This window comes from Eriocheir sinensis, chromosome 44 (genome assembly GCF_024679095.1).
Source record: "Eriocheir sinensis breed Jianghai 21 chromosome 44, ASM2467909v1, whole genome shotgun sequence".
Taxonomy (NCBI): domain Eukaryota; kingdom Metazoa; phylum Arthropoda; class Malacostraca; order Decapoda; family Varunidae; genus Eriocheir; species Eriocheir sinensis.
The window spans coordinates 14,269,598-14,394,517 of record NC_066552.1 but is presented as its reverse complement, the minus strand read 5'-3'; the positions used below and the strand labels follow the sequence as shown (position 1 = coordinate 14,394,517).

General features: G+C 42.9%; 3 protein-coding genes across 5 annotated transcripts; 2 read left to right on the top strand and 1 right to left on the bottom strand.

Annotated features, from left to right (window-relative positions):
* Positions 1–14,046: 14,046 nt before the first annotated feature.
* On the top strand, positions 14,047–75,300 carry LOC126980640 (uncharacterized). The gene is made up of 5 exons (XM_050830742.1): positions 14,047–14,134; positions 59,953–60,116; positions 74,451–74,609; positions 74,749–74,836; positions 74,971–75,300. Exons 2-5 carry the CDS (start codon positions 59,956–59,958, stop codon positions 75,298–75,300), a joined length of 738 nt encoding a protein of 245 aa, XP_050686699.1. The 5' UTR covers positions 14,047–14,134; positions 59,953–59,955.
* Positions 21,472–26,814, top strand: LOC126980610 (uncharacterized). Of its 3 annotated transcripts, XM_050830714.1 has the most exons (4): positions 21,472–21,710; positions 21,843–21,963; positions 22,111–22,214; positions 22,312–26,814. In XM_050830714.1, exons 1-4 carry the CDS (start codon positions 21,569–21,571, stop codon positions 23,307–23,309), a joined length of 1,365 nt encoding a protein of 454 aa, XP_050686671.1. In that variant the 5' UTR covers positions 21,472–21,568; the 3' UTR covers positions 23,310–26,814. The 3 variants fall into 3 exon arrangements, with proteins under 3 accessions (XP_050686671.1, XP_050686670.1, XP_050686669.1); XM_050830713.1 differs by having other exon boundaries at positions 22,111–26,814; XM_050830712.1 differs by lacking the exon at positions 21,472–21,710 and having other exon boundaries at positions 21,731–21,963.
* Positions 26,905–37,975, bottom strand: LOC126980611 (uncharacterized). The gene is made up of 2 exons (XM_050830715.1): positions 37,709–37,975; positions 26,905–29,708 (listed from the first exon to the last, which is right to left on the bottom strand). The coding sequence occupies exon 2, from the start codon at positions 28,335–28,337 to the stop codon at positions 27,162–27,164; it is 1,176 nt and encodes a 391-aa protein (XP_050686672.1). The 5' UTR covers positions 28,338–29,708; positions 37,709–37,975; the 3' UTR covers positions 26,905–27,161.
* Positions 75,301–124,920: the final 49,620 nt, after the last annotated feature.

Sequence of the window (124,920 nt, the reverse complement as noted above, 5' to 3'; positions counted from 1 at the left end):
GACAATGGTGTGAAAAAAAAAAAACATAAAAATTATAAAAAAAAAAAAAAATACACTCATCACATTTTTTTCTACCCAAATGTTCGATCCCACCCACACTATGAAAGGCGAAAAAAAAAAAAAAAAGGTATTCCTCGTAAAGGAAGAAATACAATCACAAAGGAGTAAGTCAAGCTGTCAATAACACCAACAAAAACGACAAAAAAAAAATAGATATACTTTCCCCTGAAATAAAATGATCTTATCGAGCAAATATATTATAATATTTTACCTAATTCATTAAGGACAAGGTCAACAATACCAAAGGATTATAGTGGGTCCTATTACAGTAGTGTGGAATGGAACCAAACCACAGTAAACCACAGGATTAGGTCAACAATATAAGTGTATCTCCAAGATCCTATTAGAAAGTAGTATGTAATGGAACCCAAACACCAGGAAACCATGGAGTTAATGTGATCAACGCATGATACTCAGATATGGAGGAAAATTAGAGAACCATATTTTTTTTATCAATTAATGTGACCAGTAATGTTAATTTTTATAACCAGAGACCAATGAGGACTAAAATATTTATGTATTTCTGTATTGCCAGAACACTTTAAACCTAGAGAAAGGACGCGGGATAACCATGTGCCTGAACCGGGCCTTCAGAGAAAACTTATCAAAACGTACTGGAGGAAACCAATTAGTTAATGTATGGAAGGGTATTAGTGACATGTCATCATGTATAACTAAGGTGGGCAGAACTCACTCTCTTATGTGCTTAGCGTATTATTAATCTTTTCACCTGTTGATGATCATTACCAAAAGGGAATACACACTAAATAAATAGAAGATAAGTGAATGTAAAACAAGTACCAAATTAAGCATGTTAGGAACCAGACAGGCTCTACAGTATTCCGGACAATCAATGATCTAGCATTGTTGAAACCGACAGCTTAATAGGGAATATATTACTGGATTACCTTATCCTAATCTTAGCGTATCCTATGCATCATCAAATATTGTATGCAGAGAAAATAAAGGAGTTACCAAATGACTAGCAAATTAAACTGAAAATAAAAGAGTACGACAAGTACATATCAATTTTGGTTACACATAGTATCAAAAGAAAAAAAAAGTTCATTGATTAGGATCAGGTATGTAAAAGGGAATTGCGGGTCAAAAACTAAATACATGGAATTCACAGTATATACAGTAAACTGAGTAAAATTACAGAAAAAAAAATTAATAAACCAATAAACATTACGTTTCAATGAATATTGTTCATATAAATTCTTCCTGGAAGACTTTGATTATTGAAAAATAAATCCTCCCACTTGTGAACACTATGATCAGTAGTTCTTCATACCAGTATTTCATGATCTTTAATTCAATTAGGGTGAATATTTCCTCTATTACCACTTTTCCTTTTGGAATTTTATTCTTCCACTTGATAGTTTTAAACACTTTTGAGTGTTTTGATGTCTCATTTTTTGTAAAAAATGAATAATAACCATAATATGACAATTGGGGAGATTGTATTACTCACGCGCCGACATCTCGTTTTCTACTCAGCCAACTGCTCTTTTGTTGCTATACGTTACATGTTACGTTACGTTACGTCACGTTACATAATGCGTTATATATTTTCTACTACCCTTTAAACCTTCCGTAAAAAAGAACATTGGGAGTGTATAGATGAAAACAACGGTAAATCTTTCCTCTATTCCCGGGTTCTTTTTTTTTTTTTCTTTCTATTTTTTCCATTGACAGAATTTAACCTCTTTAGTGTTTTGAAGCACCATTTGTTGTGGAAATGAATACTAGCCGTTATATGACCACGTCAACGGAGTTAAGATTGGTGATACCTCAATATACTCAAAAAGGCTTAACAATTATCAAATGGAAGAAAAATACAAAAAAAAACAGGAAATAATAATAAAGGAAAGAATTACCAAAGTGTGAAAATAGACATGAAATGTTGAAATGGGCGTGACCATGATGTCTCAATAGGACTTAAAGCGTACCTAGCTTAGCCTATCCATCTATCTGACATGGTTATATTATAGTTAATATTCATTTGCACAACAAATGACACCTCAAAACACTCAAAAGGGTTTAAAACTATCGAATGGAAGAAAAAAAGGTGCATTACCAATAGAAGCGCTGAAGTCATCCTCAAGCTTTACTTAGCACTAGTTAGAGTTCATCTCGGTTATGTGGTTCAGTTTTGGTCAGTCCATTAAGAATGGGTATCAAGATGTTAGAATCTGTACAGAGTAAGATGAAAAAAAGTGACTCAAAGGAAGGAAAACTTTCCATATGAGGATAGACTTTAGCATTTAAATCTGCATTCTCTAGAGAAGCGAAGGTTACGAGAAGACGTGACTGACATTTATAAAGGGATGAAGGGCTTTAATAGGGTTTTTTGTTGTTAAATAGTCGGGTAATGCATGTAGCAGTGGGTTTAAGATAGATAAATTCAGATTCAACAAAGACATAGACAAGCATTGGTTTACCAAAAGAGGTGTGGATGAGTGGAATAGGCTTGGCAGTCTTGCTGTGCGTGACAGTATCATAAATACATTCAAGAAGAACTTGAATAAATTCATGGCTAGTGAGGTAAGTTGGAGTTAGGCACACAGGAGATGCCTTGTCGGTCGGTCTCATGCAATTTTTTTTTCTTTTTCTGCGTTCTTATATCCTTCTGTTCTTCAAAAAATTCCGAGAACTGAAACGGTAACGAAAGAAAGAAATACCATAATAACCGTGAAAATAGTCATGAAATAGGTGTGTTAACCCACGTGGCCACATTCGACATAAACCCGTGTTGCACAATCATAGTCTACTTGGCTGTCAGTAACAACAAAGGCAGAGTAAGAAGCGTAACGTACATACTTAGCGTAAAATATTAAAGGTAACTAACCAGACCAAACGTAACCATGTCTATCCTAGAACAGTTTGCGCACAGCATGGTATAGTCGATTGGCGGGGGTCAAGTTTGTTAGGTTGTTAATCAACATAAATAAGTCAAAAAATATAAAAAAGGCTACTCTTTTAGGATCACTACCCTCGGCTGAGACATATTGCTTCATCACATGACGCAATGAGGTTTCAGTACATGTGATGACAAGTTTCATATCTCAGAAAAAAGAAAAAAAATTGCATGAGACCGACCGACAAGGCATCTCCTGTGTGCCTAGCTCCAACTCACCTCACTAACCATGAATTTATTCAAGTTCTTCTTGAATGTATTTATGATACCCAGTACCCTATTAGCTCGATTTCTAGCTTGAATGCATTGTGCCCTTGGACGGAGATCAGAGCTCACTAAGACCCCTAAATCCCTCTCGCACCCAGACCTACTTATGAGAGTGTCATTTAAGCAATAGTTATGTGAGGGGTTGTTCCTACCTACACTCAGAATACTGCACTTCCCTACATTGAACTCCATCTGCCATTTATCCGCCCAGTCATATAATCTGTTGAGTTCACCTTGGAGAATACTAGCGTCCTGATCCGACTCAATTACTCTACCGATCTTGGTATCATCTGCAAATTTACTAACATCACTACTAATTCCTGTGTCTAAGTCATTGATATAAATAATAAACAAAAGTGGACCTAATACCGAACCTTGTGGGACCCCACTCGTAACACATCCCCAGTCAGATCTTTTACCATTGATTTGCACTCTTTGCTTCCTATTGCTAAGCCACGCCTTGATCCAGTTCAATACTTTACCCTCTACTCCGTGAGCCTGTAATTTAAGCAACAGTCGTTGGTGAGGAACTTTGTCAAACGCTTTACTAAAATCAAGATAGATTACATCATAATTTTCATCTCTGTCAACCGCCTCAAATACTTTATTGTAGAAGGACAAGAGATTGGTGAGGCATGACCTACCTTTTGTGAACCCATGCTGCGAGTCGTGAATTAAGCTATGTTTCTCTAAATGCTCCCGAATGTTCCTGGCTATTATGGACCATAAGTCTACCATAAGCCAACTCCCCGTCATTCATATAATTTATCTTTCTTCCTTTCTCTTTGTCCTTTTTCATCTTCGTCTTTTCTCTCTCTCTCTCTCTCTCTCTCTCTCTCTCTCTCTCTCTCTCTCTCTCTCTCTCTCTCTCTCTCTCTCTCTCTCTCTCTCTCTCTCTCTCTCTCTCTCTCTCTCTCTTTCTCTCTCTCTCTCTCTCTCTCTCTCTCTCTCTCTCTCTCTCTCTCTCTCTCTCTCTCTCTCTCTCTCTCTCTCTCTCTCTCTCTCTCTCTCTCTCTCTCCTCTTCTCTCCTCTTCTCTTCTCTTCTCTTCTCTCTTCTCTTCTCTCCTCTCCTCTCTCTTCTCTTTCTCTCTCTCCTTTCACTCTTTCTCCTCTCTCTCTTTCTCCTTTTCTCCTCTTTTTCTCTCTCTCCTTTTCTTAACATAACTTTGTGTTTTTTGTGTACTTAACGTATATGCTTGACCTTAAACTCTATGTTTAACATGTGTGCGGTTACTTATACATCATCTTCCCCAAAATAAAAAGATACAGTTACTATACTTTCTTTCTCAAAGACAGAGTTTTAATGTACACAACACAACTTTGTGTACTTGATTAATCTCAAACTCTTATTTACCATGTGCGTGTGTGTGTGTGTGTGTGTGTGTGTGTGTGTGTGTGTGTGTGTGTGTGTATGCAAAGCTAACAGGTAACAAAGGCGTAACTGTTAAGTATAGCATCTCAGCATGGCGACACTACTTCACCCTACACGCTCCCTCTAAGACAGAACGAGGCATGGCGCAGCCCATGTCTCGACGCTCCCGGACTCGTCACCTCCCACCAACCGCACCATAGCACATCCCTCGCTCCCTCCCCATAGCCTGTCACTGCCGATCCCTCTCTGTCCCGCCCCACGCTCCCTCACCCCGCCAAAACAATCCGCTATGGCAGGGGCCACTACCGATTTCTTTCCGCCCCCGCCCCGCGCTCCCTTGCCCCGCCAAATCAAGCCGCTATGGCATAGGATACTACGGATGTCTTTCCGCCCCCCGCTCCCTTGCCCCGCCAAATCAAGCCGCTATGGCATAGGATACTACGGATGTCTTTCCGCCCCCGCCCCGCGCTCCCTTGCCCCGCCAAATCAAGCCGCTATGGCATAGGATACTACGGATGTCTTTCCGTCCCCGCCCCACGCTCCTGTGCCCCGCCAAATCAAGCCGCTATGGCATAGGATACTACGGATGTCTTTCCGCCCCGCTCACGCTCCCTTGCCCCGCCAAATCAAGCCGCTATGGCGCAGGATACTACGGATGTCTTTCCGCCTCCGCCCCACGCTCCCTTGCCCCGCCAAATCAAGCCGCTATGGCATAGGATACTACGGATGTCTTTCCGCCCCCGCCCCACGCTCCCTTGCCCCGCCAAATCAAGCCGCTATGGCATAGGATACTACGGATGTCTTTCCGCCCCCGCCCCGCGCTCCCTTGCCCCGCCAAATCAAGCCGCTATGCCATAGGATACTACGGATGTCTTTCCGCTCCCGCCCCACGCTCCCTTGCCCCGCCAAATCAAGCCGCTATGGCATAGGATACTACGGATGTCTTTCCGTCCCCGCCCCACGCTCCTGTGCCCCGCCAAATCAAGCCGCTATGGCATAGGATACTACGGATGTCTTTCCGCCCCCGCCTCACGCTCCCTTGCCCCGCCAAATCAAGCCGCTATGGCGCAGGATACTACGGATGTCTTTCCGCCTCCGCCCCACGCTCCCTTGCCCCGCCAAATCAAGCCGCTATGGCGCAGGATACTACGGACGTCTTTCCGCCCCCGCCCCACGCTCCCTTGCCCCGCCAAATCAAGCCGCTATGGCATAGGATACTACGGATGTCTTTCCGTCCCCGCCCCACGCTCCCGTGCCCCGCCAAATCAAGCCGCTATGGCATAGGATACTACGGATGTCTTTCCGCCCCCGCCCCACGCTCCCTTGCCCCGCCAAATCAAGCCGCTATGGCGCAGGATACTACGGATGTCTTTCCGCCTCCGCCCCATGCTCCCTTGCCCCGCCAAATCAAGCCGCTATGGCGCACAATACTACGGATGTCTTTCCGCCCACGCCCCACGCTCTCGTGCCCCGCCAAATCAAGCCGCTATGGCATAGGATACTACGAATGTCTTTCCGCCCCCGCCCCACGCTCCCTTGCCCCGCCAAATCAAGCCGCTATGGCATAGGATACTACGGATGTCTTTCCGCCCCCGCCCCACGCTCCCTTGCCCCGCCAAATCGAGCCGCTATGGCAATATTATATCTACTGTTAAAGTCTCCTAATATCAGTGAGTCGTTGTTATTAAGTGACTGCCTTAAGACGCTGTACATTTCAAGGTCGTCATCGAGTGACTGCCCGGGAGGTCTGTAGGTGACAGATATATTTAAATTGACTTTTGCAATGTTTATTCGCACGCACAAATGTTCAACGCTACTGTTTCCCGGTGTTTTGTCAGTGGGTTGCAAATAGCTTTTGACATAAAGGGCGATGCCACCGTCTCTACGGTTTACACGATCTTTGTTGAAGAGTCTGTAGCCATCTATGTTATATTCGGAACTTAAATCAATATTTGTGGTGTCGATAAATGTTTCGGTTATAGCAATAATTGCTATAACCAAATTTGATGAACTGAGATGTCTTGGTCTAACACAAAATTTTGACATAATTATTATGTCAAAATTTTATGTTAGAGCAAGACATCTCAATTCATCAAATTTGTTTCATAGGCTACGCGCATTGAAACTAAGGATTTTTAAGTTATCTAGAGGCTTGGTAATAGAGGTGGTGGTACTTGCGGGATCCCGGTTACGGGTTTGTTGCGATGCACGGCGTGTATTTACACGGGCGGGGTGGAGGGACGTGGCTGTGACTCGTTTTTTGCTCGGATGACATGTACTGCGTCGTTGAGGAGCCTTCCGAATCTGGCTGCCCCGATGGGAGACAGGTGCAATCCGTCCCTGTGGAAGAGCTCACTTTGTCCATAGAAATTGTCCCATGCGTTGAAGAACTCCACGTCAAGCTCCTTACAGAGTCTGTAAGCGGTTGTTTAGGCTGAAGGCCTTACTGAAAAAGTTGCTCTCCGGCCAAGTCCGTGGTAATAATAATGAGAGAGAATGAGAATGAGAACGCGAGAGAATGAGAATGAGTGAGATAACGAGACTGAGGGAGAAAGAGATGAGAAATAATGATAATGAGAGAGAGAGAGAGAGAGAGAGAGAGAGAGAGAGAGAGAGAGAGAGAGAGAGAGAGAGAGAGAGAGAGAGAGAGAGAGAGAGAGAGAGAGAGAGACAGAATGAGAATAAGACGGAGAGAATGAGAATGAAAAAATGAGAATCAGAATGTGAGAGAAAGATTGTAAGAAAGAATGATAATGTTATAGAAAGGAAGAATGATTTACATAGATTTACACAAATCAGTCCACCACACAGACCCCTTAGTCCAGACTAGGTGGTCATTATTTAAACAAGTGATTCTACATTAATCATGGGCTCCAAAACTTTGCATTTGAACTCTTAAATATTAAATTGAAGGAAGTGTCGGTCGAGCTTGTTCTTAAAGGAGTCAATCATGTTACACTGGACCACTGAAGGCGGGAGCCTATTCCATTCTTGCATTACAAAGTTGGTGAAGAAAAATTTGAGCAGTCTGAATTTACTTGCCTACATTTAAGTTTTGTGCCATTATTCCTCGTACGCAAAATGTCATCGATCATAAATAATTTTGATTTGTCCACGTTCGTAAATTCATTAAAGTATATTTAAACATTCGATCAGTTTTCATCGGAGGCAACGTTTCTCAAGAGAAAACTTGTTAAGGGTGGACAGCCTCTCATCGTAGGGTTTGTTGCGCATGGAAGGGTTAATTTGTTTTGTACGACGTTGAACACCTTATTTAGCAATGTTCTTTGCATGGTGGGGAGACCAAAATGTACCGCATGTTCCAAGTGGTGTCTGACTAAACTCTTGTAGGACGAAAGTATTACATTTTTACTTTTGTATAAAAAGTTTCTCGTTATGAAATCCAACATTTTGTTCGCTTTATATTTTGCGTCGATGCATTGCTGTGAAAATTTGAGTTTTGACGCGATTTTGACACTCAGGTCCTTAACGTATTAAACGCCTTTGAGTTTGACGCCACGGATTTCGTAATCTAACTTATTATTTCTTGTTCAAGTTTGAAGGACCTGGAACTTGTCTACATTAAAGGGCATTCATTTTTTCCCATATATCACACCAAGCTGAAATTTTATGCAATCCTCTTGGAGGGTTTGTCTATCTTCGTCAGTAAGAATCGCCAACCTCGCTTCAAGACCCGTCTCCTCGACATTGTGACCCCTTCGACGGTGCGACAGGGTTGTTATCGTCCTCCCTCTCTGATACGACTTTTTAAAACCACAGTCAACACTCATGACTAGATAAAAATAACACGCACAAACAGACACTGATAATGTATGAAGTATGTTGGAAATACTCAAGGACGAGGGGATGCACTGAACGAGAGAAAGGAAAAGAGGCAGAGAGTGAGAAAAGGAAAGGGAGAAAAATGGGAAGATAAAAGGAAAGAGGAAAGGAGAGACATGAAAAGGGAAAAAAAAGGAAAAATAAAGAGGAAGAGAGAAGGGGAAAAAGGAATAGGAAGAGAAAGAGAAAGGGAAAGAGAGACAAAGAGAGAAAAGGGAAGAAAAAAAGGAAAAAAAGGTCAAGAGAGGTGAAGAGAAAAGGAAAGAGAAAAGGGGACAGAAAGAGAAGGAGACATGGGAAGAGAAAGAGTGGGAAAACAATAAGGAGGGATAGAGAAAAGGAGAAGATAAGAAAAGGGAGAGGGAAGGAGAAAGTGAAAGTGAAACGGAGAAAGAGGGGGAAGAGAGAAAGGGAAAAAAAACAGAAAGAAGGAGAAAGGGAAAGAGGACAAGGAAGAGAGAAAGGGAAAAAGGGAAAGAAAAAGGAAGAGACTATGAAAGAGAAAGGAGAAAAGATAGGTAAGAGAAAGTAGGTGAGAGAAAGTAGAAGAGAAAAGGGGACAGAAATGGGAAGAGACATGGAGTGAGAAAGAAAGGGAAAGTGAATAGGAAAAGAAAGAAAAGTAGAGAAAGGGGAAGAAAAGTGAAAGAAAAGGTGATAGAAAAGGGGAGAGAGAAAGGGAAGGAGATGCAAGGAAAGGGGAAGAAAGGGAAAAATAGAGGAGAGCGTGGGAAAAATGAAGAGGAAGAGAGAAAGGGACAGAGGAAGAGGAAGATAAATAAAAATATAAGGGAAAGTGAAAGGAAAGGAAAGAAAAAAGAGAAAGGGAGAGAGAAAGAGAGAGAAAATGAAAAAAGGGAAAAGAGAAAAGGGACAGAGGGAAATACAAGGAGAGAGATGGAAATGGAAAGCTATAGAAAGTGAAAGAGGAGGAGAGAAAGGAAAGAAGAAAAAGTGAACGTGAAAGGGAAAGAGAGAAAGGGAAAGGTATAGGGAGATAACGGAACAAAGAATTGGAAGGAGAAAAGGGGAAGAAAGAAAAAGGAAAGAAAGGGGATAAGAAAAAGGAAAAGTGAGGGAGATATAAAGAAAAGCAAAGACAAAGTGAAACAAAAAAAAGGGAGAGGAAAGGAAAACAAAGGGAAGGACAAATTGAGAAGAGAAAGAGAAAGGGAAAGAAATGGAAGGAGAGAAAGGCAAAGAAAGGTGAAGGAAAGAGTATGGGAACGTGAGAAAGGGAGAGAAAGGGGAAGAGTGAAAGTTAGAAAAGAGAAAATGAGAGAGAGAGAGAGAGAGAGAGAGAGAGAGAGAGAGAGAGAGAGAGAGAGAGAGAGAGAGAGAGAGAGAGAGAGAGAGAGAGAGAGAGAGAGAGAGAGAGAGAGAGAGAGAGAATGAAAAGAAGAGATAATGTGGAAAGAGAGGAAATGATATACAAAATGAGAGAGAGGGAATAAAAATAATAATGATAACAATAATGAGAGAGAATGAGAATGGGATAATAAGAATGAGAGAGAATGAGAATGGGATAATAAGAATGAGAGAGAATGATAATGGGATAATAAGAATGAGAGAATGAGAATGGCATAATAATAATGAGAGATAATGAGAATGGGATAATAATAATGAGAGAGAATGAGAATGGGATAATAATAATGAGAGAGAATGAGAATGGGATAATAATAATGAGAGAGAATGAGAATGGGATAATAAGAATGAGAGAGAATGAGAATGGGATAATAAGAATGAGAGAGAATGAGAATGGGATAATAAGAATGAGAGAGAATGAGAATGAGAGAGAATGAGAATGGCATAATAATAATGAGAGAGAATGACAATGGGATGATAAGAATGAGAGAGAATGAGAATGAGAATGAGAGAGAATGAGAATGGCATAATAATAATGAGAGAGAATGAGAATGGCATAATAATAATGAGAGAGAATGAGAATGGGATAATAAGAATGAGAGAGAGAGTGAGAAAGAGAATGAGAGAGAATAAGAAAGACAAAATAATAATGAGAGAGAATGAGAATGAGAACGCGAGAGAATGAGAATGAGTGAGATAACGAGACTGAGGGAGAAAGAGATGAGAAATAATGATAATGATAATGAGAATGCGTGAATGAGAAAGAGAATGAGAGCTATTGAGAATGAGAATGAGAGAGAGAGAGAGAGAATGAGACAGAATGAAAATAAGACAGAGAGAATGAGAATGAAAAAATGAGAAACAGAATGTGAGAGAAAGATTGTAAGAAAGAATGATAATGTTATAGAAAGGAAGAATGATTTATATAGATTTACATATCAAATCAGTCCACACAGACCCCATAGTCCAGACTAGGTGGTCTGTACTTAAACTTAAGTGATTCTACATTAATCACATGGCTCCAAAACTTTGCATTTGAACTCTTAAATATTAAATTGAAGGAAGTGTCGGTCGAGCTTGTTCTTAAAGGAGTCAATCATGTTGCACTGGACCACTGAAGGCGGGAGCCTATTCCATTCTTGCATTACAACGTTGGTGAAGAAAGATTTGTGCAGTCTGAATTTACTTGCCTACACTTAAGTTTTGTGCCATTATTCCTCGTACGCAAAATGTCATCGATCATAAACAATTTTGATTGGTCCACATTCGTAAATTCATTAAAGTATATTTAAACAATCGTTCAGTTTTCATCGGAGGCAACGTTTCTCAAGAGAAAACTTGTTAAGGGTGGACAGCCTCTCATCGTAGGGTTTGTTGCGCATGGAAGGGTTAATTTGTTTTGTACGACGTTGAACACCTTATTTAGCAATGTTCTTTGCATGATGCGGAGACCAAAACTGTACCGCATGTTCCAAGTGGTGTGTGAATAAACTCTCGTAGAACGAAAGTATTATATCTTTTCTTTTGTATAAAAAGTTTCTCCTAATGAAATCCAACATTTTGTTCGATTTATATTTTGCGTCGATGCATTGCTGTGAAAATTTGAGTTTTGACGCGATTTTGACACTCAGGTCCTTAACGTATTGAACACCTTTGACTTTGACGCCACGGATTTCCTAATCTAACTTATTATTTCTTGTTCAAGTTTGAAGGACCTGGAACTTGTCTACATTAAAGGGCATTCATTTTTTCTTATATGTCACACCAAGCTGAAATTTCATGCAAATCCTCTTGGGGGTTTGTCTGTCTTCGTCAGTAAGAATCGCCGACCTCGCTTCAAGTCCCGTCTCCTCGACATTGTGACCCCTTCGACGGTACGACAGATTTGTGTTCGTCCTCCCTCTCTGATACGACTTTTTAAAACCACAGTCAACACTCATGACTAGATAAAAATAACACACGCACAAAAAGACACTGATAATGTATGAAGTATGTTGGAAATACTCAAGGACGAGGGGGTGCACTGAACGAGAGAAAGGAAAAGAGGCAGAGAGTGAGAAAAGGAAAGGGAGAAAAATGGGAAGATAAAAGGAAAGAGGGGGGGGGGATGGGAGAAAGAGGAAAGGAGAGACATGAAAAGGGAAAAAAAAGGAAAAATAAAGAGGAAGAGAGAAGGGGAAAAAGGAATAGGAAGAGAAAGAGAAAGGGAAAGAGAGACAAAGAGAGAAAAGGGAAGGAACAAAGGAAAAAAGGCGATTTTGAAACTCAGGTCCTTAACGTATTGAACGCCTTTAAGTTTGACGCCACGGATTTCGTAATCTAACTTATTATTTCTTGTTCAAATTTGAATGACCTGGAACTTGTCTACATTAAAGGGCATTCAGTTTTTTTTATATATCACACCAAGCTGAAATTTTATGCAAATCCTCTTGGAGGGTTTGTCTGTCTTTGTCAGTAAGAATCGTCGACCTCGCTTCAAGTCCCGTCTCCTCGACATTGTGACCCCATCGACGGTGCGATAGGGTTGTTTTCGTCTTCCCTCTCTGATACAACTTTTTAAAACCACAGTCAACACTGTGAAGAGTGAAAGTTAGAAAAGAGAAAATGAGAAGGAATGAGAGAGAGAGAGAGAGAGAGAGAGAGAGAGAGAGAGAGAGAGAGAGAGAGAGAGAGAGAGAGAGAGAGAGAGAGAGAGAGAGAGAGAGAGAGAGAGATAACTAGTGTGTGCATGTGTGTGTTAAGCCTCATCACCAGCAACTCAATGGGCCAGTTCCGCGTCATCCCACGGGCCCCATCACACACACACACCCCGGTGACTGGGGAGAGCTCTCTCTGTGTTTTCCCAGCGCATCACAGAGGTGATTGTCTCGGGAATGGAGGCACACATTCTACGTACTTTCTCTACTCCTCATGCTAAAAAGCTTTGGTTTAATCACGCTTATTTCCATGGTATCAAAGATAGAGAGGCAGCTCACAAAAGGTACCAAAGCCTTCTTACTTCTGCTAACCATGATCATCATCTTTCCACCCGAAATCGTGCCAAATCTTACTTTCTTATCATTCTTACCAAAAGCTCTTTCATTAATAAGAAATGTCAAAACCATGCTTTTTCTAATTATTCCAGAGACTTCTGGCACCTAGCTCAAAACATCTCCAACTTCACTTCCTCATCTCTCCCTCCTCTTCTTAACCCAGACAACAGCACCGATGTCTGTTTTAATTCTAATAATTATAAGGCTGAACTCTTCTCGCAAACTTTCTGTAACAGCTCAACTTTTTGGGCGTATTCCTCCTACTCATCCCCCCCTCTGACTCCTTAATGCCTGTTATTAAGATTCTTAGGAGTGATGTTTTCTATGCTCTCTTTAGCCACAACTCTCAAAAGCCTTATGGACCTGATGATCAGAGTATGGTTTCCGAAAGGGGCGTTCTATTGGAGATCATCTTGCTCTCCTAGCTGACTCTTGGTCATCCTCTTTTAGCCATTTCGATGGAACTTTCGCAGTTGCACTGGCCATATTGAAAGTTTTCGATAGAGTCTGGCACAAGTCTTTGCTTTCTAAACTACCCTTTTACGGTTTCTATACTTCTCTCTCATCCCTAATATCCAGTTTCCTTTCCGACCGTTCTATCTCTGCTGTGGTAGACGGTCACTGTTCTTCCCCTAAACCTATCAACAGTTGTCGTCCACAGGGCTCTGTCCTATCACTCATTCTCTTCCTATTATTCATCAGTTATATGTCCATAACAAACTGCCATATCCACTCATATGCTGGCCACTCTACTCTGCATTATTCAATTTCTTTCAACAGAAGACTCTTTCAACAGGAAATACAAGATTCCAGACTGGAGGCTGCAGAACCCTAAAACTCAGACCTTGCTATCGTTATTGACTGGGGTAAAAGGAATCTAGGGAAACCTACTTCTCCTTAGATCGTTCGGGTGGTGGCAGCTACCCCCAAGGTACCCCCCAAAAAAAGAGCACCTCGGGTCCTCAACCCCCACTTGCTTACCCCACTCCCCTTTTCTCTTATATCACTGGGTTATCTTATCGCACCACATTATCGCATGCAGCGACAGGACACTACAGTCCCCAGGCCCCAAGTCTGCCATCCCAATCTGAATGCTGATATCTTCGGCCAGGTTGGTCTGTAAAAATTGCCTATCAATGGTTGCCCTTGCCATCGTGGAATACCACCGTGCCAACTGCTTCATTTGTCGTCTTGCCTCCAGCAGTGCAGGCAGACAAGGCTGTCTTCAGCTGCATCACGTAAGGGTTGAATCAATTCTAGCTTGAAAAGTCACGGTAAGCTCACTCTTTTTTTGTGTGCGTACGGATAAGGCAACAAAAAAAATAATAAAAAAGCCCGTTAAGCGCTGCTTTCTCAAAAGATAAGGGAATGAGTGGCCAGAAGAGAGGTAAGCGTATTAGAGTACTGTTGTCGACATGTAGTAGTGTAAAGGAGACGAGGAGGCGCTGGAGATCATTGCTCTCCAGGATTCCAGAAACGTCTGGACTGTATAGTGTTGGGAAGCGTTGGCTGAGGCAAAATACCACAAACAATGAGCTGAAGATTTAGTGATACTTCGAGTTCAAATTAGAATATAATTCATAACCGGTAACAAGGAACTCGGGACACTGCAGCGCGGCTCACGTCACTGGTCTTCATGTAGACTCCTGTGACACAAAATGGGACGCAGCGTTTGCAGCAGTGTGAAGGAACGAGACTGCAGGGGCCCAAGGCTGTTCCGGGCTAACAGTTTTCCTCCTTAGCCATGTGTTTTGCACCCCACTTACACAGTGTAGTCAGGAGAAGCGATACACAAGATGTAAACTCCGCCTTTAATATGCACTTCAGCTCGCACAGCCCACGGGAGACAGGTAGGACGACCGGCGTGGTAAGGCCGCTCACACAGCCCACGGGAGACAGGTAGGCCGGCCGGCGTGGTAAGGCCGGCAAGGGGCGGCCCGGATATACGGTCTCGATGCCAACAGCGTCTTCCCCGGGTAGACCACAGCGGTGCTACGACCGAGTGATGGATGGCAGTACCGGACTGGGCGTAACGCGACAGCAGCCTCGTCAGTTGGAGGACTCTTTAGGTGGTGAAGAGGAGCCAGTGCCTAGCGAGCTGGCTCGACCGAGTCCTGGAGTCGTTTCCTGTCCTCAGCGCACCAACGTCCGAGGTTGCTTCGGCTTCTGACGTCAGGGCCCCCACTCGCGCCGGGTGGAGCTTGGGCAGGGCGTTCGAGGCGTTCCGCTGCGGGAATTGTGAAGCCTCGCTCGGGACGAGTGTAGGTCGAGCGGGGTGTTCCGGAGCTATAACAGAGTCGACGGGTTTATAGTTGTCTTCCCTTTACAAGCAGCTACTCGAAGGCTGTAACGATGGTACGTTGCCACGATCCTGGAATGACCAGCCAGCCTGAACAAACGACTCGGAGCGAGTAGACACGGAAATGCTCTGCAGGGAGACGCTAAGAAGGCGACTCGTAATACCAGTTGAGGTTTAAAAGCGTGAAAGGGCGAGGTCCCAAGTATCTAAGACAGGCCTTAATAAGGTGAAAAGACGCAAAATAGGCGTCGATCCCCTCATCCACAATGCCATATTTGTAAAGGGAACAAGGGGAGGAGTGGTGTGGAATCTTACAAGTATCTTATGGATCTGTTATCAGAATCAAGGGATGCTTGCGGCGAAGTCGAACTTTAAAAAAAAACGCTTGATTCAGCGCATAGCGAGGTACTCTGGGAGCTCCTGCAACTCTGTGTTTAATGACTTGTATGTATTCTTGAACTGGAAGTGCTGTGATTGTGTGTGTGGGATGTCCAACAGCTTTCCAGTGAGCACGCGAGTAAGGCCCCATCATTTTTCAACACTTGCACGGAGTGGGTATTAGGCAGTAAAGAGTGGGTATTGGGAACTATGTATCAAAGTCACCGTGCATAATCTGTTGGCCACACCAAGGTCATTGACCTGTTTTTTGGCGATGATCCAGTAATCCTTACGGAGTCACTGTAGGTTCTTTCAATGGCTATCGATTAACTGGACGAGGAGGTACAGATACTATCGACTCCAATGGCCTGGAGGACACCCAAACTCGAACTGTCATTGACGGAGACAAGACACGGCACCGTCGCTCTTCCTCCCCAGGTGTGTGTGTGTGTGTGTGTGTGTGTGTGTGTGTAAGAGAGAGAGAGAGAGAGAGAGAGAGAGAGAGAGAGAGAGAGAGAGAGAGAGAGAGAGAGAGAGAGAGAGAGAGAGAGAGAGAGAGAGAGAGAGAGAGAGAGAGGTGGAACGAGGGGAGGAAGGAGTGCGTGCGTGCATGTGTGTGTGTGTGTGTGTGTGTGTGTGTGTGTGTGTGTGTGTGTGTGTGTGTGTGTGTGTCATCCACCTCTTTCTCCTTCTTATTATTTATTATTTATTTATTTTTTATTCATTACTATATTGGCGAAATCATCAATACAGCTGAATATTGTTATTATCTTACCATTATTATTATTATTTTTATTATTATTATTATTATTATTATTATTATTATTATTATTATTATTATTATTATTATTATTATTATTATTATTATTATTATTATTATTATTATTATTATTATTATTATTATTATTATTATTATTAATATTATTATCATTATTATTATCATTGTTATCATTAAAGTTAAAGTAGCAGTAGTAGTAATAGTAATAGTAGCAGTAGTAGTAGGAGCAGCAGTAGTAGTAGTAGTAGTAGTAGTACGAGTAGGTAGGAAGACACCTACCGAACGGGCGTGAGCTATTCCCGGTGAGGATATATGGGAAGCGAGGAGGGTGCTGAAGCCCTTCAAAGACCCTTCCCATGTCCTCACTAACCGTTTCCCTTTTGTCTCATCAACACCAGAGAGCAGTTCAGCATGCTCTCTAAAGACAGTTCCTCTCTCTTTTTACACCACACTACATTCACACAACACACACACACCTTTTCCCAAAATTCAAAATTCAAATTGGCGAAAAATTACAGAGCCTCGGAGTCCCCGCCTGGGAGGGGGACCATAAATTCCCCCAGGGAGGACTCCCCTTCTGGCTGCCGACTTGAAAGTTGTCCTGATGACTCCTCAAACCTCCTCCTTATCAATTTCTGCAACATTCGCGGTCTTCGTTCTAATTTTCATTCTCTGGACCACCATCTCTCCTCTAAACCTCACCTTCTATTCCTCACCGAAACACAGGTTTCTGAGGCTACTGACAGCAACCTCTACTCTGTTCCCTCCTACTATCTCTAAATTTCAATCCAAAGCTGGATGTTGTGCTTACGTGCGCAACGACATCACTTGCTCACGTGCCCACGACCTTGACTCTTCAGTATTGTCTACCATCTGGCTAAGACTTTATTGTCATTCTATTAATAAATACATATGTGCTGTTAATCTCTCACCTAATTCTACTAACTATGTAAAATTCTTTGACTATTTGAACCCTAAAGTGGAGTACATCTTGACTCACTCTCCCTTCGCTGAAATCTCCATCTTAGGAGATTTCAAGATTCACCACAAGCTTTGGCTTTCATCCTCTTTCACTGACTAGCCTGATGAACAGGCCTACAGCTTTGCTCTCCTCAACGACCTAGAGCAGTTGGTTCAGCACCCTACTCGTATTCCCGACCGCCTTGGACACAGGCCCAACATTCTAGACCTCTTCCTTACCTCTAATCCTTCTGCTTACTCTGTCAAACTGATCTCTCCGTTGGGCTCCTCCAATCATAACCTTATTTCTGTATCCTGTCCTATCGCTCCTGTACATCCTCTGGACCCACCGAAGAGGCGATGCTTCTGGCATTTTTCTTCAGCTCGGTGGGACGAACTGAGGATGTACTTTTCCGATTTCCCGTGGAATGATTACTGCTTCCAGGAGAGAGACCCCTCTGTGTGTGCCCAGCGCAGCACAGAGGTGATTGTCTCTGGAATGGAGGCATACATTCCACGTTCTTTCTCTACTCCTCATGCTAAAAAGCCTTGGTTTAATCATGCTTGTTCTCGTGCTATTAAAGATAGACAGGCAGCTCACAAAAGGTTCCAGAGCCTTCGAACACCCGCTAACTTTGACCTTTACATTTCAGCCCGGAATCGTGCCAAATCTATTCTCCGACTTGCCAAAACTTCTTTTATCAATATAAAATGTCATCACCTTGCTTCTTTTAATTCTTCCCGTGACTTCTGGCATCTAGCCAAAAATATATCCTCTAATTTCACTTCTTCCTCTTTCCCTCCTCTCCTTAACCCTGACGGCAGCTCTGCCGTCTCATCTGTCTCTAAGGGTGAACTCTTCGCTCAAACATTCTGTAAGAACTCCACCCTAGACGATTCTGGGCATATTCCTCCTACTCATCCCCCCTCTGACTCCATTATGCCTGTTATTATAATTCTTCCAAATGATGTTTTCTATGCCCTCTCTGGCCTCAACTCTCAGAAGGCTTATGGACCTGATGGAGTGCCTCCTATTGTCCTTAAAAACTGCTTCCGTGCTGACACCGTGCCTGGTCAAACTCTTTCGCCTCTGCCTGTCAACATCTACCTTTCCTTCCTGCTGGTATGACTTTGTACAGCCTGTGCCTAAAAAGGGTGACCGTTCCAATCCCTCGAACTATAGCCCTATAGCTTTACTTTCTTGTCTATCTAAAGCTTTTGAATCAATCCTTAACCGGAAGACTCAAAAGCACCTTTCCACTTCTGACCTTCTATCTGATCGCCTGTATGGGTTCCGCAAGGGACGTTCTACTGGTGATCTCCTTGCCTTCCTAACTGACTCTTGGTCATCCTCTCTTAGCCGTTTCGGTGAAACCTTTGCTATTGTGTTGGACATATCAAAAGCTTTTGAAAGGGTCTGGCTCAAATCTTTGCTTTCCAAAGTACCCTCCTACGTTTTATATCCTTCTCTCTGTACCTTTATCTCCAGAGTCCTTTCTGACCGTTCTATTTCTGCTGTGGTGGACGGTCACTGTTCTTCCCCTAAACCTATTAACAGTGGTGTCCCACAGGGTTCTGTCCTATCTCCTACTCTCTTTCTGTTGTTCATTGATGATCTTTCCAAAACGAACTGTCCTATCCATTCTTACACCGATGACTCCACTCTGCATTACTCAACTTCTTTTAATAGAAGACCCACTCCACAGGAACTTAATGATTCAAGGCTGGAGGCAACAGAACGCTTAGCCCCAGACCTTACTATTATTTCCGATTGGGGCAAGAGGAGCCTGGTGTCCTTCAACGTCTCAAAAACACAGTTTCTCCACCTATCCACTCGACACAATCTTCCAAACAACTATCCCCTATTCTTCGACAACACTCAGCTATCACCTTCTTCAGCACTAAACATTCTCGGTCTATCGTTAACTCAAAATCTCAACTGGCAACCTCATATCTCATCTCTTACTAAATCAGCTTCCTCTAGGCTGGGCGTTCTGTACCGTCTCCGCCAGTTATTCTTCCCCGCATAGTTGCTATCCATTTACAGGAGCCTTGTCCGCTCTCGTATGGAATATGCATCTCATGTCTGGGGGGGGGCCCACTCACACAGCTCTCCTTGACAGAGTGGAGTCAAAGGCTCTTCGTCTCATCAACTCTCCTCCTCATACTGATAGTCTTCTACCTCTCAAATTCCGTCGCCATGTTGCCTCTTTCTATCTTCTATCGATATTTTCATGCTGACTGCAAGAGTCAATCAGCATCTTCACTCTTTTATCCCTCACGCTGGTAAACTCTGGAACAATCTTCCTTCATCTGTATTTCCTCCTGTCTACGACTTGAACTCTTTCAAAAGGAGGGTATCAGGACATATCTCCTCCCGAAATTGACCTCTCTTTTTGGACACTCCTTTGCTCTCTACTCAGGAGCAGTGAGTAGCGGGTCTTTTTATATATTTTTCTTTACGCCCTTGAACTGTCTCCTTAGCTGTAAAAAAAAAAAAAAGTAGTAGTGATAGTAGTAGTAGTAGGAGGAGGAGCAGGAGGAGTTGTCTTAGTAATCGCATTATTATTATTATTATTATTATTATTATTATTATTATTATACTATTATTATTATTATTATTATTATTATTATTATTATTATTATTATTATTATTACTATTATTATTACTATTAATAGTAGTAGTAGTAGTAGTAGTATCAGTAGTAGTAATAGTATTAGTATTAGTATTAGTAGTAGTGGAAGTAGTAGTACTAATAGGAGGAGGAGCAGGTGGAGGATTAGTAGTAACAAATGTACGGAAGTGGGGGTTGCCCCCGCGGGGGGGACTGGAAGTGGGGGTTGGGGGGGTCAGCGGGGGGGTTACGGAAGAGGGGGCATCTAGACCCCCACCCCCCACATCTATTTTACCTTTTCACCAAACCCCCCCTACCCCCAACCCCGACCCCCCCAAAAAAAAAATCTTTCGCTTTTTCACATGCCTCTCCTCCTCCCCCTTTCCCTCCACCCCCTCTCGGGCTAGCGTACGGAAGCGGGGGGGACTGGAAGTAGGGGTTGGGAGGTCAGCGGAGGGTACTTGAAGAATTTAAGATAAGATCGTGAGCTCGAGTGACCACAAGATGGTAATCACAGAAAAAGGTTAAAGACATTAGGTTAATGACCAGGCTGGAATATGTCCCGCGCATCTGTTCCCGGTGTCTTATCTTTCTTCCCATAGGCGCATACACACACACACACACACACACACACACACACACACACACACACACACACACACACACACACACACACACACACACACACACACACACACACACACACACACACACACACACACACACACACACACACTCACACAAGTTAAGATCGAGATCTCGAATGACCCCAAGATTACAATCACGGAAAAAGGTTAAAGACATTAGGTTAATGACCAGGCTGGAATATGTCCCGCGCACCTGTTCCCGGCGTCTTATCATTCCCTCCTTCTTCCCACTGACGCGCATACACACACACACGCACACACACGCACACACACACACACACACACACACACACACACACACACACACACACACACACACACACACACACACACACACACACACACATCTGGTCTTACGAGATAAAATCGCGGAAAAAATGGATCGATGACATCTCCATGTATCTGAGGCCACGCCTATTGAAGTCTTAATGATTCAAGTCATTACAATAAACCTCAGGTTATTAAGGACTGACCCGAGGAACACACATGCTTGCGCGCACACGCACATGCATACACATACACACACACACACACACACACACACACACGCACGCGCACACACACACACACATGCACACACACACACACACACACACACACACACACACACACACGCACACGCACACGCACACTCTCACACACACACACACACACACACACACACACACACACACACACACATGTTCATGCGATATAAAAATCACGGAAAAAAATGTTTCGATGACATCTCCATGTATCTGAGGCCACGCCTTCTGGTCTTTGGAAGCCTTAATGATTCAAGTCATTACAATACACCTCGGGTCATTAAGGACTGACCTGAGGAACACGCCCACACACACACACACACACACACACACACACACACACACACACACACACACACACACACGCATACACACACACACACACACACATGTACAAACGAACACACAATGCCGAAGGGTATTTATGGGCGTCAAGCCAGCGAGCACTTCACAGGCTCTCAAGGCGGTCTCGGGTCAAGAGGTCTCCTGTTCTTGATTCCCGTAAACATGAGGACCCCTTTACACACCTGTATCATATGTTCATGGTGTAATAAATACTTCCCGTTGTCCGCACTCGCAGCTCATAGGGCGGCCTGCCTTCCAGAGGGCCTTGGGACTGGATCGAAAGATATATCTACTAGAAACAATGGTAAGTACTTAAATGTTTGCGTTACTTTATATGATTGTCATAAAAAACAGTAGCAGATGTGGATGACGGGAGGGGGGTAGAGAGCTGGGCAGCATGGTCAATATCGACTTTAGTCTTTCTATCTTTTTTCAGAAGAGACGTCGTCGACTAGCTCTGATCGATCAGATGTCGGTTTCTCTCAACCAGACCCCAGCGATATTGGAAGTTGTTCTCCACGGGCGGGTCTCAGCGACGAAGCCAGTCAAAATCAAAAGTAGGTCAAAACCTAATATCTTCTGAAATGCAATATTGTTAAAATGTGTTTTACAAGAGACACATTTTCCATATTGTATTTTAAGTGTCACAGTAAATATGTGCGGGTAGAGGTTCAAAAATTCATTTGTGTTTCGTATTCTTTAAGGGCTATCTCCGAAGAAGGCGGGTCTGGTAGGCTCAGCCATTGGCCCTCCTCTTCAGCGATCGGTAGTGGACGAAAACGAAAACAAGCGAATACAGGAACAAACGGTAAGTTTCTACGTTTTTTATTGCGCACACGTCTGTTCTAAGGAAAATAAATTGTAATTTCACTATTTCTCTCTAATATTATTTTACCTTTCTTCAGACACCTGCAGGAAAAAGCAAGCCCGTCGTGAGGGATTCTCCCATCCAAACAGTTCTCCACAGCCAGGGCCCAGCGGTTATAACCCGGGACGGCCGGCAACAACACCCTCACCAACACCCGGTGAAATAAGCCAACATTTCAACGGGGCCTTAACAACGATCGACGTGCCCGTCCCACCAGCAGACAACGGCGACATTGCATCATATTTCAACAACAACACTGGCCGTCTTCGCGAGGCAGTAGAGTCTGTATTCCAAGGCTGCCAGCAGGTTAGACTTTCTTCTTTTAAAGTGTACGTTGACATGCATCTGCGTTTAGTCAGAGAAGACCCCGACGATGGAGTTCAATATAGAGATATGTATATGAGAAGTCATATGCAGGTAATTAGCTTTGACGATATAGATTCATATGTACGTGAACTATCCGAATATTTTGTTAATCGGTTTGAACATGACAAATCAGACGAAGAGGGCAGTGGATTTACGTTAGATGAAATAGTTAGCGTAAAATTTTCCTTCTCTCTTATAATGCTGCACAATAGTATTGGAGAGTATGTGCCCTATCCTAAGGGTGTTCCAGGGAAAACACAAGTTCTCAACCCTTCGGGGCCCACGGACTGTGTTTTCCAAGTTCTAACAGCTTATCGCTATCTAAAGTCAAGAAATGTAGTTCCATCGGGCAGGCAATGGGAGAATGCTTGCTTGGCCTCTATTAATACGGGTAACATTCCAATCCCGGTATCCTGGGAAGACCTCGGTCGGCTTGAAAGATTAAACAACATAAGTATTCGCGTTTACTGTCTAGACAACGTTGAAGACAAAAAAGGCGAACTAACTCTAGTCAGAAAGGGGCTCAAAGATCAAGAAGTTATTCATTGTCTGTTGTTGGGGAACAGACACCTAGCTCTTATCCAAGACTTTGACGCATACATGAACCTGTTTACCTGCCAACGTCGCGGGAAAAAAAATGTTTTGCGATATCTGCCTGTGCGCCTGTGAGAACAAGACAACGCTTGCTGAACATGTGCTAATTTGCCCAACGATGATCACAAGACTAAGATTCCCACCCGCGGGTTCTACTGTGAAATTTAATAATCATGCTAAGGCATATGAGCCATCTTATTTAGCATTCTATGACTTTGAGAGTATTCTCGTAGAGTCTTCTTCGAATGTGTCTGGATGTGTAAAGAGACATCACTTTGCCATAGCGTATGCTTACATTAGAGTGAATAGAAACGGAGAAACAGTACAAAGCGGATCCTATTGTGGAAGTAATGCTGTAAACCATTTTATTCATACAATGCAGTGTGCCTGGAAAAAGTTGAAATTTTCTAAAGGCTACAATAAAATCAACATGACCGATGAAGATACGGCGCGTCACAATGAGCAAACTCACTGTCTTCTCTGCAAACAGGGTTTTTTAAAAGGTAAAGGAGTAAAACATCATGACCATGAAAAATCAGGAAACAATTACATTGGAGCTTATTGTAATAGATGCAACCTCCAAATGAAAAATCACAAATTGCAGCTCACTCTCATTGCACATAATGCTAATTACGACATGTCGTTAATCCTGCGTGAATTAACGATACCTGACTTGAAAATCAAACTAAGACCAAAACGTTCAGTTCACAAATATCATGAAGTCATCATAAATGACTTGAGATTTATTGACTCGTATGCCTTTATGTCTGCTTCACTCGCGGCTTTAGCGAACCAATTCATCAGTAATGGGAACGAACCCATATGCACACAACAGATGTTGAAAGATGTGCCAGCACCTGCGTTGCCATTATTGATCAAGGGAAAGCAGGTGTTTTGTTATGACTATATGGATTCGATGGAACGACTTTCTGAGACACGTCTTCCATCCCGCGAAGATTTTTTCAATTCGCTTCAAGAAGCAGAACTTTCCGAAAGTGATTATAAACATGCTCAGAATGTTTGGAAAGTAGCTGGGTGTCAGAGCCTGAAGGACTATTTGTTGCTTTATGTAAAAGTGGATGTTGGTCTTCTATGTGATGTCTTCCTAGAGTGGCGAGGTATTTTGAAAACCCAGTGGAGGTTGGATATTGTAAATTATGTTAGCCTGCCAGGATTTGCCTATGACTCCTTTCTGCTAAAAACACAGCAGGAATTAGAGGTGCTTAGTAGCCCAGACATATATCATTGCATTCAAACAAATGTGCGTGGGGGCTACACAAGTGTTGTGCGTCGTTTTGTACGCGCCAATAACATCTACACGAACCCTCAGTTTAATAAAAAACATGATAGAAGCACTTTCCTTTCATATCTTGACTTCAACAGTCTTTATCCCACTGTAATGCAAGAGAAGTTGCCATGTGGGGATATGAGAAAACTAGATGAGACAGAAATGCAGTCGTTTTTGAGCGGGGGCTTGGTCAATCAAGCAACCGATGGCGATTTTGGATATCTCATTCTGTGCGATACTGAGGCTGTCTCACGTGAAGTCGTTGAGAAAACGGATGACCTCCCACTGATCATCAGAAGACACAATATCACCAACAGAGATATATCGTCAGTCACACGCGAATGGTTTGAAGAAGAAAACCGTCCAGCACCGTGTAAGAACATAAAACTGATTGGAACACATGCTGCTCAGGAGAAAATGCTATTTGCTCTGCCCCTCCTTAAACTACTTATTCAACTAGGCCTGGTTGTTAAAAAAGTGCATGCTATTTATACGTTTAAGCAAAAGCACTTTCTTGCGGACTTCATTCAGGATAACATAGAAGCCCGCAAAAGTGCTACTTGCCCTATCAAGAAAAATGCAATCAAGTGTATTTCAAACAGCATTTTTGGTCGATTCCTGATGAACGCGGCCAAATATAGTGAAGACATAGATATTGTCACCAACCGCGAAAAGTTTTTGAAGCTGGCCCGAAGTCCTTACTTTAAACGCGTTGTACCTCAAAAGCTATATAGACACAAGTAACTTTAGCCCCTCACATTCCTTGTACAGCACAGACAACAAAGGAAAGCTTGGATTTCTCAAGTCTGAAGTGGGGGAAAGAACCATCTCAGAATTTGTAGGTGTAAAACCAAAGTGCTACTCCATCCTCTTGGCAGACGGTGACCGGTTGAGTTCAGCTAAGGGCGTTCCAAAGTCCATAAAGAAGAAAATTGCTCATCAGCGATACAAAGACGCCCTATTCCAGAAGCAAACATTTACCTTTGACTATCAGGGATTCACAGTGCGCAATGGACGAATGAGTACAGTAAAATATCCCAAGAGAGGGATATCTGTAGTTGAGGACAAAAGATACTACATTAGCACCTTGGAGTCACGATCTTAGGGTCATCCCGATAATTCTATAGGGGTAGAGGAGGAAGAGCAGGAGGAGGAGGTAGCCCAGATCATGACACTGTCAAACGAAGAAAATTTGGAGGAAGGCGATGAAAGAGGCATAACAGAAGCGAGACTAGCCGAGGTAATGGGTGGGCAAGAGATCGGTGAAATGGGAGAACTAGAAGAAGAAACCTATGAATTGTGGGGAGAACGGGATGTGCTGGCCGAGCAATATTTTCCCTTGATAAAACGGGTAGAGGCGGATGATGACATGTTAATGCAAGCCGCGGAACAGGAACAAATAAATCAAATGCTCTCATCATCCCCCCTTGAATATATGCTAGTAGATACAGACTTTTCAGAATAAATTGTAGTTGTTTATAAGATAGGGACTGGTGTGAATGTTGTATATACTGTTTATAGTGTAAGAATTTGCCTGCTATTTTTATGTTAAATATAAAATATATGTAAATATATTATGTATATAGGACTAATGTTGGAGCCTATGATATTATAAAATTGCACATGATGAATCTGGAATCATAATTTGACCAAATTCCAATAAACATTGAGTTTATTTGACTTGTTTATATGACCTTTATCAAAAAAAAAAAAAAAGAAACGGATGAAAAAAACACAATAATTGTCTTAAAATTTATTCGATTTGTGGAAACATGAATAAAACGCTTTTATGTTTCGATCCGGCTCATGCATAAAAGACTGCCCGCCAAATCAGGCGGGCGGCGGCGGCGGCGGTAGCGAGAGGTGCGGCGACAGGATGCGACAGGATTGCTCGGGGCCCGGGACGGGGTGGGGCGGGGCGGGGCGGGGCCGGGCGGGGGCAGCACGGGGTATTGGCGGTGACGAGTGAGGACCTGTGAGTGGAGCCAGACCTCTGATTTAAGCATGGTATACAACCACCCCACCCCCGATAAAGGAACTAGAAAATTATTTATGCTTAGAATAGCTTCATGGAATGTAATACAATTCAATATGAAAAAATCAATAAGTCAATACTTTCTTTTTATGAACACGTGTTAAATGTTTGATGACATACGGGTATTATAAACTTGCTGTAAGCGAATCGCATCACGTGTTCATCATTCCTCGAATATTCGGTCTTGGAAAACTCCATACATATTTTTTCAAGAGTTTCTCTTACACCCAAGTGCGAAACATTGTAGGCAAAGTACATGGCATAAGCCACTCACACATCGCGTGCTTTGAAGTCGAAATGCATTTTTATACATACTGAGCCCGGGGTAATCAATATATTTGAAATGATCAGAGTATAATTTTGGATCGAGAGCATAACTATCTAGGAACACTGCCATGCATGGTTCATAGTAGAGACAAATCCAGTGTCCCATTTCTCTTTTAGAATAACTTGGTAGCGTATTGACGATGTACACTATAGGTTTTCTATATTGAGGTATAGAGTTTACCTCGTCTGCCAATAACACGCCTAAAAACAAGGCTATCTTTCCTATGTGCCCCCTCAATCCTCTTTCAATCTCCATGTTGTTCATCGCACAGCCGCTTCAAGCGCGCACATCACACTGCAGCCGTCTTTCAGAATTAACTGTTATTATACCCAATGTTTCGCCAAACAGTATCAACAGACGGTTCTCGTTTTCTCCCTTGCTTAGATTCAAGCTAAGTCTAAGCCCCCTATTCATTTCAACGGGCAAATTATCATTCAAGTTTTCAGCACGCAAATCAAATGTGCAAATCATTGCCCCCTTGCCGAAAATATCCTTTCCGATTAAATGGTCTTTGTGAAAACCAAGTGCATCCAAAGTACGATGGTAGAGCTCAGCATAGTCATGAGGGAATTTACTAGGAATATTATACATGGTTCTACCATTAACACTTAAGCTTATTTGACTTATATCGCCATGGCTCAAATACAATGGATTTAGCGTATAGTCGCCAGAATGAGCTTCCATGCTCGTTATAATAAGCGAGAGTTTTTCCGGAATAACATTACCCCACGGTTGATCATACGTTCCTGAGGTTTGGTCTTTGGCTAGCACATAGGTTTTCAAGAGGGTTTTGGTAAATGTCGATTTCAAAAGATTCCCTGTGGCGAGAGACGCGTTCAAAGCATGAAGTGCATTAGGATAAGGAAACAGTCGCGTATAAAGCAGCTTGGCTGAGTCTATATGCAGACGAATGCTATCGCCAGTTGGATAATTTAGCAGCCATGCATTACTAGATACTTCCATTCGGAGTCTAACCGAAATACCATCGAGCAAGTAACTGTCTAAAGAACTTATATCCAGAAGAAGCGGGGTACAGAGTTGTATACCGTGAGTCTTAACCCGCTTCATAATGGTCTTGTGTTGCGCGCTGGCATTGTCAAAGTATTCTGCTGTTACTTTGGAAATAAAACCGTTCTCTGGGATGGTAATATTAGCATTGGCTCCAATTGTATTCAATTTGTTGGGCGACAAAGTATTCAGCATTTTAACGTATGACGTGTACCCATAAAGTACATTATTGTCAACAGTTACATCTCCCCAAAAACATTGCATTGATTTGAATAGGCTGTGCGCGGTATTATTTGCAAATTCAACGTGTTGAGCATCTTCGAGAGTAGTACTGTCTGGCTTAGTTAAGCGTAAAGAGGTGTGCAACACCAATTTCCCCAAATCAATAAAACTGCAAAGTGTTCCAGGAATGAGAAATTCTATATATCTATCGGATAATTTCATATTGAATCCGAGGTTAGTAGGTAAAACATCAGCATCATAACGGGAGGCAATCGTTGTTTCCAATAACCTCAAATTGTTACGGCGGGGAAACAATTCACTGACACCGGCGGCTTATTGCCCCAGGGAAGAACGCGGGTTCCCGACACCAACCGCGCTGGTGATGCTCGCCATACTGCTCTTAGTTCAACAATGATTACAACTCGGTAAAGATGTCCTTTTTATAACACCTTTTCCTCCCGACTCGCTTGACTTTCTTTTTCCCGCTTCCTCTAGTCAATTTCATTGCAGCTTGCTTTAAGGAATTAATTCCATGCTTTTTTATAGAGCTTCTCAAGTTGCTTCCGTGTGAAATATCATCTAGAACATTGTTTCCAAATGTTCGAGCTGAAGGCACAATGGCATTCTTCACTAGGAAAGGGAAAGCTCTTTTAGCGAGTCCAGCTAAAACCGAGAATAAACCCCCGCCTCTGTGATAGCTTGGTTCATAAGAAAGTGTGACTATATCATCAATACCGCTCCCTCGGGATGATATCTGTTTGCCATTCGAAAACAGGGTATGATATTCTGCTACGGAAGGAGGGATGAATGTAACCCGCATGGTGGCGGCGAGGAGACTGTCTTTTCAAATGGACAACATTCCTATTAATACAGCAAAATGTACTCAAAGATTCAACGCGATCGGATATGTACACCCTCTGGACCCACCGAAGAGGCGATGCTTCTGGCATTTTGCTTCAGCTCGGTGGGACGACCTGAGGATGTACTTTTCCGATTTCCCGTGGAATGATTATTGCTTCCAGGATAAAGACCCCTCTGTGTGTGCTCAGCGCATCACAGAGGTGATTGTCTCTGGAATGGAGGCATACATTCCTCGTTCTTTCTCTACTCCTCACGCTAAAAAGCCTTGGTTTAATCACGCTTGTTCTCGTGCTGTCAATGATAGAGAGGTAGCTCACAAAAGATACCAGAGCCTTCAAACTAATGCTAATTATGAACTTTACATTTCTGCCCGAAATCGTGCCAAATCTATTCTCCGACTAACCAAAAATTCTTTCATTAATAGAAAATGTCAAAACCTTGCTTTCTCTAACTCTTCCCGTGACTTCTGGCATCTAGCCAAAAACATCTCCTCCAACTTCAATTCTTCATCTTTCCCTCCACTCCTCAGTCCTGACGGCAACACTGCCGTCTCATCTATCTCTAAGGCTGAACTCTTCTCTCAAACTTTTTCTAAAAACTCCACTCTGGATGATTCTGGGCATATTCCTCCTACTCATCCCCCCTCTGACTCCTTTATGCCTGTTATAAAGATTCTTCAAAATGATGTTTTCTATGCCCTCTCTGGCCTCAATCCTCAGAAGGCTTATGGACCTGATGGAGTGCCTCCTATTGTCCTTAAAACAGTGCCTCCGTGCTGCCACCCTGCCTGGTCAAACTCTTTCGCCTCTGCCTGTCAACATCTACCTTTCCTTCTTGCTGGAAGTATGCCTTCATACAGCCTGTACCTAAGAAGGGTGACCGCTCCAATCCCTCAAACTACCGTCCTATTGCTTTACTTTCTTGTCTATCTAAAGCTTTTGAATCAATCCTTAACCGGAAGATTCAAAAGCACCTTTCCACTTCTGACCTTCTATCTGATCGCCAGTATGGGTTCCGCAAGGGGCGTTCTACTGGTGATCTCCTAGCCTTCTTAACTGACTCTTGGTCATCCACTCTTAGCCGTTTCGGTGAAACCTTTGCTATTGCGCTGGACATATCAAAAGCTTTTGATAGGGTCTAGCACAAATCTTTGCTTTCTAAACTACCCTCCTACGGTTTCTATCCTTCTCTCTGTACCTTTATCTCCAGTCTCCTTTCTGACCGTTCTATTTCTGCCGTGGTAGACGGTCACTGTTCTTCCCCTAAATCTATTAACAGTGGTGTCCCACAGGGTTCTGTCCTATCTCCCACTCTTTTTCTGTTGTTCATTGATGATCTTCTTTCCAAAACGAACTGTCCTATCCATTCCTACGCCGATGATTCCACTCTGCATTATTCAACTTCTTTTAATAGAAGACCCACCCTTCAGGAACTTAACGACTCAAGGCTGGAGGCTGCAGAACGCTTAGCCTCAGACCTTACTATTATTTCCGATTGGGGCAAGAAGAACCTGGTGTCCTTCAACGCCTCAAAAACACAGTTTCTCCACCTATCCACTCGACACAATCTTCCAAACAACTATCCCCTATTCTTTGACAACACCCAGCTATCACCTTCCTCAACACTAAACATCCTCGGTCTATCCTTAACATAAAATCTCAGCTGGAAACTTCATATCTCATCTCTTACTAAATCAGCTTCCTCGAGGCTGGGCGTTCTGTACCGTCTCCGCCAGTTCTTCTCCCCTGCACAGTTGCTGTCCATATACAGGGGCCTTGTCCGCCCTCGTATGGAGTATGCATCTCATGTGTGGGGGGGCTCCACTCACACAGCTCTTCTGGACAGAGTGGAGGCAAAGGCTCTTCGTCTCATCAGCTCTCCTCCTCATACTGATAGTCTTCTACCTCTTAAATTCCGCCGCAATGTTGCCTCTCTTTCTATCTTCTATCGATATTTCCACGCTGACTGCTCTTCTGAACTTGCTAACTGCATGCTTCCCCCCCTCCCGCGGCCCCGCTGCACTCGACTTTCTACTCATGCTCATCCCTATACTGTCCAAACCCCTTATGCAAGAGTTAACCAGCATCTTCACTCTTTCATCCCTCACGCTGGTAAACTCTGGAACAATCTTCCTTCATCTGTATTTCCTCCTGCCTACGACTTGAACTCTTTCAAGAGGAGGGTATCAGGACACCTCTCCTCCCGAAACTGACCTATCTTTCGGCCACCTCTTTGGATTCTTTTTAGGAGCAGCGAGTAGCGGGCTTTTTTTTTTATTAATGTTTACTTTTTTGTGCCCTTGAGCTGTCTCCTTTGCTGTAAAAAAAAAAAAAAAAAAAAAATGAAGTAAACATGTGACAGGGTATCCTTCTTCGAAATGCATAGGACGACCTTTTTGATCTGTGAGTTTAATATAAATCGAATCAATTACTTTGGATTTAAGGGACTTATATATAGTTGGATGCATGCCTTTTGTTAGACCTCCGGAGAGCGAAAAGGCATCAAGAATATTTACATTTTTCCCTGCATACCTAGAAGGATTGACAAGGTCAGTGTAAATGAGAACACACTGTACGTCACCATTTCTCAACAGAGGGGCATGACCATGTAGCGGAACAAGAACGGTTTTTTTTTGTTCTTCATGTGTACCCAAGGAAGAAAACACAGCATAACCTAAGTTGGGGACAAAACCGAGAACCTGGGCCAGTCGCGTATCAAAGGAAACCTTAATAAATACAACTTGTGGATGATAACCATTGTAGCAGAACAAAGTTAAATGATCATTTGTTGAGGTAAATGCAAGAACCTCTCTAGAATACGCTAGTAAATGGTAGTTGTATCCATCGACCATCTCCTTTATCAATGTCGTTATTATACCGTTAACACACATCAGCAAATACCCAGTGTCATTATACAAGATATTAGCATTAATAGCCTCTGACAGTGTGCGTCTTTCAATAGCTTCTGAATCTGGCGTTGGTCTTATACCACATTCAAGATGTATACTACACTCTGGTTCACCCGGTTTAACAATGTAATACCGACGGGGAAGCAACACGTTCAGTAGACCGACTTCATATTCCACGTCCTTGTCTATAATGTTAGAGTCTGTATATTATTAGTAAAGCTAGTGCTGGAATTGGGGTAAATTTCCCCTTCCGCAATGCTGGTAACATATATATGATGTGACTCCATTTAGAGCAAGGAAGACACTAGCAAAAATATTATAATTATTTCATTATATAGAGGTAGACATGACGAGATGCCAATTACATATTGAAGGTAAATCATACTAAACATCATTACATTGTTATTTATTGACATATTTTACATTTAGTGATGTACATAATTATTGGGAAATTGTCTGGAGCTATAGTTATTCAGGACCCACGTCGACTACAGCACCGTCCCGTTTTCTTTTCCATTCGTCAGCCACAGCATCGTCCTCTGTATCCACTAGTTTCCTCTTCCTGTTTCGCTCGGGAGACACAGATAGAGTTAATTTTGTTTCAGGCTCATCGCAGGTCCACCATCTGTCCAGGATGACGCACGATATATTATGCAGTTGGAGTTCAGCCGCAGCCTCTTGGAGATGCGGTTGGTAGTCAGCTTTCCACAACACGTAAAGAATTCCAGCGCTTGCAATATTGTAGGGGAAGACGACACTTGTAATGTTGCTTTTAATCACCCATTCTACCAGTTTTGTGATGGACTCTTTAAACCAGCGGAGACGGTTATCATAACTGTCTTCCTTTACCCCACGAATGAAATTTTGATCTCTTGACGTCTGAAGATATCCTTGGTTTATAGGGTTATTTTCCAGTTCGCGGCCAGGAGCATATTGGGTTAGGATACACGCCACATAAGGAAGATTTTCACTCGGAGGACAGCGAATATGCAGACTACCGGGAATACCACGATCTTCCCAGCGACACCTGTTCAGTTGATAGATCGGGCTTCTTTCGCGGTAGAGATTACTGTGCGGGTATAATCCATGTAGGCGTCAAGTAAACCCCCTCTTTTCGTAGCAGGAACTGCAGTTGAGGGAAGAAACGATGATGGTCTTGTTGTTGCGGTAGATGTCATCGCCAGGAGAACCGTCTTTGTAGTTGAACACGTAGGCGTCCGACATGGTGTCCTCTGGTATACTGGTGAGTGATGAATAGTACCGCTTCAGCTGATGGCGAGGGACGAGTAGCGAACCATCGTCCCATCTGCTCTCTCTTATAAGCCCGCTCGGGGCACCACCGTGTCCGAGCGTGTTCGTCCTCGCCTCCGGCATTTCTCTCTCCATGACGTCGCCGCCCCCTCTGTATAAGTCGCGCGTCCAACGCGGTTCGGTATCTAGAACGCCCATGATTCTGTTTCTTTCTTGAATCACAATGTAAGACTATACTAGCACATTGGAAAAGCGGATTTAATATGGGTCCCATCTGTAAGTTGTCAACGATGGTTGTTTGGTGAAACCAGATCCCTGAATCTTTTACCGCACGCTCGTATTTTTTATTTTGATAGGTAATACACCCGTGGCGTCAATGATGTGTTTTATATCAGCAATGTCAGCAATCGTTGGTTTTTGACTTGCATTAGAGAGTAAATTCAACATGTACAGGATATTGGAGGATCGAACAGAAGACAATAGGTTGCCTCGGCTATCCCATTTTACGATGGGATTGTCTTTTATTCGTTCTAGCATACTTTTAACATACAGAGGTATTAAATTACTTATTTCAGGATTGGAGGATATCTTGTTCTCCCTAATCCCTGTGACTCTAAGTTCCACGGGTGGTAGTTTTGTGGTTTTGTATACACCAGATCGCGATAATTTTTTTTTTTTTTTGTAACTTTTCTTTCTTACAGAGCGAGATGACGGGTTCAATCTTGTAGGAGTGCTTGGTCTTGCACCATGACACGACACGACAGGACCGCTGCTGCTTGCTGGCACATGTTCAGAGATCGGCATGTGATCGGGATGGGTCGACTGCGGGTTGAAACACGATTGGCCGTTGACCGCCGGACTCGTGGAGTTAGCGCATTTAGGCTTAATACCCATTAAAACACGCTCAGCGGTAGACTCAGGAACAAGATAATACGTGTGCATTATCCAAATAATTTTCCGATCAAGGAAGCGGCAATAGGTAATATAGCAGCTAATATACCACCCCCTCTCGATGTCAATATAAGTCTTTTCTTATGGAGAGGAGTTTTCTTTCTAGCTATGGCACGTATGTCTTCCCGATAGTTACGTAATTTCTTGATAACTTTGCTATTGAGGGTGAAGTGCTTCTTTAAAAAATTGGAAAATATTTTAGATATACAGTTCAATTGTTCTCGAGCTGTTTGCTTAATATCACGGTTTCTATCTTTTACTTTTAATTTCTTTAAAAGTAAGACAAAGTTTTTGTGTGCACTGAGGAGTGGTGTCTTTTTACGCATTTTCAACAATATCATTAGCGTCAATCCAGCTGTTGAATGAAGTAGGGTATCCCAACCACGATACAAAATACTGCTTTTTTCCTTTATTTTTTCGTGAACGCAGTATTTTAATATCGTCTGTCTCAGGCAGAGCGCTTAAGACGAGCTCTGGCGCGTAGAATATCCCCTGTATTGGTTCTCCAGACAAATCTTCTAAGAGATAACTTCTTGGGCGATTCTTGTGTTTAATTGATTTTATGCGAAAGAGCTCGTGAGTATTTTGCTGCGTGTATCCTTTATGGAATACAGAGGAACGAGCACTTCGAACAAGGCGAACTATTTCCCCAACTGCCAGTCGAGAACTGATGGAAGACGCTGGTTGCTTCGGGTTTTTATACATTGCGTGGAATTGCCGTTTGATTGCAGATGGGTCTTTTAAGTTATGAATATCAATGGGAGTTTGTTTGTTCTTCAGTCTAGAATGGGGCGAGCGGTTGTAGGCACTGACCTTGTTTTGCAGCTGATCAATATATCTTGAAGAATTTTGAGACGTGATGAACTTGTAGATGCGTGCTTTAAGTGTACGAATGGCCCGCTCTGCCAAGGCTGCTTTGATCTCACTTGAGTACACACTGTATAGCTTAATGCCCCGGGAACATAAATAGTTTCTTACTTTTCGATTCCAGAATTCTGTGCCCAAGTCGGTGTTTAATCTTCGTAAGCCTTCAGAATCTTTATTTTCCACCACTTGTTTAAAGGCCACGAGCATAGTATTTGCGCCTTTATTCCGACACGGGACAACTTGCATATATCTAGAAAACACGTCTATGCATACTAACAAGTAGCCTATGTTATTATTTTCCTTTCTTATATGTCTCACGTCTGCTAAATCGGCAGCCATGCTTACTTTGGGTTTTGAGGCTATTATCTTTTGCCGGGGAAATTTTTTAGTCTGTAGCTTATGCAATGTATATGTTTTATTGCTTCTCAAAAAGTTGTGTACGTCATCACGTGTTATTGCCAGATTTATACTTTTTGCTTTCTCCCATAATTTCGCCTGAGAGCTTAAACAATAGGGTTCGTTATGTTGGGAGTATAGTGCGTGTAAGAGTTCCTTCCTCCTGGAGTTCACCATTGGAATACGCGTTCACCTGGGGGTTCTCCAACAATGTTTGAGCGAAACTGTAGGGACTCAGGAGTATTTATACCCAAATCAACAAGAAGATATCCATAAGGACGTGAATATACAGCATATTTATATATATCTACAAACTGGTTTGCCTTCTCTTTCCCGAATATTTGTCTGCCCAGAGTGTGAATTTGAGATAAATCGCGCTGTCTTAACAAGAGGAAATGAGAACAGTTCAGGCTAATATTCCTTGCATGCTTTCCACCCATATATAGATTTTGAGTGATAAATATGCATGAAATATTGTTGTGCCGTCCGCGAGTAAAAGCATCAATCACAATTTTGTTCCTTACAGCATCAATGAAAATATCGTCAAGTACATACAATGTCCCTCTCTGATCAAACGTATCCTCGTTGGCAATTGGATCAATTATTTCAGACGACACTATAACTTTAGGTCCTATTTCTTTATTTCTTTGAAGAGGATGAGACGTTAAGCCACATATGACAATTTTTTTTTAACTTTTCATGATACTTCAGAATAAGCTGCTGTACAAGTTCCGATTTTCCAGAGTTGCTATATCCTGCAACTATTATGCGCGCAGGATATTGGAAAATACCGAGAAGGTTCTCTGAATATGTCTCAGTCATAGCGGAAACTCTATTAATGATGGTAATTATTAAAGTATGATGCTTATATAGCACAGAATATGTGTGTGTGTGTGTGTGTGTGTGTGTGTGTGTGTGTGTGTGTGTATACAACAAGAACAACAACAACAACAATAGCAATTACCCTCACTTTGTGTATGCCCCCCACTTCCGTCACCCCCCCGCTGACGGCCCTCTGACCGTCTTACCCCCACTCCCGTCACCCCCCCGCTGACCACCCTTTCTTCCGTCACCTCCCCCCGCTGACCGACCTACCCCCGCTCCCGTCACCCACCCCCGCTTCCGTACGCTAGCCCGAGAGAGGGGGGGGGGGGGTAGGGCATGTGAAAAAGTGAAAGTTTATTTTTTTTGTGGGGGGGGTGGTAGGGCATGTGAAAAAGTGAAAGATTATATTTTTTTTGGGGGGGGAGGTACGGGGGGGGGGGTAGGGCATGTGAAAAGGTGAAAGACTTTGGGGGGGGTAGGGGGGGTCCAGATACCCCCTCTTCCGTAACCCCCCCGCTGACCCCCCCAACCCCGACTTCCAGTCCCCCCCGCGGAGGTTACCCCCACTTCCCTTCGCTGAAATCTCCATCCTAGGAGATTTCAATGTTCACCACCAGCTTTGGCTTTCATCCTCTTTCACTGACCATCCTGGTGAACAAGCCTACAACTTTGCTATCCTCAACGACCTAGAGCAGTTGGTCCAGCACCCTACACGTATTCCTGACCGTCTTGGAGATCGGCCCAACATTCTAGACCTCTTCCTTACCTCAAACCCTTCTGCTTATTCTGTCAAACTGTTCTCTCCGTTGGGCTCCTCCGATCACAATCTTATTTCTGCATCCTGTCCTATCGCTCCTGTACATCCTCTGGACCCACCGAAGAGGCGATGCTTCTGGCATTTTGCCTCAGCTCGGTGGGACGACCTGAGGATGTACTTTCCGATTCCCGTGGAATGATTATTGCTTCCAGGATAGAGACCCTCTGTGTGTGCTCAGCGCATCACAGAGGTGATTGTCTCTGGAATGGAGGCATACATTCCTCGTTCTTTCTCTACTCCTCACGCTAAAAGCCTTGGTTTAATCACGCTTGTTCTCGTGCTGTCAATGATAGAGGTAGCTCACAAAAGATACCAGAGCCTTCAAACTAATGCTAATTATGAACTTTACATTTCTGCCCGAAATCGTGCCAAATCTATTCTCCGACTAACCAAAATTCTTTCATTAATAGAAAATGTCAAAACCTTGCTTTCTCTAACTCTTCCCGTGACTTCTGGCATCTAGCCAAAATTATCTCCTCCAACTTCACTTCTTCATCTTTCCCTCCACTCCTCAGTCCTGACGGCAACACTGCCGTCTCATCTATCTCTAAGGCTGAACTCTTCTCTCAAACTTTTTCTAAAACTCCACTCTGGACGATTCTGGGCATATTCCTCCTACTCATCCCCCCTCTGACTCCTTTATGCCTGTTATAAAGATTCTTCAAAATGATGTTTTCTATGCCCTCTCTGGCCTCAATCCTCAGAAGGCTTATGGACCTGATGGAGTGCCTCCTATTGTCCTTAAAAACTGTGCCTCCGTGCTGTCACCCTGCCTGGTCAAACTCTTTCGCCTCTGCCTGTCAACATCTACCTTTCCTTCTTGCTGGAAGTATGCCTTCACACAGCCTGTACCTAAGAAGGGTGACCGCTCCAATCCCTCAAACTACCGTCCTATTGCTTTACTTTCTTGTCTATCTAAAGCTTTTGAATCAATCCTTAACCGTAAGATTCAAAAGCACCTTTCCACTTCTGACCTTCTATCTGATCGCCAGTATGGGTTCCGCAAGGGCGTTCTACTGGTGATCTCCTAGCCTCTTAACTGACTCTTGGTCATCCTCTCTTAGCCGTTTCGGTGAAACTTTTGCTATTGCGCTGGACATATCAAAAGCTTTTGATAGGGTCTGGCACAAATCTTTGCTTTCTAAACTACCCTCCTACGGTTTCTATCCTTCTCTCTGTACCTTTATCTCCAGTTTCCTTTCTGACCGTTCTATTTCTGCCGTGGTAGACGGTCACTGTTCTTCCTAAATCTATTAACAGTGGTGTCCCACAGGTTCTGTCCTATCTCCCTCTTTTTCTGTTGTTCATTGATGATCTTCTTTCCAAAACGAACTGTCCTATCCATTCCTACGCCGATGATTCCACTCTGCATTATTCAACTTCTTTTAATAGAAGACCCACCCTTCAGGAACTTAACGACTCAAGGCTGGAGGCTGCAGAACGCTTAGCCTCAGACCTTACTATTATTTCCGATTGGGGCAAGAAGAACCTGGTGTCCTTCAACGCCTCAAAAACACAGTTTCTCCACCTATCCACTCGACACAATCTTCCAAACAACTATCCCCTATTCTTTGACAACACCCAGCTATCACCTTCCTCAACACTAAACATCCTCGGTCTATCCTTAACTCAAAATCTCAACTGGAAACTTCATATCTCATCTCTTACTAAATCAGCTTCCTCGAGGCTGGGCGTTCTGTACCGTCTCCGCCAGTTCTTCTCCCCTGCACAGTTGCTGTCCATATACAGGGGCCTTGTCCGCCCTCGTATGGAGTATGCATCTCATGTGTGGGGGGGCTCCACTCATACAGCTCTTCTGGACAGAGTGGAGGCAAAGGCTCTTCGTCTCATCAGCTCTCCTCCTCATACTGATAGTCTTCTACCTCTTAAATTCCGCCGCAATGTTGCCTCTCTTTCTATCTTCTATCGATATTTCCACGCTGACTGCTCTTCTGAACTTGCTAACTGCATGCCTCCCCCCCTCCCGCGGCCCCGCTGCACTCGACTTTCTACTCATGCTCATCCCTATACTGTCCAAACCCCTTATGCAAGAGTTAACCAGCATCTTCACTCTTTCATCCCTCACGCTGGTAAACTCTGGAACAATCTTCCTTCATCTGTATTTCCTCCTGCCTACGACTTGAACTCTTTCAAGAGGAGGGTATCAGGACACCTCTCCTCCCGAAACTGACTTATCTTTCGGCCACCTCTTTGGATTCTTTTTAGGAGCAGTGAGTAGCGGGCTTTTTTTTTTATTAATGTTTACTTTTTTGTGCCCTTGAGCTGTCTCCTTTGCTGTAAAAAAAAAAAAAAAAAAAAAATTTGTTACTACTAGGATTCTTAGTAATCGTATTATTATTATTATTATTATTATTATTATTATTATTATTATTATTATTATTATTATTATTAGTTGTAGAAGTAGTAGTAGTAGTAATAGTAGTAGTAGTAGTAGTAGTAGTAGTAGTACTAGCGGTAGTAGTAGTAGAATAACGGCATCATTATCATTACCATTATTATTCTTGTCATGATCATAATCATTAGTCAAAGTATTAAGTACTTATTTTACACTAATATTCAGCAAGTCATTAGCACAGGCCAGTGTGCCTCTCGAGTGGAAAAAGGCCAGTATTACTCCGATCTTTAAAAAAGGAGATATAAAACAAGCCAGTAATTATCGTCCCATCAGCCTTACGTTTGTCCTATTCGAAAAAATAATCAGGGATAAAATTATCACTCTCCTTGAAACAAATGATTTGATAACTGATAGTCAGCATGGATTTCGTAGTAATCGGTCTTGCCTTACCAACCTATTAACCTTTTTCAACGATGTTTATACAGGTTGGGACGCCCGAAGCCCATATGACGTAATTTACCTAGATTTTCAGAAAGCGTTTGATAAAGTTCCTCACGTTAGGCTTATTTCTAAACTGCGTTCACACGGTATTAACGACCATCTATATGCGTGGATTCATGACTGGCTCACCGACAGAGAACAACGTGTAATTCATAATGGTGAAGCATCGAATTGGCAACCCGTCACCAGTGGCGTTCCCCAAGGTTCGGTCCTGGGGCCGACACTATTCATAATTTACGTGAACGACTTATAAACTGATATCCTATCAAAAGTCCCCAAACTCGCCGACGACACCAAATTAGGAGGTACGGTAATGAACTGTCAAAGTTGCGAGAATATTCAATCAGACTTAATAAGACTTGCCGACTTGAGCGAAAAATGGCAAATGAGTTTTAACGTAGATAAATGTAAAGTAATGCACATAGGTGAAAAAATCCTAACTTTAAATATCAGATTCAAGGACATGAGCTCAGCGAAGTAAAATAAGAAAAAGATCTTGGTGTCATTATCAGTAACACTCTTAAAATGAGTGATCAATGTTCTGCATCGAGTAAAAAACCTAATATGATGTAAGGATTAATCTCAAGAAACTTTGATTATAAATCACCCGAACTTATTAAGATATTATATTTAGCATTTGTAAGACCACACCTAGAATACGCCATTCAGTTCTGGTCACCGAACTATATCAAATATCAAGTTTTGCTAGAAAAGATACAGCGACGAGCAACCAAACAAATTCCAGCGTTTATATATGTTTTCCCTAAAAAATCAAAGGGTACGAGGGGACTTAATTGAAGTGTTCAAAATCCTTAATAGAGTCGTCGATCACTGGAATAGACTCCCACCGTCAGTAGTTAGCGCACAAAGTATCAATAGCTTCAAGTCCTCATTGGATAAATACTTCAGGGATATAAGATTATACTGACCCTTCTTCGCATGTTTTCAGACAGATTGCAGCAAGACCTCAACCTAAATCCATATTATTCTCCCCCACAACCTAGATTGCAAGTAGCGTAAGTTAACAATAGAGTAAAGCAACAGTTAATGTCCGCATGACAGGTGGAGTGAGGTGTGGGTGCAGTAAGGTAACAGGGTACTGGTGCGTGCATAGTACCGCCGGTAAAATGAGGATCAGGCCTCCACCTGTGCCCCTGAAACTACACCTCACCCATCGTGAGTATTAGGGTGGATTCTGGGGCTGACCTGTGTAGGCCACTCGTCCTCTTCCAGTCTCCCTGTGTTTCCATGTTCTTATGTTCTTATGTAATGAAGTCATTCTCCCCCACAGCTTAGGTTACCAGTAGTATACGTTAAGGGTAGTAATTTCCTCTTATTTATCTCTTTACTGTAAAATTTCCATGTCCCTTTATTCCTTAAAGGTACATGGTGTTCTCTTCTAACTATATCCTGCCGGCTCGTTGCCGGAGGTAGAGGTGGGTGGGGAGGAGCCGTCATCTATTCTGTCCTGTCCTACCACACGTAGATTACTAGTAGTAGCGGTAGTAAACAGACACCCTCGCCATAGACCGATAGGTCTTCTGGTGTCTGTTCTCCCTATGTATTCCCTTCTTCTTCTCTTCTTCATTCTCCTCCTCCTCCTCCTCCTCCTCCTCCTCCTCTTCCTCCTCCCCGCCTTCCTCTTCCGTCCCCCCTCTCCCCTCTTCCCATCAGCCCTCCTCCTCCTTCTCCTCCTCTCCTTCTTTCTTCTCCTCGTCCTCCGCCTCCTCGTTCATCCCTCCCTCCCACACCTGTCCCTCACCTTTCCTTTCCCCCTCTTCCTCCTCCCTCTCCTCGTCCGTTCCTCCCTCCATTCCCTTACCCTCCCTTTCTCCTTCTGACTGAGTTCTGTGGACGAAGTATCAAGAACAGGAGACGCTACTGTATTCCTGGCGCAAAACTACAAGATATAGAAGAAGCGGCAGACCTCGTCTCAGACCGCACGGAACAGGACACACTCTTTGTTTTGCACGCTGGCACGAGCAACGTTCAAACAACGTGCACGGAGGAAATTTTAGCCGACTACCGACGAGTAATCCGCCGCTACAAGGAAAAGTCACGCCACATCATTGTCTCCGGGATTCTTCCGAGAATCAACGCCTTCACAGGCTTCCACAGAAAGGCGTCAAACATCAACAACAGACTGAAGCACCTCTGTCAGGACGAGGAGGTTTCGTTCGCAAATGTGTGGGATCATTTCTTTGACAACCCCGACCTTTTCCGTCCTGACGGTCTTCACCTCAATGCCATTGGCTCAGCACGGCTTGGTAGGCTGCTGAGCGAGGAAGTACTTTTGTACCCAAAAAACTCCGGCGCGGGAGTGGCACCAAAGTATCGTAAACAACCAACCAGTAGAGCCCGCCCATCATACACCAACGCCCCCAACAGAAAACACACGCAGACGCCGGACTACTGTGACTCGAAGCACTGAAGTCAAGAAGGACATTTCTGTCCTATACACCAACGCATGGAGCTTAATACCCAAACGGGATGAGTTACTTGCCTACGTTGACGTAGAAAGTCCGGACGTGATTGCCATCACCGAAACGTGGGCCACCTCTGACCACCTAATGACCGAATTCTCAATTCCAGGATACGAGAGCTTCTACAAAAACAGACTTCACAAGAAAGGAGGAGGTGTTATCTGTTACGTCAAGAACAAATACCCTGCCGTATAAGTAACCAAAGAAGACTCAGAGAAATATGACACAGTATATGTTGAACTGGAGACTAGCAAGCACAACAAAATAACGATTGGAACCGTTTACAGACCTCCAAAGCAACAAGAAGCGGACGACGAAGCGCTGTACGAAGAAATCCACACCGTAACGCAAAACAAACAATCAGTCATTATCGGGGACTTTAACTGTGCCAACATTGACTGGACCACGATGATTGGAGACGGGAGGGTAACAGATTGCTCGAAATGTTAGAAGACACTTTTCTTACTCAGATTGTTACCCAACCGACGAGGGAAAACAACATATTAGACCTAGTACTCGTGAGTGATTCAGATCTCACACGTGAATGTCAAGTCGGCGAAAAGCTGGATGGTTGCGACCATCACCTAATCCGCCTAAAGATCAGAACAGACCATGAACTCACCGAAAACACGTCCAAGATTCGAGACTACAAAAGAGCCAATTTTAATTTCGCTCGTGAGCTGCTGACCCAGACAACTTGGGAACACATGGCCTACACTCCTGTGGACGGAGCGTGGAATGGCTTCAAGACCAAACTCCTGGAGGTAGAGAGAACAACTGTTCCCATGAAGACAAGGAGAACAAAAAATGCCACAAGCCCACCATGGATGACTACCCAGGTTCGACGGGCGATTAATTTAAAGAGAAAATACAACTCGCTCAAAGAAAACGGCACTGACGAGGCACGCGAACAATACCATCAAAGCCTCAGAGCTTGCAGAAAACTCATTCGCCAGCGTAAACGCGACTATGAAAAGCAAATTGCACGCGAAGCCAAGTCCAACCCGAAAAAGTTCTTCACGTATATAAGAACCAAAAGAAGACAAAAAGCAATATCGGTCCCTTAAAAGATGAAAGTAACGTACTAACACAGGACCGTAGACAAATGGTCGAAATCCTAAACAGAAACTTCGCGTCTGTGTTCACGGTCGAGAATACCCAGTCCGTACCCGAGAGCCCTACCCCACCGATGGGAATCACTCCCCTAGAAATTGGCACAATTGAAGAACGGGATGTAAAGAAGTACCTAGACAAACTCGAGACAAACAAGTCCACCGGACCCGACGACTTGTCACCCAGGGTGCTCAAGGAACTCAAGCAGCAAATCCTCAAGCCACTCACCACCATCTACAATCTGTCACTACAACAAAACAAAGTCCCAAAAGACTGGAAACAAGCGAATGTAACTCCGATCTACAAAAAGGGAGACAAAAGTGTGGCCCTAAACTACAGACCAATCAGCCTGACCTCTGTGGCGGGAAAAATCCTCGAGAAGATCATCAGAGACAAACTCGTTAGGTTCCTTGAAGACAACAACATCATTTCCGATGCTCAGCACGGTTTCAGGAACAAGCGCTCATGCTTAACCAATTTATTGGACTTCTTCCAAGGTATCTATGAAAACTGGGATAATCATATCCCCAGCGATGTTATATATCTAGACTTTCAGAAAGCCTTTGACAAAGTGCCACACGAAAGACTCCTCAAGAAACTCAAGTCGGCGGGATTAGGCGCAATCTGACAGCGTGGATCAAGGACTGGCTCACTGGAAGAAAACAACGAGTTGTACTCAACGGACAGGCCTCCGAGTGGCTCCCGGTCACAAGTGGAGTGCCACAGGGGTCAGTGCTGGGACCCATACTTTTCATCATATATATCAACGACCTAGAACTAGGATTGAAATCCAATCTTTCAAAATTTACCGACGACACAAAGGTGGGTGGGAAGGCCCTCACAACGGCAGACTGCGAAATTATCCAGAGAGACCTGGACCAGATCACTCGGTGGTCAGAAAAATGGCAGATGTCCTTCAACACTGCCAAATGTAAAGTAATGCATATCGGATCCAGAAACAGCAACCACACATACCACATGGGTGGCGAACCACTACATGTTGTGCAAGAGGAAAGAGACCTCGGGGTCACCATCAGCAGTGACTTGAAACAAATAAAACACTGCAAGTCCGCCTGTAAGAAAGCCAATACAATGCTCGGGTTCATATCGAGGAACTTCGAATACAAGACGCCGGGAGCTATGTTATCCTTGTACAATTCGCTGGTAAGGCCCCACCTGGAATCTGCCGTGCAATTCTGGTCTCCTAATTACAGGAAAGACATTGAATTACTTGAGAGAGTACAGCGCCGCGCCACGAAGATGATACCATCACTGAGGACGAGGCCCTATGACGAGCGACTTGAGCGACTCAACCTCTTCACGTTGGAAAAGAGACGCCTGCGGGGAGACATGATACAAGTCTTTAAGTACCTGAACAAGCTCAGCAACGTTGATCACTCCAAACCAACCTGAGAACAAGAAATAACGGAAAAACAATTCAAGCAAGGCGATGCAATACCGACATTGGCAGGAGTTATTTCTCGAATAGAGTTGTTCGCCACTGGAACAGCCTTCCTGCAGAAGTGGTTAGCGCAGAGACCATCAACTACTTCAAGAAACGCATTGATCGCCACTTTGCTGCATCGGGAGTGAACTGAACGTTTCCAAGAGTAGATACACAAGTGCTTTAATCCTTCCCTGCAAGCCACTCCTATGGCAAACGGATTGATTAAATCACTGAACGCAGGCAACCTAGTAATGAGCCAACAGGCTATCTGCTGCCTGCTAGTCCATGTTTACATGTCCATGTTTCCTCCTCCTCCCCAACATCCTCCTCTTTCTCTCCCTCTTCCTTCTCCTCCCTGTCCTCCTCCTCCTCCTCCTCCTCCTCCTCCTCGCCTTCCTCTTCCGTCCCCCCTCTCCCCCCTTTCACCCCTCCTCCTCCTCATTCTCCTCCTCTCCTTCTTTCTCCTCCGCGTCCTCCGCCTCCTCGTTCGTCTCTCCCTCCCACACCTGTCCCTCACCTTCCCTTTCCCCCTCTTCCTCCTCCCTCCCTCCCTTCACCCTCCCTTTCTCCTCCTCCTCCTTCCTCTTCCTTCTCCCCCTCCTCCTCCTCCTCCTCCCCATCCTCCTCCTCCTCCCCAACATCCTCCTCTTCCTCTCCCTCTTCCTTCTCCTCCCCCTTCTCCTCCTCCTCCTTCTCTTCACCTTCCACCTCTTCCACAATTTCTCCTCGTTCTTCACAGCAGGTCCCTCCCCTCCCTTCCCGCTCTCCACTCCCCCCTTCACCCACCTCTCCTTCTGGCCGCCAGGTGCTTGTTGTTGGTGATAGTCCGGTGCGTTATGTTGACAGGTCTTTTTGCTCCAAGGATAAGAACAGGACGAAGGTGTGTTTCCCAGGGGCAGGGTGGGCCATATATCAGACAGGATTGAGGCGTGTATGGCAAGCGAGGTACGAACCCCATTGTCTTTCTCAGCTGTGGCGGACACGTTTCCCGTGTGCCAAGCGAGGATCTTCTCCGGCGTTTTAGGGAATTGTTAGGTAGGATAAGAGACGCTGGTGGGTCACCAGTATGGTGTGGCGTCCTGGATGGATGGCTGTCCAGGGCAATAGCAGTGAACAGCAGACTTGCTGAGCACTGCGAGCGCAATGGGTAGCTGTTCGTCGACAATTGGGACCTCCTCTTTGGCAACGACGCCCTGTACGCCCGTGACGGGATACACTTGACGTTCAAGGGTGTTGAGGCTCTCCCAGACCCCCTTGAGCGAGCACTAATTACCCTGAGGGATTTTTTAGTATAGACGAGGGGGGGAGGAGTAATGAGAGAGGACATGTAGCTCATAATACAACCAGGCAACTTAGAAGTAAGTATAGGGGAGTAACAGAGGGCGGGGTAAGAATCTTCTATACTAACAGCAGGAGCCTCAGAAACAAAATAGACTTACTAAGGGGTGAAGTTTGTTCAGAAAATTTTGACATAATAGCGATCACTGAGACATGGATAGACACTGCCAATATAAATTTTAGATTGGGATTTGAAATAACGGGTTATCAGATGTTTCACAAAGACAGAAGGGGCAGAAAGGGAGGTGGAGTTGCGCTATATGTTAAAGACTCACTTAAATGTTTAGTTAACAATTCAGTCAAAACTAACATGGATTCAGAATCAGTTTTGGTGGTCCTTTACAAAGGGAAAGAAAAAACTAACTCTAGGAGTTCTGTACAGGCCACCCAATCTTAACAGGCAGGACACGAGTGTATTACTACAGAAGATTGGCAGGGTGAGTAGAAGTGAAAATGTCTGCGTGATGGGGGACTTTAATTATAGGAAGATAGACTGGGAAGACCTAGTGGGTGACCTGGAAGCCGAGGATTTTCTTGAAGTTATACAAGATAATTTCCTTAAGCAGGTAGTTACTGAGCCTACCAGAGGAGATAATATATTAGACTTAGTCCTAACTAATAATGGAAACTAGCTACATGAGTTGGAGGTGGGCGGAGAGTTAGGAAATAGTGATCACAGAACGGTTCGTTTCAGCTTAGACTGGCCGGTAACCCGCGAACCAAACCCAGTGTTAGTGCCAGATTTCAGAAGAGCAAATTACGAGGGGCTTCGAAGACATCTTGAAGGGGTAAACTGGGATAATTTAGGGATTCATGAGGGCCAGAACTGCGGATTGGAGAGCCAGGAGAACCAGGTAGAAATGTCTTACAATAATTAAGTTAGAGTAATAGTAGAGGGGCAAGGACAGCATATACCACAGCGAACACTTAGAAAAGAAAACAATGACCCTAAGTGGATGACTCGTGGACTAAATCACGAGATAGGGTTAAAGATGGGAATTTATCGGAACATAAAGAATGGTGAAACACATCTCAGGGGCCGGTATGTCGAACTATCTAGATTAGTGAAGAAAAACACCAGGATAGCAAAAAGGAATTATGAGATCAGAGTAGCAAATGAGACGAAATGTAATCCTAAGGGCTTCTTTCAGATGTATAGAACAAAAACAAGGGAGAAAATTGGACCGCTGAAAACAAACACAGGGGAGCTAGTGGAAAATTACGAAAATCTGAGCACATTGCTGAACGACTACTTCCTTTCAGTATTCACACAAGAGAATCGAACGACTATTTCGGAAAGGGTTCAGGTTTACGAGGGCGGGGATGGCGATAAATTGAGGGATATAATTATTACCAGGCAAGTAGTTCAGGATGAGATAGATAATTAAGAAGAATAAGTCGCCAGGTCCTGACGGGATACTTCCGAGGGTATTAAAGGAATTAGGTGATGTACTCAGTGACCCACTAACCGATATCTTTAAGATGTCGGTAAATACTGGTTATGTGCCCAGCCTATGGAAAGTAGCTAATGTGACGCCGATTTTCAAAAAGGGGGACAGGTCAGCTGTTTCAAACTATCGCCCAGTTAGCTTAACATCGGTTATAGGCAAGATGCTGGAGTCCATAATAGCCAGGAACATTCGGGAGCATCTAGAGAAACATAGCTTAAGTCACGACTCGCAGCATGGGTTCACGAAAGGTAGGTGATGCCTCACCAATTTCTTGTCCTTCTAAAATAAAGTATTTGAAGCGGTAGACAGAGATGAAAATTATGATGTGATCTATCTTGATTTTAGTTAAGCGTTTGACAAAGTTCCTCACCAACGACTGTTGCTTAAATTACAGGCTCACGGAGTAGAGGGTAAAGTTTTGATCTGGGTCAAGGCGTGGCTTAGCAATAGGAAGCAAAGAGTGCAAATCAATAGTAAAAGATCTGACTGGGGATGTGTTACGAGTGGGGTCCCACAAGGCTCGGTATTAGGTCCACTTTTGTTTATTATTTATATCAATGACTTAGATACAGGAATTAGTAGTGATGTCAGTAAGTTTGCAGATGATACCAAGATCGGTAGAGTAATTGAGTCGGATCAGGACGCTAGTATTGTCCAGGATGAACTAAACAGATTGTATGACTTGGCGGATAAATGTCAGATGGAGTTCAATGTAGGAAGTGCAGTATTCTAACTATTGTTTAAATGACACTCTCATAAGCAGGTCTTGGTGCGAGAGAGACTTAGGGGTCTTAGTGAGCTCTGATCTCCATCCAAGGGCACAATGCATTCAAGCTAGAAATCGAGCAAATAGGGTACTGGGATTTATTTCAAGGAGCGTAAGCAACAGAAGCGCCGAAGTCTTTCTCAAACTATATTTAGCATTAGTTAGACCTCAGCTTGACTATGCGGTTCAGTTCTGGTCACCTTACTATAGAATGAATATCAAAATGTTAGAATCGGTGCAGAGGAGGATGTCTAAGATGATTCAGGGGTTGCGAAACTTGCCATACGAGGAAAGACTCAAACAGTTAAACTTGCATTCTCTAGAAAGGCGAAGGGTGCGTGGAGACATGATCGAGGTTTATAAATGGATGAAGGGCTTTAATAAGGAGGATATTCATAAGGTTTTGTTGGTAAGAGAACCGGGTAGGACACGAAGTAATGGGTTTAAACTGGATAAATTCAGATTCAACAGGGACATAGGATAAAATTGGTTTACTAACAGGGTTGTGGATGAGTGGAATAGGCTTAGCAGTCATGTGGTGAGTGCCAATACAATTGTCACATTCAAAAATAGATTAGATAAATTCATGGACAGCGATATTAGGTGGGGTTAGATACACGGAAGTTTAGGCTCAAAGGAGCTGCCTTGTACAGGCCTACCGGCCTCTTGCAGACTCCTGCGTTCTTATGTTTTTATGTTCTTATGAAACCTGGGGAGGAAGAGCGACGGTGCCCCATCTTGTCTCCGTCAATGACAGTTTGAGTTTGGGTGTCTTCTAGGCCATTCGAGTCGATAGTACATGGTACAGTTAACCCGAGAACGTCGGCAGACCCTTTTCAGGGCTTTCACGAGTCGTAGCTGTGATATGGTGGACCCTAAAAAGGGCTCGCCATAAAACACCTAATTCGAGCTAACTGTAGGCGGTGGTGGCATAGCGCAACCCACCATGAATCCCCTAGGTCATTGTGGTGGGTGAGTGATCTTGAGGAGGGCCCTTTTGTCTTAGGTGGTGCTGTAAGTTCATGGCAGACTGAATTAGCTACCCATCACTTGTCATATTATCTATAGTAGACGACAAGCGACTCGCAGCTAGATGCCCCCCGTCACGAGACTGTTTATTTTGTAACAAACACCACCCAAAAAGAATGGAGTTTGAGTAAATTTAAATATTTTTAACGGCTTTATGGTTATGAGAGGAGTACTCTGATGTACGTTCCATGCTCTTTTCTTAGCCTCAAAATGCAGTGTAATATTGTCGTTTCTCGGCCACTTCTCGGCTTTCCCATAACCGAAGCGCACGGGTTAAGGCCAATGTCCCTCTTACACTTTTGGCTGGGCAGGAGGGTGATTTCCACTTCTTCAGCCTTCTCTTGAAGTTCGCTCTGAACCTATCATCGCGACCCCCCCCCCCCCCCTTCCTATACACCTGCACAGCCCAGGAGACAATAGGAGGAGTGTGGATTAAAAAGGGGAGGCTCTTTCTTTCTGTCTATATATTTTCCTTCTTTATCATTATTCGTTTATTTCACTCTTTCTCTTTCTTTTTTCTTTCTCTTTTTCTTTTTCTTAATCTTCTATATTTCCCTGTCTTTCTTATTCTCTTTCTTTTTTTTCTTCTTGTCTGTCTCTTTCTTTGTCTATGCATTTTTCATTATAATTCTTTATTTTTTTCTTTCTCCTTTCTTTTTTTTCTTTTTTTCTCTCATTACTTTTTCACTTTCTTTCTACATTTTTCTTTCTCCTTCTTTCTTTCTTTCTTTGTCTCTCTATTTACTTCCTTAACCCGTGGGCTTCGGCGATGGGAAAGCCGAGAAGTGGCCGAAAAACGGTAACATTAAACTGCGCTTTGAGACTAAGAAAAGAGCATGGAACGTACATCAGAGTACTCCTCTCATAACCATAAAGCCGTTAAAAATATTTACTTATACTCAAACTCCATTCTTTTTGGGTGGTGTTTGTTACAAAATAAACAGTCTAGTGACACGTAGTATCAAGCCGAGAGTCACTTGTTGTCTACTTTAGAGAATTTGACAAGTGATTACTGTATGGATAGCTAATTCAGTCTGCCACGACCTTACAGCACCACCTATGACAAATAAGCCCACCTCAAGATCAATCACCCACCACAATGACCCAGTTCATGCATGGTGGGCTGCTCTATGCCGCCACCGCCTACAATTAGCTCGAATTAGGCGTTTTGAGCCGAGCCCAGAACTGGGTTCACCGTTTCAGCGGACCGACTCGCGGGAGCCCAAAAATGGGTCCACCGACGGTGCCGGGTCTTTCTTTCCTTCTCTTTATCTTTCTTTGTTTCTCAAAATTTCTTGTTCTTTCTCTCTTTCTTTCTTTGTCTTTCTTTCTCCTTTTTTCTCTTCCTTTCTTTTTTCTTTTCTGTCTTTGTATATCTATCTTTATTTCTTTATTTGTCTTTCATTCTTTATTTATATTCTTATTCTTTCTCTTCTTTTACTTCCTCTTGTTTTGTCTTTCTTTCTTTCTTTTCCCTTCCTGTTTTTCTTTCTCTCTTTCTTTCTTTCTCTTTACTCTGTAGATATTCACGTTGATATGCTAGTGACTGCGTATTAGGGCACCGGAATGCTTCAGATAGTTTATGCGATTATGGCAAACCTCTCTCTCTCTCTCTCTCTCTCTCTCTCTCTCTCTCTCTCTCTCTCTCTCTCTCTCTCTCTCTCTCTCTCTCTCTCTCTCTCTCTCTCTCTCTCTCTCTCTCAGCTTTAACAGTTATGTTGTTAATGATTGTAGAAATGAAAGAGGTGATAATGACGGGGAAAATTATGATAAAATGATATTTCTGTAAGAATTGAGACAGACAAATTGGAGATTATTAGTGTCAAATGAGGTGGAGGAGGAGAAGTGGGCGGAGCTGCGAACCCTCATAAGGCGGGAGGATGGGAGGGGGGAGGAGGAGGGAAGGAGAAGATGAGAGGGATAGAGGAGGGAGGGAAAAGGTGGGAGGAAACAAAGAAGAAAGGCAAGTACGGAAATAAAACTTGAGTAAAAAATGTGTGTGTGTGTGTGTGTGTGTGTGTGTGTGTGTGTGTGTGTGTGTGTGTGTGAGAGAGAGAGAGAGAGAGAGAGAGAGAGAGAGAGAGAGACCTGTTCTCAGAGGCTGACCTCACTCTCTCCATCAGAAGAAATTTTGGAGCTGTTAAGACGGGGACGAGAAGGTGAGGGAGGGCAGGTAGGGGGAGAGGAAGGTGGCTAGGGACGATGAATTAGTAAAAAAAAATGAAAAGACTAGAAAAACAGAGACCCAAGCTCTGGTGGTAAAGGGTCAATGGCACCGACTGTATACAGGTGTCTGTAGACTTACTGTTATAGTAGGATATCAATGTATTATTATTATTATTATTTAATATCACCACGAATTAGGCATACAATTGTCAATGGAAAAAACCCAATTGTAACTCGTCACTCCTTCACGAGAGTCGGACTGACCCACAACGGTAGTCGCTCTCGCTCCGACGCTCCTTGTACATATAGGCTAAGAATATACTCGCCTTAAGGAAGCTGAAGTCTTAATCAACGCCCTTTAAACGCCCCCCGGTACCCCGTTACATATTGGTGGCAACGGTCCCCACCGCGCCTGTGCCTTCGCTACCTCGTTCTCCTCCAAGCTCCAAGCCACGAGAACTCACTAACAAACTCCGAGGACAGGCGTAGAAGGAAGGAAGGAGTCACAAGCCAGCCGTCCGCGGCAACTCGCCAGGCGCCAGCTACAAGCTCTCTCCAGGCTTCAGCTACAAGGTCCATACAGGCGTCAAGCCTCGGGCCACCAACAGGCCTACGCAACCGAAAGCGAGGGCCACAATCTACAAGCCGCCTAACCCGCTACAAGCCAGCCCTGCTACAAGTACTCCAAGCCCTCCGCCCGCAGGAGGAGGCTTGCCCCACTGGCCTTGGAACAACCCTCATGCCCCTCGCACCACAGCGGGCGGCAACGCCGCCGCTGCCGGGAGCATCGGCTCAAACCTCTTCCGGCAAACAGTCAGCCAGGGCACCCGCGGACATCTCCCGGTGACTGCAAGCAGCTACCACTACCGTTCCTGCAAGGCGTCTTCTCAAGAGGTTACACACCCAAGTCGCCTTATCTGCCACCGCGGCACATCTCTCAATATAACAAGACCGCCGCAGCCGTCCTACGTCTGGCAGCAGTGTTCCGGCACCAGCTCACTGCCAGTCAAATCGCTTAGTCAGCAGCTTCCAGCAGCCATTACGAGTCTCCCGATGTCCGCCCTCCCCTCATCTCTCATCACCGCTGCTGCCGCGGCCGAGGTCTCCCGGCGCGACTCCACAGACTGCACGTACATCTACACTACATCAGCTGATTAATCTTGGTATTTGTGGATAATCCCTTCTGGTCAAACTATGCCGGCTCAGCTTATTCCAGTTTTCTTTCGAGCAGAGGCACCACCTTTTTATTTCTGTCTTCCTAACACTGTTAATCAGTCATAATTGTGAGAGTAACGTTCATTCGCATACGATATTGATCCTTTCTTATTGTCTGCTAGCGGTAAAACTGTGATTTCACTGATCATTGTTCATCTTCCTCAGTGTGCCCTGACTCCGTTTTCTCTTCGCCGCTCGGGGAAAACTGGCACCTTAAAGGCATACTCACTTAATTTCTCCTACCCAAAATACCGCATTTTTTTTTATAGAATTATTATGACATTCCATTGTAACCTTAACTTCTATTACGTCTAACAGGCACCTTGCTAGGCATCCTTTCTTGTTTTTAGGGGTTCGGCGCAAACTATTAATTTATGCACGTTACGTTTATTGGTTAATATTTACAGCTATCAAAATATGCTCCTATATTGTAACTGATTTAAACCTTCCGGGTTCGTCTGAATAATTAACCCCCACTCAGCCGATCAAAATGCCTGACGATCCACCTCCCCTCCTTCCTACCGGGGCCACACCCCACTTCCCCCCTCCCCCGATTCGGGTCATTCCAACTCACGCCAGTATTCGGCAGTTCTCTGGCGGCGAGACCGATTTTTCGGCGATACAGTTCCTAGATCTTTGTGAGTCTGCCATCGTAAATTTCTCCATTACGGAAGATCATGATAAAATCGCTTTCATTCGGTCCCGGTTACTTCCAGGCTCTCGGGTACTAAATTTGATATAGTCCTCAGTGTTCGCTTCGGGAGACGTTGGAGTAAACTATGAGGTTTTTAAAAGTAATTTCATAAAAATCTTCTGGGGCGGGAGTAAACCAAGCATCGTTAGACAGATGGCACACACGGTTAAGTGCCTCCAAAAAAAATCCTCAACAAAGCCGATTTGGGACGCCATGATTGAGGCAAATCAGCTGGCGGTTGACTGTGCCTAGAAGACGCGCAGTGGCTTCCAAGGGGCTGTATGCAAAAGCACCAGGTGAAGACAGCCTTCGAGCTGTTTTTTTACTTATTTCATATTTCAAAGAAGAACCGCCGTTCTGCCCTTCCTTTGGCCTTCAAACCGAGCGGGAAGTTGGCTGGCTTCGTCTCAGAGTTAGAAGTCAAGGTTCAAGAACACCCTCACCATCAACCCCTCGCAACAGCCGCAGCATTGCAGGCACAGAGTAAGGCATCTCTCACCTGTAGTTTTTGCAAACAATCAGGACATTCTGAACATTCTTGCTTCGCGAAACGTAGGGAATCAACACACTCAAGACAGGGCTCTGATAGGAGATCAGGAGGTTACTGGGGCGGGCATCATTCATCACACAGGAACCCTAGGCCAAACCATCAGCGGAAGGCTGCCTTTTGCCTTGTCCACGGGAATTGTTTTCATGATTCAGACAGTTGTTCTGCAATACAAAAGGCCAAGGAGGAGCAGAAGTACAAGTCCTCGGCGGACAGTAAACCACACTCCTCCTCTTCTCAGAATAAAAAGACATGACTTCGTGACAGCCCCAAGGCGTACATCCAAGTGTCCCTTAAGGACGATACTAATTGGGAGCAGCTTGACACCGTCATTGCCGCCTTGGGACGGACAAACATAATTGCCCTCCCTTGCAAGGTGGGCAAAATTTCACTCACCTTAGCGGTAGACACAAGTGCGACAGTCAATGTAATCTCAGACGCCGCTTACAGGTCACTGACACGACAGGCGAGAGGGGAAAATTGGCCGCTCCAAGAGAACGACCTGAATGTGATAGGCGTGACGGGCACCACTTTGGGAATCCTTGGGCGAGTACCACTAACAGTCAGCTTACATGAAAAAGTATGTCCCTTTCGAGATTTCTTTTATGTATCTAGCAGGTTTGCCTTACCTGTGGATGGGATCTTAGGATTAAACACCATGAAAGCCTTGCCAATAACCATAAACCCTGAAAGCAACGCTCAAAATCACCAAATGTGAATTCTTAAAGCCTCGGATCATGTTCTTGGGGCATGTTGTGGACGAATTCGGCATCCACACAGTGGACGACAAAATAAAAGCTATTGCCGAGTTCCCTCAGCCAACGTCTGCGGACAAGGTACGGTCTTTCTTGGGCGTCGCAGGTTATTACAGGCCTTTCATAAAGGACTTCGCAGCACGCGCAAGTCCCCTAACCCATCTATTAAAGAAAGACGTACCATTTCAGTGGCTCCCAGCTCAACAAACGAGCTTTGAGGATTTAAAGCATTTAATAGCGTTCGCTAGTCGAGTACTAACAGCTCCGGAAAAGGACTTTTCTGTTACCCACCTAGAGGTTCTTGCCATTGTGTGGACTCTGAAGCATTTTCGAGACATAGTGATGGGGTACAAAATGGTGGTGTATACGGACCACGCGGCCATCACTGATCTTTTCAAGGAAAAAACTTACACGGTCGTCTGGCAGGATGGCTCTTAACGATCCAAGCATACAATCCGGAGATAAAATATATCACCGGGAAGACAAATGTGGTCGCAGATGCCTTATCTCGGAATATTCCGATAGGCGCGATTACCACCCTAGAGGTCATCCACAACTTCACTTCACCTCAGCTACACACTGCTCAGCGAGACCACCCGGTGTGGAAGAGGTTAATTTACGCCCTAGAGTCGGGAGACGAAACAAACCTTCCTGAATTGCCAGTTCCCTTTTCACAATTATTCCTATCAAAGGACAACCTTCTTTGTAGGTCATGGCCAACCAAACCTCTACCTATAGAACAACTAGTCATCCCAGACAAATACGTCCCCGTGACGCTTAAACTGGTCCATGACACACCCATTGCGGGTCACCCGGGAAGAGACACGACGCTATCTGTCACCAGACGAAAATTCTACTGGCCCATATTACGGGTTGATGTAGAAAAACATGTCGCACATTGCGTCGTTTGTGCTAAGCACAAGGGGTCCGTAAAAGGGCCAGCGCCTATGTTACAATATCCAGTACCAGAGGCGTCATGGGATGTTGTTAATATAGACTTATTACAGCTCCCCCAGAGCCAACCTGGTTCGCGCTACTTATTGGTGTGCGTCGACCAGTTCTCTAGGTTTCTAGTTCTAGTGTCTCTCAAGGCCCATGCCCTCGTGACGTACGTGCTGTGTCCACATTCGTCTCCTCGAATTCTTTTGAGTGACAATGGCACCGAGTTTATTAACACAGTATTGAGCGAAATATGCGCTCAGTTTAACATCACGCAATCCTTCATCACAGCTTATCACCCAGCTGCTAATGGGTTGGCGGAGAGGGCTAAGAGGAAAATCTTACAGGTCCTCAGGCCTATCGTGAACGATCTCCACGATAACTGGGAGGATTGGCTATCGCATATAGCCGATTCCATAAATACGTCGGTAAACGACTCTACGGGGAAGTCTTCCTACTACATCTTCTGTTGGGTGGAGAAACGTCTTCCATACGACTTCCTAACAAAACCACAACAACCTCTCTACAGCATTGATAGGTACGCACAACAGCAGATGCATATGTTTTCCAAGATACACTCAGAGGTTAGGTGTACGTTAAAAGCTACGAAGGTTGAAATGATGTCAAAACAACACAAACAGGCCGTCCCGGTGAAATTAAAAGAGGGTGACACAGTCATGATTAAGCAAGCGGAAAGGAGTTCGAAACTGGGGGCTAAATTTGTGGGTCCTTACCGAGTTGTTCGGAATGTCAGGGGAAATCGGTTCGAGGTTCTCGAGTCAAATAGTGGAGTCAGTCTATAAGTTCACAGTGATCGTCTGAAAGTAATTCCCTCACCTTTGGACCTTGATATTGGTAATTCCCCCTCAGAGTCAAATGTTCAACAAGATAATTCCAACACCCATAGCTATAACTTGAGACCACGGTTTTAAATACTTCATTCCCACCACTTTCAGATCATGATGTTGCGTTTTCTGATCATCTTGTCCCTCGGCTCCCTGCTTGCAACGACACCCATCCACCTGAAGCCTGGCGCCCTCACGGCACACATAGGAGAGGTCTTCCTCCAAGAAGATGTGCTCCTCGTAAAATATCCATATACTTCCTTGACCAACACAACTGACACAATCAGGATAGTCTCAGAAAAACTACTCGGCATGGCGGACGCCATACGGGCTACCAAGACTTGGGAATCAAAGACACCTTCTAGTACCAACTCTCTGAATCTTTTTCAACTACTGGAGGATAGGATTCTGTTCTTACGGGGAAACGTTGATGAGGTAGACATGGATTATAGTTTTCACTCAGTTCACTCTCGGGTAAAGAGGGGGCTGCTCAACATCGTTGGGTCCGCCTCAAAGTTCCTCTTCGGTACGGCAACAGACGAGGACGTACGCGTTTTGCGGGACCACTACGCTCATGTACTTTCCTTTGCTGCCCGAAATCGCAGGGTGATCAACGCCAGTTGTAGAAAACTTGCGCTGTTGCGTACTAACATTGAGGAACTGCTAGAGCAGACAAATAAGATGGTAGAGGTTATCAAAATAGTTGTCAAACAGATCGACCAGGTGAATCAGTTTCTCTTCCTAGATCAGGCCTTGCATGTATTGGAAAACGTCATTAACTCTGTCGCAACGGCAAATCAGCAGGTTATTAGCAACATGGTTGATGCAGCGCACGGTAGAGTCACACCTGCCTTGTTCCCTCTACACGGGTATCAAAATTATAGCCTCACACCTTTATTCAACCCAGACATGAGACAATATTTTTACCCCTTGATTGAGTCCAGCCTCACCCCCGATACCATAATCAATCATGTTCCATTTCAGACGGAGAACGTGTTTGAGGCACACGAAATTGTCCCGTTCCCTTTTTCAGCAAAGGACAGTGTGTTAGCCCTGGACACGTCCCCGTCTCTTGTTCTAATCGCGAAGAATTTCGCTCTGTATTCAACGGGTAGCTACTCACTCTTGCAGTATTGCAAGGAGACGGTCTTCAGGCGATTCTATTGCTCTGCGTCTCTCTTTGCCTTCCTACCAGTTCGGGTAGGGGTATGCGAGATCGCCCTCACCCGCGTGAACGCGTCTGACGCTCTTTCCCTGTGCCCTTACAAGCAGCTACCACCAACACCTGTTTTCCATAAGAACTTTCAGGGTCTGCATTATTTCTATTTCCCTCAGTCCTTCTATGTATCGGTCATCTGCCCGGAGGGTACCACTTATCAACGGGTTACTGGTCACTATGCCATAACGGAAGCATGCTATATCCGCTCCACTAACATAACAAGGTACCCGTCCCGGATCCGTCTGGTTTTCACGGCCAATATTTCCCATCGAGTGTTTCCACTACGGTCTCTCGATAACATTTACTTCTCCAGCATCTCTTATGTGACTAATTCCCTTAATTCATTGTCTTTCGCAAACAAAACAGAGTTTGCGGAAACCCTGGAGGAAACGCTGCCTGAATACTTGCATCGTCCCTACTTGTACCCTGGATTTTTTGTAACAATGTTTCTGATGTTCGTCAGTCTCGTCGTCATGTGCTACCTTATTAGGAGGAACTCTGTCCTGCACGATTATTTGGTTGTGCAGACACGGCGACTGGATGCAGGGAGGCCACTGGCAAGGTAGTTTTTCCTTTTCTCAAGCAAGTCAGATGACAGAAACCTGGCATTCCCCTGCTCCTATACTTAACATTGTACTATGTTGCACTACTGTATGTTGCACTACTGTATTTTTTTTAGGAGCTAGTTGAACGTTTCATTGTCTGTAACTATGCCAGTCGATAGCCTCTTATACATGTGTCCTTATATTTATCTTTTGAGAGATTTCTTATGTTTCATGTCACACACGTTGTGTTTTACCTCTCCCTATTTATATTATGACTACACATATGTTCTTACATAGCCAGTGTTTTAATGTAATTGTATCATAGGCAGTCTGCTTAACAAACTCCCACTATGTATGTTAATGGTAACTAGACTGCTAGTTAGATTTTTGTATATCGCGAGGTCGCGATCACTGGTAGGTAACCGAGCAGTGTTATAGTAGGATATCAATGTATTATTATTATTATTATTATTATTATTATTATTATTATTATTATTATTATTATTATTATTATTATTTAATATCACCACGAATTAGGCATACAATTGTCAATGGAAAAGACCCACGACAGATAGATCACGCCACCTTATAGGAATGTCGTCCGTCAGTGTTTACCGTCTCAGTTCGTATACAACGCATTTCATAGTGCGTGGAGGTCACCTTGACGTACGTGACCAATTGTAACAATTATTTTCCAACCTGTAACTCGTCACTCCTTCACGAGAGTCCGACTAACACACAACGGCAGTCGCTCTCGCTCCGGCGCTCCTTGTACATATAGGCTAAGAATATATTCGCCCTAAGGAAGCTGAAGTCTTTATCAACGCCCTTTAAACGCCCCCCGGTACCCCGTTACATTACTAGATGAAACAATATATTATTAGGGGCGAGGACATTGATATCTTTGAGAATTTCATATACCTTGGTAGCGTAATGCAGAACAACGGCAGGTCACACAAAATTATATTGATGGCTGGGAGAAGACTGCTTTGCACAGATAAGGTAGAGAGAGGTGACAGGGCACGGCATGCTAACATACAAGTCCATGCGCTTGCAAATCTTTATAAAAAAAAGTCGCATCAGCTGCTATTTACTTATCATATAATTTGAAGTGATCATGTCAATTTTTATATATTATTTCTAAGAGAATCATTACTGTATTCTTGGATTGATGCGATAGATATTATAATTAACTTTAAATGCACGTGTTATACATTTTTCACTCATTCTTCTATGCGTTCTTACTTATATTCTATCACTGCAGATACTCTCCCCATATAAAAAAAAGCATTCACAAGTATAGAAGTATATGAGTAAATCATGGGATTCAAAAATTACTTCATATATATATATGACTTATAATGGTCTTTTACTACAAATATGAATGCTATTATTATATCTTATAATTGGCTTTATAGTACAGGCCTGAGCCTGCCGTGCAATAACTTACATAATTCATACAACGCCGAGGAGGGGGTTGTGCCTTAGAGATATCGGAAAAAATCAGTTTGTAGAACAATGTTTTCATTCTTAAAAGCTCTCTCCTATGCAGACCATGATTCGTTCAGCGGCGTCCAGGGGGTGTCGGGCGTGGGCCACAACATTCACTAAGGCCAACATCACCACCACCACCAGCACTGGGACGTCCACCATCGGCACCAACGTGAAACGGGGGAAACGACTCCCCCACATCGCCACGTCCAGTAAGCCGGCAGGGTGAGTCTTCGTGCTGGAGCGTTCTTCGGGCCGCTCCAACTCATCGTGGCATTTTTGGTATCAGATAGGTGAAATATGAATATCTCACAGGTTCGTCCGCAGTTATTTTTTTTCAAGAGGGGCAGGGCCAGCATGTTTTACGTCCTATACATAAACACATCAAGTTTCATATCTTCAGTTTCCCAATATTTGCACCACCAGGTGTCCTCCTAAGGTTTTAATTACTATTAATTTTGTCATAACTTGCAAACAAAAGTGTGAACGAGAGTACGACCGATCTCCAAGGGTGGAACTGCCGTGGTCGGACAGTCTGCCTACGGGTAGTTTAACTACCATGACAATGTGCCTAGCGGATATTATACCTATGGACAATGTGCCAAACGGATATTTCGCATTGCTAAAAACAACTTTCTTCATTTGAATCAGAAAAAAATATATATATATATATATATATATATATATATATATATATATATATATATATATATATATATATATATATATATATATATATATATATATATATATATATATATATATATATATATATATATATATATATATATATATATATATATATATATATATATATATATATATATATATATATATATATATATATATATATATATATATATATATATATATATATATATATATATATATATATATATATATATATATATATATATATATATATATATATATATATATATATATATATATATATATATATATACACACACCCACCCACACACCCACACACACATCACCACCTCTCCTCCTCTAAACCTCACCGAAACACAGGTCTCTGAGGCTACTGACAGCAATCTCTACTCTATTCCCTTTTACTATATCTATCCTAAATGTCAATCCAAAGCTGGATGATGCGTCTACGTGCTCAACGACATCACTTACTCTCGTGAATTTTCCACCATCTGGCTAAGATTTCATTGTCATTCTATTACTAAATACATCAGTGCTGTTTATCTCTCACCTAACTCTACTAATCATGTAAAATTCTTTGACTATTTGAACTCTAAATTGGAGCACATCTTGACCCACTCTCCGTTCGCTGAAATCTCCATCCTAGGAGATTTCAATGTTCACCACCAGCTTTGGCTTTCATCCTCTTTCAATGACCAGCCTGGTGAACAAGCCTACAACTTTGCTCTCCTCAATGACCTAGAGCAGTTGGTTCAGCACCCTACACGTATTCCCGACCGTCTTGGAGACCGGCCCAACATACTAGACCTCTTCCTTACCTCTAACCCTTCTGCTTACTCTGCCAAATTGTTATCTCCGCTGGGCTCCTCCGATCACAAACTTATTTATGTATTATGTCCAATCGCTCCTGTACACCCTCTGGACACACCGAAGAGGCGATGTTTCTGGCATTTTGCTTCAGCTCGGTGGGTCGACCTGAGGATGTACTTTACCGACTTCCCGTGGAATGATTCTTGTTTCCAGGATAGAGACCCCTCTGTGTGTGCTCAGTGCATCACAGAACTGATTGTCTCTGGAATGGAGGTATACATTCCACGTTCTTTCTCTACTCCTCACGCTAAAAAGCCTTGGTTTAATCACGCTTGTTATCGTGCTGTCAATGAAAGAGAGGCAGCTCACAAAAGGTACCAGAGCGTTCAAACTAATGCTAATTATTAACTTTACATTTCTGCCCGGAATCGTGCCAAATCTCCGACTAACCAAAAACTCTTTCATTAATAGAAAATGCCAAAACTTTGCTTTCTCTAACTCTTCCCGTGACTTCTGGCATCCAGTGAGAATTATCACTTCCAACTTCACTTCTCCATCTTTCCCTCCACTCCTCAGTCCTGACGGCAACACTGCCGTTTCATTTATCACTAAGGCTAAACTCTTCTCTCAAACTGTTTGTAAAAACTCCACTCTGGACGATTCTGGGCATATTCCTCCTACTCATCCCACCTCTGACTCTTTTATGCCTGTTATAAAGATTCTTCAAAATGATGTTTTCTATGCCCTCTCTGGCCTCAATCCTCAGAAGGCTTATGGACCTGATGGAGTGCCTCCTATTGTCCTTAAAAACTTTGCTTCTGTGCTGACACCCTGCCTGGTCAAACTCTTTCGCCTCTGCCTGTCAACATCTACCTTTCCTTCCTGCTGGAAGTATGCCTTCATACAGCCTGTGCCTAAGAAGGGTGACCGTTCCAATCCCTCAAACTACCGTCCTATAGCTTTACTTTCTTGTCTATCTAAAGCTTCTGACCTTCTATCTGATCGCCAGTATGGGTTCCGCAAGGGGCGTTCTACTGGTAATCTCCTTGCCTTCCTAACTAATTCTTGGTCATCCTCTCTAAGCCGTTTCGGTGAAACCTTTGCTATTGCGCTGGACATATCAAAAGCTTTTGATAGGGTCTGGCACAAATCTTTGCTTTCCAAACTACCCTCCTACGGCTTCTAGCCTTCTCTCTGAACCTTTATCTTCAGTTTCCTTTCTGACCGTTCTATTTCTGCTGTGGTACACGGTCAGTGTTCTTCCCCTAAACCAATTAACAGTGGTGTCCCACTGGGTTCTGTCCTATCTCCCACTCTCTTTTTGTTGTTCATTGATGATCTTTCCAAAACGAACTGTCCTATCCATTCCTACGCCGATGATTCCACTCTGCATTACTCAACTTCATTTAATAGGAGACTCATCCACAGGAACTTAACGACTCAAGGCTGGAGGGAACAGAACGCCTAGCCTCAGATCTTACTATTATTTCCGATTGGTGCAAGAGGAACCTGGTGTCCTTCAACGCCTCAAAAACACAGTTTATCCACCTATCCCCTTGACACAATCTTCCAAACAACTATCCCCTATTCTTTGACAACACCCAGCTATCACCTTCCTCAACACTAAACATCCTCGGTCTATCCTTAACTCAAAATCTCAACTGGAAACTTCATATCTCATCTCTTACTAAATCAGCTTCCTTGCGGCTGGGCATTCTGTACCGTCTCCGCCAGTTCTTCTCCCCCGAACAGTTGCTGTCCATTTACAGGGGCCTTGTCCGCCCTCGTATGGAATATGCAGCTCATGTGTGGGTAGGTCCACTCACACAGCTCTTCTGGATAGAGTGGAGTCTAAGGCTCTTCGTCTCATCAGCTTTCCTCATCATACTGATAGTCTTCTACCTCTCAAACTCCGCCGCCATGTCGCGTCTCTTTCTATCTTCTATCGATATTTTCATGCTTACTGCTCTTCTGAACTTGCTAACTGCATGCCTCCCCCCCTCCCGCGGCCCCGCTGCACTCGACTTTCTACTCATGCTCATCCCTATACTGTCCAATCCCCTTATGCAAGAGTTAACCAGCATCTTCACTCTTTCATCCCTCACGCTGGTAAACTCTGGAACTATCTTCCTTCATCTGTATTTCCTCCTGCCTACGACTTGAACTCTTTCAAGAGGAGGGTATCAGGACATCTCTCCTGCCGTATTTGATCTTGCTTTCGGCCACCTTTTTTGTTTCTTTCTTAGGAGCACCGAGTAGCGGGCTTTTTTTTTTATTATTGTTTTATTTTTTTGTGTGCCCTTGAGCTGCCTCCTTTGTTGTAAAAAAAAAAAAATATATATATATATATATATATATATATATATATATATATATATATATATATATATATATATATATATATATATATATATATATATATATATATATATATATATATATATATATATATATATATATATATATTTTTTTATTTTTTTTAAGGTGGTCGTTAAAATAAAAGTTGTAAAAATAGTGTTCCCCACTCGGATTCCTGTTCCACTTCATTAGAAAACACTGTAGCCAAAATTTTATCAAAATAGCATGGCATTTACCTGGTGCTCAATGACCTTGAAGTTTCACCCCAAATCAATGTAGTGTTAAACGGCAAAGAGTGGTTTGTCGCAAACAAATGCCCAAGATGGTGTTTTATATAATTCCCGTTAGTAGAAAACAACACTGACATGTGTAGTAATATTGTCTAATACCTTGTTAGGAATGCCTTTCTAAGTTAATTGTAGCAAATGTTTCAATGATAACATAATTCATCAGTTTTCATCCGTCTAAAATTGTATAATTTTCTTTTCCTGACGTGCACTTTTGTCTTTGTGTGTGATGGCAAGCACCAAAATGAAGAACCGATACCTTGTGGCACCACGGGAAACAATCCCTGGAGACCAACTAGCATCTGGAAGAGAAGTCCTAGGTCTAGTTATTTACAAGCTCGATGTTCGGAAGAATACGATACGCGTTTCGGCACACGAGGTGTTCCTCATTGTGGAATAAGTCTGGGCGAGGGCAAGAATTCCAAAGCAGCGAATTGATAAGGTGGAGACGAAGATCGAGAAGGTGCATAAAGAATATGCCCTTATCCGGAAGAACAAAAAACGCACTACCTCGACTCAAAGTGAGCGATAAAATAAATTTGGTGAGAAACTAGATGACTTGTTCGACGTGGCCCATGCAGATGCCATGGCAATAATGACAAACGCGGAGGACAAGGACTTCCTCCTCACCCAGCGCGAGCCTGGTCAACATTGGAGGATGGGCGGCTTTGATCCCGTGCAAGCTGCTCTTGAGAAGCGTGTTGCAGAACGCCACGCGGCCCAGACATCAAGGCAGGAAAAGGCGCTTCACGAGGCCACAACATCGTCGGCGACCGCGGAGTTTGAATCATCTAGCAGCAGCAGCAGCACTCCTGTCAGTAGCCCAACTCGAAGCTCCCACAGCAGCGCCAGTGGCCCCAGCGAGCCAAAACAGGCAAAACATGGCTTGATAAACGTCGTGACGCCAGGCGGAGCCGCGTCCCTTGATCGAGCGAAGGTGAGCGACCGTGCAGCTGTCTACGTGTTGACAGAGACAGCACGCTCTCTGGGCCACAACCCCGAGGAACTGAATATCAACCGAAGCTCCATCCACGATCACTGCCGTCAACATCGCGAACACCATGCATTTTCTCTGAAAGAGGAGATCAAGTCTGACGGTCCTCTCATAGTACATTTAGATGGAAAATGATGATGGACCTCACTACTAAGAAACACGTCGATCGTCTCCCAATCCTGGTGTCGGGGTAGAGCGAATTTAAGCTCCTCGGAGTAGCCAAGCTTCCCAGTGGCAGCGGCACTGATGCTGCTCGCGCTGTTGTCGACGCAGTGCAAGAATGGGGACTGACCAACCGAATCGTCGGCATGGGTTTTGACACCACTGCAGCGAACACTGGCCATCACCAGGGCGCATGTGTTCTAATTGAGAGAGCTCTCGACAAGGACTTGCTCTACTTTGCCTGCCGGTACAACGTCCCGGATCCCGATAATATCCCATATAGTATACCATGATCAGACACCTTAGCCCTACCACTACGACCCTGCTGCCCCAAATATATAACACAGTCTGGCAGACTGGTATCATGCCAACTGAATGGCGCAAAGCCAGTCTACTTCCCATCCGTAAACATGGGAAGGATGATTGTCAGTCCTTGCACTACATACCAATTGCTCTAACATCTTGCCTTTGCAAACTTCTGGAGAAGATGGTACATTTTCGCCTAGTACACCATCTAGAGAGCAATAACCACCTGTCTCCTTACCAGGCAGGGTTTCGGAAGATGAGAACAACAGTAGAATGATGCCCTCATGCGTCTTGAATCAGCTATCTGCTGCTCGTTTGCAGAAAGACAACACATGGTGTGTATTTTCTTTGACCTCGAGAAGGCCTACGACACAACATGGAGGTATGGGATTTTAAACCAGCTTCATAGCTTTTGTCTCCGTGGAAGGATGCCAAAGTTTATTGAGGTTGTTGAGAGCGACGGTCTTTCCGCGTAAGAGTTGGTGCCTCCTACTCACCCCTCTATGAACACCAGGAAGGAGTTCCCAAAGGAAGCGTCCTCAGTGTCATCTTTTTTGCCGTGGCCATAAATGGAGTTACAACGTCGTTCCCAGAGGGGGTGTCGTCCTTCCTCTAGGTCGACGACCTGGCAATCTGGTATTCGGCGTCTCGGATGTCCTCCGCGGAACGAAGACTGCAACATGCCATCGACAGAATATCCAGATGGGCGGAGAATCATGCCCTCCGATTCTCACCATCTATGACGGTTGCCATGCACTTTGTGCCGCCTGATAAGTCACCATCCAGACCTTGATCTCATCATGTGCGGTTCACGACTACCTGTTGCGGAAGAACACAAGTTTTTGGTACTTGTCCTCGATAGGCCCCTCACATGGCTCCCACACTTAAAAGCCTTAAAAACTAAGTGCATGAGATCGCTCGATCTCTATCGTGTCCTGTCATGCACTTCATGGGGCGCTGACAGCACTATACTACTACGCTTTTACCAGGCACTCATCGGGTCGAGACTGTCCTACGGCTGGAAGTATACACATCAGCAACAACCTCCCACCTCCGTACAACTGATGCAGTCCATCACGCTGCAGTTCGACTGTCAACTATCAAGTATTTTAGTTGACGCAGGAATACCACCTTTAGACTTGCAGAGAGACGGACTTCTTAATACTGGTACAGGCTACAACGCCAGCCAAACAACCCTGCCTCCATTGTTACCTCAGACATCAATGTATATGTAATATACAAAAACCAGCCTCTCCTACCACGCCCCTTTGGTTTCCGTGTCCGGAATATCTTTCACTACCATACTTCCCAATAGCAGTTTATCAGGTACCCCCCATCACAGCGTGGGAGTTCCCAAACACACATTTCTGCCGGTACCTCAACTTCAACAAAGCAAGTATCTCGACAGCAACTGCTCGGCAGCTTTTCCTGTCACACACAGCAAGTCGCGCCAATTCTGTATCAGTATATACGGTCGGCTCCAAAGCCGATGCTGGCGTCGGATTTGGAGCTGTCTTTCTAGATTTTTCCAGTTCCGGAACATTACCTCCCTTAGCCTCAATATTTACCGCAGAATCTTTACTTTGCCTGTCGTTTTTTTACCGTCTACTCTGACTCACAGGCAGCCCTGTCCGCAATTGAAGAATTTAGAGGCATCCACCCTATAGTTTTATAAATTTTTAGCTGGCTGGTTCTGGCCAAAAGGCGTGGCCACCAAATATTTTTTGCTGGGTACCTGCCCACGTCTCTGCGCGGGCTGCTGCTTCTCGTCCTCTCTATCAGTGCGCTCTTCCACCCCGGGATTTACATCCCACCGTGCGGTCTGCACTCAAGAGTGTGTGGCAGCGCAGGTGGACGGCTGCAGTTGCCACGACGGCTTCCTCATGTCCCGGGGAGTTCAGCCCTACTGTGATGACAGTTTGATCCCCCTGACTGTTCGGCACTTGCTAGTCGAGTGCCCCAGTATCGAGGGACCTGCGAGAACTGTACCTCCCCTGGTGTCAGGGGTGGAGATGGGAGTTCTCTTTCTCTCTCTCTGGTGCTTGGGGAGAAGGCACTCTCCCCGGGACATGACGTTTATGGCTTCCTACAAGAGGCAGGCGTCCTTAACCTCCTGTTGGTTTTATTGACCTGTTATTGTTGTTTTTTATCAAGTTTCTGTTTATTTTAACCAGTTTTACATAGTTTTATTTGTGTCGTTCTTTATCATGTTTTTTCAACCGTTTTTATAGTTTTATAATATAATATTTTCTTTGTATTAAATTCGGCGCCATATGAGCCCGCAGTTGAGGCGCCAAGATTGAACGCTCCAATAATCATCTTCCCGCCCTCCCCACCCCCTCTCATCCTTCCGCCTAATGAGGGTTCGCACCTCCGCCCACTTCTCCCTCCACCTCATTTGACACTGGTGATCTCCAACTTGTTTGTTTCAATTCTTAAAGAAACTTCATTTTACCATAGTTTCCTCTGCCCCTCCTACTTATTTCACTTCTACAATCAGTAACAACATATCTGTTAAATGTCTTTATTATCAGAGAGAGAGAGGGAGGGAGAGAAGGAGAGAGAGAGAGTAGGAGGAGGAAAGGTTTGCCATAATCGCCTAGACTATCTGAAGCATTCCGGTGCCCTAATGCGGTGTCACTAGCTAGCATATCAACGTGAATATCTACAGAGTCCTAAGCTGGCCAGTTAATCCCAAGGAGCGCAGTCAAGCCCATTCGTGCTCCCATACCCCGCTAAAGAAAGAAAGAAAGTCAGATTTATAAAGAACAATATATACAGAATGAACAGGAAGAGAAAAAGAAAGAGGGGAAAGATGGAAAAAAAGAAGGAGAAAGAAAAAGAAAGAGGAAGAAAAAGAAAGAGGAAGAAAGAGAAAGAGGAAGAAAGAGAAAGAGGAAGCAAAAGAAAGAGATAAATAAATAATGGGAAAGAAAAACAAAGAGAGAAATAAATAAATAATGAGAAAAAATATGAGATAAGGAAATAATGAGGACGAAAACGAAAGAGAGAAAGAAAGAAATAGAAAAAGAAACAGAGAGAAAGAAATACTGAGAAAAAAAAGAGAGCAAGAAATAAATAATGAGAAAGAAAAAGAAAGAGAGAAAGAAATAATGAGAACTAAAAAGAAAGAAAGAAAGAGATAATAAGAAAGAAAAAGAAAGAGAGAAAGATATTAATTAATCAGAAAGAAAATAAAGAAATAAAAAAGTAGTGAGAAAGAAAAAGAAATAGAAAGAAAAAAATAATGATAAAGAAGGAAAATATATAGACAGAAAGAGCCTCCCCTTCATAACCCACACTCCTTCTATTGTATCCTGTGACGTGCAGGTGTGAATAGGAAGGGAAGGGTGAGATGTGTGTGTGTGTGTGTGTGTGTGTGTGTGTGTGTGTGTGTGTGTGTGAGGGGGGGGAGGTTTCGCTGTGACAGGCTCAGAGCGAACTTCAAGGGAATGGCTGAGGAGGAGGAAATCCTCCTCCTGCCCAGCCAGAAGTGTAAGGGAGACATCGGCCGTAACTGACACTACTGGCGGGAGGGACTGCCCGTGCCCTACTTGCTGAATCATTTGCCTGTCGCTTTGCTTGGCATCGGCTATAGTTGTTTATATTGTATATATCTTTTTTTTTTCAGGAAGAGGACCTACAGTGCCTTTTACAATGATACACGAGGATTTAACGAGACTATAAGAGACAAGATAGTCGAAACAAGGCAATGGGGCAATTCACGAAGTTCTTCCCCATCCAGTAATATATCTTACCTCCATATAAAACTTTCAGTCGTGTTTGCATCAGCAACATAATTATATGCTCAGTTTGCTTCACTCCTCCACCGCACTGTTCGTGAACCAGTTTTTGCCAATTTTTTCCTGAACATAATACCTACTTCATCAAGACTTTTACACGTTTAAAATGTGAATAATATTTTAAGTATACGTCTTTCCAATGGAGGAAAGTAAGTTTTCTTTAGTCTTTTTCTGTAAGGTAAGTTTCTAAATCCTTGAATCATTTTAGTAATTCTTTTCTTTTTCAAGACAATCTACATTATCTATGTAATCGGGGCAACAAAACTCAACAGAATAATCAAGGTGAGGCTTAACCAGCGACAGACATAATTTATGGATAATTATTGTGTTCTGGTTGCTATAACTTTTACCAATGAACCTGCCTCCTCTCTGTCGTCCAATTAAAAAATTCATCAGTAAACTTAAAGTCACTGCTTCTACGTTAGTTAGTATCGCTTATATAGCTGATAAACATGCTGTAGTCAAGATCGCTGATGTAGCTGATACACACCACAGTCAAAATCATTGATGTAGCTGATAAACACATTGTACGTAGTCACGATCGCTAATGTAGAGAAACTGCAATAACACAGTGAAAATATCTGTAATGAACACCACTGAGTGCCGGGAATCGAACCAGAGCCTGCCGAGTGGAAGCCAGGTAGCATACCAATTAGGCCAACGATGAGCTAAAAGATCACCACGCCAGAAGCCGCTTCTGCGGACTATACCTGACGCCCTCGCCCTGCACTGTGGCACATACGGTGTATGTAAACATTAGAGAAACCGCAATAACACAGTGAAAATATCCGCCATGAACACTACTGATTGCCGGGAATCGAACCCGAGCCTTCCGGTAGAAACCAGGTAGCATACCAACTAGGCCAACGATGAGCTAAAAGATCACCGACCGAAAGATCCGACGGGCCACGGGTACCTTCTCTCCACAGTACGGGGCGAGGGTGTCAAGTATAGTCCGCAGAAGCGGCTTCTGGCGCGGTGATCTTCTAGCTCATCGTTGGCATAGTTGAAATGCTGCCTGGCCTCTACTCGGAAGGCTCGGGTTCGATTTCCGGCACTCAGTGGTGTTCATTACGGACACCGTAGTCAAGATTATTTACGTAGCGGATAAACACACCTCACTTAAGAATTTTTTTTTTTTACATGTCCGCCTATAGCGCCGGTAGGCTTTTCTTGGGGGGCCTGGATGGTAGTCGGACTCAGCCCGTCATGGCGCAGGCACGTGTTTTATAGTCTCGCCATCTTTTCTAGCATCATGCTGCCCCCCGGAACTCATTCTTAATTCGATTGGACGGTTTCCTCTAGAGTCCGGGTTGATGGGTGGTTTTCAGGACATCATGTGGGTAGCCTATGGCCACTCGACGGTGCTTGAAAATCCCAGGTGGTAGCGTGGTAATTCGAACCCGTGTCGTCCATCACGCGGTGAATGCGGTTCCCGCACGCTAGCCACTCAGCCACCGCCTATCCAAAGATTACTGATGTAGCTGATAAACACACCGTTGTAAATATCGCTGATGTAGCTGATAAACACATCGTAGCTAAGATTGTTGATGAAGCTGATAAAGAGTAATTATTATTGCCCTAAGACTGATCCATGCGGGACGCCGCAAACACGAGCCCAATCTTATGGATCCAAGTGTACTTGAGCGCTTTAAGGCTCCCTGCCCCTCATGAGCAGTTCTAACCTGCCTTCCCCATGAACTCCATCCAGTTATTTTGACAGATGTGGCCTCACTTCCACAAAGTTTTCTGTTCTTCAATTGGGCACACGCATATTATTAAACTATTTTTTTCACAGTAGAAGAAGCACCTGATGGGCAAAAATGAACGAGTGGACCAACGGCTGCCGTGCTGCGAGCGGCGGCACCGACGCTCAACATCAGCGGCCTTGTGCTTTTTCATTTGGAGACAGTTTTTTTCTTCGGAAACTACTAAAAAGTGACTTATTGCAATTTCATCATCCGCCGCCGCAGCTGCAAAATAGCTTGCAGAGGGTTTAGGGTGGGGGAACATATTTAAACTAACCCAACCGAACTTTACGCCCTAACAGCTAACGGGGGGGCTTCGCCCCCCTCGACCCCCCCACATGTATATTCGACTTATTTCTGCGAGGTGTGTTAGTTACCCGTGTGTTAGTTACTCGTGAAATGTCAACACATGAAAATGTCACGCTCTCCCTCCCAGCGCCCTCAATTGCTCCCCGAGGCGGCCACAAAAAAACTCGCTAACTTCAAAAATCGCTAGCGGCGTTAGCAGCAGTTTGCGACGCACATAAATGGGGTTCAAAATGCGTAGAATAATGAGATCTAACCGATGGTAAGTGTGAGAAGAGACGGGGAACAAAGTATCCCCGTTCCCACCGTGACGCCCCGAGGCGGCCGCAAAAAAATTCCCTAACTTCTCAAAAATCGCTAGCAGCGTTGCTATTAATTTGCGATGCATATATATATATGGGGTTCAAAATGCATTGAATTGTGAGATCTAACCCATGGTTATGGTGAGAAGTACCACAATGAGATGGGCAACTCTATGAACATTTACCGTCCTTAGCAGGGAGTAGCCACCGTCGCCTCAACCCCGCTTGGCATTATTATTGGTTTACTTTGTTTATTAAGTGTTAAGTGCTTTAAGTGTAAATAGTAGATGTAATTATATATGTAATATTAATTTTAATGTGCGTGTTGTGTCTCATTTTCTTGGAACCCGGGGACACACACAAAGCTTGTTACTCTCTCTCTCTCTCTCTCTCTCTCTCTCTCTCTCTCTCTCTCTCTCTCTCTCTCTCTCTCTCTCTCTCTCTCTCTCTCTCTCTCTCTCTCTCTCTCTCTCTCTCTCTCTCTCTCTCTCTCTCTCTCTCTCTCTCTCTCTCTCTCTCTCTCTCTCTCTCTCTCACACACACACACACACACACACACACACACACACACACACACACACACACGAGTTCCTGACCCCGCTTAGGCCCCTCATTTCCGCTTGTCACTCCTTAATGAGTTTCGCATATCCGCCCCTAAGTGATTGCTCTCTCAAGGCCCAGCCACACCAGGGAACTTTATTGGGAAGCAAAGAGTTCCTACTATTTTCAAATGTGTGCGTGTGTGTGTGTGTGTGTGTGTGTGTGTGTGTGTGTTTGATATATATATATATATATATATATATATATATATATATATATATATATATATATATATATATATATATATATATATATATAGAGAGAGAGAGAGAGAGAGAGAGAGAGAGAGAGAGAGAGAGAGAGAGAGAGAGAGAGAGAGAGAGAGTGTGTGGAGCAAAGTCAGCCATCATCCACTCAGGTCAGGTCATGACCCGGTCGCGACAGCTATTGGTGGAGTGGTTGGGTGGCGGTTGTGTACGAAGCTTGCGCTACACTGACGGCTCCAACCGGGAGATACACTTTTATTGTATCTGACTGTACCAGGAACCCGCAATTCTCGACCTTCTGTATTTTGAAAAAATCAGGAGGAGAGACCTGTTGATGTTCCTGGTACCAGATCCATGGGGACTAACACATAGCTCGTAGCCAACCCTGTCAATGCCAGTAGTAGCAGTGAAGTCGCCCAGGACAAAGAGTGTGTCCCGGGGAGGGCACTGGTCTAATACGGAATCGAGTTTGGCGTAGAACGTCTCCTTCTCTTCAGTTTCGCGCGTCTTGGTAGGAGCGTACACTGCAACAAGAGACATGAAGCTCAGTGTGTGCTTCAGCCTCACTCGCATTATACGCTCATCAACCGGAGCAACCTCAACCACAAATGGCAGCAATTGACTGGAGATGCCCATAGCTACCCCCCCTGACACGGAAGCCATTGCTCATGCTGGACCAGTAGAAGGTGTAACCCCCCTCACTGATCTCGCCACTGCCAGGCCTCCTTGTCTCAGAGAGTGCCACTATGTCCACCCTCGGCCTTCTGAGCTCATTTGATAGGTGGGGCAGTCGATCATCGTCCGAGAGGCCCCGGACGTTCCAGGAGTCCACACAGAACCCTCCGAAGGTTATCCCGGGCCTGGTTCTTCGGGCTGGCGCAGCCTCTGCACCACCCCGGCCACCCCCAAAACAAAAAGAGGGGCTAGGGGGCCATTCCTCCTTCGAGGTGCAGGGGTCTCGTAGGTTTTGCCCTGTACCCGTCACTGATGCGGATGCGGATGCATCGTGGAAGCCTGTCGCGCGGTCGGGCCCCCCAGCAAGACCGGATCGGGGTCGAGGCTCGCGCCCCGACCCCGACCTCTACTTTTTAATTTGTTTTTGGCAAGGCCACTTTGTTGTAGGGGAGGGGGTGCAGGCCCCTCCCCCAACCAGCCCAGATCAGGGGCTGGCCTGACTGCTCGCCATAGGGCAGGGACGCAGGACACCTGGGGGGATTACTCACCCGGCTACCCAAGGAAAGAAGCGTGAACAGAAGAGGGAGATAAAGCGGGGAAAGACAGCTCGGGGGAGGTTGAGGGTGCTGCATTCCTCATTCAGATAGACCTGCCCCTACCCTGGTCATTTGGTTACCACCCAGCGTGTTGAAATGGTTACCATACTTGTTGGCAATTATTTCGGCTTGTCACTTAGTGTAGCATTTCCACAGGAGAAACACTACATCAAGTGAGTGGATGTTGGGCGCCCCCAGCCACCACATAAAAAATGTTTAAAAAATGACATAAAATCGGAGGTTAAGTGAAAAAACTTTAATGTTATATTGTGCAAGTGTAGATACAGTTTCTTTCCGACGCATTTTCCTCCCAATTTCAAATAAAAAAATATAAAAAAAACTGTGTGGGAAAAAAGTTGTCTGTAGCGTAACCTAACTTATGTTAATGTTTCAAATAAATAGGAAGACTGGGTAAAAAGTAACTTTCGGCGTATGTTAAACGTTCCCATTGAAGATCACCCACAAGGTAATCCCAGATGGTCTTGCCATCATCAAACTTATCCTCTCCACACATAACCATATCCAGAAGCGCTGATTATTTCTTAAAGTAGGGCGGAAAAGACATTTGTTTAATTAGGAAGCCGGTAGACATCTGGAATTAGTTTAGTTGTCTTAAAAAGCATAGGGACGCCTCGTTTACATCGATTGTCACATTTAGTTCTGCCGTGTGCTAGGTTATGGTTAATAAACAACATGTAGGTGATATTCCTGATCATTACTTTTCCTGCCCGTAGAGAGGAGGGTCTCAAGTGGAGGTTCCCCGCAGACGATAGGACACAGGCCAGAGTGGCGGCTGTGGAGAGCGGGTGTTGTCAGAGCACCATCCTCACCTTTAATTCCGTGGCGCCCATCACCCCTGACCTGATGGAGGAGGCGCTCGTCCACCTCTATGGGTAGGTGCAGTGGGGGCAGGGGCGTACACTGGCATTATATAATGCCTTGGTGGATAAGCTATGCTTCATAAGGACGTAGTTAGGCTGTTCAAGAGTGGTCACATGTGAGACTTTTCTCATTTTCATTTTCTTTCAACAGCAAGATCGAGTCACTCAGAATTTGCTTCAGGCAACGGGAGGGGCAGCTGTGGGTCGCCAACATGCCTCGACAAAAAATAGATTTACAGGTACAGTACTATTAGAGATACGTGGCTGCACAGTGGCATAACACCATTGACTGTCTTTGGTAATAAGCAAAGTTTTGAGTGCTACATGTCATTCTTGAAGTCAGTCACCACACATCGACGCTTTTGTCTTTCAGGTGGTGACCTCTACGGACTTGGAGCACGAACACTCTGAATTGCATAAAGTAAAATTTGACCTCTGTAATGGGCCACTGTGGAATGCTCGGCTCATGCCATGTCCTCCAGATGCTCCCTGTCCTCTCCCTGAAGTGAAGGCAGCATATCCTCATCAGTGTCACCTCCTAATGTCCATCCACCATGCTGCTAATGACGGAATAGTCGTACTACTGATGTCGGAGCAGTTGTCCCACATCATCGACAGCCTCCTCGGAGGATCACCCGTGGACACTAGGCCAGTCGGGGAGCTCCGTGACGGCGTGGAGGCCAGAGAGGGAAAACAAGATTAGGGAAGAACTAGAAAGGGATCCTGAGAGGCTTATGGCGGCCATCAGAAAACATTTACCGAGCAAACATCTTCCCTGCTCATGGAAGCTTATGGTGTCCCGAACGAAGCAAACCCAACTACGACGTATTTGAAGACTTTGCTCCTCGACAAGCAGATGGTGGAGAAGATCACTGCCAAGGCCCGAGCCACTGGCGCCACCCTCAACGCCTGCTTCATTGCTGCAGTGAACGTGTCCATGATGGAGGTGGCGCGCGAGGGGGGGTTGGAAAGAGACATCTACAGTCTTTCCACATGGGTCCCCGTCAATTCCCGCCGACTAATGAAGAACTGTAAAAAACTTCCTCTCGGCTGTCATTCCATACCCTTCACGCAGTGCACCTCAACGCCGCGTGACGTGAAGAAAAACTTCTGGCAGTACGTGCAGCACCTCGACACCGAGCTCCGTGGGAAGATAAAAAGGGACTACATGTGCGAACAGAGGGTCCTGGAGGCGCTGCTCAGGCCGGAGGAATTTACGAACGAGGTTATGTTTGGCGGGCTACATATCCCTGACTGTGATCATGTTTTCGCTAACCTCTACTCTCCCAATATCAGTCACCAGGGAGGCGTTGGCAAGAATGTTCAAATAACAGCGGCGGGCAATTACGCGAGCCTTCATACAGGGATCACTGGCGTAGGACAAGCAGTATTCCCCTTTCGCGACCAAATCCGCTTTCAATTCGGTTACTCCACAGGAGTCTTGAGCAGGAGACTAGGTGAAAGATTGCTCGAGAAAAACGTCTCTGTGCTCCATGATGTCTCCAATATGGTGGAATAAATGTAAATGTAGATTGTAGAGTTATCTGGGGAGGTGGTGGCTGAGTCGTGAGAGTGCTAGCGCGGCGTCTTGGAGTACGCCGGTTTACGACCCGCCCACCGATACAAACAAGCTGGCAACTTTTCAGTCATCACTTAGTGGCCTGAGACTACCTACATGGAGTCCTGAAGATCATCATCTATCGGCCCGGACTCTTAGATTCTCACTAAAAGAGGATCGAAGATTAGCTAAGGGGGCAGCATGAGCCGAGGAAAATGGCGCCACCATAAACACCTACCAGCGTCATAACGGGCTGGAACTGACCACCAGGCCACACTAAAAAGTATACTGGTGATGTAGACGTCCCCGTTTACGGAGCTGTCCTCGAGAAATGCGCATTGTCATAGGCGAATGTTTACAAAGACTTGCTGATGAACAAAGTTGTACGCAGGTGCTCCCCGATAACATGGCTTCAGATTTACAGGAAAGAATGAAATAGGCCCTTTACAGTATTTTCTCCTAAATGGATATCATCCGACAATAAGAAGAAGTCTGATGGTTTCGTATATAACCAAGCAGAATATCTTAAATAAAAATTAACCCCTATAAGGTGCTTTTTTTAACTCTTGATATGAGTCGTTCAATTTCGTTCAGAAATGTCATGTGGGCAGGAGATGGACCGTAACCTCTGATATATAAGAATGCAATCTGCCCCCAAACAATTGTCATACTCACATCAATATAATTTTGTTTTGAAATTACCACTCCCGAAAATGTACCCGTGGATCACCGCAAAAAGGCTTTTGAACGGCCCTTCACTTCACTTATTACAAAACAGAGCGCTGTATTGGATTCATGAAGTGTTTTCCCTATGAAATAATAAAACAATATGCCCTCTCGTGCTTTAAACCACTGGTGGGACATCCATATGCCCACGACAAGCTGCGTACACAGATCCGTGTATATAGCGGTTCGCCCTTTGTTTGTAAACAAAGCGGATAGAGCAAAGTACAAGGGACATCTACGTGTCGGGCCCCGGTCCGTCGCGACGAAAAGAGAAAAACCTTCAATGAAATGGTAGCAAATTCCGAGCAGCTGACAGTAACTCACACCTGGGTCCAGAGAATGATAGGGTCTGATCACGCGCAGCTTGCAGCCGATGAAGGAGGGACAAAGCGCGGCTGTGGCCGTGATATCACACAGTGCGGGTGGCTCTCTCCCCCCCCCCCGCCCCCGCCCTCAGGCTTCTTCTCTCTAATTAAATGGTTATGATAACTGCTTTGGTTTTGATTATGCTGTTAGTTTTGTTTGGAGTACATTAAAAATATGACGAACAACGACTTGTAGCGTAAAGCAACACAGAACTCACTTGGTTGTATGTTTACATAGTTGGGTTTCATAAATGTTAAAGGATATATGAATTTACTGAGTACATAAACTTACTGACTTTTATTTCATCAAGATATATATATATATATATATATATATATATATATATATATATATATATATATATATATATATATATATATATATATATATATATATATATATATATATATATATATATATATATATATATATCGAATATATATATATATATATATATATATATATATATATATATATATATATATATATATATGATATGCGAATTTACTGAGAGCACAAATGTAATAAGTTCTTTTTCATTATATATTTCCGTTTTGTATTAATCCTATCAACCCACAACAAGCATATTTATATATTTTCAAACAACTAGAGATAGAACAAGATTAAACAAATATTAAGACTTATTGATAACACAAATGTAATGCCTTCTTTATATTTATCTATCTTGTGTGTAAATGCTAGCTATCCACACACTGCATTCATTGATTCTCACCCATCAGTTATAAATAAAACAAGGCTAAAAAATAAATGTGGTGGATTTACTGAATACATAAGTATAATGCCTTATTATTATGAATTTATTGTATTGTGTATTCATTCTATCAAGCCACTCTCCGCATTCCCTTCTTTCCAGCCTCCATCTATAGACAGAACACGACTAAAAAAGAAAGGTGGTGGGATGCAACCTCATTTCCATTCAACGTATACAAAAACCTTCTCAGCGGGGCGTCTTTTTTTTTTTTTTCTTCATATATGCAATTAATCAAAAACGATCAAAGCTTGATATATTTGAGGCTTGTTTGATTTCATCCTTTATTGATGTCGGCGCAGCTTAATCCCTCGTACATTTATTAGTTTATCGCTCTATTCGTTCATTTTGTTTTGTTTAATCTTTACTGATTATAAAAATATGGACCACTTGATTTAGTATTGACTTGTTCATGTCCACGAATAGCCTATAGATGACTTATGTATTTTATTTCGACGTTTATTCTTCAGTTTCTCTTTGTTCGTTTTTACTTTTGTTTTATATATAATAAACAAAATCTACGAACTCTAGATTTATTACTGGTTTGTTGATGTTGTTCGTAGCTAATTCTCACGCTTATTCTTCAGTTTCTCTCTCACTCTGTCCGTTGACCTTATTCGTGTTTACTTTTCTATTATTCACAAAACCTATTGACTCGTAGCTTATTTGAATTCGGGTTATCGCGAATATTTAACTTTTCAGCCTATTCCAATGTTTATTTCATAGTTTTCTTTCCACTTATTCGTTAATATTATTTCTGATTTGTTGCTGTTATTTATTCTCAAAATCCATTGACGAGTGATTTATTTCATGACAGATTCCCGCGAATGTTTAAGTCGGTCCAGTATATTCCCTCCGTTTCTTTTTTTCATATTCTTTGTCGCATTACTTCTGCGTTTATTCCCAAACACTTATATCCCTTACATTTATTTTCCTCTTAGCTCAATTATTTTTATTTTTATTATATCCCTTATTCTTATTTCGCCCGTTTATTTTTCAGTTTCTTTGTCTCATCATTTTCGAATTATTTCCCTTCCACTTGTTTCATTTCCACTTCTTTCCCCCTGATCATATTCCCATAAAATAGTTATACTCTGAGCTTATTTAATTTCCCCTTCACTTTTTCCCTCCGTTTATTTATTTTTTTCTTTGTCACTCTCCCTGGGTTTGTTTTTCCCTAACTCTTTTGCCTTTACGTAATCTATCGACGCTGTATTTATGAATGAGCCAATACCTTTGTTTGCTGTATATATGTGTCACATACTTTGTGGAATCTTATTTTTTCCCTATTAATTTAAGTCTTAAAATATTTCTTTATTTTTTTTACTAATTATAAAACTATCGATGTGTGTTTTGTTTAATGAAGTTTGCTGTGTGTTACGGGGTCTGTAACTTTTTTTCCCGCATGTTTCATTATTATATGGGATTTTGCTTCACTACACATTACATAACAGTTATTTTGATCACTCTCAACTGAAGTTATTGACGCATATTTTGTTATGGGTGGCAAATTTGCATGTTTGTTTGTATTGCTGTATATTCGTTATTTTCATTTGTTGTCATATTTGCCATAATGTTTTACTCCCCTTTGCCAACCTCTCATTTTCATCCCGCTGGGCAAAAACAATCGACGTAAGTTTTGTCATCGGCGGCAGGTGTGTGTGTGTCTGTTGGGCCACTTAATTATTTTCCGTTTATATCCATGTTCTGTGCTATTCTGTTTCACTTTACCAAACAAATATTACCATCCCATAAACAAAATATATCGATTCATTTAGTGTTATGGCTGGCAAATTTGCGAGTGTATTTGAGCTGGAGCTGTTTCAATATATATATTCTCGTTTATTCCATTATCATCTGCTATTTTTTTTCACCTACCTTAACAAAACAATAATTCTCACCCCAATAAAGACAAGCTATCAGCGCATGTTTTCTTATTGAAGAAAAATGTGCATGTTTAATTTTATGATGTGTTGTTGTTTATTATTTATTTCCGTTTATCCTCTATATGCTTTCACTGACCTTTATTTAACAATCATTTTTCATTCAAATGAAGACAAGTTATCGACGCAAGTTTTTTTTAGGTGGCAAATATGTGGGGACTAGAATCGTTTATTTTATCTCCGTTTACATCTTTATCAATTTAACTTTTTTTGTTACATTCCTTTACAGAACTATTATTATTTTCGCCTTTGAGATAAGCTATCGACGCATCTTTTGTTATAGATGGCAAGTTTGTGTGAGACGATTTATTATTGATTTACTGTTGACGTGTTCATGCCCACGATTTTTTTTTTACAGCAGAGGAGTCAGTTCAAGGGCATGAAAAAAGGTAACAAATGTTAAAATAAAAAGTCTGATATTCACTGCTCCTAAAAAGAGTTAGAGGAGTTGTCGAAAGAAAGGTTAATTTCGGGGAGAGAGTTGTCCTGATACCCTTCTCTTGAAAGAGTTTAAGTCATAGGCAGGAGGAAATACAGATGAAGGAAGATTGTTCCAGAGTTTACCAGCGTGAGGGATGAAAGAGTGAAGATACTGGTTAACTCTTGCGTAAGGGATTTGGACAGTAAAGGAATGAGCTTGAGTAGAAAGTCGAGTGTTGCAAGACCGCGGGTAGGGGGGAGGCATGCAGTTAGCAAGTTCGGAAGAGCAGTCAGCATGAAAATATCGATAGAATATAGAAAGAGAGGCAACATGGCGGCGAAATATAAGAGGAAGAAGACTATTAGTAAGAGGAGGAGAGCTGATGAGACGAAGAACCTTATACTCCACTCTGTCCAAGAGTGCTGTGTGAGTGGATTTCCCCCACATGTGAGATGCATACTCCATACGAGGGCGGATAAGACCCCTGTAAATGGATAGCAACTGTGCTGGGGAGAAGAACTGGCGGAGACGGTACAGAACGCCCAGGCTCAAGGAAGCTGATTTAGTAAGATAAAATATATGAAGTTTCCAGTTGAGATTTTGAGTTAAGGATAGACCGAGGATGTTTAGTGTTGAAAAAGGTGATAGCTGAGTGTTGTCAAAGAATAGGGGATAGTTTTTTTTTTTTTTTACAACAAAGGAGACAGCTCAAGGGCACAAAAAAAGGAAACAATAATAAAAAAAAGCCCACTACTCGATGCTCCTAAAAAAGAATCAAAAGAGGTGGCCGAAAGAGAGGTCAATTTCGGGATGAGAGGTGTCCTGATACCCTTCTCTTGAAAGAGTTCAAGTCGTAGGCAGGAGGGAGTACAGATGAAGGAAGATTGTTCCAGAGTTTACGAGCGTGAGGGATGAAAGAGTGAAGAAGCTGGTTAACTCTTGCATAAGGGGTTTGGACAGTATATGGATGAGCATGAGTAGAAAGTCGTGTGCAACGGGGCCGCGGGAGGGGCGGAGGCATGCAGTTAGCAAGTTCAGAAGAGCAGTCAGCGTGGAAATATCGATAGAAGATAGAAGGAGAGGCAACATCGCGACGGAATTTAAGAGGTGGAAGACTATCAGTAGGAGGAGGAAAGCTGATGAGACGAAGAGCCTTAGACTCCACTCTATCCAGAAGAGCTGTGTGAGTGGAGCCCCCCCACACGTGAGATGCATACTCCATATGAGAGCGGACAAGGCCCCTGTATATGGATAGCAACTGCGCGGGGGAGATGAACTGGCGGAGACGATACAGAACGCCCAACCTCGAGGAAGCTGATTTAGCGAGAGAGATGTGAAGATTCCAGTTGATATTTTGAGTTAAGGATAGACCGAGGATGTTTAGTGTTGAAGATGGTGATAAATGAGTGTTGTCGAAGAATAAGGGATAGGTGTTTGGAAGATTGTGTCGAGTGGATAGGTGGAGAGACTGTGTTTTTGAGGCATTGAAGGACACCAAGTTCTTATTGCCCCAATCGGAAATAATAGTAAGGTTTGGGGCTAAGCGTTCTGCCGCCTTCAGCCTGGAATCATTTAGTTCATGTTGGGTGGGTCTTCTGTTAAAAGAAGTTGAATAATGCAGAGTAGAGTCATCGGCGTAGGAATGGATAGGACAGTTTGTTTTGGAAATATCATCAATGAACAACAGAAAGAGAGTGGGAGATAGAACAGAACCCTGCGGAACACCACTATTAATAGGTTTAGGGGAAGAACAGTGACCGTCTACCACAGCATAAATAGAACGGTCAGAGAGGAAACTAGAGATAAAGGTACAAATAGAAGGATAGAAACCGTAGGAGGGTAGTTTGGAAAGCAAAAATTTGTGCCAGATCCTATCAAAGGCTTTTGATATGTCCAGCGCAATAGCAAAGGTTTCACCGAAACGGCTAAGAGAGGATGACCAAGAATCAGTTAGGAAGGCAAGGAGATCACCAGTAGAACGCCCCCTGCAGAGCCCATACTGGCGATCAGATAGAAGGTCAGATGTGGAAAGGTGCTTTAAAATCTTCCGGTTAAGGATATATTCAAAAGCTTTAGATAGACAAGAAAGCAAAGCTATAGGACGGCAGTTTGAGGGATTGGAACGGTCACCCTTCTTAGGTACAGGCTGTATAAAGGCATACTTCCAGCAGGAAGGAAAGGTAGATGTTGAAAGGCAGACGCGAAAGATTTTAACCAGGCAAGGTGTCATCACGGAAGCACAGTTTTTCAGGAGAATAGGAGGCACTCCATCAGGTCTATAAGCCTTGTGAGGATTGAGGCCATAGAGGGTATGGAAAACATCACTCTTAAGAATCTTAATAACAGGCATAAAGGAGTCAGAGGGGGGATGAGTAGGAGGAATATGCCCAGAATTGCCCAGAGTGGAGTTTTTAGAGAAAGTTTGGGAGAAGAGTTCAGCCTTAGAGATAGATGCGGCGGCGGTGTTGCCGTCAGGACTAAGGAGACGAGGGAAAGATGAAGAAGTGAAGTTGGAGGAGATGTTTTTGGCTAGATGCCAGAAGTCACGGGAGGAATTAGAAAAGCAAGGTTTTGGCATTTTCCATCAATGAAGGATTCCGGGAAGAAATGTAAAAGTCCTGGTTAGCGGGAGCTCGAAGGCTCTGGTACCTTTTGTGAGCTGCCTCGCTATCTTTGATAGCACGAGAACAAGCGTGATTAAACCAAGGCTTTTGGCATGAGGAGTAGAGAAAGTACGTTGAATGTATGCCTCCATTCCAGAGACAATCACCTCTGTGATGCGCTGGGCACACACATAGGGGTCTCTCTATCCTGGAAGCAGTAATCATTCCACGGGAAATCGGAAAAGTACATCCTCAGGTCGTTCCACCGAGCTGAAGCAAAATGCCAGAACCATCGCCTCTTCGGCGGGTCCAGAGGGTGTACAGGAGCGATAGGACAGGATACATAAATAAGGTTGTGATCGGAGGAGAGTAGATGTGTTTTGGACTGAATCGAAGCAAGCCACAGCCGCAGCAGCCCCTTGTCGCTGCAGGCCTCAGTCGCAGCAGCCTCAGTCGCAGCAGGCCTCAGTCGCAGAAGCCTCAGTCACAGCTGGCCTCAGTCGCAGCAGCCTCAAATGCAACAGCCGGAAATGCAGCAGCCTCAAATGCAGCAGCCAGAAATGCAGCAGCCTCAAATGCAGCAGCCTCGAATACAACATGCCAGAAATTCAGCAGCCTCAAATGCAGCAGCCTCGAATACAACAAGCCAGAAATGCAGCAGCCTCAAATGCAGCAGCCTCGAATACAACAAGCCAGAAATGCAGTAGCCTCGAATACAACAAGCCAGAAATTCAGCAGCCTCAAATGCGGCAGTCTCGAATACAACAAGCCAGGACAGGAGCAAGTGTCTGAGTGGGAGAGGATAGGACGTGCTTGCATACAAGCATTTTTTTTGTTATTTTAGCAATGCTGTTACATAGTATTATGAAAGTATATATGTATATATATATATATATATATATATATATATATATATATATATATATATATATATATATATATATATATATATATATATATATATATATATATATATATATATATATATATATATATATATATATATATATATATATATATATATATTATCATGTAATTAAGTATAAGAATCTATGTAAGCTATCATGTAATTAATTATAAAAATCTGAACAAAACAATTCATGAATATTTCTTCTATTTATAGAATATGGGGGAATATAGTAGAAGTTTCTTTTCAGTTGTACAATCTTTCGATTTGTATGTTACAAAGAAATCACTTTAACCTATAACCTAAACCCAGTTCCTTTACATAAACTTCAACATAAATCATCTTTCATTACATAAAACCTTCCATCTAATACTTCTCTCTTCACAAAGTTTCCCCTACTGTCTAGCTTCTCTTAACAAAAAATATTTTCCTGTGACCCGCCTTTTTTGTTACCTGTTTCTCCTTGGGATAAACACCTCTTCTTAAAATATCGCAAGCCAAGCTGTTCTTTGCAAGAATACAAGAGACTCTCTTCTTCATCTTTTTTTTCAGCTTCATCTTCTTTTTCTTCTTCTTCTTCTTATTCTTATTCTTCTTCTGTGTGAGCACACATAATATCTACTTCTTCTGTGCTACCATACATATCTATTTCTGATTCAGATGGGGAAATAATCTCTTCTTTAACATCCTCTTCTTCACATCGAGGATGACCAACAGACACAGATTCATTTGAAGATAGGTAATATCTTTTATCTTCAAAGGAACTTAAACCTCTTTTCGGTGTATGTACCGTGCTAAGTTGCCCCTGACGATTGATTATGTTTGCAACTGTGATTAAGTGTGAATCATTACCCCTGAGAGTTTCCTGATACAGTTCATGTGAGCTTCATTCTCTCATTCCCAGGAATCCCTTTACTTGTTATCATTTCATCCCCTGAGTGCAAAAGCAAGGAATACATTTTCGGTTTTAAGCAACATACTTCTGAGATGAGTTTCTCCCCCATCTCACTTTTCAAAAGACCCAGCTTCCCCTTACAAGTCTCATCATATAGAGGATGAGGAGGAGGAAAATTTGAAGTATCAATCTAATCTGCAAGTGGTTGTTTCTGTAGCTCTAGAAAAATATCAGAACATTCCAGTGAAAAAATGTATGAATCTGTATCGGTATAGATACCTTGTACTTTTTCCCCATAATGTCTTTTTAGGATGTCATACCAGAAATGGTACAACTTACATTTAGCCAGCTCCAGAATCATGAAACCGACGAACTGTGGATAGGAAAAGTGAATCTTTGGCGACTTTTAAAGTATGGACTCCTCACAGATTTCAAAAAATCCTTTCTGTTGCGACATACCTTTGTCTCCGTAGCATAATTTTTAGGATAGAATAGAAATTTACCGAAAAGGGCGTTATTACTAAGTTTATACATAGATTTAGTGCTTTTGTCTGTGGCCTTATTACGCAGATCAATGTTCTTAGTTATATAATTTTTCAGATATGGCTCCTGCCTAAAACTGAATATGGCATGCACTTTATCAATTTCAACGCTATGCTTCATATAGAGTTGAGGTAGGGGGAGGGAAATAAGGTAATCTTTTTTTGCAGCGTGAGACCCCGCCAGCCTTGTGGTTGTTTTGGGACACTTTCTTCCCTCCATATTTAATACTTCTTTGGAGTAAGGCGACAAATCATCCAAAGATATTTCCAGATGTTCCAACCCAAGTGGGAAGTCATCAGTTTGCTAGGCCACCAAGGGAGATACTGGTTTAGTGTTACAAAGAAACCAGTAGCCAATATCCCCATCAGTAGGGATCTGTGTTAGATCATTGGAAATAAATTCTTTAATCTCACTTTCGGTGAGTCTTCTTATTCCACTCATAGGAAGAGGCTCACACATTACTGAAGCATAAAGACTATTGAAATAAAGATATAAAATGTAATTTGATTTTTCTGTATTGGTATTGAAGTTTGGATTGATGTGTTTATTATTGGATTTAACCCAAACGTCGTATGACACTGGTGAAACCTCCCCTTATATTCTTTTGTGTTAAATTAATTAGTGACAAATCTGATAAGAGTTCAACTTCAGTCTTTGAAGATTTCAGCCAGCTGTCAAAGCTGAACGAAGGCAATGAACCGTAGTTTGTTATGTCAAGCTCATATTGACTTTGCAATGTTCTCCAAGCCGTAAAAGTATCATCGAGTAGACCACAGTCCACTTTCAGATACAGTCACAAGTAGTCTTTCAAAGTATGACAACCATAGCTGTTCCACACCTGAATGGCTTGAGAATATTCTTGTTCTGTAATGTGAACACCTTTCAGCTGACTGTAGAAAGCTTCACGTGGAGGGAGGGATGACTCTCCTAGTTTTTCAATAGTGTTCACATATCCATATGGAAAGCCTTGCTTCCCTGAAAGTAAACTCTGCCCTACCTGATCATCTAATTGATCAATTATTGAATTTGTGAACTTTAAAGATCCCCCTGACTGAATGTGAACTTTATCTAAATTAGCTAAGCTTCCACTCATAAACCCGTGACTATCTATAAATCGCAGTTTTCCTATATCAACTCTGAAAAACTTAAGCCCATGTTTACACAAAACCTCAATAGGTAATTCTTGAGTCATCTCCTTAAGAATTAGCCCGGCGTCGTAGCTCATAGCAACCAACCTGCTAGATTTGTCTTTAATCTGAAGGTTACACCTTCTACAATATGCACCAACAAAATTGTTAAATTGTAAGTGATGATTACGGTGCCTGTTTTTGTCATTACTTCCTTTAAATAGAGAATCACAAAGACCACATGTGTTCTGTAACTGAAAGCTTTCCTCATCCTCCGGTCTCATGTGGATTGGGTAGGAAGTTATTACCACCTTCAGGTTTTCATAAGACAGAGTGACTTTATCAATGAAATGAATAGCTGCATCTTCCCCAACATAAGTGAAATGATCCATAATTAAATCATCCCGATTGCATATTATATATGTATAGGCAATAGGATGATGTGTATTTAAAATGTGTGGGTCTTTGCTTTCGCGTGACAGTAAGCTCTCAAAATCCACATAGTATATGAAATCCGGTGAGTAAGATTTTGAGAAATGAGTAAATGCTAATTTTGAGGCTTGAGAAGGTAGAACCTTTTTCTGTATCTAAGAACAGAACTTTGAATGATTTTGCTTATCATCACTGTTTTGGAAGTCGTACAAACAAATGCGACAAAAAAACTTATAGAAACACTACGTTTTCTTATAAAATTTGCAATAAATTGTCTAAGGTTTTTAATTAGACAACAGTGTTCATTCTCTAAAAGCAATAAGGATACTGCTGAATCGTTGCATTTATCACATCCTACTCTTGCAAGTGAGATTTCATACTCAGACTTCTCCCGTGATAAGGAATACACAAATATACTCATCTTGTTTTGGCTTTCAAGTCTGTCTATTCCCTCCCATGTTTTTTTTTTTTTTTTTGTTTACAACAAAGGAGGCCGCTCAAGGGCACACAAAAAAGAAAACAATAATAAAAAAAAGGCCGCTACTCGCTGCTCTTAAAAAAGAAACAAAAGAGGTGGCCGAAAGCAAGATCAAATACGGGAGGAGAGGTGTCCTGATACCCTCCTCTTGAAAGAGTTCAAGTCGTAGGCAGGAGGAAATACAGATGAAGGAAGAATGTTCCAGAGTTTACCAGCGTGAGGGTTGAAAGAGTGAAGATGCTGGTTAACTCTTGCATAAGGGGTTTGGACAGTATAGGTATGAGCATGAATAGAAAGTCGAGTGCAGCGGGAGGGGGGGAGGCATGCAGCTAGCAAGTTCAGAAGAGCAGTCAGCGTGGAAATATCGATAGAAGATAGAAAGAGAGGCAACATTGCGGCGGAATTTAAGAGGTAGAAGACTATCAGTATGAGAAGGAGAGCTGATGAGACGAGGAGCCTTAGCCTCCACTCTGTCCAGAAGAGCTGTGTGAGTGGAGCCCCCCCGCACATGAGATGCATACTCCATATGAGGGCGGACAAGGCCCCTGTATATGGACAGCAACTGTGCAGGGGAGAAGAGCTGGAGGAGACGGTACAGAACGCCCAGCCTCGAGGAAGCTGATTTAGTAAGAGATGAGCTATGAAGTTTCCAGTGGTGGCTTTGTCCGTTTAGTTTTGATAATGGTCGCGCACTTTGACCAGGAATTTACATCTCTTTGGACGACTTTCCTTTTAACAGAGATAAGTTTATAAGCAGCCAAGCACTGTACAATGCATGCATTCTTTTCAAGATCACGCACTGGGAGAGGATTAAATATCTGTGTACCCCCTCTGACAGATGACGGAAACTTCACATAGTTTCCTATGGCCTGTGGAACAGCATTCCTGGATATGAATATATCTATAAATTTAGTATTATCCAAAATGAATCCACTACCCCCAACCAGAGATAGCTTATCGTCTATATGACGATGAACATAGTCCTGGAAGGAATTAAGCATCTGAAGAATAGTATTATGGGTAACAAAGGGCCTAAGCGTGTGCATATAATGAAGACTTTCTGCGTCCTCTCCTACAACAATAGGTTTCCGTGTTAGGTTCAGTGCGAGGACGAGATAAACACCTGCTGAAGGTGAACGCATTCGAGTAAGCTCCCCAGCAATCACTTCCTGAAAATATTCCATGAAATCTAATAGAGTTAAGACAGGGTCACGAGTATGAGACTGGGGAACTGTGAACCTAATTTGGGATAAATTATTGTCAAAAAAGGTAGGCCGATGACTAAGTGATGGCATGTCATTGTGTTCAATATTGGGAAACTCATTATCTATAGAGTCTTCATTCTGGAGAAGGTTATTTCCTCCTCCTCCTCCATTCGAGCTCGAGACGGGATGTCCTCCATCTGCAGGGTTCCCAGAGAGAGCAGATAGGTCACTGTCGGCAGATGGGTTTCTTCTATGACTCAAGACTTCGGATCTATCTCGAAACATAGCTGTAACCGAAAATAAATAAATAAACTTACTCGAACTTATGAATGGAAACATGTAGTCAGAATCCAATTTGTTGATCATCTAGTAAACGAAATATGAAAAAAAACATACCCCAATCATCAGCTGAAGCACGTATTCCAGTACTTGTTGAAGCTTGATTGGAGAGATCATCATTGATTGTTGATGTGGAAGTTGTCCTTCGACTAATACTCGGTCTACCCAGGTTTCGATTTCTCTCAATCAAATCAGTAGATTCTAATAAATTTCAGCTGGCGTGGGTGGGCCATCAAAGAAATTGAGGCGACCGGAAAAACCCTCAACCTCTCCTCTAAGAGGTTGAGGGTTTCTCCGGTCGCCTCAATTTCTTTGATGACCCACCCACGCCAGCTGAAATTTATTAGAATCTACTGATTTACTTGTTCTTATTTAATCACCCCCTTTACACTTAAAGATATACATAAAAAAATAGTAATACATTTAATGGGCTAACCTTGCATGCAAGCTCTTCTGTGTAATGGCTGTCGATGAATGTCAACATAGCGTGAACACTTTGGACACTTTATACAATAGTGAAACTTCTCAGTAGTAATGTTAACTCCACATTTTAAACATCTTTTGTAACGTCTCATGATGTGACAGTGTTCGCCCACGCTATTGGGGAGCTGGAATGATCTCTAGTGAGAGGATGGAGCTACCTCATAGGCAACCACGCTCAAGAACAAACCGTGACCAAGGACAAGCGTGTTACCTAAATCACTCCACTGACGGAACCGCCTTCCGCGTTGCTATATAAGACCTCTTACGCAAAGTGTGTGTTTCACCTATTCTTATATATATATATATATATATATATATATATATATATATATATATATATATATATATATATATATATATATATATATATATATATATATATATATATATATATATGCGGTGTGAGTTATCATCCCCTTCAAGATGATGAGACTGTTTCACATAAACTTTTAGTCTCCAAAGACATCGTTAATCCTTTGGAAGATGTGAAACCTTTCATAAAGTGTTACTTGTGCTGGATGATATCTATCTGAAGGCAACGCAATCCCAGACAGTAGTGGAAGCTTTCATTAAAGGTTGGCATTCAAACTTGAGCGTGGTGATGATAACACAAAATCTTTTCATGAAAGGTCCATATGCCAGGGATATATCCCTTAATGCCAAGCATTTTATTTTACTGCGAATGAGAGACATGGGACAGCTTGCATGTATCTTCAGGCAAATATATTGGAAAAAACTTGTGGCGGATGTCTTAGAAATACACAAACAAGCAGTACTACTTAAACCCTATGGGTATCTATTGCTGGATTTAGGGATAAATACTAAACCTAAATTAAAGTTCCGATCAAATATTGCCGGGGAGGACCCATGTGAGGTTGTATACACTTATGGAGAGCCTACTTTAGAGCCTACTTAGAAGTATATATTACAATCCTACTTCTCCTGCTGGACTTGGGTCTATTGACAAATTATATAGAGCAGCAAAAAATGTTGAACCGAATATTAGACTTAAGGATGTTAAAGAATTTTTGAAAGGCTCACATGTCTATACACTCCATAAGCTCCAAAGAAAAAAGTATCCCCGTCGTAAAGTGGTCTCTGCAGGTCCTAGAATTATTTTATCCTGCGATCTTGCAGATCTTGGGGCTTTGAAAAAGTATAATGAAGGTGCGCGATTTATTTTTTTTGTGTATTGATGTCTTTTTCAAGTATATGTTTGCTGAACCACTGAAACGGAAAACTGGTGTGGATATGGTTCGAGCCTTTTCTGAAATTTTGGGAAAGTCGGAAGCACAAGGATATAGTCGTATTTTTTCAGATAGAGGAAGATAATTTTACAATAAAGATGTCGAGTCGTTTTTGAGAAAAATGAGCATTTTCGTATATAGTGTCTTTTCACAAGAAACGAAGGCTTCTATTTGCGAACGTGCTACAAGATCATTAAAACATAAAATATATCGATATCTCACGAGCCATAACAGATTAGAGTATCTCTCCATCTTAAGTACTCTGGTTGAAACATATAATAATACGCCTCATGGGGGATTAAAGGGGAAGACACCTTCTCACGTGCACTCACTCTTAAACCCTAAAGACTGGCGAAAGCAATTTAGAGTTATGTATAAAAACGATACAAAACAGAAAAGAACACTTAGTTCTAATCTGGAAGTCGATGACTTAGTACGGGTGGTATCGTCAAACAGGAGTCATAGATTCGCTACCGGTTTCACAGTTCAGAATACAGAAGAAATCTTTCGCATATCCAAGATCTTTTCCTCAAACGGTATTGTTACATATGAATTAGAAGACTGGGGAGGGGAGTCGATAAAAGGTATTTTTTATAGGTCAGAATTTATACCCACATCAGCTCCTGAAACATTCCCAATAGAAATTATTAAAAAAAGAAGAACAAAGGACGGCACTACTCAGTATTACGTACACTGGAAATCCTATCCAGAACGCTTTGATGAATGGCTAAATGCCTCGGACATAAAAAAAAAATCGCTGATCTCCCACCATCGTGAATTCATCATTTTTTTTTTTAAATGATATAACCCCATCGTTCAGAAAGAAAGTTCTACCTCATTGTCGTAAAAATGAATTAGACTGCCTCTCTGATATATTTTCTAATTTAAAAAAAAAAAATACAAAAAAATATTAATATAATTGAACAACTTCGTCCCCATAAATCTTTAATTAGAGAGGTTGCTTTAAAAAACACTCCATTAAAAAGAAAGAAAAAAATTATCACTTCCAATATTGGCGGGTCAATATTAAGTCTTTTACTTCCCATTGCAACATCTTTGCTGGGTCTACTTAAATAATGACCATTAAATAATTTTGCTTGGTGCTTCGGTCACAGATAGATACTTATCGATCAACCAAAGTTAACCCAAATTTTTCAAATCAACAAATACAACAAACTGTTTTGACACCGCCACAACAAAATGTGTTGATACCTCTCTCAAGACCTTCAGAAGCAAACCCTACTCTCGAAGATTTAACTAAAATAAATCTAAAGCCTGCAGAACATCAGTATGCAGAAGGAGTTTTATCATTTCTACAAAAACATCCCCTAATTCGATGGGATAAAGAAGGTAATATGTTATACCCAATTCGCGGGGTGAATGTTATAGATGTCATTCGCTATTGGTTAACTAGGAATACCAGCTTTGACTCGAGTAAGATTAATGACCTACGTATAATTGTAAAACTGGTTGCATTACCAGAATCTTACATAAAAAATCCTAAGGCTCGGTCCCAGCTAATGAAAGGCGGGAAGCGATCATCGAACGTTACCCAAAAAATTAGATGGGATCCTTATTAAACCTATTTTTCTCGGTGTCATTATCATTCTTAGTATACGTAGAGCTGTAACAGGATGGACGTCTGCGGAACAAAGTGTCTCCGGCGTCACGAGGAACTAAAGGAAGATCGGCTGGCTCATTCGCTCGCACGACACAGGGCCACAATAATTAATCATTTTTTTGATACGTATAATTAACTGGTGGCAAATCTCCCGGAAGAATACTACAAACAAGATATTGATTTAGATACGAGTATTTTGGACTTAAATGATCTGGAAGTAGATACACATATCATATTTTATCGTCAGAACTTTCATCGCTATAGAGAAGTTGCACTTTCATTCCTGTCAGTGAAGTCCTTGATAGACTCACTGAAACATATTACCCAGGATATGTAGTCTGGCTATAGCAGTATTATTTATCCAATTATCTGAGTAAGCCCTCACTCCCTGCTTCCGCATCCTGGACATCTGTCCTTGGGTGGAAGAATATGGGTAGACCTTGAGAAGGGTATATATCCGGGTGTCCTTGGTGGTTGGGGTAGATAAAAGGGACGGTGCACGCTGATCCTTCCGTCAGATGTCTGCACACGGCATTTCTAGCAGAACCGGAGAGGTGTCTGCCCTCACCGGTGACAAACTGGCTATATGTCGCATTGTTAACGCCATAGCCACCAAGAACTATGGTCTCAGCGACACCCTTGCTAAAAGATTCCCCTACGCGGACATCTACAAAGGGCGAGAACCACTATACGAATTAAATCGTGCCCGGGTACCATGGGGAAATGACGTTGGGAAGGTGAAGATTTTCAAGAAACCTGGAGAACCTTTCATCGTCCGCATGATAGCATCCTTCGCACCTGGAGATTCTGTTGACCTTGACCAGAAGAAAGCAGACGACTCCACAAGATCCAGTGACAAACATTATGCCGCTGGACTCTTGCAGGATACCTTGCATTGTCGTATACAAAATGTACGACAATGTGTAAACGAATTGCTCCCGAAAATCCTACCTATGAAGATCTCACATCGCTATGTACCAGCCGGCACTGGATGTGGACTCAAAGGTGAAGTGTGGGAAGAAAAATACTTACCATGCTTCGAGAAGCTTGGTAAGATCTTTTCCAGACACCACGTAGAAATGGTCATAATTGAGAGGCAGAGAAACACAGTCCCAAGAAAACCAAGGATCAGTCTTCTCGAGTGGAATCCCTCAACAGAACAGGAGGATCATCTACAGCAGCAACAACAACAACAACAACAAAAACAGAATGTTGAAGTTACTAGCATTGACGAAGAACCAGGTGTTTCCCGATCACAGAATGAAGCACAGCAGCAGCAGCAACAACAACAGAATGTTGAAGTTATTAGCATTGACGAGGAACCAGGAGTTTCCTGGTCAAAATATCTACCACATCCACAGAATGAAGCACATCAGCAGCAGCAGTTTATGGACATGCACACGCTCTCAGGATCCCAGGGGCAGTTCATCAGCATACCAGAGGTGGGTCAAGAGCAAATCATCGACTTGCCTGCAGTTGGTGATGGGCAACTATACAACCTTTTAGCTCATCATCAGCCCGAGGGGCAAAAACAGTCACTGGCTGAAGTGAGGGATGGACATCTGCTGAATAATGTATCTCATCTTCAGCAGCAGCAGCAGCACCATCAGCTCGAGACCCAGCGAACAGCACAAGTAATGCAAAAACAACGCCAGAGGAAGGACCCTAGGAAGCGAAGTCGAGAGGAGGAAGATGGCCAAATCTCCAAGCAACGAAAAACATGTAAAGTTTAATTAATATATTCGTGTCCATTATTTGTATGTTCACAGCGTCGCTAATAGAGAGAGCCGAAATGGAAGTTGTTATCTTCAATCGGCAGTTGATAGATTAAGGTTTAACAATAGAATTAGAGAAGTTGAAGAACTTCTAAAACCTGTATTACTCAATAAATAAATAAAAATATACTAAAACTTAGCAATAGAAGGATACAATTAGAAGATTGTAATGTATTGTCCTGACCTCAATGTTAGAAATACATAAATTAAAAAAAAAACTATTTTTTTCTTTCCTTCAAGGTGTGTGTGTGTGTGTGTGTGTGTGTGTGTGTGTGTGTGTGTCTGTGTGTTTGTGTGTGTGTGTGTGTGTGTGTGTGTGTGTGTGTGTGTATCTCTCTCTCTCTCTCTCTCTCTCTCTCTCTCTCTATATATATATATATATATATATATATATATATATATATATATATATGAACCATCCTTGAAACAGGGTCAGTTGGGTCTCGAGAGACATGGCACTCAAAGCCACGGAGAAGACATACTTATACATATCTTCAATTGCTAATGGCAAATATCCAGATAACACTTCCTCTGCTTCAAGGTGTGTGTGTGTGTGTGTGTGTGTGTGTGTGTGTGTGTGTGTGTGTGTGTGTGTGTGTGTGTGTGTGTGTGTGTGTGTGTGTGTGTGTGTGTGTGTGTATATATATCTCTATATATATATATATATATATATATATATATATATATATGTATATATGAACCATCCTTGAAACAGGGTCAGTTGGGTCTCGAGAGACATGGCACTCAAAGCCACGGAGGAGACATACTTATACATATCTTCAATTGCTAATGGCAACACATATCCAGATAACACTTCCTCTGCTTTTGAGAATCGCATTCTCCCTGTAAATTTAGACTCACACAGAGCTTATGAAGTGGGTTTGAGTAATATTTTACTTCCCAATTTTTTTTACTGTTTAAGAGCAAATGACTCAAGTTGTGGTATTGGCTTTCGTGGAATAGTAAAGCAATCTGAATTCGCTGACTATGAATATGCTTTGTATAACTATTTTTCCACTGAGAACATCATTTCAACTTTCAAAGAAAATAATATGGTAACAACTGTCAAGGGAATCAACAAACAGTTAATGAGTGAACTGCGTGAAATCTTGAAAGATAAATTTATCGACTACTTCCCTTTTCCTGAGATTATTGATTATGATAAAAAGAAGGAGGGACTATCATTAACAAAACATTTGTTCCTCCTTCCGCAGAGGCCATTTACTCTGAGATAATGATAGATTTTGCATCTCATATTGCTCTCGTCTTAGGATTTGATTCTGAATATAGTTATAAAATATATTATCATAAAAGAAGCGTGCAAGTGCCTATTACTCCTCCATCTAGATCAGAGGGAAAGTGTTTTACTCCTGTGAAGGTTATAATCCCGCAAACGGCTAGACCAGACTCAGGTCATGATTACTTGTATGTATATTCAGACATCATAACTCCCACCCGATTTGGAAAAAAGTTTAGTTAATATATTAGATGCAATACCCCTTCCTCATGATGCGACGAGTAAAGGTCACAATCCTATTATGTATAAACCTCTAGCTGCCTCATACATACAAAGTGTTGCAATCAAAATAACCGACCAAAATGGAAAGCCTATAGATTTTGAAAATGGTCACAGTGTTACGTGTGTCTTACATATAAGACCTCGTTGATTCCACATTTATTCCATTAAAGAGCTTGACACCATGATGCGAACAGCTTTGGTGACTCCATCTAAAGATGAATTTTTAATTATATTCAGCAACCTCGCCTTCTGAAACGAGGAGGTGCCCTAAGTGACATTACAACTTTTCAAAGTCATATCTTATATCAGAAAGGTGGTGGTATTTTCAGTTGTCTTAGAGGAATAGGGAAGCGAGCCATTCCTTTCATCATGAAAAACGTCGTTCCAGAAGTTTTTGATATGGGGCAGGGTGTAATTGAAGATGTTACAAGGGGACAAGTGAAACTCAAGGATTCTTTGAAAAGCCGCGGCATGAGGGCTCTCAAGGGTGTTGCCCATAGGTCTACAATGAAAGCCGGAGGTCGCTTAAAAAAAAAAAAAAAAAAAAAGGAAAAGAGAACGATGTTATAAAGCAGATGTTTTCACTTCATTGTAGTTAGTTGTTCAGAGAGTTGCTATCCGCTAACATTTCTCTGAATGCAGCTTCAGGGGTTGGGGTTAAATCCCCAATTAACAAGTATTCAGCTGCCATATCAGAAATGTTTCATCGTCCCAACATAAATCGTATGATTGAGAGTTCAATTGCATCCAAGCAAGATCTAGACATCTTACCTTTAAATGCAGGATTTGATGATAAGATCACGGATAAATATGTCGAATTTCGAATACCAAAAGCCCAGGGGTCTTTTATCGATTTAAGTAGTCTTGCTTTAGAGGTAAAGTTGAGGGTAACTAAAAACGATGGAAGTCCTCTTGGGGAAGATGATAAGATAGTCTTCTGTAATGGACTCCTCTACACTATTTAAAACAATATCCGTCGTTCTTAATGGTGTTCAGGTGGAGAACAATTACATGCATGCTTATTTTTCCATGTTGAAGCTGTTGACATCTCTGAATCCACATCACATCGGAAAAATGGTAAGAAATGCCTTCTTCTATCGCTAAGATAAGGGCAGCGGGATCAAAGATACCTAATCGGACTCATACTTTACCGATTTAAATAAATTGAAAAAGGCCACAATAAACAGGGTAAAAACAGAGGGTCTCCATCTCTGTGGAACAATGCTTCTTGATATATCAGGATGTGATAGTTATTTGCTCGACGATGTTGACCTTAATATAAAATTAGAATTTTCACCTCCAAGTTTTATCATTAACACTCCTAACGATGGAACAAATATTAAGCTTCATATAGATTCATGTAAACTGTGGGTGACTCGAGTATTCCCACAACCTGAGGCAATGGCCGCGTTGAACACTTCTTTGAGTGTACCGGGATCTTTTATTGATTATGTTTACAATAAGCAAGTGAGCAAATCATATGTTATTGGAGCAAATCAGAGGTCTATCGCGGTCGATTTGGCATGGGGTAATTGCATACCCAGTAAACTATATATGATGATTGTTGACATGGGTGCATTTTCCGGGACTTACAATAAGAATCCTTTTTCCCTAGACCACGCAGATCTCAATGGCCTTTCAGTGTCCATCAATGGTCGCAGTTTATACAGTTTCTCAGCTTCACTACCTAAAGAATTTTCTTCGCTCTATCACTATACCCTTAAAGCCTTGGGACTTGAACATCATCATTTAGTTTGCTATGATGCATTCAATGATGGGCGAATGGTTATTGTCCTAGATTTGATGGCTGAAGACGTGAAGGAAGCAGTGCACCCATAATTCACTGGTAACCTTATAATTAATCTCTCATTTAGTAGAGCTGCTAAGGCAAATTGAGTGTTACTCCTTTTCGGGGATACTCAGGCTATATTAAGGATAAATGCTTCGATAAACGTTTATTCTGATGTACGTGCGTAATGAACAACCTTCAATTAGCCTCCCTTATTGAACAGAATATACCTTACCACTGTGTGAATCAGTTATTAGGTTGTTCGACGGCAGATGAACTCTCAAACTTAATAATATCACCAAAACATACTAACCCTCTGTTTATTATATTGAACGTTTTACCATCCTCTCATAATACACGGATTGGTCACTGGGTTTTATTTTTCATTAATAATAAAACCATATTTTTCTTCGATTCTTTTGGGTTAGAACCATTTCTCTATTCACAATACTTTAGACTTTTTCTAAATCATAGCGAGTTTTCTCTTTGGTATTAAAACAAAAAACTTCAGGCCGACTACAGTTATGTTTGCGGGGCTTATGTACTGTATTTTATTCATATAATATGCCATAGGGGTCTACCATTCTTAAAAAAAAATACTGAGAATGTTTCGCTTTTTCTCATCCTCTGAAAATGATCGACTGATCCTGAGGGAAGTATACAACAAATATGATAATATGCCCTCCTGCGTGAGGGCATTTTGTTTGGTTAATTACAACTACAAGGAGTGTATCTTCTATCGCTGTAAAGGGATGCGTTGAAACAGGTAAGTTATTTTCTCTATAAAATAACGAAATGGTAACTCTGCACGGAGAAGGTAACAAGGGAGAGAGAGGCCTCAGTTCACTCAAGTTAGCCATGGCTGAAGCAAGTATGGACATAGTGAAATATTACAAACTTTTTTTGTAAAAATATGACTATAGTCTTGTAAAAATCAATTAATTATATGTTTTCTCTCTACAGCCCCTTTCTCTCCGTTAAGAGGTATCTTACATGACCACACTTATGCATTGAAACGGAGCGCCGTACTCACAACAGAGGAAAGTATGTGCAGGGTCTTTTTTTTTTTTTTTTTTTTTTTTACGTTGCTACATTCTGTATCGTTAGTCTTATATTCCCTGATAGGAGTTGGTGGACTGCCCAGGCTTCCGTTCTGGGATAGTCTTATGCCCCTTGACAGTGACCAGGATTCGAGCCTGCGTTCTCTGGAAGCTCTCCAGCCCATTATACCATAGTCTCATCCCTAAAAAAAATAAAAAAATTCGAACCTGCATGCCTCCTGGAGCTCCTGGAGGCATGCTAATGATATTTAACCTTTTCTTACAGATGCCGACAAAATGCTGAAGAATATTCATCTGGACCATTCTTATAATAAAATTACACCACCCGACTTAGTGTGGTGTAGTTTTCACTCAATAAATTTATGTAAAAAGCATAATGTACCCGTATGTTTTTGTGATATATGTGACCCAATACTAAGCATAGACGCACAGTGTTTTTGGTGTGATGGATTTGGCACTGGTGATCCCTGCTGAAATTGATGTAATGAGAATAAATCTTTATAATAGAAAAAAAAACATATTTATTATTATTTGCTTACCTTAGCTTTGCCATGAGAACAAATGATGGAGTCGACGAGACCCAACTAACATCTCTCTCTTTCTCGTGGGCACCCATATTTATAGTGAGTGACTTTCACTTGCGAAAGAGAAATCGAGGTCATTTCTAGAGGACAATTACCATATATACCTTTCACTGATCACGTGTGTGTGTGTGTGTGTGTGTGTGTGTGTGTGTGTGTGTGTGTGTGTGTGTGTGTGTGTGTAATAATAATAATAATAACAATAATAATAATAATAAAAAACGGTTTGTTGCATGAAGTATCAGGCTGCCCTAGAGCTGAAAATATACATCAATAGAAGATAAAATGAAATGAAAGATATAAATGAACAAAGTAGTATAATTGAAAATAAAAAGGAAAATAGAAATAATAATAATAGCAATAATCTAGTAAAACAGAGTAGTATGATTGAAAATAAAAAGGAAAATAGAAATAATAATAATAATAGCAAAATCATAGTAAAGATGATAATAATAATCATGATAAAAAATAATAATAGTAATCATGATCATAATAATATTCATAATAATAATCATCATCATACTACTACTACTACTGTTAATAATAATAATAATAATAATAATAATAATAATAATAATAATAATAATAATAATAATAAAAATAATAGTAATACTAATACTAATACTAATACTAATACTAATAATAATAATAATAAAAAAAAAAATAATAATAATAATAGCAACAACATCAACAATAAGTACTAATGAGTGTGTGTGTGTGTGTGTGTGTGTGTGTGTGTGTGTGTGTGTGTGTGTGTGTGTGTTTCTACGACACTGTGAACTGCTGCTGTACTGGAGGACTACAAAACCAGGAGGATTACCCTGCCTTCTACTACAGACCGCTAAGTGTTCTGATTTAGTATTCACTTAGTTAGATAGTGATCCACAGTTACTCCTAGGACAAGTGTATTAAGCTTCCCACATCTACACTAAATTCAACATTCTTTCACGCCAACCCAGTGCTACACGGTTTTATATTGCTTTTGTGTTTTCTTCTCCTTCTATTATTAGGATACTTTACTGTGCTGTGATAATAGGACTACGTGAATCAGGCGCGCAAGCTACGTTAATTTCTAAGCCCCACAAAACATAAGATAATTCACTTTCCGCGCAAACCTAGTGAACACAGTTATTATCTTCTTTACGTAAGTGATTTCTCAGTATATTAATATTGGCCTATGTTTTGTCTTGGTGGGTAGAAATGACCGCGCCTTTTTACCCGAGACACACCCTTTTCCCCGGGGAATTGACCTGACTGCGACTTCACAGCAGCTGTTGGTTTGTTTTCCTAGATACACATTTTTGCCCAGAGATTTAACCTGACGGCCTCACAGCAGCTGTTGGTTTGTTTTCCTAGATACACATTTTTGCCCAGAGATTTAACCTGACGACCTCACAGCAGCTGTTGGTTTGTTTTCCTAGATACACATTTTTGCCCAGAGATTTGACCTGACGACCTCACCGCAGCTGCGTACTTTGTTATCGTCTTAACGCGCCTAATTGTTTCCGTCTTGCCTCGCCCATATCTTCACCATGACGTCCCTCAAGCGTTGTTCTGGGTGTGGCCTTCGCATGGCCAAACAGTACTTTCTTTCCAAGGACGTTTGTAGGTTCTGCGTTAAGACTCAGAAGCAGGGCCCTCACATGGGGGGGGGGCAGGGGGGTGCAAATGCCCTGGGGCGGCACTTTTTAGGGGCGGCAAAAATAGCCTGGACTTGCCGCCCCACAAGATTGAAATAATAATAATTAGCGGGTAAAGGATAAACGCTTTGATTTTTTTTTACCGCAAATGATGATTTTTACAATTAAACCATTAAAACCAACAAGAAATAAAATATTTCCCCGATTTTTTTTCTTTTGCAATAAAATTATTCATCCTGACAATGAAAATTATGCACTTAAAAATGTTTGCCTCTAAATATCTCCGTTTTCTTTTACATTTTGTTTATCCACGCTCAGCTGACTGCTTGCGACGACTCGAGACAGCCTGTTCACTGCCACAGTGCCACGCACGGTACCGTATATTATCTATTGTTATCAGATATTTTGTGACGAATCACTCATAATGTCGATAGATGAAGTCACATAGGTCATGGGTAAAGAGCTTCAGAAGTGTGACAAACAAATATAAAGCATTTATCATTTATGGTGATGTTACGGAAGGGCCGCCATTGGTACAATGGCGAATTTATATTTAGTTTAGAATGATGTAGTATACACAGTTTGATTTTAGGGTATCTAGTACTTTAGGCAGCGATGAGTTTGTTCACATGCATATCTGTGTGTTTGTGTGTGATGGCGTCGTGTGAAGCTGTGTCTCATTGGCTGGTTGTGAACAGCGTTATGCGAGTGTGGTGGAATTTGCGTGGTAGAGGGGGAGTGTGTCTCGCGTTTTTTACTCCGTTTGAGAGGTTCAACAATTGAGTGTTTCAGAATACACGTGTTGAGTTTTTGTCTCTAATTTGCTCTCGACTTTACAGAAGTCGCGTTTTATTATTATTTTTTTTTTTTACTTTACAGAAGTCGCGAAGTTTTCTTGTGTATTATTAATGTAGGCTACATTATTTTTTCTACTAATCAGACTGCATATAAAACATTTCTTTGAATTATAATGTACATTATATATACCTGTATAATATATATTGAATGAAATTGTTAATACCGTTAATTTCCAATGATCGTCTCTTGTTTTATTAAGAAAGACAATCCACTATTGCTATAAATATTACTTACTACAAACTAAGTTTGGTTATTCGTTTTTTTCAGATTTCCAGTCTTTAGTACCAGCTATCATAGCCTAGGTAGCCTAAGCTATGCCACCAAAGCGTGTTCGGTTAAGTGGGAGCGAGTACAAAAAGAGAAGAATTAAGAGAAAGATAGAAGAGGAGAAACTTGTTGGTTCATTAGATACCTTCATTGTGAAGACTAAGAGGAGTGAGGACCAGTTGAGCGATTGTGAAGATCCTGAGGAAGAGTTCGAAGAGGAGTCTAAGGATAGGGACTTATTGGACGATTCTAAGACTGGGTCTAATAGGGAAGAGAAAGAAACTAGTGATCATGAGACTGAGGAGGATGTAGAAGAAACCAAATGTGAAGGAAGTGCAAAGAATGAAGTTGAGTATATTCAGAGGAGCGACTTTGGTTTGGTTCCGTTTGACCATTTGACGTCGGACATTCGTGACACTCTTGTAACTATTGGAGCTGAAAAATTCCAAAATTCAAAAGGGCCTTTTGTTTCTGGGAGGAAGGGTAGAAAAATGACCGAGGCATGGTTCTATAGGAAACTTGCAGATGGCAAAGGTGAGGCCATTAAAAGAACCTGGCTGCTCTACTCGCCATACAAAATGGCAGCATATTGTTTTTGCTGCATTCTATTTTCACACACTCCACAAAATTCAAAGTCCAAATTTGAATTACCAGAAGGATATAATGGTGGCGGGAAGTGGAAGGATAGTTCCCAAATAGCTCTACATGAGGGTACAACCTGGCACAGAAAAGCCTTCCTTGCATGGAAAGAAACCGAGGAACGCCTCAGGAAGGAGAAAGGTATTGATGAGGAATTGGCTCGGCAATTGAGTACTGAGAGAGACAAAGGAAAACATATACTGACACGAATTCTTTCTTGCGTCAGGTTCTTGGCGTCCAGAAATTTGGCATTCCAAGGAAGCAATGATTCAGTTGGTGGTAGTAAAGTTGATACAGACCATGGAGATAGGAAAAGAGAAGGCAACTTTATGGCATTAGTACGATTTGTTGCAGAGTTCGATCCAGTTCTCAAAGACCACTTGGAAAAAAGCAAAGAGGGCGCTAAAGGAAGGGCTACATATTTATCTCCTTTGATACAAAATGAGTTCATAGCCATGCTAGGTAATTCTGTACGAGAAAAACTTGTGGGAGATGTCAAGGAAAGTAAGTACTATGGTGTTATGTGTGACTCGACTCCAGATGTTTCACACCAGGATCAACATTCCTTAGTTGTTCGCTATGTAACAGTGAAAGAAGGCAAATTTTCAGTGAAAGAGACGTTTTTAGGATACATGAAACTCGAGGGTAAAGATGCTGAATCAATAGAGGAAGGAATTCGTACAGGATTACATTCTTTTGGTCTGGACTTTAATAATTGCAGGGCTGTTTGCTTTGACAATGCCAGTGTCATGATTGGGAGACACACAGGCGTTCAACGTCGACTATGTGAGAAAAACAAAAAAATAGTGTTTATTAACTGCAATAATCATAGTCTAAACTTAGCAGGTGTAGACGCAGTTAAATCTGATGTAGGTTCAATGACCTTTTTCAACATTCTCAACCAGGTTTTCAATTTCTTCAGTCGAAGCACTGCAAGATGGGACACACTAAAAAAAGTTACTGCTGTAACTCTCAAAAGTAGCACTGACACTAGATGGAGTTCTAGGGCCGAGGCCACCCATGCCCTTCAGAATGAATTGGATGGAGTACTAGAGGTCCTAGAAAGCATATCCTCATCAAATAAATTCACAGCAGAGTCACGGGCAGACAGTGAGGCACTTTTGACAGGAATTCTTAATTTTCAGTTTCTAGCATTTCTGTCATTTTGGACCCCAGTTTTAAGAAAAGTTGATGTTGTTCAAAAACGCCTCCAGTGCCCTGAGATGACTGTCAAGGGTAGGCGGTGGCGTAGGTGGTAGCATACTGGGCCCACATTCACCGCGTGATGGACGACGCGGGTTTGAATCCCCACGCTACCACTCGGATTTTTCAGTCACCGCCGAGTGGCTTAAAACTACCCACATGCTGTCCTGAAGACCACCCATCAACCCGGACTCTAGAGGAAGCCGTCCAAGCGAATCAAGAACGAGTTCCGGGGGGCAGCATGAGCCAATGCAAGATGGCGCCACTATAAAACACTCGCCTGCGCCAGAACGGGCTGGGCCGACCATCAGGCCCCACCTGGAAGAAGCCTTGGGCCGACCATCAGGCCCCACCGGGAAGATGCCTACCGGCGCAATAGGCAATCAACGTAAAAAAAAAAAAAAAAAAAAAAATATGAAGATCTTCAAGCACTAGCCACATGGTTACAAGAGAACCGGGATACCAGTGCCCAGGAAGCAGTCACCAAAAGTTTAGAACTGTGCAACAAGTGGGAAGTAGAAGTAGAAATAAAACGAGTGAGGCGAAAAAAGTGTATGCCTGGGGAATTGGCCAGAGATGAACCACTCACCCCTCAGACTGACATGAAACGAAAACTTCTTGTTGCAATGGACAGACTTGTTGAAGAAGTGCAGTCACGTAGTGCACGACTTCAGGAGATAGATGGTCGTTTTGGAGTTCTCCTGCGCCCTAAAGAATTATTTGGCAAAAACGAAGAAGAGGTTGATGCAGTGTGCAAAGGCATGGAGCAAATATATGATGAAGACCTGAAAGCATCAGAACTATTGCAAGAGATACAAGATGTAAAGTTCTTGGTAAGGAACAGAAACATAGAAACAGCCCCAGAACTCCTTAGTTTTATTATGAAATATGGTGAAGGATTCGCTAACCTCCGAGTGGCACTTAGGTTGTTGTTGACTGTAGGGGTATCAGTTGCTTCATGTGAAAGATCATTCAGCAAATTGAAGCTCAGTAAGACATACCTGAGGAATACTATGAGCCAGGAGAGACTTTCAAATTTGGCACTCCTCAGCATTGAGTCTGAAACACTGATGGCAATGAATTTTGAAAATGTAATTCATGAATTTGCCATAAGCAAAGCAAGAAAATTACTTTGCTAAATGTTAAAAAACTGTAGCCTATATATATATATATATATATATATATATATATATATATATATATATATATATATATATATATATATATATATATATATATATATATATATATATATATATATATATATATATATATATATATATATATATATATATATATATATATATATATATATATATATATATATATATATATATATATATATATATATATATATATATATATATATATATATATATATATATATATATATATATATATATATATATATATATATGAAAATTATATATGTATTTATTTTCTTCTTAATTTTGATATGTAAATAAATCTTTTGGAGATGATAAAATTTATTATGTTACGGTTGAATGTTTCTGTTCTGCTGATGGAATTTTGTTTTGAAATAAATATATTTTCTTTTACTTCATAGTCTTCATTGATGTTAAAGTGTATTTATGAAGCAAAAATTAAGAGCTGTTTACTTTGTAATTTTGTAAGTCACTGAATATAAAATACTTTTCCACCAGTGTAATTAATATGTTATTATATATTTCGATATCCTGTAACTAAGCCTTACAGTATAGTTACGTTTCCATATACAGGGCCATGGGCAGCAAAGTGCTTTAAAAAGGGGGTGGATTTGGAACTGGTGGGTTGGGGCTGGGTGTTTGGGTGGGAGGGGGGGGCGGCACTAGGAACTTAGCCCTGGGGCGGCAGTTAGGTATGTGAGGGCCCTGCTCAGAAGGATGATCAGAGGATCATAGCGTTAGAGAATAGGATTACGACTCTCGCCGCCCAGGTAGACTTACTAGTTAGTGCAGCAGCAGCAAGCCCCGCCTCTTCCTCTTCCCCTTCCTCTTCTTCCTCGTCCTCCTCCTCTCCAGTATTGTCTTCTCCCACACAGCAGCCCCTCCCATCCTCCTCCTCCTCCTCCTCGACCATCTCCGCTCTCCCCGCTTCCCACCCCTCCTTCTCCTCTTCTTCCTCCTCTTCCTACTCCTCCTCCTCCTCGCCTTCCTCTTCCGTCCCCCCTCTCCCCTCTCCCCGCCCACGCTCCTCCTCCTCCTCTCCCCCTTTCTCCTCCTTGTCCTCCGCCTCTTCGCTCTTCCCTCCCTCCCACACCTGTCCTTCACCTTCCCTTTCCCCTCTTCCACCTCCCTCCTCCTCCTTCGTCCTCCTCCCCCGCCCCCTCCCCCTCCTCCTCCTCTTCCTCCTCCTCCTCCTCCTCCTCGCCTTCCTCTTCCGTCCCCCCTCTCCCCTCTTACCGCCCACTCTCCTCCTCCTCCTCTCCCTCTTTCTCCTCCTTGTCCTCCGCCTCCTCGCTCGTCCCTCCCTCCAACACCTATCCCTTACCTTCCCTTTCCCCCTCTTCCTCCTCCCTCTCCTCGTCCGTTCCTCCCTCCATCACCTCACCCTCCCTTTCTCCTACTCCTTCTTTCTCTTCCTCCTCCTCCTCCTCCACCTCCACCTCCTCCTCCTCCTCCTCCTCTTCCTCCTCCTTTCCACCTTCCACCTCTTCCACAATTTCTCCTCGTTCTTCACAGCAGGACCCTCCCCTCCCTTTCCGCTCTCCCCTCCCCCCTTCACCCACCCCTCCTGGCCCCTCTTCCGACCGTCGGGTTCTTGTTGTTGGTGATAGTCAGGTTCGTTATGTTAACAGGTATTTTTGCTCCAAGGATAAGAACAGGACGAGGGTGTGTTTCCCAGGGGCAGGGGTGGACCATATATCAGACAGGACTAAGGCGTGTATGGCAAGCGAGGGATCGAACCCCATTGTCTTTCTCAGCTGTGGCGGAAACGACGTTTCTCGTGTTCCAAGCGAGGACCTTCTCAGGCGTTTTAGAGAATTGTTAGGCATGATACGTGACGCTGGTGGGTCGCCAGTAGTGTGTGGCGTCCTGCCAAGGAGGGGCGTTGGCGATGGATGGCTGTCCAGGGCGATAGCAGTGAACAGCAGACTTGCTGAGCACTGCGGGCGCAATGGGTGGCTGTTCGTCGACAATTGGGACCTCTTCTTTGGCAACGACGCCCTCTACTCCCGTGACGGGATACACTTAACGCTCAAGGGTGTTGAGGCTCTCTCAGACTCCTTTGAGCGAGCACTTGGTACCCTGAAGGATTTTTTAGTATAGGCGAGATGAGGAGGAGTAATGGGAGCAATGGGAGGAGTAATGGGAGGGGACATCTAGCTCATAATATAAACAGGCAGCTTATAAGTAATTCTAGGGGAGTAACAGAGGACGGGCTAAGAATATTCTATACTAACAGCAGGAGCCTCAGAAACAAGATAGACTTACTAAGGGGTGAAGCTTGTTCAGAAAATTTTGACATAATAGCGATCACTGAGACATGGATAGACACTGCTAATAGAAATTTTAGATCAGAATTTGAAATAACGGGTTATCAGATGTTTCACAAAGACAGAAGGGGCAGAAAGGGAGGTCGAGTTGCGCTATATGTTAAAGACTCACTTAAATGTCTAGTTAACAATTCAGTCACAACTAACATGGATTCAGAATCAGTTTGGGTGGACGTTTACAAAGGGAAAAAAAAAACTAACACTAGGAGTTATGTACAGGCCACCCAACCTTAACAGGCAGGACACGAGTATATTACTACAGGAGATTTGCAGGGCGAGTATGAGTAGAAATGTCTGCGTAATGGGGGACTGTAATTATAGGAATATAGACTGGGAAGACCTAGTGGGTGACCTGGAAGCCGAGGACTTTCTTGAAGTTATACAAGATAATTTCCTTAAGCAGGTAGTTGCTGAGCCTACCAGAGGAGATAACATATTAGACATAGTCCTAACCAATAATGGGAACTTGCTACGTGAGTTGGAGGTGGGCGGAGAGTTAGGAAATAGTGACCAAATAACGGTTCGTTTTAGCTTAGACTGGGCGGTAACCCGCGAACCAAACCCAGTGTTAGTGCCAGATTTCAGAGGAGCAAATTACGAGGGGCCTCGAAGACATCTTGAAGGGGTAAACTGGGATAATTTAGGGATTCATGAGGGCCAGAACTGCGGATTGGAGAGCCAGGAGAACCAGGTAGATATGTCTTACAATAATTTAGTTAGAGTAATAGTAGAGGGGCAAGGACAGCATATACCACAGCGAACACTTAGAAAAGAAAACAATGATCCTAAGTGGATGACTCGTGGACTAAAACACGAGATTGGGTTAAAGAAGGGAGTTTATCAGAAAATAAAGAATGGGGAAACAGATCTCAGGGTCCGGTACGTCGAACTATCTAGATTAGTTAAGAAAAACACCAGGATAGCAAAAAGGAACTATGAGATCAAAGTAACAAATGAGGCGAAAAGTAATCCTAAGGGCTTCTTTCAGATGTATAGAGCAAAAACACGGGAGAAAATTGGACCGCTGAAAACAAACACAGGGGAGCCTGTAGAAAATTACGAAAATATGAGCTCATTGTTGAACGACTACTTCCTTTCAATATTCACACAGGAGGATCGAACGACTATACCGGAAAGAGTTCAGGTGTACGAGGGCGGGGATAGCGATAAATTGAGGGATATAATCATTACCAGGCAAGTAGTTCAGGATGAGATATATAAGCTTAAGAAGAACAAGTCGCCAGGTCCTGACGGGATATTTCCGACGGTCTTAAAGGAATTAGGTGATGTACTCAGTGACCCACTAACCGACATCTTTAAGATGTCAGTAAATACTGGCTATGTGCCGAGCCTATGGAAAGTAGCTAATGTGACGCCGATTTTTAAAAAGGGGGACAGGTCAGTTGCTTCAAACTATCGCCCAATTAGCTTAACATCGGTTATAGGCAAGATGCAGGAGTCCATAATAGCCAGGAACATTCGGGAGCATTTAGAGAAACATAGCTTAGCTCACGACTCGCAGCATGGGTTCACAAAAGGTAGGTCATGCCTCACCAATCTCTTGTCCTTCTAAAATAAAGTATTTCAGGTGATTGACAGAGATGAAAATTATGATGTAATCTATCTTGATTTTAGCAAAGCGTTTGACAAAGTTCCTCACCAACGACTGTTGCTTAAATTACAGGCTCACGGAGTAAAGGGTAAAGTTTTGAGCTGGGTCAAGGCGTGGCTTAGCAATAGGAAGCAAAGAGTGCAAATCAATGGTAAAAGATCTGACTGGGGATGTGTTACGAGTGGGGTCCCACAAGGTTCAGTATTAGGTCCACTTTTGTTTATTATTTATATCAATGACTTAGATACAGGAATTAGTAGTAATGTTAGTAAATTTGTAGATGATTCCAAGATCGGTAGAGTAATTGAGTCGGATCAGGACGCTAGTATTCTCCAAGGTGAACTCAACAGATTGTATGACTGGGCGGATAAATGGCAGATGGAGTTCAATGTAGGGAAGTGCAGTATTCTGAGTGTAGGTAGGAACAACCCCTCACATAACTATTGCTTAAATGACACTCTCTTAAGCAGGTCTGGGTGCGAGAGGGATTTAGAGGTCTTAGTGAGCTCTGATCTCCGTCCAAGGGCACAATGCATTCAAGCTAGAAATCGAGCTAATAGGGTACTGGGATTTATTTCAAGGAGCGTAAGCAACAGAAGCCCCGAAGTCTTCCTCAAACTATATTTAGCATTAGTTAGACCTCATCTTGACTAAACGGTTCAGTTCTGGTCACCTTACTATAGAATGGATATCAAAATGTTAGAATCGGTGCAGAGGAGGATGACTAAAATGATTCAGGGGTTGAGAAACTTGCCATACGAGGAAAGACTCAAACAGTTAAACTTGCATTCTCTAGAAAGGCGGAGGGTGCGTGGAGACATGATCGAGGTTTATAAATGGATGAAGGGCCTTAATAACGGAGACATTCATAAGGTTTTGTTGGTAAGAGAACCGGGTAGGACACGATGTAATGGGTTTAAACTGGATAAATTCAGATTCAACAGGAACATAGGCAGAAATTGGTTTACTAACAGGGTGGTGGATGAGTGGAATAGGCTTAGCAGTCATGTGGTGAGTGCCAATACAATTGTCACATTCAAAAATAGACTAGATAAATTCATGGACAGCGACATTAGGTGGTGTTAGATACACGGGAGCTTAGGGTCAAAGGAGCTGCCTCGTAGAGGCCTACCGGCCTCTTGTAGACTCCTGTGTTCTTATGTTCTTATGTTCTTATGTGTGTGTATGTGTGTGTGTGTGTGTGTGTGTGTGTGTGTGTGTGTGTGTGTGTGTGTGTGTGTGCGTGCGTGTTTGTGAAAAAAAAATCATCATACTATGTAACATAATTACAAAAAAAAAAAAAAAAGGTAGAACCCATATTTATAGCAACTATAGCTTTCACCTGCGAAAGAGAAATCGAGATCATTTCTGGAGGACATCGAACATTAAGCCTTTCACCTGCCACGTGTGTGTGTGTGTGTGTGTGTGTGTGTGTGTGTGTGTGTGTGTGTGTGTGTGTGTGTGTGTTTTACCTTACGCAAGCATGATGTAATATTTGAAACACACAATGCTTTATGCTTGTCATCTTACTTTCAACATACTATGTAACATAAAAAAAAAAAAGTGCACATGCAAGCTGCTGCGACTGAGGCTGCTGCGGCTGTGTCTTGCTTCGATTCAGGCCAAAACACATCTACTGAGGAGCCCAACGGAGATAACAGTTTGACAGAGTAAGCAGAAGGGTTATAGGTAAGGAAGAGATCTAGTATGTTGGGCCGGCCTCCAAGACGGTCGGGAATACGTGTAGGGTGTTGAACCAACTGCTCTAGGTCACTGAGGAGAGCAAAGTTGTAGGCTTGATCACCAGGTTGGTCAGTGAAAGAGGATGAAAGCCAAAGCTGGTGGTGAACATTAAAATCTCCCAAGGTGGAGATTTCAGCGACGGTTGAGTGGAACAAGATGTGCTCCACTTTAGAGTTCAAGTAGTCAAATTTCATAGTTAGTAGAGTTAGAGGAGATATAAAGAGCACAGATGTATTTAGTAGTAGAATGACAATGAAGTCTTAGCCACATGGTGAAAAATTCTGAAGAGTCAAGGTCGTGGGCACGAGAGCAAGTGATGTCGTTGCGCACGTTGGCGCAATATCCATCTTTAAATTGAAATTTAGGATAGAGATAGTAGGAGGGAACAGAGTAGAGATTGCTGTCAGTAGCCTATGCTTGATGTGTTTTATATTTTATTCCGACGTTTATTCTTCAGTTTCTCTATATGGACGGGCTATTTTTTCCGTTTATTTCACCATTTTTGCCAGTTTGTTTTACTCTACCGAACAATTATTCTCATCCTATATAACCTAGCTATCGACGCATGGTTTAGCATTGTTGGCGAAACTGCGCGTGTGTATTTGTGTGTCTTGCCCTTTTTATTCATTATTACATGCCTTGATCGTTTTGTTTCCCATTATCAAACTATAATTTTTTTATCCAAGCAAAAACTATTTTCTTGTGTATGTGTGCGTGTTGGGACTTTATCACTTTTTCTCCTCATTATCCCTTTTTTTGTTTTTACTTCCTCGTACAAAACTACAATTTTTCATCCTAGCAAAAACTATCTTCTTATAAGTGGCAAATTTGCGTCGCTCTTATTATCCCTTTATTTCCTTACTGTATACCATTTCATTTTTATTTTCCTCTGCCGAACAATTAGTTTCATCCCTCTTAACAAAAGGTGTCGGCGCATGGTTTGTTAGTTAAGTAGTGTATTGTTAGTTAGTGACATATTAATGGCTTGTATTATGTGCTGGTGCTGTTTTATTATTTATTTATATTTTTTGCTGTGATTTTACTATTGTCTGCATATAAAAATATATAATAAAGAGCGATTTTTTTTTTTTTATTATTATTTTTGATCCCGTACAATCATAAACAGAATGTTGGGTAGTTAATGTTGCAAAGGGTAGATGACGTATAAATATATATCTGAAATAATTACTTATATATAACCCGGTAGCAGCGTGGATCATGTTTCTTAAGTCCCTCAAAGCGACAAAAAGATGAGAAAAAATCACCCTCACACAAACGATTTCATAATATATATCAAAGCATTTGTGATCAGTTTATGTATCATCTATTTGGGGGAGGTTAAATCATGACACAAATTTGGCCCGTCGCTGCTAAACGGTAAAGCCACAAATTTGGCTCGTATGAATTATAAAGCATAACGTGTGTGTGTGTGTGTGTGTGTGTGTGTGTGTGTGTGTGTGTGTGTGTGCGCGCGCTCATTGTGTTAGGCTTTCCCTTGTTATTGACCTTATTTGCTTGCTCTATAATGGGTCGTGTTTGCTTTATAGAACATAAGAACGTAAGGGGTCTGCAAGAGACCGGTGGGTCTATACAAGGCATCTCATGTAATCCTAACCCTACCTTACCTCACCATCCATGGCTTTATTTAACCTCTTCTTGAATGTATCTATGGTATTGGCACCCACAACATGGCTCCAAGCCTGTTTCACTCATTCACGACTCTGTTAGTGTACCAGTTCTTGCCTATGTCTTAGTTGAATCTGAATTTATCTTACCTAAAACCATTGGTAAACGTGTTCTGCCTGGCTCTTTTATAATCAAAACCCTATTGACATCCCCTTTATTAAAGCCCTGCATTCATTTATAGACTTCGATTAGGTCTCCTTCCAAGCTTCGCCTTTCTAGAGAGTGTATATTTAAATGCTTCAGCCTGTCTTCATAAGGCAAGTTTCTCACCCCTTGAATCGTTTTTGTCATCCTTCTTTATACAGATTCTAACATCTTGATATCCATTCTATAGTAGGGGGACCAGAACTGAGCCGCATAATCGAGATGAGGTCTAACTTATGCTATGTAAAGTTTGAGAATGACCTCAGCGCTCCTATTGCTTACGCTTCTCAAGATGAAACCAAATACTCTGTTCGCTCGATTCTTAGCCTGAATGTATTTGTACGTTAGAACATTACAAAATGGTGATGCCGATGATAACGATGATGAAGAACAAGAATGCGATATGAAGAACAATAAGAAGGAAGGAAGAGGAGAAGAAGAAGAAGAAGAAAAAGAAGAAGAAGAAGAAGAAAAAGAAGGAAGAGGAGGAGGAGGAGGAGAAATATATATATTAAGAAAAAGAAGAAAATTAATGAGAAAGGAGACGAAGAAGAAAAAGAAGAAGAAGAAGAAGAAGTATGAGAAGGAAGAGGAGGAGGAGGAGGTGAAAGATATATATTAAGAAAGAGAAGAAAATTGATGAGAAAGGAGACGAAGAAGAAAAAAAGAAGAAGAGGAAGAAGAAAAAGAAGAAGAAGAAAGAAGAACGAGGAGGAGGGGGAGAAAGATATATATTAAGAAAGAGATGAGAATTGATGGGAAAGAAGACGAGATCAGGTCAGTAACACACACACACACACACGTAGCACTTAACAAGCTCTTAAATCCACGTTCTCAAGTATCATTCAATTTAGACCCATTTTTTTTTCATTTCCATGTGTGTGCGTGTGTGTGTGTGTGTGTGTGTCTGTGTGTGTGTGTGTGTGTGTGTGTGTGTGTGTGTGTGTGTTGCTGACCTGATCTCGTCTTCTTTCCCATTAATTATCTTCTCTTTCTTAATATATATATTTCTCCTCCTCCTCCTCCTCCTCCTCTTCCTTCTTCTTCTTCTTCTTCTTCTTCTTCTGCTACTTCTTTTTCTTCTTCTTCTACTTCTTTTTCTTCTTCGTCTTCTTCTTCTTCTTCTTCTTCTTTTTCTTCTACTTCTTCATCTACTTCTTCTACTACTACTTCTACTACTTCTTCTTCTTCTACTTCTTCTACTTCTTCTTCTTTTCCTTCTACGTCTTCTTCTTCTTCTTCTTCTTCTACTTCTTCTTCTTCTTCTTCTTCTTCTACTTCTTGATCTCCTCCTCCTCCTCCTCCTCCTCCTCGTTAGTCATCCCTTATCTCTGCCCCTCCGTCATCTCTTCACAAGCCGTACAGTATCTGCGAAGTGAACCTTTGAGGAGACGGATCCGATACTACTGAATCTATGTATATGTATATATAAGAACATAAGAACATAAGAACGCAGGAGTCTGCAAGAGGCCGGTAGGCCTGTACGAGGCAGCTCCTTTGACCCTAAGCTCCCGTGTATCTAACCCCACCTAATATCGCTGTCCATGAATTTATCTAGTCTATTTTTGAATGTGACAATTGTATTGGCACTCACCACATGACTGCTAAGCCTATTCCACTCATCCACCACCCTATTAGTAAACCAATTTTTGCCTATGTCCCTGTTGAATCTGAATTTATCCAGTTTAAACCCGTTACTTCGTGTCCTACCCGGTTCTCTTACCAACAAAACCTTATGAATGTCTCCCTTATTAAAGCCCTTCATCCATTTATAAACCTCGATCATGTCTCCACGCACCCTTCGCCTTTCTAGAGAATGCAAGTTTAACTGTTTGAGTCTTTCCTCGTATGGCAAGTTTCTCAACCCCTGAATCATCTTAGTCATCCTCCTCTGCACCGATTCTAACATTTTGATATCCATTCTGTAGTAGGGTGACCAGAACTGAACCGCATAGTCAAGGTGAGGTCTAACTAATGCTAAATATAGTTTGAGGAAGACTTCGGGGCTTCTGTTGCTTACGCTCCTTGAAATAAATCCCAGTACCCTATTAGCTCGATTTCTAGCTTGAATGCATTGTGCCCTTGGACGGAGATCAGAGCTCACTAAGACCCCTAAACTCCTCTCGCACCCAGACCTACTTATGAGAGTGTCATTTAAGCAATAGTTATGTGAGGGGTTGTTCCTACCTACACTCAGAATACTGCACTTCCCTACATTGAACTCCATCTGCCATTTATCCGCCCAGTCATATAATCTGTTGAGTTCACCTTGGAGAATACTAGCGTCCTGATCCGACTCAATTACTCTACCGATCTTGGTATCATCTGCAAATTTACTAACATCACTACTAATTCCTGTGTCTAAGTCATTGATATAAATAATAAACAAAAGTGGACCTAATACCGAACCTTGTGGGACCCCACTCGTAACACATCCCCAGTCAGATCTTTTACCATTGATTTGCACTCTTTGCTTCCTATTGCTAAGCCACGCCTTGACCCAATTCAAAACTTTACCCTCTACTCCGTGAGCCTGTAATTTAAGCAACAGTCGTTGGTGAGGAACTTTGTCAAACGCTTTACCAAAATCAAGATAGATTACATCATAATTTTCATCTCTGTCAACCGCCTCAAATACTTTATTGTAGAAGGACAAGAGATTGGTGAGGCATGACCTACCTTTTGTGAACCCATGCTGCGAGTCGTGAATTAAGCTATGTTTCTCTAAATGCTCCAGAATGTTCCTGGCTATTATGGACTCCAGCATCTTCCCTATAACCGATGTTAAGCTAATTGGGCGATTGTTTGAAGCAACTGAACTGTCCCCATTTTTAAAAATCGGCGTCACATTAGCTACTTTCCATAGGCTCGGCAAATAGCCAGTATTTACCGACATCTTAAAGATGTCGGTTAGTGGGTCACTGATTATATCACCTAGCTCCTTTAATACCCTCGGAAATATCCCGTCAGGACCTGGCGACTTGTTCTTCTTAAGCTTATCTATCTCATCCTGAACTACTTGCCTGGTAATGATTATATCCCTCAATTTATCGCCATCCCCGCCCTCGTACACCTGAACTCTTTCCGGTATAGTCGTTCGATCCTCCTGTGTGAATACTGAAAGGAAGTAGTCGTTCAACAATGTGCTCATATTTCCGTAATTTTCTACTAGCTCCCCTGTGTTTGATTTCAGCGGTCCAATTTTCTCCCGAGTTTTTGTTCTATACATCTGAAAGAAGCCCTTAGGATTACTTTTCGCCTCATTTGCTACTTTGATCTCATAGTTCTTTTTTGCTATCCTGGTGTTTTTCTTAACTAATCTAGATAGTTCGACGTACCGGCCCCTGAGATGTGTTTCCCCATTCTTTATTTTCTGATAAATTCCCTTCTTTAACCCAATCTCGTGTTTTAGTCCACGAGTCATCCACTTAGGATCATTGTTTTCTTTTCTAAGTGTTCGCTGTGGTATATGCTGCTCTTGCCCCTCTACTATTACTCTAACTAAATTATTGTAAGGCATTTCTACCTGGTTCTCCTGACTCTCCAATCCGCAGTTCTGGCCCTCATGAATCCCTAAATTATCCCAGTTTACCCCTTCAAGATGTCTTCGAAGCCCCTCGTAGTTTGCTCTTCTAAAATCTGGCACTAACACTGGGTTTGGATCGCGGGTTACCGCCCAGTCTAACCTAAAACGAACCGTTCTGTGATCACTATTTCCTAACTCTCCGCCCACCTCCAATTCACGTAGCAAGTTCCCATTATTGGTTAGGACTAAGTCTAATATGTTATCTCCTATGGTAGGCTCAGTAACTACCTGCTTAAGGAAATTATCTTGTATAACTTCAAGAAAGTCCTCGGCTTCCAGGTCACCCACTAGATCTTCCCAGTCTATATTCCTATAATTAAAGTCCTACATTACGCAGACATTTCTACTCATACTCGCCCTGCCAATCTCCTGTAGTAATATACTCGTGTCCTGCCTGTTAAGGTTGGGTGGCCTGTATATAACTCCTAGAGTTAGTTTTTCTTTCCCTTTGTAAACGTCCACCCAAACTGATTCTGAATCCATGTTAGTTTTGACTGAGTTGTTAACTAAACATTTAAGTGAGTCTTTAACATATAGCGCAACTCCACCTCCCTTTCTGCCCCTTCTGTCTTTGTGAAACATCTGATAACCCGTTATTTCAAATTCTGATCTAAAATTTCTATTAGCAGTGTCTATCCATGTCTCAGTGATCGCTATTATGTCAAAATTTTCTGAACAAGCTTCACCCCTTAGTAAGTCTATCTTGCTTCTGAGGCTCCTGCTTGTTGTAACCCGTAATCCGGGTCACACAGGGGAGACGACACACTGTTTGTATTAGTGACACTTGACTTAAAATTCTGGTACTTTAGGAGTATTTAAAGGAGTTCGTAAATGGGGTGATGAAACGGTGTCGCCTTTCTTATATGTATTTTATTCTACCTTAATACTACTTAATATTACAGAGGGTAAAAATATTGTTTAAACCAGCGACTGGCTTACTAGACTCAATGAGTCTTCAGGTTTTCTTTCACTATTGGTTACTGACGTTAACACTGGTATAATATTGAGTAAAAACTCACACAATAAAGTATCATAGAAATATAATCCTAAGTAAAACTAAGATAATAGAACACAATAGATATGTTAGATACGCTTTCCTCTATGGTAATTCTTCACTCCATACTCACAGTAGCAACGATGAATGTTCTACCCATGTTGTCTAGGGAAGGACAACTGAGTGTCCAGCCACGAACAGAGTGCTGGTTAATCTGAGGTCAAGCCTGGAGAAAATGCTTCTTATATAGGCAGATATCGCGAGGGTAATACGTCAGGCGTGTGAGTCATACATCAAACTCACACCGAGCTCATACAATAATCTACCTAACCGACATGCTTAATTCACGCGGTGACGCAGCTTTGTTTTCATAACATTTTGTTCCGCGGCTGATCGTGTTTAGGCCGCGGTGATTGTGTTTTGGCTTAGAGAGATAAGCGGGTGCGTTAATGGGCAATTACAATTGTGTATAGGTTGGTAAATGAACAGTGGGGACAATCATGTGTTGGAGTCCGTGTTGTGGTTTAGCGGTCGATACCGCTGTTGTCATCGGAAAATATTGCCGGTGAAGATGATGATGACACGAGTGGTGTCGCAGCCCTCGGGGCACCACATACCCCCCCCGTTAAAACCACGCCACGTCCTCGTGGCACGAAGCGGTCCGCCCGGCGGACGACCATGGAGGGCCAAGACGGGGATGGCGGGATCGTGGGGGAGGAGGCCCGAGAGACGGGACCTGAAGAGACAGAAGAAGACCCCACCGGCGACGAAGACGACGCCGAGGAGGAGCAGCCACCCCCACCAAGGGAGGAAGGGGTCGAAGGCGGGGACCGGAGAGACGGATTCCTGGAGCGCGTGAAGTGCTGGAGGGAGGTCCAGCGGGGGGGCCAGAGACGACCCGGGCGACGGCGGCGGGAGGGAAGGGGCCAAGGGTGAGTCTTGGACAAGATCGTTGATACAACGTCACGTCCGATTTGGTAGGGTGCGCGATGAACCTTAAGCGGGGCGTAACCGTCCATATTATAAGAGGCAGGGAGGCTGAAGGCGTCGGAGTGGGCACGACAGCACATTCCTAGGCTGAGGAGACCCTTCGCGTTGATTGTCTGCTTGTATTTGGAGTCCGGGCTTTCCGGGCAGACCATGGTGACCATCTGGGGAGTATCGGTAGCGAAGACCCAGCCCGCAGGAGACGGATGAAGACCGGGGGAAGACTCTGAGGAGAGACTTAGAACACAGCGAGAGGGCGTCTGGGCGATCGAGAAAGAGAGCGATCTCGCAGCGCTGGACAGAAGTCGAGTAGACAGGGGCGACAGGGGACATACATAGAGCAGGTGGTGTTTAGTACAGCGGTCCAAGGAGTCTAAGAGCATATAGTGAGTGCGGTCTTCAGAAACCGCAAGGTAGTGGAAAGCGTGTCGGTGTGCAGAAAATATGGCGTGCCATCAAGATGAAAAGGCAACGCGTCCATTTTAAACACATCGAACACGTCAGAGGGATCCCTTTCATGGGGATTTGTAAGTAGAAGTGAAGGGTTCCTGAGGAAAGCGTACCTTAGAAATAACCCTAGAGACATCTCTATACAATGCTAAATATTCATGTGCTGCAGGGAAAAGTAAGCCTGGGTAATGGAGTGACGCATTGCTGAGCACACGAAATAGTACATCATTTGGAAGGAGGAGAAAACCTGCGTTTGGGACAGCTGCTGAAGGCCAAGCTTGAGATTCAGAGTATCATGATTTAGGTCACTAAGTGCCAACTGAATGAGAAGGATAGTCTCCAAAATACGCATTTCCTTCGATTTGTAAGGTTTTTAGTGAGAACTGACGGATAATAGCTGAGGCCAAAGCCGAGGCGGACTCTAGACGGAGATGGCAGAATGAATATGACGGAGGTCCCGAACTGTGGCGTTGAGGACTTCCTGATGGAGGTTAAGTTGACGTCTCTTCTGTGGACAGAGTGTAGAGCTGGGAGAGCTTCCGTGTATCACATCCATTTGGGCCTGAGTGGCCGTACCGAAAAGGAGGTTTGCTACCGAGCCAAGGAAATCCACGGCTCGCTTCTGGCGAGTCCGAAACGGGCTTCCATCTCTACCACTCATAGCCGACAGAAAGCTGTTAAGATCTTTGAATAACTTCTCAAACTCAATGTGAAAAGAGTCTAGAGTGCGCCTGAGCAGACCAACAGTGGGGAACGATTGATTCATATGTTCAATCGACCATGAAACTTCCGCTGTTAGATTTGCCACGTTGATGAGAGGACGTTGGATGTCGTCCGTCTTGATGACGACGGGGACAACATAGTACCGTCCTGTCAACAGCATCTTAAAGACTGGGGAGAAGACGAGGCCGGACGAATGGGTTGCTCCTGGAGGGATCAAGGAAGACAAGGAGAGGGCAACACCCAGGATCTGTAATTATAGGGGCATCAGTTCGTTGGTCGTTGGCGATACTCAAGAGGGCGGTCCATCACATTGGGGAGAGAAGGGGTACCGTATTGGATCGTAATGAGCGACTGACACAGGGCTCTGAAGGAGCTGAGGGAACCAATGAGGGGACCTCTGAAGCATCTGAGGAGACAGGAGCCGGTGAGGAGAGCTCGGAAGGAGCTGGAAAGGACAATGGCAGCGGCCCTCGGGGAATAAGTCATGGGGAGTGGGTCCACTTCTACTACTTGATCAGGGAGAGGGTATGCACGCCTGACATTAGGAGAGTCATGGAAGCCAAGAGAGTCCTCGTGAACGACCTGAACATTATTTGTGTGAACTGTCTTGATCTTACCACCTCTAACATGACGCAGTCGTAAGACTACAGGGCTTATTTTTCTAGCACCCTAAAGGTCCATTGAACAAGGGCTGGAGCTTCTTTGGTTCGCCCTTTGTACATACATGCCTTAAGTAGACCTGATCTCCTACTACCACCTGTTTGGGTTTGGATTTCCTAAACATTCTTTCTGACTCCTGCCATCCTATATCTATATTGGTCTGACATAGTTTATAGGTGCTGCGCGACACTAGAAGTAAATGCTTTATAGCTGTCAACATCATAACAAGGTTGGAGTTTATTCTCAAGCACTTCAAAAGGAACATTTGGGTCCTGAGAGAAAAGCAAGAAAATGGTGAATCTTTCAGAACACGATGGTAGGCAGTGTTGTAGGCGTGTGTTGCAACCGGAAGCATTTGGTCCCAGATACCGCGATTGTCCTCGCACAAAGTTCTCAAGATATTTATTAAGGTGCCATTAGGCCTTTCTATCACACCGTTTGCAGACGGGTGATAAGGAGTTGTCCTAGATGATCAATCTGTAACAACTGAGTCAACTCTCGTAAGAGAGTGTTGACGAACTCCTTTCCTTGATCCGTGACTAGAATCGGCGGGATGCTGTGTACACAGACTACGTTCTTGTAGAACGCAGCTGCCACTTCCTTGGCTGCCTTCGTACGAAGGGGGGTTGCTACCAAGAAGCGTGACAGGACGTCTATCACTGTCAGTACATACCTATAGCCTTCGTCTGAAACAGACAAAGGTCCGACAATATCCATATGGACTCTGTCAAACGGTTGGCCAACCTCTGGATACCTCATAAGTGGAGCTGGCGGGGATCCTCTTCTTAAACCGACAACAGACAGGACAAGATCTGACATATTGCTCCACGTCCGCCTTCATTCCCGGCCAGTACGCAAACTTGCGACAGCGTGCCAACGTAACCTTAGTGCCTCCATGCCCTGCAGGTAGCATGGAATGCGCCAAAGCTAACGCGTTAGGAATGTAGCTTGGTGGAACGATAACCAGTCTTTTCTGCTTGTTGTATTCATCGCAAACATCGCGGTAGAGAATGCCGTTCTCACACACACTTCACTAAGAGGCAGTTTTGAAGTGCCTCTTAGCTGCATTTAACGTTACATTGCTCCTCTCTGCAACCTTTCTCTCATCTCTCTCATGTACGTTACCACCGGTGGTTTGTTCAAAAGCATGCTTCAATTCTCTCAGTTCAGGATCGCGATCCTGGTGCTCCATGAGTCCAGCAAGACTCCAATGGAGAAACTTATCCTGTTTGTCATGTCCCTCCGGAGAGGCGACAGACGTATCCTGTCCACCCGTAAGGGTGACAGACATAATTCGAGCATCCAATTCGCCTTCTATCACGTCACTCTCCTGATTCCTAATCCTTGACAAAAATCTGCTACCATGTTGCTGGAGCCTGGGAGATAATCAATACTAAAGTCAAATTCTCCTAGAAGTGTCTGCCAGCGTGCCATCCTGCGGCTAGGCACTGTGCTTTTTAACAGCCAAGTCAGTGGTCTATGGTCCGACAGGATGTGTATCCTATAACCCAAGATAAGGGGTCGGTTAGTACTGAGGCCATAGATGACTGCTAAAGCTTCTCTCTACCGCTGAGTAGTTACGTTCTGCTCCATTCAGGGTTCTACTAAAATATGCTATGGGACGTAAATTACCATTTTCATCCTTTTGTTGCAACACACCACCTATTGCCTTATCTGACGCATCTGTGGTGAGATTGAAGGGCTTCCGGAAATCCGGAAAGGCTAAAACAATGTCAGTCGTTAGACTGTTCTTTAGTGTGCTAAATGCATGCAATGCCTCTTCATTCCACTCCAGATGTGTCTTATCATTCTTGGTTACTTTCCTCCCTTTGAGTAAATTATTAAGTGGGGATGCTATCTTGGCAAAGTCTTTAATGAATTTCCTATAAAAGTTAACCAATCCCAGGAAACCTTGAAGTTCTTTGACTGTTTTCGGAGGAGTGAGTTGTTGCACCGCCTGTACCTTTGAGGGCTGAGGCTTCAAGCCAGAAGCACTAACAATGTGACCCAGATAATCTACTTGCTCTTTGAAAAGGAACACTTATCTAGTCTTAAGGACAGGTGAGCCTTCTGCAGTCTGTCCAAGACGGCATGGAGGTTCTTTAGGTGATGGTCCATGTCTTTCCCTTGTACTATCAAATCATCAAGGTATACATGTACAATTCTTCCTGTCAGACCTATGAGAACTTGATTCATGATCCGTTGATAGGCTGCAGGTGCTGTTTTTAATCCAAAGGGGACTGTAGTGAATTCATAGAGGCCATAAGGTGTCGTGAAGGCTGTCAAGTGTTTAGATTCCTCTGCCAATGGGACTTGGTGGTAGCCCTGGCGCAAATCAAGGGAGGTGAATACTTTACTTTCCCCTAACTGTTGCAAAATGAGGTTAATGTTAGGGAGTGGATGTTTGTCATCAATCAATTCATCGTTCAGAGCGCGGAAGTCGAGACAAAGTCTGACTCCACCATCCTTTTAGCAACAGGGACTAGAGGTGCGCTGTAGGGTGACGCACTAGGGCGTATAATACCCTGGGCCTCAAGGTCCTTGAGCTGAATCTCTATTTCTTTATGATATTTTACTGGTATTGGGTATGGCTTTTATATATAGGCTTGTCATTTTTAGCCTTAAAGTGTGAACATAATAGGGGTAATAGTGAGTGGCTCGTGTTTTAGAGCAAACACATCAGGATACTTGCGGGTTAGGCCCTTCAGACAGCAATTTTCCCGTTGTGAGGGTAAAAATAGCTCGTCTATCAGCTTATCGAGTACCATCTGCTTACTTGACTGGGTGACAGGCGGCTTTGTAGCTGTTTTTGTGACAGCCGCTACACATTCATTAGTCGATGATTGATAGTATTCTGAGTGACAAGAATAAATGTGTCCCATCACTTCACCTGTTGGCATCTCAATAGTTTCTTCAGTTGGGTTAGCATAGGGAATGATGAATTTACCTTTGGTTTGTTTGACGTTAGGAGTTAAGGTTACTAACCCGGGAAATAAAAATGAAGAAGGGATATCATTGGACCTTGGGAGAAATAAGGCTTGCTGGGCTCTGCCAATCTCTGCCTCCAGAGTGACATACCCTGCCGTGCCTGGGAGCAAGGACGCCACGTTAATAGCGTATGCTTTCACTGGTACTTCCTCCATCTCGTCTAAAGTAGGTTTATGATCTTCTGGGTACGGGCTCATATCGTCCGCAGCCAGGAATGAACTTCCACTGGGTAGGCGCCCACCATTACACTAAACTGCCCAGGTGTGTCCAGCGGTGCAGCTACCACATTTTGTCTCCACATAAATTCTAGGCCCAACAAAACTGCTGTTGGTAACACTATACCTTGTGATATTACTACAAACTTTTCTATAATTTCTCCGTGCCCAAAGTCTACTACTACTTCGGCTATTCCTTTATTAGGGATTGGAGTCCGATCTACACCTTGTATGGAGAGAGGTTCTGTAACTATCATCTTCCCGCCTACCTTCCTAAATAAATCTTCTTCTATTAGGGACGCTCCTGCTCCTGTGTCTAGCATTGCGTAAACCATCTCCTTTTGTGCATTAGCGCCTACGCACAATCTCAACGTGAGGGCGTTGGTAGGGCCGTGGACTGCCGCAGCTACTCTGGGGTCGTGTTTTTGTTCTTCTCGTGGTCAGGGTTAACCCAGGAGCTACGGGGTGAGGGACCGGCTGTACTCCGGGCGCCAGGCAGCGCAGCGAGACAGGCTGACGCCTGTTTCGAGTGGGCTGGTACTGAGGGTACCGAGAGCCCGTTGGTGGGTGGTAGGCACCCCTATACTGCCTTCCATATGTGCAATCGCGAGCCATGTGTCCTACATACCCACAAGCATAACATGTAGGTGGCGTGGGCGCGTTCCCATATGGGCGTGTAGGTGGCGCGGCGTGCCGTCCTCCCCTTTGGGGTATCGGGTAACGTGACTGGCCTGGAGGGCGTGGAGGACGGGCTTGTGAGACATGTTTGGGTCCGGATGCCTGGGATGAACCGACGTTCAGCACTTTTATTTCTTTGGCGATATCGGCATCGGATAGCTTCGACTCTGGATAAGCTTTAATATACTCATACCCTTTCTTTAATACCTTCTGTGGGTCCCCTTTCTTCCTCCGTTAGGATGAGTAAGAGGGCCGGAGGAAAGCCTCTCTGAGCCGTAAAGCGGTTATCTCATTTAGCAAACTGGCATTGTCAGGCTTGAGAGCGATCAACTCGTCTCTCAATGTCTCCAGGCGGATGAGGAAGGTGCGGATGTTTTCTCCTGTCCGCCGTTTTGCCTCTCCCAATTCTTTCTGGAGGACCGAAAGGTCCTTACTGTGGGAAACACACGTAGGAAGTCTTCCTTTACTTTTTCCCAATCCTGTCCACATCTAGTGATACAACCGAGGAGATGATCGCGCGCTGCTCCCAGGGCATATTGTTTGGCTAACTCAATCTTTCCGGTAGTGTCCCAATTTGCCTGTGTCCGGCTTTCAATATCCTCTATCCATTTCTTTGCTAGCTTATGGCATGGGAGGTTTGGTGCTTTGCTACTTTTTTCTTCTCCACCACAAAAATATAAGAGTCCCTGCACTCTACTAAAATCATTCAAGGTATGACGGCTAAGTAGCGTGACAAGATCATCCTGGGCAAGGGTGATCGATTTTCCATCTTCTTTTGGGGAGGGTTCTTGCCTTCGTCTGGCATTTTTAACTCTAAAGTCTTATTCCCGTAATTCCAAGAATAAGTGTCTTCTCCCTCGCTTTCGGATGTGGACATACACCAGTACAATACCAATATAAACCAATATAAATCGCAAGTTTCACCACAAGTTTCACCACAAGTTTCACCACATGTTTCACCACATGTTTCACCACAAGTTTCACCACCCCACACCTGACACCAATGTTGTAACCCGTAATCCGGGTCACACAGGGGAGACGACACACTGTTTGTATTAGTGACACTTGACTTAAAATTCTGGTACTTTAGGAGTATTTAAAGGAGTTCGTAAATGGGGTGATGAAACGGTGTCGCCTTTCTTATATGTATTTTATTCTACCTTAATACTACTTAATATTACAGAGGGTAAAAATATTGTTTAAACCAGCGACTGGCTTACTAGACTCAATGAGTCTTCAGGTTTTCTTTCACTATTGGTTACTGACGTTAACACTGGTATAATATTGAGTAAAAACTCACACAATAAAGTATCATAGAAATATAATCCTAAGTAAAACTAAGATAATAGAACACAATAGATATGTT

Coding starts and splice junctions, on each gene's coding strand:
- LOC126980610 (XM_050830713.1), top strand. CDS start 23,278: ATGTTTTGCGATATCTGCCTGTGCGCCTGTGAGAACAAGACAACGCTT.
- LOC126980611 (XM_050830715.1), bottom strand. CDS start 28,337: ATGAAATTATCCGATAGATATATAGAATTTCTCATTCCTGGAACACTT.
- LOC126980640 (XM_050830742.1), top strand. CDS start 59,956: ATGATTCGTTCAGCGGCGTCCAGGGGGTGTCGGGCGTGGGCCACAACA. Junction 60,117..74,450: donor ACGTCCAGTAAGCCGGCAGG/GTGAGTCTTCGT, acceptor TCCTGCCCGTAG/AGAGGAGGGTCTCAAGTGGA. Junction 74,610..74,748: donor GCGCTCGTCCACCTCTATGG/GTAGGTGCAGTG, acceptor TTCTTTCAACAG/CAAGATCGAGTCACTCAGAA.